General features: G+C 39.4%; 3 protein-coding genes and 1 pseudogene across 5 annotated transcripts; 1 reads left to right on the forward strand and 3 right to left on the reverse strand.

Annotated features, from left to right (window-relative positions):
• Positions 1-769: 769 nt before the first annotated feature.
• On the reverse strand, positions 770-12,159 carry LOC146385687 (hydroperoxide isomerase ALOXE3-like; annotated as a pseudogene). Its single transcript, XR_014800524.1, has 13 exons — positions 11,272-12,159; positions 10,853-11,057; positions 10,636-10,717; positions 10,205-10,376; positions 9,904-10,070; positions 9,394-9,535; positions 8,565-8,768; positions 8,090-8,176; positions 7,817-7,984; positions 4,352-4,475; positions 4,017-4,117; positions 3,355-3,525; positions 770-3,196 (listed from the first exon to the last, which is right to left on the reverse strand). The product of XR_014800524.1 is annotated as a hydroperoxide isomerase ALOXE3-like (transcript).
• Positions 12,160-12,266: 107 nt separating this feature from the next.
• On the reverse strand, positions 12,267-64,000 carry tbck (TBC1 domain containing kinase). 2 transcript variants are annotated; one of them, XM_084931524.1, is made up of 26 exons: positions 63,854-64,000; positions 63,325-63,524; positions 60,999-61,071; positions 60,695-60,809; positions 60,511-60,584; positions 59,805-59,946; positions 59,664-59,724; positions 59,513-59,574; positions 57,669-57,730; positions 57,401-57,549; positions 56,716-56,854; positions 56,517-56,616; positions 56,173-56,222; positions 55,911-56,040; positions 55,672-55,770; positions 55,535-55,597; positions 55,309-55,435; positions 55,093-55,143; positions 54,909-54,992; positions 52,163-52,248; positions 49,153-49,189; positions 44,832-44,993; positions 34,145-34,317; positions 19,447-19,610; positions 16,322-16,481; positions 12,267-12,866 (listed from the first exon to the last, which is right to left on the reverse strand). In XM_084931524.1, the coding sequence occupies exons 2-26, from the start codon at positions 63,515-63,517 to the stop codon at positions 12,756-12,758; spliced, it is 2,667 nt and encodes an 888-aa protein (XP_084787650.1). In that variant the 5' UTR covers positions 63,518-63,524; positions 63,854-64,000; the 3' UTR covers positions 12,267-12,755. The 2 variants fall into 2 exon arrangements, with proteins under 2 accessions (XP_084787650.1, XP_084787649.1); XM_084931523.1 differs by having other exon boundaries at positions 63,325-63,528.
• Positions 64,001-64,273: 273 nt separating this feature from the next.
• Positions 64,274-84,080, forward strand: aimp1a (aminoacyl tRNA synthetase complex interacting multifunctional protein 1a). The gene is made up of 7 exons (XM_084931526.1): positions 64,274-64,405; positions 72,299-72,426; positions 73,075-73,188; positions 74,906-75,073; positions 78,237-78,442; positions 79,623-79,791; positions 83,794-84,080. Coding segments are annotated over exons 1-7 (954 nt in total). The 5' UTR covers positions 64,274-64,403; the 3' UTR covers positions 83,961-84,080.
• A 45,113-nt stretch (positions 84,081-129,193) lies between these two features.
• Positions 129,194-140,424, reverse strand: dkk2 (dickkopf WNT signaling pathway inhibitor 2). The gene is made up of 4 exons (XM_084931527.1): positions 139,797-140,424; positions 131,636-131,786; positions 130,958-131,095; positions 129,194-129,746 (listed from the first exon to the last, which is right to left on the reverse strand). Exons 1-4 carry the CDS (start codon positions 139,980-139,982, stop codon positions 129,496-129,498), a joined length of 726 nt encoding a protein of 241 aa, XP_084787653.1. The 5' UTR covers positions 139,983-140,424; the 3' UTR covers positions 129,194-129,495.
• Between the last annotated feature and the right edge of the window lie 3,755 nt (positions 140,425-144,179).

The following is a 144,179-nucleotide window of genomic DNA, read 5'->3' on the forward strand; positions in this document are numbered from 1 at the left end:
AACAAACTAAAAACTACTTCCAAAAACATTCAGCTTTGATATTAATGAGTTTTTTGGGTTCATTGAGAACATGGTTGTTGTTCAATAATAAAATTATTCCTCAAAAATACAACTTGCCTAATAATTCTGCACTCCCTGTATGATACACCTATATATGCACTGTCAAAGACACTTGTCTTTGAGTGAAGATTTAAGGTGATAAGACATATAAATAACTGCAACTTGAATCTGTACTGAGGCTCAGTATTTGACACAGAGTTCATGTTCACTGCTGTAATAGCTAATAATGATTAATATAATAACTATAATATTGGCCATATTATATTTACATTACCAAAGTGATATGACTTTAGTCTCATGAACAACATCAGCTAATTGTTATTTACTAACTAATCTTAAATGACTGTTCAGTACAGAAATGAAGCCCAAAAATCATGTTTTACTGTCCTGTGGTCTCAGCCTCAGATGCTTATCAAATCACACAAAGCTCTTGTAGAAACAAACATACAAATGAACAAAATATGTTCTCCTTCATTTCTGTCAAACCAAGTTGTATGACACGTTTCCAGCGGTTAGTATCATGGTTGCTAGGCAACCTGGGAAGCGCAACGGAGACTAGACCCCATACAGACAAACTTGCCGTTTATTTTGCAAATCGAGCTCAACACTGCCCCTAGCGTCCTGGAGCACTTCCGTTGTGTTTTGGAGTTTGCAAGTGTTTTGGAGTTTGCAAGTGTTTTGTCTCTAGGGGCCACCGTAGTGTCATGGCTGCAGCGGCAGTTGTGTGGGGTTGAAGGGAAAAGGACCCAAAAGCAGGCACTGACGTAGATGCGATGAGTGAGCTTTATTTATATGATGTGATAATACAGACAGAAACAGAGGTGGCGAGGATAGAAACTAAGATAAATCTAAACTAGGAAAACTACACAAACTTGAAACCATGACTCGCAGAATGATATGCAGGATGACACACAGGATGACACACGGAGGTAAAACAGAGTGGAACATGGGAAGATGCACAGAGGTAATACAGAGTGACTCAGGGAGTCAAACACAAAACACTGTCACTCCCAGGACCTTGACAGAAACCCGGGTGGGCGGTGGGGGGCCCAGGACTTAAAACAAAATCAGAGCTCACAAAAACAGTTCAAACACAGTTCAGGGGGTCGGCCTGGGGGTCGATGGCTCAATAGCTCATAACAGAGCAGGTCTGGAGGCCAGCCGTGTGGAAGGCAGCGACGGTGAAGGCCATTACCTGTATAAATACTTTTTTTTTTAAAAATTCAGCAATTTAGCCTGGTGGTGTTGTAACATTTTGGGCCCAACTTAGTACCAACTGAGCCTTGTAGCCACAAGTTACTTGAATATTGTTTCTGGCTATGTCGTTTCCTTTACAACTGCAGTGCACCCATCTTTTGATGGCTGCCTTCAGCAGATACAACAAAGAGTTTTAATATGACAATGACTTCACAGTATGAAAATGGTCACAATTATCAGATTCAGCTGTGATGAATAGTGAAAGATTGAGAACCCAAATGTAGGACAGGGTAGATGAAGGTTGAACTTAAAGTTGAGCATTTTTTCCAGGAAAAGAGCCGACGGTCCAGACACTGGTTGCCAAAATAAAACAGGAAGGAGAAAATCACTGGTGGAGACTTGACCCATAAATCTAGGAAAAAATATAATATACAAGACTAAGGACTGAGAACAGAACTAACGCACTAAGTTAGCACTAAGGGAACATGAATATAAAGCCAAGAAAAAACAAGAATTAGAGATTTACTTGATATTTACTAAAAAAAAAAGTCCAAACAACTCAACATCGCTGAATAACATGACAAGAACCATAACTATTGTCACCAGTGAATGTGGGAGTGAATGTGAGTGTGAATGGTTGTCTGTCTCCCTGCGACAGACTGGCAACCCATGCAGGGTGTACCCTGCCTCTCGCCCTTTGACAGCTGGGATAGGCTCCAGCACCCCCCGCAACCCTAAAAAAAAGGATAAGCGGAAGCGAATGGGTGGATGGTGTTAAATGATGCTCTGTATAATGCAAAGTCATATTATAGTAATGAGAGCTGACAAGATACCATACAACCCCCCCCCCAAAAAAAACAAAAAACTAGAAAATAATTTCTACAACGGAAACCAGAAGTGTAGGATGGCCAACATTAAACAACAGCCACTGTAGAGCGGGAAAAGATTAACATAGGATTTACAGGATGTGAGAAATGAGTAAGAAAAAACGTGTCTGTAATGCTATGAATTCCATCTGTGGTCATACACACACACTGTCACATATACCCGAAGGAAATCCAAATACAGTGAGAGGTCTTCACAGAAACAGAGCTTAGCTCCAAAAAATAAACTAAGGGCCAGAGGGCAGAGCACAATCTAATGATGGCTGAGTATTTACTTTAGCCTTAAGAAGCCAGCTTGATAACCAGATGAAGAACAGGTGAGTTAATTAGTGGAGCTTTGGCAGGTGAGCATTTTACAGGGAGACAGACAAACACAGATTGATCAACTCTGAGGTAAACAGAAGATGCCCTCAAACATACACATGCATTTAAGACAGAAGAGAGACATATTTCTTAAATTAAATAAATGTCTGTATGGGGGAAATGCAGTGGTTCTCTCAATTTTTTTAAGCTAAAAAAAATGAAAATAAAAACAATAAAATTTGGTAAATGTTTTCAATGTTTTCAGACTTCTTTAAGACAGACTTTAACAAAAATCAATCACTAAAAAAAGTCATGATTTGTTCACAATAATATCAGTTTTCTTTGACATGTTTTTGAAAGGATGGGACAGTTTATTGAAAATCAGAAGATGTTTTAAGTTTCTAATCTACAACACATCACAGCAGATGGATAAAATCCACAAATCAGCATACAATAATTAGAAGCGTTAAGTTCTATTTCTGCTATTTCATCAGTAAAAGTCAGAACTTTCTTTGGCTGCTTTTATTTGAAGAGGGAACTGAATTTTATCTCACAGCTGAGTCTTCTAATATTCAAATGGCCACACTGTTTTCTACCTCTGCTGGATCCATGTAGGTGTATGGCACTTCTAAATGCTTGTTCCTGGCTTTAATGACTAAACTCAAATCTTCAAGCTCCATCTGAAAATCCTTTAATATCTTGCGGGGAATCTCCTCAGTGAAATGGTCCTCTGGGTACTGGCCAAGGGGAACCTGATGAGAACAATGATACATTCAGTTTTTCTTCAACAGCATTCAAATTATTTATGAAATTAGCCCCTAAAAATTATTGCATACATATGTATTTTTTTTCACAAAACTTGAATTTAAACATAATTTCTGTCATTCTTAATGAAATCTTTGCTCCTTACAAAGTCACTGGACTGCTTGCTGAGGAGCCACATGGTGGCCATGCCCTGAACTGTTACATTGACGTCAGGGAAAGTCGCCAACATCGTGGCCTCGCTTGTCGTCCCCTTTGTGGTCGGTGGTGGGAGTTGCAGGGAGATGGGAGTGTTGGGCATCCAGCCACCATAGTCATACTGCATTTAATCAAGAAGTAAAGGATAACTGATTAATAAGAGCAATAATCATGGTGTTTCACCTATCAGAAGATCATGGCTTCATAATGCAGGCCTTTCAACAGTTGAAAACACATTTGATGCATCATGAAATGAAAAACTAACACAGTAGACCCAGGACTGTTTAGCAGCTAGAATCATATATCAGACAAGAATGGGACACTCCTCTCTCAGATCTCCTCAGTTCCCAGATGTTTTTGGACTGTTGGTAAAAGAAGAGGGGATGCTACAGTGTGTCAGAGTTGTACACAAAGCCCTGTCCTAGCTTTTTAAAATGTATTTTTCTGCCATCAAATACAAAATGAGACATTATTTTTCTTGTAAGGTTACATTTTCTCAGTTTAAACATTTCATATGTTTACTATGTTCTATTGTAAATACATCTACAAATCAATGAATGATTCTGTTTTTATTTACATTTTAAATAATTAGGTTGAATTAGGTTTATATACCTGTCCACTGTTCACAGCTGCATGCTGGGCTGAGCAGGTGAAGATCACCATGGTGACAAACTTGACCAACGCAGTCACACAGGTAAATCTCTGAGGAATTCCTGTTAAACACAGAAAAATAACTGTGTCACTTAAATATATTTAGGCGAACAAACAAAAGTTACTTATTTTTGCAGTATAATCATAAATGGATAAATCACCATTATCATCATCATCGTAAATATTGAAATATTGTTTAAAGTGCCCCTGGACACATCATCAGTGATGTAACATCTCAGTACTAAGGATCAATCAACTTTATCATAATAAGAACTGAACATTTCTTTGAAGCCAACCTGTTTCTGCTTGAGAAAAGAAACCATGTTCAAAAATGTCCAAAATCCACTTCTGAAGTTCAGAGTCCTCCTGGACCTCACGGTCACTCTTGTAGTAGTAGCCGAGCATTCCCTGCACAAACCTTTGAGAAATGGGAATACACTGAGTAAAATATATTTTCATTATAGATTTGTATAAAAACTGACCCTAGCAACCAGATTTTTTTTTAAATTGTGCTTTTTTTCTTTGCCCAACCTCTTTGCTTAACCCCCCCCAATATAACAAAACGGTCAAATTAAAAGATTTATCTCTTATTTTCCTGTAAACGATATTTTTCATAATGGAATATTGGATTGAAGAAACTGAATTGAGGTGCATCAATCATATCACTGATATTTATGGCCTTTTTCTGTTGAGTACAGAAAATAACATTCCAGTGATTTTATTGGAAGTGACACATTTGAAGTGATTTTAATGAGTATGAAACCGATCAACTAGTCATTATAATGATATATGAAATAAATTACTTCACCAAAGAAGAACAAAAAGCTGACAGATGTAGAAATCTGATATATATATATATATATATATATATATATATATCAGATTATATATATATATATATATGTAGAAATCTGATATATATATATATATATATATATATATATATATATATATATATATATATATATAGATATAGATATATATATATATAGATGTACATACACACACACAGCAGACATGAGCGAGACAGATAAATATGAAAGCATGCCGGCTTGGACGTCGCCCGGATCAACAAGGTCCGCGTCAGGTGTTGAGGAACCAGGGCACCCTGACGAGAAGTGGGCTACTGGAACAAGAAGGCATCGGTGGGCAAGAGACGAAAACAGGGCGTTGTTGGAATGCTACTACGCAAGTAACTCAGTAGCTCAGTGTTCCAACATTCGAAAGCTCTGCTGCTCTCACAGCTAGAGATTGACGAGGTACAACATAAATGCTACGGCAAGGGGGAGCCAGGACGCCAGGTCAGGGGGGAGATATCATCACCCCCACCCGAGATTGGGTACAAAGCCCCAAGTGCGATAGGAGAAGGATCGTTGAGTGCGAGAGGAACTGACCTGAAAGATAGGATGATGGCCAAGCTTGAAACCTGGATCCCCCGTAGCCAGTTACCAAGATTACGTGAAGTACCCTCAGAAGGTCTGCTCGATGATGTTAATGCAGCACTACGGATGATACCTACAGCCACGCTTACCGAGACTAACAAGCTGATCTACAATACGGAAGCAGTGATCAGTGAGATGCTTGGCTACAAGTTCAACAGCCACAAGGGGCAGTACCCTCCATGGAGAAGGAGGCTAGAGGGCAAGATCAAAGTAGCACGGAGGGAGGTTAGCCAACTAACGGAATTGCAGAAAGGTGCGACAAAGAAGGTGCATAAAAAATACAGCAAGCTGTCCATACCTGAGGCCTTGGAAACTGCCAAGCAAAGACTCACAGCCTTGGCTAGCCGCTTGAGGAGGTACACCAGAGAGATAGAAGGCAGGAGAATAAACCAGCTGTTCTCCACAGATGTACTCTCAGTGGCAGGGGAACAATAAGAGAACAGCACCACCAAGGCTGGAGACGGAGCAATACTGGAAGAGCATATGGGAGAAGGACGCAACCCATAACGGCAATGCTCAGTGGCTAGTGGATCTGAGGGCAGACCATAGCAACCTCCCTGAACAGGGTCCAGTAACCATCACGGTGGCAGACATCCAAGCAAGGGTCTCTAGTATGTAGAGTTGGACAGCACCAGGCCCTGACATGGTCCACGCCTACTGGCTGAAGAAGCTGACAGCACTAGGAAAGCTGCAACCACCAAGTACCTGCAGAGGGTCAGGCAAGTCCTGAGGAGTCAGCTGAACGGTAAGAACAAGATCCGGGCTATCAACACCTACGCCCTGCCCGTGATCAGGTACCCAGCTGGTATAATAAGTTGGCCAAAGGAGGAGATAGAAGCCACTGACATAAAGACAAGAAAGCTCCTTACCATGCATGGAGGGTTTCACCCCAAGTCCAGCACCCTGAGGCTGTACGCTAAGCGGAAGGAAGGGGGCCGGGGACTGGTGAGTGTCAGCACCACAGTCCAGGATGAGACAACGAACATCCAAGAATACATTGGGAAGATGGCCCCAACTGACCGAGTGCTCAGTGAATACCTCAGGCAGCAGAAACCCAAGAAAGAGGAGGGAGACGAGGAACCATCATGGAAGGACAGGCCCCTGCACGGTATGTACCACCGGCAGATAGAGGAGGTGGCTGATATCCAGAAATCCTACCAGTGGCTGGACAAAGCTGGACTGAAAGACAGCACAGAGGCACTAATCATGGCAGCACAAGAACAAGCTCTGAGTACAAGATCCATAGAGGCTTGGGTCTTGGGTCTATCACACCAGGCAAGACCCCAGGTGCAGGCTGTGTAAAGATGCCCCTGAGACAATCCAGCACATAACAGCAGGGTGCAAGATGATAGCAGGCAGGGCATACATGGAACGCCATAACCAAGTGGCCGGCATAGTGTACAGGAACATCTGTGCCGAGTATAACCTGGAAGTTCCGAGGTCAAAATGGGAGATGCCCCCAAGGGTGGTGGAGAATGACCAAGCTAAGATCCTGTGGGACTTCCAGATACAGACGGACAAAATGGTGGTGGACAAACAGAAGAAGACGGCGATCAGTGATCGATGTAGCGGTTCCGAATGACAGCAACATCAGGAAGAAGGAACACAAGAAGCTGGAGAAATACCAAGGGCTCAGAGAAGAGCTCGAGAAGATGTGGAGGGTGAAGGTAACAGTGGTCCCCGTGGTAATCGGAGCACTAGGTGCGGTGACTCCCAAGCTAGGCGAGTGGCTCCAGCAGATCCCGGGAACAACATCGGAGATCTCTGTCCAGAAGAGTGCAGTCCTGGGAACAGCTAAGATACTGCGCAGGACCTTCAAGCTCCCGGGCCTCTGGTAGAGGACCCGAGCTTGAAGGAGGGGCGTGCTGGGTGTTTTTTTTTTTTTATACACCAATATAAGTCTATTGACATATATATATGACTAAAACTAAACCAAAAAATAGGCATGCAAAACATTTTGGTGAACTCACATAGAATAAACATGAAAGAAAAAAATCTATTTAGGCTTAGTATTTTTCTGTTATTGATCTGATTTGATGAATACAATAGTTTGAGAAGGCACTGGTGCATTTTGGTGCATTGATGCTGGGATGCTTACATTACTGTGATTCAGCTGCTTTCAATACTGAAATAAAAATCTAAAACTAGTTCTTCAACAAAATAAACTGAACAAAAAGAAGTTACACCAAACTGAAAAATAATATGTAAAATTTTGACCCAGTATCATAGGTAAAGTAACAGATGCATTTGCATTATTTACAAACTTTGAATTGCAGCAGCTTGATGGAAAAAAAAAAGAAAAATATATTAATGATAGCTGTGGATGATATCCCAAACCTTTAGTCCATCATCCCTGTAGAAGAAGTTTGGCACATCCTCTAGGCCACGTTCAGCAATGTCATCTGGCATACAGAGGGAGCTGTAGGTTAATGAGGACACTGACCTCCGCAGGATCGTAAACATGCCCTCTCCACCTGACCCTGCAAACTACACAATAAGCAGCTCCTGGTTAGAGACAAATGTTAAACATGAAATAAAAAAACAAAACATTCTCTAAGTAAAGGTCTAGTGAATGTGCTGTTCTTTGCGTACCTGAGTGAAAGCGCCAGTGTCAGAAATGAGAAGGCGTCGAGCTAAGAAGTTGATCTGCAGAGTGTAGCGTGTGTGAGGTTTGAGGAGCTGAGGGAAAGAGGGAACTCTGTTAGTGACATGATTGGGGCAACACTTTAGTATTTATTATGCTGAGGTACGCTGTTGCACAATCAGTAGTCCTCTGTGGACACATTGATAAGAGACTCATATGCTTTCAACATTATTTAAATTCAATCACACACATAATCATACAAATTACGACATGTAGTGAAATACTTATTGCTGTGCAATGCCCAACCATTAAACTACAATAAAGAAATTTACAAAATTTACAGATTTTAAATTTTAAAATTTACAGTTAAAAAAAAAGAATATTTAAATAACAATTTAAGAAAGAAATTATAGGAAGAGTTCAAGTAAACAGTGCGCGCGGTGACATGATTTATGAGAGAAAGTTTCAGCAAACGTCAGTTACCTTGTACAGAGGATGCACCATGGGCACATTGCGCAGCAGTGACACTGCAAAAACCTCGGCCAGCAAATGTGTGCGCAGCAGGTGAGCATTGAGCTGATGGTGATTGAAATCTGCACTTCTCACAAAAGTCTTGGCGATCAACCAGTCGTACTCAGAATCAGTAGGAAGAAAGATTGGATTGTCATCTGATGGAGTCTGCTTCAGCTACAGAAGGACAGGGCAGAGTAGGCCATATTAGCGTATTTTGAGTTGTATTATCTCTGTCTGCTACGTAAATGCGACACCTACTGCTTGGCTGTTGTGACTTTTGGGGTTTATAAATTAAACCTATTTGATATATTCATATGTCAGACTCTGGTCTCAGCAATGTGGGTTAAACTTTTCCACAAGGTTATGGCTCAGGAAGGGGAAAAAATTAGGTTGCACAGTAACCTACACAGTAGTGTAATCATCAATTAATAATCAATTATGTAATTATTTGAATTACAAAAGTTAAGGTTGAAAGAACAAAAACATCAAATGAACGTGTGTTTTTAATTCTCCCTGCACTCATGCTACAATTTCCCTCCCTGTGTGGGAGGAGTAAAATGGTGGAGCGGTACAGCGACACAGCTTTTGAGGAGTGGCGATATGGATCAGGGGCGTAATTTCCAGGGGGGTTATGATCCCGCCAGTAATCAGACCCAACAAATACAACCCCTCCAGTAATATTATGAATTATCTTGCATAAATAGGCTGTTGATTTTCTTTATTCATTTCAGGTATTACCAGCAAAATAGTTGCATGTCTATCCAGGACAGAAACAACCGTGTTAATTATTATGAATTACCTGAATAGCAATCGGCATTAGCTTATCATCAGGAGCTTTGTGGAGCAGGACGAGAGGAGCCATCAAATACTGCTTCTTCCCATTGATGGTGTTTGTTTTCACCCCTTCTAGATGCTTGTAGTCACAGGAATATGTTCCCTTTCTGTTTGAAAGTTCAGGTTATTGCATCAGTGTGGATATAACATTTAGTCAGTGACTGTACAAGTACAATTATTTGACAAAACATCAAGTCAATCTAAGTCGGGTGGTTTTATTGTCATTTCAGCCACGTGCAGTGGTAGAGTACACAGTAACACGAGATAACGTTCTATCAAGACCACGGTGCTACATAAAACATATAACAGACAACCAACACTGGACTACATAAAGTACAAGTTTGCAAAAATTGCCAAAAAAAACCCCAAAACAAAACAAAGAAAGAGCAGGCACAAGACAGTGCAGTAAAAAGTGCAACAATGACAGTGGGTCGTGGAAAAACGTGCATTTATTATAAAGAATTCAGATGATCACCTTCATTTCATCTCTCAGGCTGCACTGGCCACGGGGAAAGACCATGTCATCAGTGACAGGGAAGTTACTGGGCAGGGTTGTACAACACTGGATCAAAATGGGGTTGACACCATTTAGAAACTGGTAGCCAAAGAAAGCATCCTCTTTCCAGTGTTCCTGAACATATTCTGTGAAAAAGAAACATTTACCTTCACGATTTACAGTTCATCATTCAGTAAAATCTACCTGGTATAGTGGTATAGGGAAAATTTTAGGGTAAGAGTTAATTACACATTACTGTGCTATGATGTTAGTACAGTACCTGATATTTCAGTCTTTTTGCAGCAAAACACTCGATTGATGCTGTCAATATTATCCCACTTCTTCTTACAATTATCCAAGGAGAACTGAAGGAGAACTGAACCTCATACGGGAGTGAAAATGGGCTTTCTGCCTTCATGGAGTGAGGTATTTTCTCTGCATATGCATCCCAGCTGATGAAACAAAGAAACAGCAAAGTGATGAGGAAGTTAATTACAGTATGACATGATATACTTTTTATCTGCAACATATGCAATAGTTTAATTTCTTTTCATTAATGCCAGCAGACAAAGAATATGCTGCAATGCTTAATTTAATGCTTAAATATATTTAAGCTTTAGGTTTAGTATTAGGATATTCAGCTATAACTGGACAGCATTTGCGTTCCAGTTTCAGGAGCTGTAAAGCTCTGTATAAGCTCTGAATTCTCACCGATAGTCTTCCTCTCGCTGCTGAATCTCCTGCTGCCGACTGTACCTGCCAAGATGATGGTTGTGTTCAAAGACTCTCAGAGCTAAATAAGAAAAAATGGTTTCAAGTTGTTCTTGTAAATATGGTATATTGGGAAATTGCTTCAGCCTCATTACAAACTTTGTTTTACATCTTCAATGGTTTGAACAAGATTTAAGATGAGCACAGTTTCCCAAACCTTTTCCATCTTTGAAGCGGTGCACCTTGCTATCGGTGATCCAGCGGTAGATGGGAAAGCTGTAGATGTCTCCTTCAGGGGATTTCACTTCCACCTTGGCACAAAACCAAGCGTCCTCTGGGAACAGTGGGACAGACTGTTTGTCTAACTCTATCAGCACAAGATTTCCAAGGCAAGTGGAGCAGGACACCTTAAACTTTGATACCTAAAGAAATGACACAGCAATTTGTGCTGAGCTTCAACACTCCAGCATACAATTCCTCTTATAATTTACTGTGGTCCATGAAGTGAACTGTTTGCTTTGACCATCTTCATGGTAATAGATTCCCCTTATTTCCACAAAAATGATTTCATTTGTGTATCATCTCATATAGAAAACCTGAAAAACATAATCATGAAGATGCATATTTCAGACTTACGGCTCCTCTGACAAAGGATGAAGCCCCTTTCAAGCCCATGAGCCACGTGCGATCACTCTCCCCATCTGTGCCCACCAGCTTAATGAAGACATTGTTAAGAGTAGTGGAATTAAGGCAATTTCCAGTGAATACGGTCACTTTATACCGCACCATTTTCCCTCTTGAATGTGGTCAAATCCTGGTAGGGGGAGAATTCTAATTATTCTTAGCACTGATTTGGAAATGTAAACATTTAAAATTATTGCATTACAGTGAAAAGGACAATGTAAGCAATTATTTTAACTCATTATGCTAAATGACCCATAATTTCTGACTGAAATCCTGTGAAAACATCTCTTACCTTGAGATGAAGAATTTAGGTTAGAGAAACTAGTCTGTCAGAAGTTGCCCCTAATATTTTTCTTTTTATTCACACAAATCAGTGGGAGTGTCCAGTCAGTTGCATCAATCATGTGTTGAGATGAAATTCTAGATAAAGTTGTGCAAATAATGATGTCTATCCTATTCAGGATAAATCAGATACTGATAACTGTTGTGTGTTTTTTGGCCAGTCACTTCGGTTTTTGTCCTCCAGTTTCCTGAAGGGCTTTTGGAAACACCTCACACCATGCTGATATCTGCCAAATGTTTTGCTAATTTGAAGCTATTTGGAAATACCTTTGTTGGTATTAAATACTATTTTCTGTCTGGGATACTTTGAGTTAGGTGCCTTTTTCAGTTTTAAATGGCTTAACAAACAAAAAACATTCTTCTGAAATTTATCAGGTACAAGAATTGCACTGAAAATGAGTGAAAAACCAGCCAATGGCCAAAGAAAAACTTTAAAATAACCTTCAGAAAGCACAGAGAACTATTGCTCATCACTTAAAAACATTAGAAGTCTTGCTGTTTGGTTGCAAAATACAAATAAGGGGTGGCTCAAGGCTTTTGCACAGCACGGGTCAAATGAACGTAGAAAAATGTGAAGAAAATTCATTAATAAGTAACTGCAAAACTGTTGTGTGTGTCTTTTTATTGTTTCTCACACAAACACAGTGATCACAGGCAGCTGAATTATTAGTGTAAACTACTACACTAAATACAGTAGCAGCTGCTCTAAAAAAGCACGTTTTGATAAAGGCTGGTTTAGGGCGCCAGCAGATTTATAAGCACATTTTTAAGCACATTTTTTCAATCTGTGTAATGCACTACTACATGGGATCATTACCTTGTTAGTCAGTTATTCTTGTTTAATAAGCCAGAACAATAACCACATAATGGCTCTGTGAGCATGATCATGAAACCAAAATGAATTTAAAAAAAAGCAGATCATTTCAATGCAGTTAGTCATTTTGCAACAATTAACAATTAGATTATATAAAAAAGTCCAAATGCAATGGTGATGCTTGTTCACAGATTTCCTTTTTTACTTCAGTGTCAGCTCAAAGTACTATTTACAATCTTTTCATTTTCCCTTTATTTTAAAGTCAAGCTAAGGGAGAGGCTCAGATCTGCGGGGAAGGGACCGTCAGGAGCCCGGTGGGCTTCAGCTTGTTGATCCCTCCGTCCAGGATACAAACACGTGGAAAACTCATCTTCACTAGATGTGCAGCAAACTGCAGAAAAAAAAGAGAAAGTTCTCATCAAAAACTGTGAATACTAAACACTTCAGATTTATTGGTTTTGTTAAACTTTTTCTGTCTGCTGTATTACTAATATTTAGGACTTAAGTAGTTCTAGTTTCTCTGTAGTTATAAAAGGCAAATCCACCACTGTAAAATACTCCAATGTAAAATTGGTTTACCAACCTCTCTGAGACAAGCTCAGCATAAATTTACACATCAAACTGCGGGATTACGCCTTAACATAAAAATGCACTAATTCAGTACATTTTTAAGTTTAAGAATTAAACAATTTTTATTTCTCTGTGACTTCTCATTGAACCTTTGTTGTGTCAGTTACATGGTGAAACCAAGGAGGGGAATATGATCGCAAAACCTCTTCCTCTGCTACTCATGCAATTATAAAAAAAAAAACCCTGATACCTGCTGAACTGGGGTTGACCTTATTCTAACCAAATTATTAACCACAGTAAAATGGTAAAGAAATTAAATTTTGATAATTTCATTTCATGACTTAGGTGATTCAAAGGCCTTATGGATTTCTTATGTCTAGGATTGACTGGAGTAGCGTGTCTCTGACATTAAATCCACAAATTCTTCAAAAACAGCTTCTTAAAACCTAATTAAAACTTTCAGGTGATCCTGTCACATGAATAATTGTCAAATTATATATATGATGATAATGACAAAAAAATCATTATGTTTGATACTTGGCTTGAAATGAAAGAACATGATTATCACCATGCAAAACACGACAGGGATAAAGCCACAGCCACATGACTGTATACTGATTATGTGGACCATTAAAAGGTTAAACGCAGCAAAGTTCTGATGCTTCCCTTTAATAAAGAAAATGCAGGATTGTCTTCTCAGTTAATAAGAACTATTTCTTTTTCACTTTCTAACATATGGAAGGGGGACATCTTTTCTAAATTGGGATTTTGCCTGAAGCACTATCCCTGCTGAGTTTATAAATGCCAGCTTGGCTAATTTATTCCAAGAAGAGCACGAAAGGAGAATGTACGATGATCAGTGTAGTTCTCTCTTGTGTTATGCTGGAGTGAGCAAATTTATTTTTGTTCACTGAAATATCAGATGGTGATTTATGTAAAATATAATCTGCTAATGTTCAAAATGTTCCAATGAACTATTTATTACACTGTACGCCAGACCAATAATCTCAGTGTGGCTTTATATAACAGATGGCTGAATTTTACAAGACAGAGGCCTGAATTTAAAGATTATTGCCTTCACAAAATATTTAACATCGACAAGACTAAGTATAAATTTTTAGTAGTCATGAAACAGAAGATTGATTGTTTTATCTTATTAAATATATGCTCACATAAATGCTCCTATGAATAAAAACAAGTTGTCAAAATGCTTGCATCAGTTCCAGAAAGCAGTTTTTAAAAAACTAAAAACTGGACCATAATGTTAGCGATGTAGTAGCTCATCTCACTCACAATCCATCACAATTCACAGGTTATTGTAATGTGTGAAGGACAGAAAGAAATTGATAAATGTTGTAATTGGTTACCTTTATTACACAAACTAATGAGAAATTAGATCCACTTAGAAGTCAAGGAGGGTCGCAAACAGTTAAGGACAAATTAATTTCATCCACCACTAAATTAAAGTTTAAGTTCAGGACTTTTTCTGACTCCTGGTGATAGACATTTTCATGGCCATGAAAACCATGAATATAGTTAGTTACTTTTTTTGTTTGTTTGTTTATTTGTTTGTTTTTGTTGCAAGGACAAGACCGTTACTAGTCTATCCCCATTATAACCTAACAGTTATACATAAGGATCTATACACTTTTACCTCAAAATTTCTTAAAAGAGTAGTTAGAAAACTGCTAACTGATCATCTGCAGAGGAACGATTTATTTGAAGGGTTTCAGTCGGGATCCAGAGCTCATCACAATATAGAAACAGCTTTAGTGAAAGTTACAAATGATCATCTTATAGTCTCTGACAGTGGACTCATCTCTGTGGTTTTTCTACTAGACCTCAGTGCAGCATTCGATACTGTTGACTATAACATTTTATTACAGCAATTAGAGCACGCTGTAGATATCAAAGGTACTGTGCTGCAGTGGTTTGCAGTGGTTTTGTTTATCCTTATCTGGGTCACGGAGGGCTGGAGCCTATCCCAGCTGGGTTAGGGTGAGACGTGGGGTGCACCTTGGACAGGTTCTGAGTCTGTCACAGGGCTAATACACAGGGACAGACCAACCATTTGCAGTCACATTTACACCTGCAGTGGTTTGCATATTTGTCACACTTACATGTTTCAGATCATCAAACAAATTGAAATATTATTGAAAATACTCTCTGGACTGACGAGACAAAAGTTAAACTTTTTGGATGTTTTTTTGGATGGACCAGTTCTGTTTACATTTTACCTGCTTCCCCTAGGCGGTACCATTAGAAGGCATAGCATACATTTTCACTGCTATGCAGATCATACCCAGTGTTATCTTTCTATAAAGCCAGAGACACACACACAGACATAAAGACCTGGATGACCTCTAATTTTCTGCTTTTAAATTGAGATAAAACAGACATGATTGTACTCAGCCCCCAAAATCTTAGATATATGGTGTTTAACCAAATACTTACTCAGGATGATATTACCTTGGCCTCCAATAACACTGTGAGGAATCCTAGAGGTGTTTTTGACCAAGATCAGACCCCATCTTATCTTAAAGAACTCATAATAACATATCATACCAATAGAGCTCTTCGTAGTATGAGAGGCAGAGCCTACAGCTTTCAGGCCCATCATCTGTGGAACCAGCTCCCAACTTGGATTCAGGAGTCAGATGTCCTCTCTGCTTTTAACATTAGGCGTAAGACTTTTCTTTTTGACAAAGCATATAGTTAGGGCTGGATCAGATGACCCTCCTTAGTTACACTGCAATAGACTTAGGCTGCTGGGGCTTCCCATGATGCACTCTTTCTCTCATCCCTTTTCACTTGCCATGTGTTATTCACCACTCTACATTTAATTATGAGTTATTATTTATCTCTGGCTCTCTTCCACAGCATGTCTTCTGTCTTGTCTCCCTCCCCTCACCTCAAACCAGTCACGGTAGATGGCCGCCCCTCCCTGAGCCTGGTTTTGCTGGAGGTTTCTTTCTGTTAAAAGGGAGTTTTTCCTTCCCACTGTCACCAAGGTGGTTGCTCACAGGGGTCATCTGATTATTGGGGTTTCTCTGTATTATTGTAGGCTCTTTACCTTATAATATTAAGTGCCTTGAGGTGACTGTTTGTTGTGATTTGGCACTGTACAAATAAAACTGAATTGAATAACCAGAAAAGTCAATAGTGATTTCAGCCCTTGAAACATTATGCTTCTGTGTTAATTCACATTTTCCTCATGTAAAAATACTGCACATACTGAGGTGCTGCACACATATACGTGGATGACTGCTTTCTCACCATAGCTGCACTCTTCATGTTGTGGCTGATGACCACAATGACACGCCCTCTATAGCTCTGGAGGCCTCCTGCAGCGGGACACTGCACCACCTCATTTTCCGGACCAAAAGTCGTGTTGAAGGGAATGTTGATGCTTCCAGAAATGTGGCCTCTGTTGAAGCTGGAGGCAGAGGAGTTAAGGAATAATGGTGAAGAAGCAAGGCCAAAAATGTGTTTGTGTGTAGTGTGTGTGCTTGTGTGTCATTTCATGGGAGTCGCTGTATTACTGAAAAACAGCAGATACACCAGTACATAACAATATTGCGTAAGTTCAGTGAGTGCTTGTTATAATTCTGATCAGGCTGACTTTTAGTACAAATCATATGTAAGACAAACTTTAATGCAGAGGTGTGGAAAAGCGAAGAGGATGTGAAGAATAGAAAGGGCGAAAAATGAGAGAAATAAAAAAAGAAACGTAATAATAAGGATATAAAAAGAAGAAGAAAAAACAGAGGAAAGGTCCCTCAGTGAGAGTCTTTGGCAAAGTGATATTGAACAACCCCAGATTGATATACTGAATAAAAACCAGAGAACGACCTTTTTCTGAGTGCATTAGCTTTGTTGCAATACTTTACTACGTTTACCAAATCAAACCATACCAGGACTGTCTAATGCTTAACACACTTCTCTTTGCAACTACAAAAACACACAAAAAGGGTTTGCCAAAGACCATAACAGAGGTGAAAAAGGTTTGCCAAATCCTGTAAAGTGGCCTAATCCCTTTTGACCATGTGAGCTGGGCTGTGGAGCCTATCAGTATGCTCCAGAGAAGAAATTTCGTCACAGAAACTGCCATTTCAAAATCTCTAATCTTGCCACTAATCCTTATTGATTAATGTCTCTTTAACCCCTTAGCCAATCAGCCATTCCACTGATGAGCTGAACCTTTGAGCCTCACTCTTTCTGGTGCTTTGAATTTTCTGTGTTTGAGGATTTCTGTGTCTATTGTACTGCATCCTGTAACAACAAAATGAATGCCTTTATGCAATTCTGTAATTATATTCAGAGCAAAAAAAAAAACAAAAAACAAAAAAAAATAGAAAAGAGGGTATTGATTGTGACAAGCTTCATTTTTAATCTACCGGGGATGTTTTATATAGACGACTGCGTGCATTTATGCACATCAAGGCCATGGATACGGCTGCTGTTCTGGGAAAAGGCTGCATCTCTAAAACATCAACTTTTCATGAAAGAAACAACCCAGGTTTCAGCTTTCTCTTTCATTTAGCCCAGTGAGTCTGTAAAATGATTATAGCTTAAGAAGGAAGAGAATTTTCACATGAAATGTGACATACAACATTAACCAGGGTAAACAATCTATTGTGCAAAATACCTAAAATATCTTCTGCTGCCCCCCTTAGGGCACAGCAGATCATCTGCCTCCATCTTACCCTATTCCTTCTAAAATTTTTTGTCAGACTTCTCTGTGGTTTTCCTCTTTCCGTGTTGCCTGACAGCTCAATATTCAACATCCTTTGTCCACAGTATTCACTACCCTCCTCCGTGTAAACCATTCTTCACCCTCTTCATACCTAGCCTCACTCCCTCCTTACTAATCCCTCTGCACTTCCTGTGCTTCATCTGTCCTCCTCTCTCTGTAATGTTCTTTATTCATGAGCTCCTTAAAGTACTCCTTCAATCTTATCAATACACCTACTTCACTTGATAACAAATTTCCATCTCTATCCTTAATCAATCTAGCTGCTGCACATCCTTTCAAGAAATCAAATCAAATCTACTACTTAAGTAAGAATTTCAGGGAACATCTGAATGTCAGTAGGTCATCCAGCTCACAATCCATCATAGTTCCGAGGTTATTGCTCCTCAAGGCTGCTAACAAGGCTTTGACTACAATTCAGGTGAAGACTTAATGGATGATCACTGCATGTGAGTTTAACTTAATTATGATCAACAGTATAGGAGGAGTAGTGATTGTCGTGAAATGTGGACTGATGGAGAGAGGCCTTGCCATGGCATAAACCCATCAGTCCTTAGGCCAGATGAGCTAATAAAGTGGAAATGATCATGTAGCCAAAAGGCCAGATGAATGCATTTTACTTAAACTAAACGCTGCTGCTTTAATAGCTCGTCACTTCTGGATATGGTGGGGCAGTTTGGAGGAATTTCAGGGGGCCAGCTGAATGTTGCAGAGCCTGGATGAACTGCAACTGATGGGGACCAAGCTGTTTTAATCTCTTTGCCTGTGGTTTCATTAAAAACAAGGAAAAGCAAAGCACTGCCACCACATAAATAGGTAACCAAAATATCCAAGGCACTGAACAGAGAAAGACAAAATGTTTCTTCATGTCACAAATTCAAAGTCTTTTGCATATCATTCACATAGGAAGTGAATCTTACATTTATTAACATGGCACAGAAAGCAGGTCACTGTTCGAGGTATTAAATAATTTGAAATTACACCCTGTGTAAATTCAAAGATGCTGTCACACTGGGCTCTGCCAAACCCTCCGACTCCCCCTCAACATCACATTCTGGGTCAGGCTGAACTATCATGACTCCTGGATTTGCACTTTCTTTCTTTTCTTCCCCTGTGTATTGTGCTGAGTGTCTTCATCATTGTAGAGAAGCACAGACAGGTGTGATGAAAACCGCCCTTACCAGCTGCACCTTATGTCATCATGCCTTTGAAAATACCTGGCATCTCTGGCACTCTACCAGATCGCAGACCCTGCTAACTCTCAGTGTTTTTACATTTCCAAGACCATCTCCTGTCACCCAAGCTTCCTGCACACCCTCTCCCACGGCTCTTTAGCTGCCAGCGGGAAGTATTCTCCAATCACCTTGCCACTCTCAGTTGCCAATAAACCAACTTTTGCTTTTAATTTGCATCAGCTTATTTGTGGTTTCTTTTGAGTTTATTTATTCAGTGTGTGGTGTTAAACAGATGCATGAATCAGAGCTTTTGCAGGAGTCAGCCATGAACTAAAGTACTTGAAATCTGCCTTTACTAGAACCAGTGTGGTATACGTTTGACACTGAATAACAGCAGTGGAATATTTACATGTTAAAACTGTTGAGAGACAGCACCGACTGATTTCCCAGCTGCACAAAAATGGTAAGGATACTCTTCCGCAGTGCGGATATCGACTGCAACAATTTTGGGCTTGCCAGTTTTGTTCCTTTTGGAGGACCCGGACAATGACAGCTCGCAAAGGTCAATTAAGTCCTCCGCTGAGATCCTGGGAGATACTTCTGCTTTCAGGTCAACCAGTGACAGAGGCTCCCGAGACTATAAGAGGAGATGAGATAAAGAGAGAGAAAACAGCAGTATATGCGGTCAGAGAATTTATGGAATAATGATTTTGCAAAAGTTATTGTAATGAAATAACACAAAAGAAAAACAATTGTGTCAAGTTGGATATTTATTTAAATCACACCAACAAGCTTTCATTAAATAAATCCCCTCTCGATTGGTGCTTAATGTCTTCCTATAAAATGAGCCCAAACTACCATTATGAATTTCCATATAAACTATATTACAGCGCCACAGATGAGCAGCAGTAGTGGCCAGAACCTGGTCCTTTGCCAGTTTCTACCTGAACTGCCAAATAGGTTCATTAAAGCACCCAGCCTGAGGCATGGCTGCAGGAGGCTGAACTCTGCTCTGCAACAGTGACCAAATGTTATACCATTCCCAGAATCCCTGAAATACATTTTAAGTGTAAAGTGGGGAAAACTGAGGGTGCCAAGAGTTTTGACCAACTCCTTTAAAAAGACTAACAAACAAAAATATTGTCTTGATGATGAGAGTTCATTTGTAGTCTGCTACTTCTGTTCACTGATATGCAAATTAAACTGAGGAGAAATACTAACCGCATTATCTAGGAATTTCAGCACACTGTGCAGGATAAAAAGAGCCGACTGCAGGACCAGTAGGTTAAATGCCAAAGTGCTGCCAACCATGAAATAAAATGCTTGAAAGCAGCTCACTAAAACTGGTCAGAAGAACAATCTATGGCCCACCCCAGAGTAATAACTCAGGGCTGCAGACCACGGGTGTTCTGTTAGCTCAGAAGCGATTTAAACGATTTTTTTATTCTCCTGGTTTTTTCTTTGTAAAAGGACTATGCAAAAAATTTTGCGGTTTACTTACTGTTGTTAAATTACAGCGTTATTATTTAAACAGTGAATATTAACTAAGTGTTTCTGCTTAACATCCTAAGAACTTTTTTCAAGTATGTGTGCTACAGTTTAATAATTTCTATTTTATGCTCATTTACATAGTAATTATTACACTTTTACTTCACAGAGACAAAGAAATGGTCCACCACAGATTGTAGAATTAAATATGAGGACAAACTTATTACCCCCCCCAATGAAAGTTTCTGTCAAACATTTCCCCAAGTGCTTTTTTAACAAGGAAGGAATTTTTAACATAGCAATTATAAACATACAAGTTTTCTTTAGAAAGCATAAATGATTTCTATATGCACATAATAACAGATTTATTTCAGAAAAAAAATCCCTTGGTCAATTTTAGCCCCCTGAAAACTGACCACTGACCAAAGCATAAACCACTGTTGTTCAATAATGTGCTAACTTTGAAATGGTCAAAAACTTATAAAATTAAGTGAAAACTGAGGGTTACCTTTGAATTTGCACACAGTATAAAAACCTCAACAGAAGAAATCAGTTTAGATTTGAGAAAAATAATTGTTGATGCTCACAAAGCAGGAGATGGATATGCATAGTTATCACAGCGCTTTCAAGTGTCAAGAACTGGAGTCAGAGCTGTCATCAAGAAATTCAAAGAAAGCCACACAGTACAGAACACGCCTGGCAGAGGTAGGAAGTGAAAGATTTCAAATACTTTGGAAAAAAGAAACTAGTGAGAGATGTGTCTAAAGACCCTAGAACAACTGCCAAGACAGCAGTGAGTGACTCAGCCAAGTTGTATTGTAGTCTCAAAGACGACAATCACTAGAATACAGCATAGGATTGGACTGCGAGGTTGCAGACCAAAAAAACCCATCCATATCTGAAAAAGAGAAAGCTTCAGGTCAGAATGGTCAAGTAAGCTAAAGACAGCCTGAAGAAAGATACTGGAAGTGCGCCCTTTGGTCAGATGAGAGGAAACTAGATCTCTTAGGCCGCAGAGATGTTGCTTATATTTGGAGAAAGAAGGGAGAGGCATACAACCCAAACAACACCGTCCCCACAGTGAAACATGGTGGTGGGAGTATTATGCCGTGGGAATGTGTCAATACGTTTGGAACTGGGATTCTCATCAAGGTGGAAGGGATCATGGATAAAGAAGGTTATGTGAAGATTTGGAAAGAAAATGTTGAGGAGTCAGCAGCAAAACCGGGTCTGGGTTTCCCCTTTGCCTTCTAAAATGATGGCGACCCAAAACAAATGTCCCTCCTGGTAAAGAACTACCTCCAGATGACAAAAGTAACTAACATGTCTGTACAAAGCCTGACTTGAATCCCCCTGAAAATATGTGGGGTCAAAGCCAGAAAACCATCATATTTTGTTTATTTCTCTACTTTCCTAGGCTATTTTGGATTTTAGCTAATTTTGCTTTGATTTTAGCTTCTAACTTTTGATGGAACGACATCAGTTTATTAATTTAGTATTTCTGCTTCTATCTCAGCAAATGATTTGGATTCAGGAATATGCAAAACAAACAAAAAAATGTATCTGTTCTAGCATCTGTCAGTTGATATGTATGTATATCAATCAGTCAGACAGGAATATGGACGACTGCCTGACAACTACTGGTTACTAGGGAAAAACAAGTATTCCTCCTGTTGAATCAACCTGCTGTGAGTGGTCGTTCGAGGGTACTGGGAGTCACTGTGAAATCAATCGTTAGGCCACAGCAACCAACTGGTTTCTAGACCTATGTGAATGAGGCTTTGAGACAAAACAGTGAGCTGCCACAAAGTAAATAATTTATCATACAAAGCAAATTAGTAATCAGTAAAACATCCTCAGAAATTCTGCCCAGTGAATTATAACAAGGTGTAAACATTTTGGCTCTACAGTCTCATTGTGGGGTGTAACAGGAGACATTCAAAGCTTTTCTACTTCAACTTTTTAATATTTCTGATACAAGTGGACTGTTTTTGTTCTTAATAAATATCCATAGTTTGATTATTTCAATAAGGTACCTGATTTCAAATATAATAAAGGCTAGTGTAACAATACCTATTTGTTTGGAGTTTTCAAAAGGTGCATACTCACTGTGTTGCATCAACACATGATGAGGACTGGGAAAGTGGGAGAGATTTGGGGAGATGTGCATTGTTTTCAATAAATAACTTTGTTCTGCTCTTTTAAATTATCTAACAAGAGCCTCACAGCTGCAATTCGAAGAAACATACAATAAGAGAGTTTCAGCAGGTAGGAATCTACATACTAATGAAATCTCGCACCATTTTGATTTGCTGCAAAGAAAACACGACTAACACTCTGGATTAAAAAAACAAAAAAACTTTCAATCTTATATCCACCAACAACAAATAATGTACAGACAAAAAAATAGGTAAATACTTTTACCAAATAAATAATGCATTCTGTGTGAATTGCTGTATTGAAATGTATACAAAAGTACTGTGGCAGACAACCTCAAGAATTTTACCTTGAAAGGGTTGTTGTGACCTAACAAGCCATCCAAATTCTGATCCATGTTATTGCAGTTATAGTTATTGCAGTATAGTAACATGTTATAGTAACTCTATTATTAGATGCACAGCTTCAACAATGGCCACACTGATTGAATATATATATATTCATATTTTCCCCTGATAATTTAATTACCAAATACCCCCAAGCCAGGTACATTTTCCAAGCCTACCACAAAACACAGTCAATCTTAGTCAATACGATGCAAGGAAATGATATACAAACAGCCACACAATGGGACTCGATCAAAATCTCTAAGTGATAGTGACAGCATGTCCCAACTAAGCAGAATTCACCCTGTACCTGAATTTGAGGTTTTAGCTCTGCAGAGATGAGAACTGCAATGACTCATGGTGGTAGTGCTACGATCAAGTTTAAAAGTCGTCTTGGCCGGCAGCAAAATGATCGTAAGGATGTGGAAGGTTGGAGTCAAGTATGCTACTCTTGAGAGTAAACAATGACTGAACACACCTGCTCAGTATAACAACCTGTGCAGACTGAGCTTACAGAAATAATAATTTCAGCACAAATCTCATACATCTTTGACTTTACTGGTTTATATCGTTGTAAAGAAAATAGAGCAGTGCGGCGACCAAAGAAAATACTGAATTATTCTAATTAAACTAAAAAAAAGAATGAAGAAAGCAAAAGTAAGATTAGTCTAATCTGTGTAAACCACTGTAAACAATAACTGAAGTAACTATCGATTACTACATTTACCCCCCCAAAAAAAGTGTAAAGTGAACATTGTATGTACAGGGTGGGCCATTTATATGGATACACCGTAATAAAATGGGAATGGTTGGTGATATTAAAGTCCTGTTTGTGGCACATTAGTATATGTGAGGGGGCAAACTCCTCAAGATGGGTGGTGACCATGGTGGCCATTTAGAAGTCGGCCATCTTGGATACAACTTTTGTTTTTTCAATAGGAAGAGGGCCATGTGACACATCAAACTTATTGGTAATGTCACAAGAAAAACAATGGTGTGCTCGGTTTCAACATAACTTTATTCTTTCATGAGTTATTTACAAGTTTCTCTTTGTTCACAACCATTGACATGTCGAAGAGGTTAACACGTGAGGAGCGGATCGAAATTGTATCTGGTGAACGCAGTAACCGGGTCATTGTAGCAGATTTCAATGCAAGACACCCTACGAGACCACCCATATCCCATGCTACAGTTAGCAAACTGCTTGCTAAGTTTCGTGAAACTGGTTCAGTGTTGGATTTGCCAAAATGTGGACGCAAGAAAACTGTCACTAATGAAGAAACATCAGTGGCTGTCCTAGCTTCATTCAGCAAGAGCCCACAGCGTAGCACTCGCCGCATGTCACTGGAGAGTGGCATTAAACGAACATCCCTTCAGTGGATATTAGCTACTCACAAATGGCACCCTTACAAACTCCAGCTACTGCAGCATCTCAACGAGGATGACCCAGATCGGCGCACAGAATTTGCAGAATGGGCAAAACAAAAATTGGAACAGGACCCTCAGTTCACGCAGAAGATTTTGTTCAGTGATGAGGCAAACTTTTATGTGAATGGTAAAGTTAACAAACAAAACCACCGCTATTGGTCTGACACTAACCCACATTGGATGGATCCCTACAAGACTGTTGGAACAACAAAAGTGATGGTTTGGTGTGGTGCATGGGGTACAACGATAGTGGGTCCATTCTTCATCAATGGAAACCTCAAGGCCACTGGATATTTGAAATTGCTACATGATGATGTGTTTCCCTCCATCCAGTATCCGTAGTTTCAGGTGCTGCACAACTCGTATCTTCACACCATAGACAATTGCCTTCAGATGACCCCAAAGATAAAAGTCTAAGGTGGTCAGATCGGGAGACCATGGGGGCCATTCAACTAGCCCACGACGACCAATCCACTTTCCAGGAAACTGTTCATCTAGGAATGCTCGGACCTGGCACCCATAATGTGGTGGTGCACCATCTTGCTGGAAAAACTCAGGGAACGTGCCAGCTTCAGTGCATAAAGAGGGAAACACATCATCATGTAGCAATTTCAAATATCCAGTGGCCTTGAGGTTTCCATTGTAATTCCAATGTAATTGAGCATTGCGTGGCACATCCGACATACTGTTTTACTTTTGTCCATGACGCGCCTACCTTCAGGGTCATGAAAACCATGATAGTTCCAAACACCAGATCTGAATGAGGGTGGGGGAGGTTCAATTTCGGGTATAGTTGAGCCAGTTGCAATGTTGCAACGAGCTTAGCTTCTGTCTTGCTAGCTTGCGCTGCGCTCAGTGGATCTGCACTCGACAGTGCAGCCTAGGCGGAGTAGTCGAACGCAGATCCACTGAGCTCTCAACACAGACAGCATCCTCAGAAGAAAACTTGATAAAACAAATAAAAAATTTTGTATTGTTCGATACATATGCGTACCGAACCGAAAGCACTGTATCGAACGGTTCAATATCGATATGAGTATCGTTGCACCCCTAATATATATATATATATATATATATATATATATATATATACATATACATATACACACACACACACACACACACACATATATACATATATACATACATACATACATACATATATACATACATACATATATATATACATACATACATACATACATACACACACGCAATGCATATGAACTAACGACTCACAAAATATAGTGTTGTTCTTTATCATAGTGTATCAATCAGTGCAATATTCATAGTGTAGGCTGCAAAAAGTATGTGCATTTTGCTATTCACAAGAAGCGTCTGCTCATGTAAATCAGATCTCAGGACAAAAAACTGTTGATTTGCATAAAGCTGGAAATTTTTTAGACGGTCACATCAAAGAGGTCAGGTATTTGTCAGTGTAGAGTGTAACAAATTCTCCTAATGGAAATGATTGGCTGCCTGGCACAGCACTCAATGCCCAGCTAAGGTGACCCAAAGGCACTGGCAGAATGCTAAATCAGAGGGGGAAAGGAAGAAAAATGAAAATGCAAGAAACAAAAAAAAAAAAAAACAACAACAAAAAAACAAAAATCAGAACAAAACAAAACCAGAGAGTAACAGCTAAAGGCTAAAATGAATCTTTGGAGTTGGTTAAAATCTCTGTTCATGAAGTTATTGAACTGGCATGTTGCCCATGACTTTAGAAAGACTGGCACACTCTAAAAACAAACAACACTGCATGCCTAAGGTTACCAAAGAGCACCTTGGCAGCTCACACACAGCAGGACTGAGAAAATATTTTGTAGATAAGGTTGAAAGTTGAAAACACAGCACCACATAAATGGTGTAAACGTGCCAATGTATACCAAAATGATAACATCATCCCAGAGGTAAGGGAGAAAGGACTTTGGGTTGTTTTTGCTACCTCTGGTTATGGAGGGGTTGCCAATAGACGGCAGGAGGGAATTAACTGTGCCTTTTGGAGATGTTGTGGAATGACCTTAAGTCAGCTATTCACACCAGAGAGTGTGGCTGAGCTGAGGCAGTTTGGCAAGGAAAAGTGGTCCAAAATTCCCCCTGAATGTTGGACATGTCTGATCTGCTTTTGCCTGTTTGAGGTTACTGCTGCCTGGCCAGTTTCAGTTGCAAGTCGTCACCTGTACTCCCCACAAGCACTGTGAATGTTTGATAGGTATGCTTAATAAGGAGCTTAAGCAGACTGTGTTTGTCTATACTTCTAAGGTCAAAATCTGATGACACTGTATGAGCAGGTCCTGCAGGAAATCAGGTGCAATGGTCATGCATATATCATTTACAAAGTGCAGTAGATGCACATATGTTGATGTACACACACACACACACACACACACACACACACACACACACACACACACACACACACACACACACACACAAAGACAGTTTGCTTCTTTTCCAATGCATACAGTAACTACACTGCCTACGTTTTTGGATAATGAAACACTTTTGTAGTATTCCCTCTGTACACCACCACAGAGGATTTTAAATCAAACAATCAAGATGTGATTCAAGTGGATACTTTTGAGGATTTTAACGGTTTATGAATTACAGTCAGAACTATAATTGGACAAAGTAATATTATTTTAAGTATTACATTATTTAGACAGAAATCCTTTTCAGGCTACAATCTCCATGTTTCTGTGTTTCCTCCCTTGAGATTCTCTGCTAGGTCTGCTAGGTCTTTACTGTGGCTGCCTTCAGTTTTTCAGTAACTGAAAAGGATGCTCTGCTAGGCTGAGATCAGATGACTGACTTGGGCATTTCTTCAGAATTTATCCTGATTTATACATTTATAAACTATCCCTTAATACTGCCTACTCCATGTCTGACAGATAATGTGATACACCACATTTCTTCATTTGTTTTTCTCCTTCATACTTTTCCTATCATTCTGCTGATGCTGATCTTGGCTTCATCTGTTAAAATATTTTTTTCTTTTCAGGCTATTTTGTTCAGCAAAGTTTAATCTGACCTTCTTATTCTTGAGTGTAACCAGTGGTTTGCAACTTGATGTCAACCCTCTGTATATTCAATCAAATTTTATACAGCGCCAAATCACATATTGTAAGGTGGACCCTACAATAGTACATATAGAGAAAAACCCAACAATCATATGACCCCCTATGAGCAAGCACCTTGGCGACAGTAGGAAGGATAAACTCCCTTTTAACAGGAAGAAACCTCCAGCAGAACCAGGCTCAGGGAGGGGCGGCCATCTGATGTAACTGGTTTGGGGGAGAGAAGGAAGACAGGACAATATAGAGTGCAGATGTTAATGTTATGTTTAACTCCTCAACAGTTTTCTTAACTCAGATGTTGCGAAGTTGTTATTCTTAATCATGGAAATAATTCTGCCATCATGCACTTTAGTGATGTTTTGTGGTCTTTCAGTGGTTTTGATGTCTCTCTCTAGTGTATTCATTCTTTTTAATAATGGCCCACATTTTTCATTTGATCACTCTTAAAGTTTTTGCCATCTCTCTGATAGATCTATTTGAGGTTTTCAGCCTAATAATGGTTTTCTTTACTTTTATCAACATCTCTTTGGATCTCAGATTATGAGTTCCAGTGAAAAGGAATCAAATGCAAGGTCAGCATGTGGAATCAACAATCTTTAATCTTTTAATCTGCTTAATTTGTAAAAATTTGTAAAAATCAATCAATCAATCAATCAATCAATCAATCAATCAATCAAGGCTTTATTCGCCACATGCAGGTTGCCCCTAAATGGGGTCTATGCACAAAAATGGCTGTAATCCCTAAACAGTTAATCCAGAACGTTTGTTAAACCCCTTAAATTCAAGCTGAAAGTCTTGCTGACAGCTGAAAATTCACTGCCCTGGTGTACAGAGGCAAGATTACAAAAGAGCAAAACTGTCTAAAAACATAATAAACAAAAAGTACAGAAAAAATGTAGTGAAAGGACAGAGTCTGCTTTTAAGGAATGATTTTTAAAGATTAGTCACCGGATTAAAATGCCCTTTAAGCATAGGCTTTATAATTCAGAGAAGATTGCAGACCTGTAGCTATGACAACCCAACAATGCCAAACTCTCCTGTGCACGTCACAATGAGCGCCCAAATTGCTGTGTATCGTAACAAGACATTTTCTGTTCTTCAAAGAGGGTTGGAGTTTACTTTAGAAAATGTGGTTTGGTCTTCGATAATCATCCCCCCCCCCAAAAAAAAAATGCAAGCGACTGAATGAAACCTCAGCCTGACAATACTGCTGTATATCCAGACATACAGACATACAATACAGTGGCAGAAATAGAAATTAATATGGAGCCCGTCTTTGGTTTGGGCTGATGAACAACCACACTGTGAGTTAAATGTCACAGTGAGCAATGTGAGGCATCCAAGAATGGCTTAATGACACTTTGGCATTTCACTGGCCTGGCAGTGATGAGCCTAAACCTGAGCCACAGGAAAGCAGACACAAATCTTCAGCACTGGATTTTCATGCTCATCTATCCTCTAACAGTTATGGTACAAGGCTGGAGAAAACAAACAAACAAGGAAACGCCAACGCCCACCCCACCCTTGCACCGCCGCTTAATATACTCACTTCAGAACAGCAGCGTTGTACATCTTGGAGAAAGCTTGATGACAAGGTCAGTGAGTGCCTTGACTGAACATGATTATTACTGTGCTGGGATGCTCACATATCAACCGACAGTCTGTGGTGTTTGAGCATAATTTCTAAAAGAGAATCTCATTTCATCTGCACTCAGACAAAGAAAAGACAGGCATAATTGAGGTCATGATCTGAGAAAAACGCTGACAACAAATACCCAACAGAGCAGACACACACATACACACACACTCTCTTCCACAGAAGATTTCAAAACGGAAACTTTCCAGCTCCTCACGTAATTCCTGTTTGAATTTTGGCGACACAGCAGTTGCCATCATTACTATTGCGCTATTTGTGCTGACACATCTAGACGTGCACTTTAACAACTGACCCAACCAGGCATGATGCATTATGACCACCTGCCTAACAACTACCAACTTAGTTTATGTGCTAATGCTGCAGCACTGAAGGTCAAAATTTAGACATAACATAATTTGTCAACAACTGATTGCAACATCCACATTTCTAATTGTTTCATAATCTAAACTTAAAAAAAAATCCTTAAAGTTGTTAAGTGCACAGCAAATTTTTCCCATGACAGAGGTTGGACTTTTGTGAAGTTCTGAGTCTGCAGTGACATTCACTGTATTAATGAAACTTATGCATAAGTCCAATAATAATAATAATAAGAAATTTAAATAAGAAATTTAATTTTCCTCAGCTTGAGAAGTTGAAAAGTATGTGTCAACAGTGGCCCAGTTAGAAAGTAACCTCAGGAAACTGTGTGAGAAGAGAAGTAGAGCTTGTTTTCCCCTATTCAGTCACTCAGACCAAGCTGACTGGACAGCAGCTGTCGAGTGAGATGGATGTCTGTTCACTATGAGGGCTGAGAAACTGCTGACAGAGCCTCCTACTCTCTTACTAAAAAAAAAAAAAGGAGGGCAACAGAGAAAATCATATTTGGAACTGCAGGTTACAACCAGGAAACAGCCGAACTGACTGCATGCATCATTTTTATTACATTTTAAGAGTTTTACTTTGGATTTGGAACATTAAAAGAGATTTGGGCTTGAATTTCCCTCCATTCAGACTGTAAACTTGGTTTGGCATGTACTCAAAGTGTTAGCAGTCCCTTCATTTATGAGAGTGACATTTCAACACAATACACTCACGCCTGACTGTTTTCAGAGCAAGAGGTGGGGTACGAGTAGATGCGGTCAGAGATCAATGCCACCACCCATACAAATGAGCCTGGGCTGAATGAGAAAGATTAGAGCAATCACTTGGGCACACAGCAGATAGGGCTGACAAGAGTGTTTGTGAGCTTTCTGGACATGATGCATTCAGGTGTGAAAGGCAAACAGGATTGCTCCACAAATACTAAACAAAGACAAAAGACCCACGTGAAACACAGGATCACATCAATAAACACTCGTCAGAAAAGCATCAACACTTTTTATGGTGAATTGTTTGAATACATGACTGGTATACGCTCACTGGCCACTTTCTTAGGAACACTGTACTAGTACCAAGTTGGATTCTCTTTTGCCTTCAGAACATGATGGAGCCATCCTTGGATGTTGTTTACACCATATTCTGACCCTACCACCCTAATGTGGCAGCAGAAATTGGCAAAATGTTGCCTAATCCGCTGAGTCAATTTTTTAATTTATTATTTATTTATTTTGGTGAACATGTGTGAATTTTAGCCTTAGCTTCCTGTTCTGACAGGAATTGCACTTGATGTGGTCTTCTGCTACTGTAACCCATCTGTTTCAAGGTTTGATGTGATTTGTTGTCTTTTCAGAGATGCTCTTCTGGTTGTAACGAGTGCATTTGCATTATTAGCTGGAAGTAGTCTGCCTATTTTCCTCTGGCCTCTAGCTGATAGTAGGCAAGGCATTTTTGCCCAGAGAACTGCTGCTAGCTGGATATTTTCTCTTTCTCAGAACAGCCTGTCTGGCTTCAACAACTATGCCATGCTTAAAATCACTTAAGCCACTTTTCCTCCCCATTCTGATCTTCATTTTGAACTCCAGCAGGTTGACCTTGTCTGCATGTCTAAATGCACTATTGCTATCATGTGATTGACTAATTAGAAACTTCTATTAACAAGCAATCAGACAACTGTAATAAAATATTAAAGTGTATATGTTTCATGTTAATTATCCATACCTGTGTTTTCCTATATCCAAGAAGAAAAATAACATATAGCACATTCTCCTGGGTAAAGTGAAAGAGTTTGGTTTGAGCCTAATATTGTGTTGGTCTCCCTTTTGCTTCCCAAACAACCCTGGTTCATCGAGGAATGGACTACATTAGACCCCTGAAGGTGTGTAGTGGTATCTGGCACTAAGATGTTAGCAACAGAACTTTTAAGTCGTGTTGCGAGTTGGGACCTCCATGGATCAGAGTTGTTTGTCCAGCACATTTCTCAGATTCTAGATTGCGGTTTCACCACTGTTCCTTCCTTGGAACACTTTTGATAGATTCTGACCACTGCAAACTGGTAAGACCCCAAAACAGCCACAGTTTTGAAGATGCACCAGTAGTCTAACCATCCCAGTTTGGCCCTTTTCCAGTTTGGTCAAATCCTTTCATTTGCCTTTTTTCCTGCTTCTAACACATCAATTTTTGACAAAATCTTTACCTACCACCTAATATATTCTACTCACAAACAGGTACCATAATGCAGAGATAATCAGTGTTGTTCACTTCACCCATCAATGGTCATGTTTTGCCCAATAAGTGAATACCGCAAGACAGTTTGTAACAACATTTTAAAAGGAATCCTATAAATAAGCTGTTGTGAATCATGCATCAAAATGTATTCATAACTTTGGGAGAATCTGGATATCAAAGATTGGGTTGTCGTGAACTCTTTCTGATCTTAACATAATTCCAGAGGGCCTTCCAGTTGATATGAATAATCACACCAAAGGCAAGAGCTCCAACTTCATGTCCAAGGTGTAGAGGCAAAAAAGCATGGACATGACTGAGAGGTTCAGGCTCAGTGTCAAACTGCTCTACTGCCGTTTGAGTCACTGTAGCCAAAATGTTACTATTTGTCAGTGCTGGTAAGATAAGTTCATGTCGGGAACCAAGTTGCTTAAAATGATGTGCAAAATACAAAGAAAACCTGCATCCTATGATTGTCTCACAATAAAACAAAACGAAAGAACAACAAAATAAAGAAAAAAACAACAGCTGAAAAGAATAAAGAAATATACCAATTATTTAATCTTAGTCTGGGAAATAGAAAGATTTAAACATTATTATAATGTCTTTTATATTTCACAGGATAACCTTTACATTAATGTCACAGAGTGGACAGTAATGATTAAAAAAGGATGGTTCTCTGGTCTGCAACTTAAATACAACATGGGCTACAAAGTATGCCAGTGTGTGGGTGAGTGTGGGGTGAATAATTTCCCCAACTCTTGTTAAAAGGTCAGCTGGAGTCATTTTGCTTCTTTATTATCACATCCTGATTAGTTAAGACAACTGATGTTGAGTAAGTGAGTCAGTTTAGTTTCTCATGCAGTGTGGAAGTAGCAAGAATCATAGAAACATAGAAAAGTTTTTCACAAGTAAAATCTAACTCACAGCCTAATTACACTGCAGATAAAAGTACAAGTCATACACTGATTTTGACCTATTACTACAAAAATAATATTACTCAATATATCACTGAAGCGGATTGTTAGTCTGTATTTTCTTATATAATTACATTTACATAATTTTTACCATGAGACATTTTCTGTATTATTAGTATTTTATTACAAAATTAACTTAACAAGGCAGCAAAAGAGCAGACACAGGGGATGTGATTAATTTAATTAATTAGTACATGCCCTTTGTTTTGCCTGTTCATGCTGTTGGCAGACTGATGTACTTTATCACACTGAGAACAGTATAAAAATAGGAGCATGAGATGTTTTTTGTATGCTAAAAATGTAGCATTTTAGCCCATTGCTGGGTATGCATAATACAACTTTTGTGGATATAAATGAAATGTTACTATATCATGGCTGGATGATTCCTTAAGGCAGCGGTTCCCAAACCTTTTTTGCGAGGTCCCCCTTTGTTTTACAAGAAAAATGTTTGCGCCCCCCCCCCCCCCCCCCCGGGCGCACGCGCACGCCCGCGTGCACGCACGAACACATCCTCCAATCACACACCCATATTTTGCTCCATTTATTTCACACGTCAAACATTTAGTAAACAATTAAGCAAATACAAGTAATCAGCAATAAATTAGAGGTAGTAATAAAATAAACTAGGCCTACTAATTTGCGCTACTTCCATAACTACAGGGGTATTTTTGAAAACGCAGCTGTTTCATCCACATGTAAACGGCGTTTCGAATCACCAAAAATGGAGATTTTTTGCGTTTACGTGTGGACGAGGAATACAGAGTTCATCATGCAACGTCAAAGGTATGTGCCTTTTTTCACGTCACGCTGTGCGCCACGTTATTGTTTACATGAGATGAATTGCAATCCTGTTTGTCCGTGATTTGAACCGGGGGAACAAATCGTGGCAGAAACGGCCTGATATTATTTGTATCTCCAAAATGTCAGGAGTAGTTAGTCGTTACAAAAAGTGTTTCTGAACTAAAAATCACGAATGTGGGATCCTGTTTGTCCGTGATTTGAAGAGCCCAGCGCTGCTCCCGACGAAGGGAAAATCAATTCTGCAGGGGAGACCTACCTCGGCACTTGTGCAGGTGAAACCAAAGGGAAAATATGCTTCACCATATTTTCTAGTCTTTGGCTTAGAATGAACTTGGTTTTGAAACATATTCAGCGATGCTTCATCTCCTACTTTGCGTTTGTGTGGGCGCCCCGTAGCAGTGTCCAAGCGTTTTTGTTTTTGTTTTCCTTTTCATACCGCCCCCCCTGCAATGGCTCTGCGCCCCCCCCTAGGGGCCGGGCCCCACACTTTGGGAAGCTCTGCCTTAAGGTATTGTAGGTACATCAAGGCTAAAAACATTTAAGTTAGTCAATTGCTAGGCAACTTTAAATTTAGACCTTTTTTTCCCATTGCAATTTATGTGTATGAGAGTAAAACTCACCAGGTCTGTTTTGGGCATGTCCTGGTAGTCAGACGAGTAGTATGTTGACGTTTTCACAAAGCCATTGTCGCCCGCAACCTTTGGAGGCTGAGCATGTTGTCGGTATGTTGCGCTCTTTGGGGTCCAGCAGAACAGGCTGATGGACTCACGGACACAGCGCTCAATGTCAATTTCTGCACACCACAAATAACAGGAGACAAACAATATTAAAAAAATGTTACTTGTCAGTGCATGAGGCCCTCCCAGTCAAAGAGTAAAATACTTTTGAACAACAGAGTACTCTTCATATATTTTCTGATGGATTTTGTATAAGAAAAACCATATATTCTTTATGCTCACCCAGCTAGCCAAAAAATTGCTGATGTATACATGCAACCTAATCACGATCAATGCATTTTTTTACAGTACTTAGCTACTAAGCTGCTCTGTCAGGCTCTAGGACACACTCAACATGGTGTCACGATGCTAACATAAATAACACGTATCATAGTAAATTATTCATTATTTTACTCTAATGTTGTCCTGCCCTTCGGAAAAAGGTTCAGATCCATCAGGTGCAAAACCAATAAACTAAAGAACAGCTTCTACCTAATGCCTGTCAGAACCATTAATGCAAATTAAGAGTGTGAACAGACTTTATTCTGTCGCTGCTATTGACTCTGTTGCTGCCATTCCCTGTGAAATATTTTGGTCCTTCCTTTTTCTGTGCAATATTTTGGTTTCTGTGCAATATTCTATCAGATGTGCAATTACCATCCCCATCCTTAATGGCCACAGCCCTTCCACCCTATTTATTATATTCTATTATTGCCCTTGTACACACCCCCAGAATGTTTCTGTAACTCATACACTGTGTATATAGTGTACTTCTATTGTTGTACTTAAATTGTTTTTCTTCTTTGTATATTGTTTTCTGTACTTTCACACTTTTGTGGTCTTGGTACCTAATTTCCCTGTGCAAGCAACTGCACAATGACAATAAAAAAGCTCTACGTTCTATTTAGCTTATTATTATAGAATCAGTATATTTGACACTATTGGAAATTCTGTGTAGTTCTGCAGGTCTTCAACTGGGTAATTGGCAAAAAAAACATTTAGAATATAAAATAGCACTGCTAAATAAAATGCCAAAGCTTTACTATACTCAGCCTGAGAAAACATGAATGTTTGTAGTACTTGCCTTATTAATAGTAGTAATTTAAGCATTACATGTAAAACAAATCAAAGAATTGCTAATTTCTGCATTCTAAGTTAACACCAACATCTTATTTAAGCAAACTGTTTAACTCCTTTGAATATGAATGAATTATTTAAAAAAAAAAAAAGTGGTTCTTTCTCTCAACTCACATATAAAGCCGGAGAGATTATGTAAATGTAGTGTGGGAGGTTTGGTCAAAGAAGTGAGCAGTCTGACCTTGGCATTTTGCTGCCATTAATAGTCTTAAGTAGTCATCCAGCAACGCCAGTGGCTCCTTCAGATAATAACTGCCCATCGTTTAGCAGCCGCCTCTCATCTGAGCTCTTGTCTAGCAAAATTTCTACTCTTCCTCCCGATGCCTCTGTACTATTATAAACCCTTTCTGCTTCTTGTGGTGAGAATAGAGAGGATTAGGGAACAGGGAGCCACTGGATTAGCCAAGGATTTGGATAAATTAGGAATTCTTTCCCTTGCAATCTCTTACACTGACAGCCTCTCTTTTTCACCCCGCTTTTCCGTGGCTAATAAGCAAGACTGGCTAATGAGCACTCCTTGGTATGACCTGCACCTGGCCAAGGCTCAAGTGATACTATATACAAGATATATCTTTTCCCCTCATCTGTCCCGCCGCAGTGTCAAGGTTAGGGGGTTGTTAGCTCTCCTGGGCTAGCACCTCAGAAACTCAGTTACAAGGTCCATTCTGGTGAAAAAAAAAAATGCTCGAGGTCTGAGATTCCTCACCGACAGCCGTGCAGGCAGTTCTGGGAAACGCATTTTCCCTCCCTAGAGCTATGAATGCTGCATGCAATCACTCCTGCTACTAAAAGAGGCAGAAATGAAGAAGAGGAGATTGATAGCTGCTTTAACAAGCCCTGGGCTCAGCTGGGGCATTTTCACACAGCCAATTTTGTTAAGAAGTCAATTTTTCTTTTTTGTCAGATGAAATTACATTTACGTAATTATGTATAGGTGTTGATTGTGGGCTGTGACTTGTTGCCACAAATGGAAGAGTAGCATGATTAGTTAAGAGCAACTCAAAGGCCTTTTGGAATTGGACGATAGCTAACGTAAGATGGAACTTACAAGCATGAAGATGAGAGACCAGTCATTTCAAATAAGTATAGAACATTTGTTTCAACCCATTATGTTGTAACGAACACACTATGAAATTTTTAAAAAATTATCCTTCAGTGAACTGTACATAATAAAATCAAATAGTGAGGCTTGTGACAAACCCTTTGTCACTTTTTGAGTAGCGCACTTCTTTAACTGTAATCCATGATGACATTGCAGTTATTCTAGCTACTGTGGGTCATATGTGGGAAGCTGCAACTTACTGAGGATAACTTCTAGCAAAATACTAGTGCATGATGCTGCTTTAATATACACACTTACAATCGAAGAATATCAAAACTATTGGCAGATGAAGTGAATAAAATTCAATGCAAAGTTCTGCTGTGAAGTCTCAGGATTCATGTGGATGTTTCTTCAACACGTTAACATTTTAGTTCAAGCACACTCCTTTAATCACAACACACTCCCCCATGGCAGTGGTCTCCTAAAAAAAGAACAGCATTCTCCAACACTCCTCATGAATGAAGGTAAAAAAAAAAAAAAAAACAGCCCAAGGTGTTGACCTGGTCTTTACAATCTCCAGATCCAGATATACCATGAAGGATCAAGGTGACATTCACATGGATGACAGGACCCAAGGTTTCCCAGCAAAACATTCCCCAAAACATCACACTGCTTCTTATGCGTTGCCTTCTTGCCATGATGAAACCCTGTGCATCCCAGGTAGTCCCCAAGTAAGCAATGCACACACACCCAGCCGTCCAACTTGATGCCTTCGCTCTCCACGTTCACCAATGATTCATAGCCACCTATGACCCTGTCGCTAGTTCACCACGGGGATGATCTGATATCGTCGTGTTGGTGTTGTTCCCACATCATCATGAAAATGTTGTTCCAGGTTCAACATTGCAAGTGACCAATCACATTCTTGTGACGTTATTCTTTTGCGCGCCAAGCCATTCGTGCATTTATGAAATTCCAATGTTGCAAGGACAATATCAGTTCTGCTTACCGTTTATTAAAGGGTTAGGGTTAGGGTTAGGGTCAGGGTTAGGGTCAGGGTCCGTTGATCGGCGGACAGAGGCGGTTTCTCGCAGCTTAAGTACAGTTTTTTGTTTTACGGCGTTTTTTCCCGAAGTCGCAAAAGTATGACGTCACAACATTCTGATTGGTCACTTGCAATGTTGAACCTGGAACAACATTTTCATGATGATGTGGGAACAACACCAACACGACGATATCAGATCGTGCTTCACCACTGTTCTTTTCTTGGATCACTTTTGATAGATGCTGACCCAGTCAACTAGCCATCACAATTAGGCCCTTGCAAAACTCGCTCAAATCCTTGTACTTGCCCATTTCTCCTGTTTCTAACACATCAAAATGTTCACTTGCTCGTTAATATCAGTAACCAATATCTCAGTATACAATTTATGACCACTGGTGGTGGCCCTCTGACCACCACCAGTGGTCAGAAGGCCCGGTGGTGCCAGTGTCCGGCAGCCTCGCCTCTGTCAGTGCGCCCCAGGGCAGCTGTGGCTACAATGTAGCTTGCCATCACCAGTGTGTGAATGGGTGGATGACTGAATGTAGTGTAAAGCGCTTTGGGGTCCATAGGGACTAAGTAAAAGCGTAATACAAATACAGGCCATTTACCATTTACAGAAATCAAAGATTGGGTTGTCATGAACTATTTTTGTTCTTAAAATGTAACATGATTCCAGAGGGCCTCGCGCTCATATAAATAATCACACCAAAGGCAAGCCTCCAGAGGCTTTCTGTTTATGCCTGATGGGTCAGAGCTCTTCTGGTAATGCAATGACATCTACACAATAGTGAAGTAGTGTAGTTTATTATTGTGATTACTTAATGTACACTTATAGTAGTTGCTTAGGTCCATGATTTACACTGTGAGTATATAGCTTTAAGTTGTTCAGGTATCATTATTGGAAAGTTTGCATAATTATTTCTTTACCCAGTCAATATATGTCACTACTTACCCACCATCTCGCACTAAGAAATCAATCTTAGCTGATCTGAAGTGTTCAGTATTACTGGTATTATTCAGTATTAGATTTAGAAGAGTTATAGAAGTGAATCTTGTAAAGACAGCTCAGTATTGACAATAATATCCTGCAAACAAGTGAGCTCACTCCAAGTTGTGTCACAAGAATGAGAAGGATTCTTCAAATGGTTTGATTGCACTGTTGCTTCTTGTGAATCAATCTGTCTGAGATATTTGGCTGAAAACAGAAGAAATACTTTTGAGAAGTAAAGCCTTGATTTCTTTTCTTAGACTTTTAGAAGTCTAGAAAATTAGAAAATCAAATCTAAACAAGGTATAAAAATGTTTAGTTTTGAATGAATCAATCGCAATTGAGGCTACAAAGTCAGGCTACACTTGACACACAGAAATATTGAGACAAAAGAAAAGCAGTGAAAGACAGTGGCTCAGATATTGCTGATTGGTCACTTCATTAGGTACATTCAACTGTTTATTAATGCAACTATCAAATTAGCCAATTAGAGTGCACCAACTCAATTTCATCATGTAGACATGGTCGAGCTGACCTGCAGAAGTTCATAGTGAGCATCAGAATAGGGAACAAGGGTGGTTTAAGTCACTTCAAATATAGCATTGTTGTTGTTCCTAGACGTGCTGGTCTGAGTATTTCAGAAACTGCCGGTCTGCTGCATTTTCCCACACAATCATCTCTAGTGTTTACAGAGCATAGTCCAAAAAATAAAAAAAAACATCCAGTGAGCAGCAGTTCTCTGGCTTTATGGTACCAGAGGCCAGATGAGAATGGGCAGACAACTTCCAGCTGGGAAGGCAAAAATAACTCAAATAACCACTTGTTACCTGCCACCTGAGTGGTGTTGATGATCATGTTCATCCCTTAATGACCACAGTCTAACCAACTTCTGATGGCTGCTCCCAGGAGGATACTATGCCATGTCACAAAGCCCAAATCATCTCAAACTGGTTGCTTGATCATGACAATGAGTTCACTGTACTCAAATGACCTCCACTGTCACCAGATCTCAGTCCAATAGAGCACCTTTGGGATGTGGTGGAACGGGAGGTTCACATTATGGATGTGCAGCTGATAAATCTGCAGCAACTGTGTGATCCTTTCACGTCAATATGCACCAAAATCTACAAGGAATGTTTACAACCCCTTGTTGAATCTATGTCATGAAGATTTAGGGCAGTTTTGAATTTTAAAAATGGAGTCCAACTACCAAAGTGTACCGGTAAATATAGCCAACGCATGTTCACATGAGCTACAATGCAGCATATTCTTTAAAGTTTTTTTGTTCATGTTTTAAATATACTATAATCTATGTTTTCTGAGAAGTCACAGCCTTCAAAATTATCCAGCTAGTTAATCACAAAGTGGGGCAATTTTTTTATTTAATTTTAAATCTGACTTATTTTTACAGCCTGAAGTTTTTATACAAACCGACTAGCTGCCCACAGCCTGTCAGTCTGTGGGCTGCTAATTGCATACTGGTACCAGTTGGAACAAAATTATATAACAGCATTATTTATTTTATTTTTGGTTCTAAAATTAAATAAGTAGCGTTGGTAACTCACATAGAAACTTATCCATGCTGAAAGTACGTCTAGGAAACTTAAGTTTCAGCAGGATTCCTCATCCATAAATACAGATGTACATCCATTAAGATACTTTACTTACTATCCAGTACCACCTTTTCATTTTTTTATACTATTTTAAATAGCTCCACATCAGGCGATTGGACTCATCCTAAAATGTAAATGAAAATGTAATTTGTAACATGGCAAATTTGTCCTATAGACACTGTTTTTTTTCATCCTCTACATCTCCTTCTACTAACGTTCAAGGTGTCTGTCTGTGCTGTGTTTCCATAAGCAGTTTCAGTAAGTCATGGTTGTTTTTCTCAGAGCTAAACATCTATAAGTAGAGCTCATCAGTTCTGTGCCCATCTCGGCTCATTGAAGCAAATGCTAATGTCCCGTGAAGGCAAATGCCTCTGCATCATCAGTAGACACACGGTTCCCCCTTCAGCTGGGGAGCCTCTCTGGTCCATTGTGAATCAATGATGTCTCCAAACAGGACAGAGTTTTATAGATTACCCGAGGATACAAGACTAATCAAATGGGAATCACAGAATCCGATTAATTGCAAACAAATGGGAAGCTGAGATGAATGTCTCGCTCCGAGTCTAAATGTTGCACAGCAGGACACCTACTTCACATGTTATGTTATACTCTGATATATACCGACTCAGTTAAATCATTCACAACACTTAAAAGAAAACTATTGAGGGTCCTTTATCCCTTTGTGTTTTTTTAATCTGGACACTCAAACAGGCGTTTTGTGGAGATAAGTCTATATTTGCATGTATGAAGATGACTTACAATACACACCACATGATTTAACTGACATCATGAATACTTGAAAACATGACAGATTTTTCTTTGAATCTAGACCTCCCTTCTTTGTTGGAAAATTTGCAACTACAGACTTCCTGTGTCATGCATAATAGGCTTGTCACTGAGAATTAATGTCTCTACTCCTATTTACTACCAAGAAAGAGGAAAAGAGAGGAGTCACTAAAGGACTAAATGTCAAGTCTGCTTATAGATCTCTCCAATGTTCATCCAACTCACTGAAACTCAGAATAAGTCATATGTGTAATGTAAGCTCTGGATTCACAGTCATAGTCACGACCACTAAGTATAGGCTTCCATCATGCACAAGCTAAAATTAACAAAATGAACAGAAATCAGTGAAGTGGAGATTACACGAATGCTGCAAAGTAGCTTTCAGTAAACTGCATGATGGTTCAGCCTGAAGTTATTTAAATTAATCTAATATCTAAGAAATTTTAAACATATGCAGTAAAATATGTAATATTCGATATTGCATCCAAACGATTCTGTAATTTATCCTTCCGTGTGTGCTGCAGAAGCTGGACAGACTATTTGTCTTCTCTTATAATGTCCAGCCAGCAGCATGGTATATATTTTCTGCCTCCATACATGCAGCTCCTGTAGTTACAAAAATGTGACGCATGTGGACTCTGCTCTGAAACAAATGAATGTGAGCTTCAGTTGTATGAGGACATCAATTCTGCACGCCTGATGGCAGAATGGAGCAGGTGCGGTACACAAATCACAGGATGTCTACCATAACTCACTATGTGTGCGTGTGTGTGCGTGCACGTGTGCGTGCGTGTGCGCTTTCATGAACATGAATGTGGTGAGGGAAAGCACACACTGACCTTCAAAACCATAATTTTTCATCAATTGCTGAGAAGCACTATTAAAAAGAACTTCAAACATAACACTAAGCCTTTGTTTCTGTTCATGTTCTCTGCATTTCCCTCTATGTTATTTACTATATTTTACACGTTCATAAAATGTATGATTTAAATGCTCACATCTATAAATCACTTGTTATTGTATTTCTGAAGTAAAAACTAAAACCTCCTTTGATGTTGTGATGATTTATCATAACAATTATTTAGCTGCAGTTTTCATTCTTACAAAATAGGAAGCTCAATGTGTCCTGCACTGTGTCATCACTTGCTGTCAGAGCTGATAGCAGTCAACTTTTCAACCTGCTAACACACTCAAAACCAGGGAATAGACCTTCACATATTCTGCACTATGATTCATAAATGTTAAGAATTCAGTTTTTGTTGCTCAAGAGACAAAATTTTGAATTTATTGTAGATTCCTCTGAAATAATACTGCAGTCTTTGTACAAATACTTTGTTTGCAGCAGCCTAAAATGCTGGACTTGCTTTGAATTAAATGCTAACATGCTAAGGTATTTTGGTACACTGCTTTTAAAGACACACTGTACACAGGTCAGCAGACCAGATGCTTTTACTTGTTCCAAAGATGCACAGCAAATTAAGAGGTGAAAGAGTTTTTGCAGCTGTGAAACGACATCAGGCAAGCTCCTTCACTTCTGTCTTTAAATCTCGCTTACAAACACCCTTCTATTTCTTGCCTTTCGACCCACTGTGAGATGTTGACTGTGACTTTATTTCACTTTTTATGTACGCCTTTATTGTTAATGTCTACAGTTCTTATATGTCCCTGTATCTTTTTACTGTCTGGTCTGTATTTGTCTTTTATGTTGTGTTTTGGGTTTTGTTTTTTTTTAAGTCAGTCCTGCTGTTGTTTACTTTGAGTGCTTTTTAAATAAGGTGGTGTGGTATGGTAAAATATAAAGATGTGATTGCTGGCTTTTGCACTGGACTGCACTAACATTTGATAACCTCCCCCTAAAAGCACAGACAAGTTTAATGGGGATTTTTCACAAACGAGAGGTTCGAAGCTTTAAAGCAGTGAAATTTTAACCTGATAGTGGGGTCAGTAGAGACGAAGCACCAAAGTTAGAAGGATTCATCATGTTGAAATATCACAGTCTTGACCATTACGGTGGACTGACAGACCCACAATGGCATCTCAAAAGCCACACTACTGTGGGGCTAAAGAAAGAACAATAAATCCATTGAAGATAGACCCATGCTGTCTTAGAGGTGATAAATATTGTGCTGAAGTGTGCAGAACTTAGGAGTCTGTCTTTGTAAGGTATATAAAACTATTGTGAGTAGGGACCAGATTGTGGCTCGAAGCTTAAGTAAACAAGTCCTGTTTGAGGTCATGCAGAAGCCTAGATTTCAGTCCTAATATAGTTTAGAGTGAGTGCCAGATACTACACTGTAACTACCTAGGTATACACAGGCTGCGCTAATGGGGCTGGCAGTGATATACAGAAACAAGCTGGCAGGAGAAACAACTCCAAGGAAATCTTGCCAGAGAAGCTGACTGCAGCTCTAGGCCAACATATTTTACCTTTATAAGGAGAACTGGATCTCCTTTTGCCTTCTGCCTCAATCACATGAATCTCCTGGACTCGGGCAGTAAAACAATGACGTATTGCAACCACTAAAGTTTGTAGAAGATGGGGCTCAGTTTACAGTCAGCTCCAGTGTCCCTTTTGGACAAATTGCTCCTGTCTCTATTGTTTTTTTTTTCTTAATCCCAAAGTCATTTTGCCTTTCAGCAAGAAAAAAGGGGCTAAGCACCATTTGGAAATATAGTTTTAAAGGAAATTGTTTGAGCTATCCCCCAGGTGAAACTTATATTCTGAAGACATGCATTAAGAATGCCGCTTGCTGACTTTATGTCACCGATACTTTGCTAAGTAATCGCTTTGTGAAAGTGAAAAGGAGCAGTAAAGTGGATGCATAATCAGAGACACTGTTAGGACTCGTCACTGTACGGCAACATGCAGTCAACGGAAACAGCAAAATCCCAAATGCACTCTGTCACTGTCTGCCCATAACACATTTATAACTCTGACCTGGAGTGAGTCTGTGAAAAGAATTTAATGAATACATTTAACCAACACGGTTAATAAGTATGCATATCCATTACGCCTGTATGAACAGAACAAACCCGCTGAATTCCTCCCTGATTTGTTGGCCCTCCTCCTGCTTCGTACAAGAAAGGAGTCGGAATTGCTTCTTTTGTCTGTAAAACACTGAAATCTGCAGGGATTAACAACGATACTGCAAAGTTAAAAGACTAAGTATTTGCCATCCCAACTTTTCAATATTTCCTCCTCCTACGTCTCATTCTTGCTGCTGCACTGACAATGGTGCTTAGGTGGTGTAATGAGGTATTAACGAATTTGAAATGTCTATCCACGTGCAGGTGTATGCATTCATTTCATAATTCTTTTGCCTTTTGTTCTTTTTTTTGCATTTCAGTAAATATGTCTGTCTCTTTGCTTTCTCAAAGAAGGAAGGGGCCTCAGGCAATATGCTACTCTCACATCGTTATCGCTGACTTTATTTGTTTGTATCTACCTGGAATTTTGCAATTGCTCATCTAATGATATCATACAAGAGATGCTAAGACAAAAAGAGTTTAAACTCTGAATGAAGACGATGTGAATGATAAAGAAGTAAACAGGCTGCGAGCAGACTAATTCCAGGGCGCAGCGATTGACTGTTCAGTAGATGCAGAGCAGAGCGCGGCAGCGCCGGGAGCACATCAAGCAGCGTGCATGTCTGTATAAGAGTGCAGAGCTGTCTGCTTCGAGGATATCATTAACTCAGACACATGAGCGCACATAAGTACTCTGAGAAACGGAACGCTGCCTCCTAGAAATGCTTTAAGATGGAAACACTTCGAGTGAGATTTTAAAAAAGGCAGAAAAAAAGTATTTTTGTTTGACTTTTCTTTGCTTACATGAGAGATTTTAAAGCTTTTAGGAAACTCTCATATATACTGTTTGGCTGTAGGTAATTAAGTAACACTTGTATGGAACAGAATTGTAAAGAGGGAATAGGGAAAGTCTGTGTAAATACACTGATGTACATACCAGATGATGTTCTTACCTGGCAGGTCAGAGAAGAGCAGGATGCATTCATTGAAGCCATTAGCCAATAGGCGGTCCCTGAGTTGCTGCAATATAGCTACGCCAATACAGAATGGGAATGAGGAGTTACCCAGGAGCAACGTGTCCCACAGGTGGAATATCTTGTGCAGGGGAAAAACATCTGTATTGTGGGTACATAAAAAAAAAACACAACAAAGACAAGATTTTACAAAGTAAGTGAATATGAGAGTGCCTGAAAAGAAACATGCCTCCAGAGATGCTCGATGGGATCCTGCAAATGGGCAATACCATGCAGCATGCACACAGTGAGAAATAGATATTCAGTTTGTGTATAATGAGGATAATTTGCATGTGCACAGTACGTTTACTTAACATGGCTTTATGGGTTTAAAATGGGGAGCTCACTAAACAAAACTGTGCACTGTCAATGCTGCCTGGAGGGATATTTGATGTGGGGGAGGCAGCTGGGAAAATGTTTCGAGGTGGGTGTTGTTGTGGAAAAATGACAGGAAGAACATCAGGGGGCTGAGGAGCTTTAGAGCAAGAAACCTGCACAGGTTATTCCAAGCCAAATAAAACCACATCCTGATAATACGTCTCAGAGCAGTTATTATTTCAGTCACATTACTCTCAGTGTTTTAAAATTTAAGGTTTCCCTTCTGTATAGATTTATGCATGCGAACCAGCATTGTCCACCTGTTTATATTATCTCGGGGGTTTGTTAAGGTGGATACTAGGCAAGCTGACATGCATGTGTGTGTGTGTGGGCAAAATGTGACTGTGGTGAGAGCTGTGAAAATGCCTCGGAGGATCTGCACCGCATTAGCAGTCAGCCGAGTTGGCCGGTGCATGTGAGTGACAGTCAGTGTGTCTGTGTGTGAATGGAAGATGACCCTCCAACCTTGTCTCATATTGGATCGGGGACATTAGCAGTCAGAAGGGCACACATCGTGAATACTGGACTCACACACAGCCTCAGGGGGAGGATAAGGGTTAAAAGGGTCACAACTCACACTCCCCACACCAGAACTGGTCTCTGTGTGTGTGGGTTTAACTGAAGATGTATCACCGAACAAGGTGAAGGGTTCAAAAACATCAGTGGATAGTGCACATGCAGACTAATCTGGCTTCAATTAGTGTAAATTACAAGTTGTGTAATGTCTGTAACAGTCTGCACACTACCACAGCTCTAGTGTAACGATCAAAATTTATATCGACAAGGTAGCAAGTTATTAAAACAGTTGCTGTAAATGACGGTTTGCCTAGAGGGAAACAGGTTAATTGCATATCATTTAATTTTGAGCCCCTGTTAATATGATCTTTTTTTCTGCACTATACCTGCACTCAGTGAAAGGATCAAAGTGTAATGCTGCCATCCGCTGACAAACCTCATGCTGGGAGCATGCCAAATCCCCACCCCCCACAAAAATGTTTGAAAAAATGTCCCTTTAATAATAATGATGATAATAATATATATGTTTGATGCTACACCGGTAAAAGAAGCATACATATCACAACTTTTTAAATTCACTAAAACACAAAGATATCTGCCAACCTGCATCACTGTGAAGACTGCAACCTGCTAATTTTACACTAAAAATGATTTTTATGAACATTTTCTTTTCCTTTTAATCTAATGCTTAATATTGCTGATCTAAATATCTACATCTAGATCATCCCAAAAGGCTAATAAGATCATTTGGCAGTAGTTCACTGATTGATAAGTTATGCATTTCTTTTGAAGAACATCAAAAAGTGAGTTTTCACCTTCTCTGTACTTGTTGAAGTTTTACAAAGCCCCCTTTATCATGAGGCCAACTTCAAAAACATCCAGATCAGCACTATCAAAAATTTTAAAGACTATAATAACTTTCCAACCCTCTCAAAGTACAAGTTTATAAGGCCACATTTGCAGTAATATGACTTTCATATTAATTTTAAACGATCTCGGTCCAAATTAGCACTTGAGGACCCTTTTCTGAAATAATGCCCATACATACTAATGCATACAGTATCACAGATCTTCGGGCATGTGTGAGCTGGTCTGAACAGGAAGTGGACGATTAGTTGCTTTGTTTTTCAGGGAAGCGTGTGTAGTGACTAACAAGGGTTTGACCTTAAAGAAAGTGACTTAATCTTGTGTTTGTGTGTACAGAAGGGCCAGATGTATTAAAAGCATTAGCAAACTATTAGCAAATAACTTTTCTTAGGTGGTGTCCTTTGCATATTTATCCATGCTTGCAGTGTATGCACAGTAAGTACACACCCTTGTCATAGAGACCGGAGGAGACAGTAGATGCCCCCAAGCTCCTCAGACGTTGTTTCTGATGTTTTTGATTCTTTAGGGAGTAGGGCTGTGCGATATGACCAAAATCTCATATCCCGATATAAGAATTCTATCGTCTGATAACGATATAAATCACAAAAATGTAACATTTTCTGTAAATTCTGTGAATCTCAGGCAGCTCGACTTGCGGGAAGTGTTTCCAGCTGCGCGTCATGTAGCTGGAGTCGAGTGTTTTAACAGATGCATGAAACTATACATTTTTAGACATAAGTTGTAACAGCCGCCGTTTTCTTTGTGAGTATTTATTGCACGGTGTGCTGCGGGGAAAAGCCTGTTCTAACGTTTGAGTCTAAGGTTTATTTTTTAGCACCTGGCGGCTCTTTTTTACTTATCATCCGTAAATAATCTGTTCTTTCACGTGATTCAGTTTATTTTGAAAAGTCTAAACAGGATCTTGAGCTTTATTGTGAAAGGTTTATGTGGAACATAAACAAGTGGACACGCGATGGTGTTACCATCATTGTTGCCAACGACAACGCATAAAAACAGGCGCTTGTCCGTCCATAGTGTGGTTATATAAAATATAAGAGAAAGAGAGAAGTTTAAGAAATTAATATAGCCACTACAGTGACCATCAAAACCATGACAAAATATTGCCGTAAACACCACGAAACAAACGATAGCGTAATATGAAACGATAAACGTTTTTATATCCTCATCCGATATATATCATTATATCGAACAGTCCTATTAGGGAGGTTAGATTCTTGTTTTTTTTTTTACTCTACCACCTGCATCCTCAGTGCCCTTAAAACTGGAAGAAACTCAGAGGTAAGATGGATTATACAAAATCCAAATCCAGCCCACCAAAACAACGTAGAGATACCATTAATAAATATAGAGGAGTTTTTTTTTTAAAAAAGCATCACGCTCTCCTCAAGGTTCTCTTGAGGGAGGCAAGCATGCCGATAATTGTTAATGCATTTTTTATCATTTTTCAAATCCATATTCATTAAAGGCTTTTTATTTTTATCATCCTGAAGTCGAGCGCCTGGGATTGATTTTGTTTGCCACATCCTACCCGTGTTCTACCACATACTGTATTCTTTCCTCTATTTCATATCACCTCTAAAATATTTTCAAGGCCTTCATGTACAAATGTATTATTGATCGCTTTAAATTCATGCACTCTAATCAATACTTTTCCAAACAGTCGTCACTCTAACTGGCTATTTTATCTTTATTTCATGAAATACTTCAAGCAAAGCTGGATGTTTATTTAGCAAGTTTGTATTCTTTACACAGACCGGCAGAATTGCAGTTGTAACTTCAGATCGTTAGTATGGATTTTATACATTCTGGACAATTACTTTATTATTTATTCCAACGTTCTATTTCATTATTAAATTACTTTACTCTGTGCAGGCTGAAAAAATGTACTCAAGTAAATCAGGTCCTTTCTCTGGCAGATTTTATAGATTCACTGCAAACCCAGCTCAGCAAAACAACTGCACCTGAACTATGAGCTGTCATATTTCATTATAAATTACTAAGTAATAACTGAGCTCCCCTCATGTGAGATGAAATTGAAAGTTCTGAATAAAGCCAGCAGTGGTTGATAGTTTTCATCAGAATATGTGTTTTTTGTTCTTTTCTCGCATTGAATACAACACACATTTGAGCAGCTGACTTATCTTGTTGGTCACAAGTTGGATTTTTTACTATTTATCTGGATAAATACAAAATTTAAAAAAAAGAAGCTGTGCCGGTCAACATCTCAGCTGATGCCGGACTGAGCGACTCTGTCCTTTCCCTTCAGGACTGGAATTAATTAGCAGCGATAGTAAAGGTCACCATGACCAAAATAAATAAAAAAACCCTACAGAACTCGAAATTTGAGCCAATGACCTTTTCAGTCCTTTTTATTTGCACTCAGACGAAAAGCTGACTTCAAATATCCTGTGAAAGTTTTTGATTACACTCAGTGCCACATCAAGCCAGGGCATTGTGAGTGAAAAAAAAGAGTACTTACGTGTAAACATTGTTAGGAACCAGGGAATAGCATAAAGCTGTGTGGAAAAAGAAAAGAGAAAAAAGATGATGACATAAGACTACATAAGACTATAAGCATAACTTATACATTGGGGAAAATAATGATATGATCCCCTCCTGAATTTTTAAGTTTGCTCACACACACATGGTAATAAACAGTCTTTAAGTTTTATGGTAGTTTCATTTTAATGGAGAGAGACAGAATGTCAACTAAAAATCCAGAAATAACACATAACAACATGAATTTTGGCTGCCACAGGTTGTGTGCCCATATTGCACACAGATTACAATCGATTGATCGATTATTCAATTACAGATAAGTTGTTATATGTAAGTACACCTGTCCAAACAATTAATTTCATCCATTCCAACATCTCCACCACCGTGGGTAAGACCAAAGAACTGTCAAAGGACGTCAGGGACAAGACTGTGAACCTGCACAAAGACCATCAGCAAGAAGCTTGGAGAGAAGCTGACAAATGCTGGTCCAATTATTCAGAAATGGAAGAAATTTAAATGATTTACAGAAGACTTGGGAGAATAGGGCTGGGACCAGATGAAACCAAAATCGAGCTCTTTTGCATCAACTCATCCTGACTTGCTGGGAGGAAGAAAAATGCTGAGTATGACCCAAAAAACACAATCCCCACGGTCAAACACAGAGGTGGAAACATTACTCTTGGACTTTTTTCTGCTAAGGTTACAGGATGACATCACCACACTGAGGGGCCAAAGGACAGGGCCATCTACTGTAAAGCTGAAGCTTTGAGCTGCCAAGCAGCAAGTAAGAAAAAGATTTAGAGAGTCTCTGTAAAGAGGGGTGGGCTAGAATCCCTCCTGAGATGTGTGCAAACCTGGTGACCAGCTAAAAGAAACGTCTGACCACTGAGCTTGCCAACAAGGGATTCTCCACCAGTTGCTATGTTCTGCTTGGGAATAAAATACTTATTTGACTCTCATTCCATTAAAATGAAACTAGCACAAAAATTAAAAACTGTTCATTTCTTTGGAAGAGTGCAAACTTACCAATTCAGCAGGGGATCACATAAATTCCCCCACTGTACAGCATTCATGTGTGCGTAGTATTCAACACATCAACTCAAAATAACATGCTAAGACTCAAATGAAATGAATCAATCTCTGAGAAAAGCAGCACACATGGCTGTGTATCTCCACAGCTAAGAAACCGTAACAGCAATAAAGAGCAAACTGCAGACTTTGGTTATAAGTTGACGGGAAAAACGCTAACAATGAAAATGAATCTCAATACACTGATCTTGTCATTTGTCATTCGTCCTTTCTTTCTCTCTTATTTACTCTCTGCACTTCCCCGGGAGGAAAAGCATAAAATTGAAATGAAATAAGGCACACAGACAGATACAGACCTAGACACACACACACACACACACACACACATTACGCCATTAACCAACTGTTCTAGCAACTGCCAATTGCTGGCCACTGTCACCAAGGCTTTGTAAATTTCAGCGGCAAAAGCTCTGGAGCAGCAACAGCGGAGTTATCTCAGCCAGTTTACTGATTGCTAATTGCGAGGGAGCTGGTGACTGTTCAGTGGACCTCTTGTGTGCCTAAGTGTGACGAGACGGCCACTGCACTCAGAGTCTCATCCTCAGCCGCAACAGCCCAGCAGCAGGACTGCGAGTGCAGCCAGATTGGATTAGCGTAGGTGTAAATGGCAGACTCAGGAGAGGCGATGTAGCCAAAATTGAAAGTGGCCCTGAATTAAACCACTGGCAACATGCAATTTGACTCTGCTGGAGCGGAGTCCAGGAATTCTGCAGCATTTCCAAAGATTACTTGTGGTTTCTGCATGTTTGCACAACATTTTTGGTTTTTTCTTTCTTTCTGAAAGACAAAGTGTGTTGAACTAGCCATGTTCCGGTTCGCATGTATGAGAAATCCATTCATACTGCAGTGACATTCGGCCTTTTAGTGCAGATGGATTTACTGCCTGAGTAAAACAACAGCTCAGAGTGTGCTCTGCAGTTCACAAAGGGAAAAGGGATTTATTATATATAAAGTCTGATTACTGGGACTGAAATCAAGCATGAAAGCTGTATCAACAAAGAGTGTTCCAGTATTGCCCTGGCCTAACAACAAAAGCAAGCATACAAAGTCCCCTTTGAAATGGTAGTACTGTACATGCTCTAAATGACAACCCAGAATGATAAGCAGTTTTTGGAAGGCCCAAGTCTGAACAATGAAGGCGCAAAAGCCTAAAAGAATTACAACAGGGCATCTGTTCAGCATAAAACCATGTTTAAAAAGCCGAAAAAAAAGCAAAATCACCTGCAGGCTACATTTTTCTCTCCATACACTTTCATATTCTGACAATCAACAAGCACAGCTTGTGGAGCAAGCTTCACTTGCTCCATTTTACAGCTGCAATATCAGACACTGAGGAAATGGAGACTTAAATCCCTGACTCCTCTGTGATAAAGACCCCACTTTTCATCGGGTAATGTCTCAGAGGCCGGGCTGTGGATGACACACATTCATCAGCACACAAACTGAAACCCTGGAGAGACGGTGGAGACTTTAACCTTGTCACTGTCTGAGCAGAGCCGTAAGAAGGAAAGCAAAGGGCGAGGAGAGGTGGCGCAAAGTAAGAGAAATAAGGTAAGCCTGACAGAGGATAATCATTAAGTGTGCCTTGCAGACATTAGCCGCTGTATAAATCATTACCAGCAGACTATGGGGAAAACTTGACCCTGGCCACAAATTCTGGAAATGGGGATGTGGAACAAAAAATGTCATTGACTATGAAAAGATATACGTAACAATCTATGGATGGTCATTTTCTTTGTCCCCTGGCAATGAGACACTAAGAATATTTTTGTACTATTTTTGACTTGCCATTAAATATACATTTGCAATAACAAAAAAAATGTTAATAACCAGGCATGTCCTACACTGCTGACTTTTATTTTCATCACTCTGCCAGAACACTTGCACTCTTGGTAACTTACATCTGGGATGAAGCCAATCTCATTTAGATGGTTGCTTAGCTCTGGGTCATGGAAGGCAATCATTTGAGAGAAGACAGTCAAGTACTCTGAAAAAGAGGCAAAAGGTCCATAAAGAGTGTACTGAGTAGTTTGAGTGTTCAGGCGTGAAGAACAGTAGGTCTGACCAAACAAAGCTCTATAGTAACCAGTAGAAAATACAACCAACAGTGTTGAGCCACCTCTCGTTTCTTTATATTTTGCAAGAAAAATTAAACATAGGTGCAGCAATTTATTGAAACATATGCAAACATAAATGAAATAAAGTATATAAGGCGATTTTTTACAATTTTAATGAGCTTGAAAGTCAATATTCCCCTCAATAGGCAAGGCAAGTTTATTTATATAGCACAATTCAACAACAAGGTGATTCAAAGTGCTTTACAGAGACATTAAAAAAACAAAAACAATAAAAAGCATGATTTAAAATTAATTAAAAAAACAGTAGATAAAATCAGTAGTTAAAATATAAGTTTTGAAATTTAAGCTTAAAAGTGTGGATTTGGTGCTTTATTCAAATGCAGCTGAGAATAGGTGAGTCTTCAACCTGGATTTAAATAAACTGAGTGTTTCAGCTGATCTGAGGCTTTCTGGGAGTTTGTTCCAGATATATGGAGCATAAAAGCTGAATGCAGCTTCTCTGTGTCTGGTTCTGACTCTGGGAACTGATAAAAAACCAGATCCAGATGACCTGAGGGATCTGGAAGGTTCATACTGGGTCAGGAGGTCACTGATGTATTTTGGTCCTAAACCATTCACCAGTGGGAGCATGTAAATGTTAAACAGAAGGGGTCCCAAGATGGAACCTTGTGGTTCTGTCTAAAACCTGACTGGAAGGCGTCATAGCAGTTATTAGGTAATAGCCTCCCCACAGTCAAAACCTCAACATTACTGAAGCAGTGTGGGCTCATCTTGACAAAGAAGAGAAGAAAAGGCAGCCAACATCCAAAGAAGAGCTTTGAATGTCTTTCAAAAAGACTGGAGAACTATTCCCAACGACTACTTACATCATGGAGAAGCTCACGGCTCTCCAACGGGAGATTGAGAGACCAGTGTTGGAATGTTAGAACAGCTTTGAAATTCATATGAGCTGTTCGCACTAAAGTAAAAAGCACCATCACTTCATGCGGATACCCTTTCGGCGCCAGCTGCGGTCGCAAGGCTGCAGCCGAACAAAAACACCCTGATAACGACTGTGTTTAGTCTGTTCCTTCCCATTACATGCAAGGCCACCTGGGTTGGCTGGAAGACTGTTTACTTATCCTAGCAGGGCGAAGGACACTGTCTCAGCTGAACTCCGGACACGCACACACATACATATGCACTAATATGCACACACTCATCCCCCCTCCCTTTCCAAACGCCTTTGATGCTTGTTCCCTCCTGGGAACACGGCGGGTCTGAGCCCGCGCTGGAATGGTAGCGCTGGGCAGGATGGCTGCTGTGTTTGCTTTGGATTACTCCTAACCCCCCACCCGACCCTGTGGCTTGTCACGTGTTCCATAATGTTGTGCTGTGGACATTTATTTACTTTTTTTCCTCTTGTACTTTCCCATTGTAGTGTATATTTCAGTGTTTTTTTCCTGTAATGCTACCGATCTCCGACCTGTATCCCCATGTGATGTCTGTGTTGTGTGTGTAAGGGGGGGGGGTCCTATTTCACTGCAGGGCAACCTGCACGTGGCGAATAAAGCCTTGATTGACTGATTGATTGATTGATTGATTGATTGATTGATTGAAATGTAAAGCAATCAGACTAAGAGAGTTCAGGCTGTGCTGAAGAATAAAAGGTGGTCATACCAAATGTTGACTATTGACTCAGTTTTTTCCTTATATACTGCATTGCTATGTATATTGGTACACGTTTCAATAAACTGCTGTACCTATTTCTCTTTTTTCAAGCAAAATATAAAGAAATGAGGGGTGGTGCAGTATTGCTCATCAAAGAAAAACATACACAAACGTGACTGAGAAAAGCTTGAGTGTAGTAATTCCAACAAGTGAATCAGTTTTATTGAAATTTAGTCAACTCTTATGTGTTTAAAAAAAAGGGAAAACCCACATGTTGCTCGTACTCTCCTGATCCACTTTTCAGCCCTTCTCAACCTCAGTACATAGTGAATGTAAACTCATGCTGCACAAAGCTGTGCAAGCCCCATTTCTTCACACAGTTCATCTACAAAGGAGCTCTGACCAGAAAGGATAAACATTAGACAGCTCTCTCCAGGGCATCTAGCAGGGGAAGAAATGATAATAGTCACATTCCCCATGGAGTTCAAGAGGTGTATGGTGCAGCTGTTTATCAGTCATGTACGAATTGCCTGTGACATTTCTCTGCAGGCACTTGCAGTTTCATTTGTTTCCCTATCTCTAAATGATGTGACTCAGCTGCAAACTCCATTAAGAAAGACTGAAATTAGTTTTCAGAGCTTAGAAGCAACATGGAGCCAAAATTTAATCAACATTGAGCTGACGGGCTGATGCTCAGTGCCAGCCGATGATAATTTGCTTTTGAACTTAACTGAATGCTCAGACCACGTTTAATGCTTATTACTTAACTTGCAGTTGACTACATATGATAACCGGTAGAAATGACAACAAGTAATAAAATAATATGGAACAGCGTCTGCTCAAAGAATGAAAACTGAATATTTCATTAGTGCGTAAGTAACTCTCTGAGTTGTGCGAAGATTACTCAAGTATAGCTTACCTTGGATCACATGAGAGTTGTCCTTCAGAAAAAAGTTGTACAAGTACTTGGGGATGAAGGCAGACATGCAGGCATATGCCAAAGCTGGGAAGAGAATCAGATAAAAATGAAAGTATGAAAAGTATGAAAATAAAATGGAGATAAAATACTAGTTAGCTACTTGAGTTCACATTAAAAGTCTTGCCTTCATTGTTGAAATTCAGATATAGGAAGGGGGCACAAAGTGAATCCAAACCTGAAGTGAAAATCAAATCAGAACAGCTCATGATCTTCACATAAATTCAACTGTAGGGTCAAGAAATTTAACAAGGAATTTGAAAAGTGTGGCATGACCACCACCTAGTGTCTATTTATGTACAGTACAATAATAAATAGTGCAAGTTACAAGAGAATGACTGACCCTGCCAGTAGACCAGGTCAGGGTGAGACACCACCCACGCTTTCAACACACGTCTGAACTTGATGTGGCCCTGGGGAGATGACAGCAGCTCATCATATTGGTGGCACCGTGGGATGTCCACTTCAATCTGTAAGCATGTGCACGAAAAGACAAAAGAGATTGAATGAAGCAAGATTAAATCCACTTGTATACACGGCGTAACATGCATTTTTAAACAGCTGTGTACCTGTCTGTCAGTTGGTATGGGAGTATCCTTGTCTATACCTTCATATTTAGCTTGAATGTCACCCTGTGCAAAAGAAGGAGAGTAAGCGGTACCACAAACAAATATAAAAATGCAACTTTTCATGATTTATTTTGTACCTCAATGCCCAGCAGGCCAGCCCACGCCAGCCCTCGTACAAGCGGGGGAATGTCCACTCTGGCTTCTTTCCACACTAGGGTCTTCTTGTACGGGTAGGCCTAAAGTCAAAGCAATACATTATTGAGTCCCAGTCTAACAATAACACGTTTAAACAACAAATAATACAAATACAGGACAGAAACTGAGGAAATGCTTTTGCATGCTGAGCGCTGCATATGAATTTGTATGGAGCCCAGACCTTGAGCAATCTGTCAAAGAGGATGATGCGGATGAGCTGGTACTCGGTGTCTCTTTCACGGATGATGAGTGGCAGCGTGACGGCGGCCGACAGTTCATTGCTGCTGTTGGACTGGGGCAAACTCGACTGTCTGGAGGAGGGAGAAATAAGCAGAGGGGGGGGTGTGACATTTCTCAAGCTAAAATAAATGATGAAGTAAGGTGTAAAATACTAAAGGGGAGGAGAGGATGACAAGAGCAACTTCAAGATTGAGAGCACTTACTCGTCTTCGAGGAGAGGGTAATAGGCTTCTCTGGCTACATCTTTCAACCTCTGGGGGAAAAAAAGACCACTTATGGTAAAAACAGTAACGGAGATTTATAGTTTCTATAAATATCTAGTCTCTATAGTAATTTATAGTTTCTATTGCAAGTGCAATTTGACTGCAGTTGCAATACAGCAAGGCAACATTAAAAGATTTTGTCAACTAATAAAAACACACTTATTAATACAAAAGTACGAGTGGCATAATGACTGCAGTTGTTTTCAGTATATCAAAGGAAGCCCAGAAGGCTGCAGATAGTGCAGGAGTGTTCATAAAGAAATGTACACATTTTACGGTCTTACATTTCTGAGTTGGCACAGAGACAGCGTCACTGTCGTGTCATCGAGCAAGAAACTCCGATCCCTGCCCTGGCCAAACGTCTCCCCATCCTCCAAGACGAAACTGAAAAGGAGATGCAATCAAGATGCAGACAGGCTCAAAATTTAAATAAAAACTGCCAACCGCTCAGTCTTTTGTGTTTGTGCATATGTTGTTTTATACTTGGGCAGTGTGGAGATCGGTGGTTTGGACTGAATGATTTCCTGGTTGGTGAGCTCCTTTTCTAGGTCTCCACCTGCCAGACACCACAGATGATAAACCTCATCTATGGCCCGCTCCGACAGGTAATCCTCATCGTCGTCTAATAGCACACACACAAACATACACACACACACAAAAAGAGTAAAAACCCAACCGGCACAGGTGGCTCTACAACATATGAAAATAAATGGGGAAAGTAGTGACTGTTTGAAAAGGAAATGACACTAATAAAGTCTTTTTTTTAATTATTTCATCTGGCCTGCAACAAATAAAATAAACAGCGTAAATCTAAGGAAATCGCTTCCAGAACTAGAAAGCAGGAAAAAACAAAACTTTCTCATTTCTACTGTCAAGATGTTCTCGACAGTGGAAAGCTGTTGGCGTGGTGAAGAGAAAAGAGATTTTGGAATTAAATACAGGACTGTATGGTATGTGAAAAGGAGGATAAAACAATGCTACGACTTTATTAGTAAAGGAACACTTAATTAAAGCAATTTCTGGATAATCTGTTCTGCTTTAAGAGTGTGTTTAAGGTTTTTAATCAAAGGAAAGTAGTTCGACATATGGTTTGTGTCTGTCCGACGTTGTTGTGTGTTTCAGTGTCTGTGTAAGTCTGCATATTTGTTTGTGTGTAAGTGGGTAAGACCTTTGCAAAGGTCACTGATGTCGTCTGGGAGCACCAGATGTGCACAGCGCAGGGATGAGGAGAATAGGCTGACAGGCTTCTGGAAGGGTGTGTAGTGGCAGGAGATGCCATTAAAAACAGGGTCTTGCAGTAGTTCTGCAGGGGTTGGCCTATATTATGTATAAAAGTCAAAAGACATGATTATCATGACACCAAAAAAGATTTTCTTTTTAACTTAATGTCTAATGACCTGCAATAGGATATGAAATCCAACAGAAACTGGATTTACCTTTTAGATGGAAGAAAGGTCAAGCACTTCCTTAATAACTCAAGAACACTGTCAGGCAGCTCCTGTAAATATTATACAAATATGATCAACTCTGTCATAAATGGAACAGACACACCGCATTGATGCTTCCAAATAAGACTCAAGAAATATTAGTGAGCATTTGCACAGTTGTTTAATTATACACATCAAAAATTAAAATTGTTTCTTTTTTTTTTGCTTTTCAAGAGTGTCCACAGCCAAGACAACCTGGTTAACCTAGCAGTGTTTTCCATGGTGGAAGAAACCAGAACTCCAGGATAATGACGTGTACAAGCACTGAGAGAACATGCAAACTTCACACAAAAGGGCCCTGGCCATATTGAAACTGCTGCCCAACTTACATTATGTCACATTTTCAAATATAATAATGCATGAAATCTCTTTCTGTTTCTTTGTCCATAAACTCCTCTATCATCAGGAACTATGTAACCACAATTTCCACAAAGCCTTATCTGTGGACCATGAAGGTCTTTAGCTACACTAGATTTTATGATGTTATCAAGTTGCCTAGCAAGCACTTAGCAACAGCTTAAAATTACATATTTTAGCATATTTGTAACACCTTACAATAGAATCAGACTGTTGTAATTTTATGAAAATAACATCCCATTTACAGTCACTCAAGCTGAGTTATGTATATATCTTGACACCACCACATTGCTTAGCTTTGAATGCTAAAAATGACCCATTTTTGAGTTAAAAAAAATCTACTACCCTTTCAAAAAACATTTTTGACATTAAGTACAAGCCAAACAAAACCGTAGCATGAGCATGTACTAGTTACAAAACTTCTAGGGATTTGCATGTGACAGACAGTGCTTAAATAACCCACAGAGTGTGCAGAAGACGTCAATAATGACATCTGCAGAAAAGACCATTGCTGCTAACTTGCCCTCAATTCAGGATTTGTACAAATCCAGAATCAGGAAACGAACAGGCAATATCACTGCAGACTCATCACACCCCACACAAAACCTGTTCTAACTCCCCTCCTCTGGTAGGCGCTACAGAGCCTGTACGACTAAACAAGCAGACATTTGTACAGTATCTTTCCACAGTCCATCACTCTGATGAACACTTAGAATGGTCACATAGTGTCCGTACATAAACATCCACCATACCTGCTGCTGGATGAAAACATACTGTATATACTGTTTTTGTTTGTCTTTTATATCCATTCATCATCATACATACCTATATAAGATACTTTTGTTTGAATCACAAACTCCACCATTTATGTAAAAAATATTCAATAATTATTTGAGTGAAATCAACCACCCAAATAACTAAAATAATTTAGGTGAGTAAACAACAATATTTTTAGACTGAATATATGTACAATCTGGTTCATGCTGTTTTGATTTCAGAACCTACATTTAGGTATCCAATTAGCATGAAGATCAAAGACATCAAAACACAGCCAACCTAGAGATAAATGTAGGTTTTACATGTGACTATAATACTGTGATGATAAATCCAACTTTAATGACTCTGTATTTTTATCAGAAAACAAAAACCTAACTGCCTATCGTCACAACATTTGTCAGCATGACTCATAAGTAGGCTTATTCACATCGTACTCAGATCACACCTATATTTAAACTTCTCTTTGATTTCATCTGCAAACGCTGAAAGAATATCTTGAATAGTTGTGACTTTAATGTGTTGACAAAATCTGGCCATAGACAGACAGAAAGCATTCAAAATGTCTTTTATGGAGTTTATGTTATAGTAGGTTTCACACACACACATACAGACAACACCAGCTATGACATTGCTGCCGGTCAAACAGACATTAGGTTTACCTTAATGGTATCCAAGCAACCATGTTCCTCAGCAAGGACAGTGACAATGTCATCCATGCAACCTGAAACAACATCGCCACTTAAGCCTAAACGAGACTAGAGGCACAATTTTTTCTGTACTCTGAATAACCCGGACGACCTTTGTACTCACCCAGGGTTAAAATGAATTTCAGCCTCTCGCTTATATCAATATTCTGCAGGAGTCTTCTGCCCTGCAATTGATTCGATTTTAAGTTAGAATTTCTAAACAAAAATCCAAAATCTTGCATGAATGTTTATTAAGAATTCTTACCGCACACAATTCAAAGAGCAAAATGCCAAGCGACCAGACATCAGACTTTGGTCCCGAGGGCAGAGGAGCTTCATCACGGGAGGGGTCACTGGGGTGGAAGGAGCCCTGAGCGATCACCTCTGGAGCAAGGTATGATGGGTACCTGAGGCAAAAATGACAGAGCAGATAAGTATTGCACTTTTATAAGCCTCAGAATAAGACAAATTATAAACAGCAAGTTAATTAAGGCTTTAAACCCCACAGGGCGTTTGCTGAATTTCTGTTTTATATCTAATATGACATCTTCATTATTACTCTATGTAAAGTGTTGTTATTGTTCTTGTTAATAAATGATGTCCAAACAGCTGTTCCTCAAAGCGAAAGCTGTTTGTCAGTTACATTTATTGAACTTTCAACGCCAACTGTTTCATGAAAGTCACAGGAATGTGCCATCATTTCTCTTCTCAGTCAGCAAAAGGATATTACACAGATACTTGGTAGAACATGAAGACCTTTGGATTGGGATCAAAGCCCAAAGATCTGTTACAGTTCCTTAATCAGGATGCCCTAAAAGCTGGTTTCTGTGAAAAAGGATATGAGCCAATTATGCATCATTTTTACGGTCAATTGCCTGTTTTTTGTTGACTAACAGAAACCAGATACGCGTGAAGACTTGACCCTTTACACTGAGCTAACTGAAGGAAAAAAAGAGAAGAAAAGGACATACCCAATGGGAAAATCCACATCTGCCCCGTGATCAGTCATGTGATAAAGGCCGAACTTTGCCAGCTTGACGTTCCCCTGCAAAGACAAGCTCGACATTAGAGTGCAAGACCTTTTTTTTCAATTTCTTTAAAACTAGACAGTAACTCAGGCTAGCATAAACCTGATGACTTTGATAGAAACGGTACCTTGCAGTCCATGAGCACATTGTTTGGGCCGAGGGCTCGGTGCACCAAACCATTTTTGTTCATAAACTCCAGGCCTTCAAGAACCTCATAGGCTATTTGCAGCACCTTTTCTGCACTAGCACAAACAGAAACCTTTTTTATTGTTAATGCGCTGAAAAGTCTACATCACATAAAAAACCTTATGAACAATAAGGTTTAAAGGGAACTGTTCAAAAGTGAAAGTAAAGAAAGGTAAAATAACAATGAATCATTCACATGTCACATTTTTTATGTATTGCTGTCTGGTCAATTTTGGTTGTTTTACCTGGGTGCGTTTTCTGGTTTTTGGAAAATGCTTAAACAGTTCTCATAGTGTTCAGCAACAACGATCAGCCGTTCTGAAGAGCAAGAAAAAAAAAGATAATGATTATTAAAACCAGCAATAGGGCCACTATTGATAATACACCTGGACTAATTGGAAATCTAGCAAGAAGGATAAAAGGTTGAGATACAAATACATTCAAGACTTTTGCTGTCGGAAAAGCAAATTTCAGAAAGAAAAACAAAAAACTTCTGGATTAGTATTTTCCAAATGTTCACAACCATTATGTAAGGATGGTGTTTGAAGGACTCCTTAATGACATACTATGTAGTACATGTCATGTTTCCCACTTGTAAATACATAGATATACATTCAGTGGCCACTTTGTTAGGTACACCTAATTAGAAAAATCACATAGCAGCAAATCAACACATTTAAGCATGTAGACGTGGTCAAGCCAATCTACTGAAGTTCAAACTGAGCGTCAGAATGGGGTAGAAAGTAGGGCTGGGTATCATCACTGATTTCTAGAATCGATTCTATTCCGATTCACAAGGTCCTGAATCGATTCGATTCGATTCAATTCTATTTGAATCTGGGAAATTTTGCCTCAGACAGTCAGAAATATTATAATTCAGATCAGTACATTTACATATTTTTGTATCTATAAAAAGGAAGCTGACACTTTCCAGACTTTATCAAAGGTGTGAGCATCACAGCAGATGCCTTTGTGTCAAAGTAGCTGAAGATAAAACACAGAAAAACGTGAAGGTGATTTTCCTGGCCTGGGATTTTATAAAAATATTCTGCAGTAGATCACAAACGAAAGAAAACCATTAATCAACATATGAACATTACCTCTGAAGTTACAGCGGTTTTATTAGAGACACGGCTAAGTGTTTTGCATTTTGTATAATTTTAAAAAGTTTAAATTTGTTCAGAAGCCTATTGAACGGCAGAAATTAGGTTTTCTTTTCGGAAGTAAGTAAAAGGAAAAAAAAACATCGTCCGACAGCGCTGTAAATAACGGTAGTCTTGTGCGTAACAAGCAAGCGAATAATGCAGAAAACAGATTTCGGGGATAGACGGGAAACTGTTCCTGAAGTACCATCAGAAAAAGAGAGAGAGCTGTGCATGAAGTGTGATTTTATTGTGGTGGCAGCAAAACAGCAAAAGTAAGAGGGAGTCCTTGACGATGTTTATGTGAAGCGTAGTTTGGATCTTCTTTTGCTGCTGGTTCGGTCAATATTGTTTGGAGAGAGATCAAACTAACAGCTTTAGAATCAGCGCAAAAAGGGCGTAAACACAAAGCGCGGACCCGCCGAAACATCAGAATCAGCGAGCTGTCGGCTTTCAGCCCCGACCGTGTACGTGCCGTCGGGTGAGAAAGGCGACATCTCACTGAGTCTGATCCGCGGGTCCGCGCTTTGTGTTTACGTCTTTGTGCAGAAGCCCTGTACCTGCTGTCATTTACTGTTTTAAATGTTTGGTGGTTGTCAAAATTTTGTGACGTTTCACCTGAAATTCTGGAATTTGGGGCAAAATACATTTATATAAAAAAATCGATTCAGGATTTTAATGAATCGATATCACGTTATCCAAGCCAGAATCTATTTTAATCGATGAATCGATTATTAAAACCCACCCCTAGTAGAAAGGTGACCTCAGTGACTTTGAACATGACAATGGTTGTTGGTGCCAGATGGGCTGGTTTGAGTGAGTGGCAATTCTCTGAAAATTCTTTGTTGATGTCAGAAGTCAGAGAAGAAAACTCTAATAACAACTTGGAGCATCGCTGAATATGCAACATGTGGAACCTTGAAGCAGATGGGCTTACAGCAGCAGAAAACACCAGGTGCTATTCCTGTCAGCAAAGAACAGGAAACAGGCTACAGTTTGCACAGGATAAGCAAAACTGGAAAAACGCTGCCTGATCTGATGAGTCTCAACCTTCAGATGGCAGGCTCAAAATCTGACATAAACAACATGAAAGCATGGATCCATCCTGCCTTGTATCAACAGTTCTGCCTGGCGGGTGTATTGGTGGTGGTGTGGGTGATATTTCCTTGGCACACTTTGAACCCCTTTGCTTACAGCAGAGTCATGTGCTTTATAGGTATTCCCAAAATCCATAAATCATAGCAAACATGTATCCAACAAAAGCGTGCCATTAAACATGTTATGTGTCACCACTTTGGTAAGTTCTGTACTGAAAGCCCAAATTAATAGCTTCAATTTAGATAAGTTGTTTAAGTGCTTAATATGAAATGTGATGACAGGTTACACATTTTTATTTTAGCACTACAAGAGACAAGACAGAAAGCCATACCGTGCTTCCCTCTGGAAATGTCCACATACTGGCAGAGTCTGGGGTGAGTGATGGTTTTGAGAATCTGGAAACGTCCCAGGATTTTGATGGAGTTGGGAGTCAGAGGGAGTCCATTGCTTCCACAGACATCATGTGGAAGAGCTGAGGCAAAGAAGGTAAAGGCTCCTAGCTGGGCGTCTTTAAGGGAGCGCATTGTGACACTGGCTTGAAAAACAGATAAAGGGAAACAGCAAGGGGAAAATATGCGTAAAACATGAATGAAAGAAACATTAATCAATACGGTGGTGTGGTATATTATCCAACTTCACCCTTAATGTAATTCAACACAAAACTGAGGTAAAGCCCATGATTGGAGCAAAAGGGTTAACACTGACTTTGTTATTACAACACACTTACACCAGTTAGTTAACAGAAATATCGTTTCGGAAGCAAAAGACAGAGTGCGAGAGGGCAACGATGCTACTGAATGTATGAAGTTATGAAAATAGCTGTCGTGTCAGATGTGGAGCCGTCGTTTAGTATGCATTACCTCAAAAAAATCCGTCCTCTCTAAAGACGAAGCTGCATAACCATGTAAACAAGTAACCTGAAATTATTATTGAAATGAATTATTTTTCCTGTTTCTGCGACGAGATGAAAACAGCTGAGCGAACGTGATCGACGACGCTTATTTCGTGCGACGAGGGGGGGGGTGCACAGAAAATACAAACACGAGCGAGACAACGGTGTTAAAATGTCATCAATGGAAAAAAAAAGACAGAGAAGTCACTGAAGAGTAGTTTTATATGTACTTTTCCTGTTTGTGGTCTATTTATTTTTTTTAATCTGTTAATTATACACAGGCAATTGCCGAGACAACTTTAAGGCTTCCCTAAGGTCCGAGCCATAGAACATATGGCTAGCGAAAGCAAACGGCTAACTGCACCTGCTTCCTATCCGTATGCTGCTGCGATCTACACAGTGGGGCCTGAACTGGCGAATCTGCGGCTGCCTGTTTGCTATCTCCGTTAGCAAGGAGTGATAGCAGCTGTCAAGCTCCCCAGTTGAAAACGTGCTGGGTTTGCTGCCGCTCAGAGTTCATGTAAGTTTAAAAAGGCTCTGTGCTATATTTTCTGTTTCAACCCACCATTGTTGTATTTTTATTGTCAACGATGTCTAACCCGCGCTTATTCTAAGTAGCTTAACTACACGAGAGCTAGCCTAAAGTGGAGTTTATTCCCAAGTTTGTCGAGAAAACTGGAGCTGAACCGGCTAATATTGTAGCTTACCTCTAACTGATGCAACGTTAGCTCATGTTAAGCGCACAATAGTGAGCTGTCACGAATACACAGTTAATCCAAATATAGGAATAAACACACCAAAGTGTTTTAACATTTTCATTTTGTTGTGATGCTGGTGAACTTTACTGTTCTAACACAGCAGCCATGGTTTTATTTTCATTATTCATTTAACCTTTTTCTTAAATCTGTAGAGTGAATTTAACTTTATATTTTTATATATATATATATATATATATATATATATATACATATATACACACACACACACATACACACATATACATACATACATACGTACATACGTGTGTGTGTGTGTGTGTGTGTGTGTGTGTGTATATATATATATATATGTATATGTATACACACACATACATACAAACAGTGGGATTAAAAAAATCTTCACAATAAGAAAAATAATTTTTGAGTTATCATATTAAACCCTTAAATGTATGGGACATTTGAGATATAAGGGACTTTTGAAATTCAGATCATTGCTTGTATTACATCGTTATTTTCTGTAGCATATTAATAGTAACAAAACCAAAGCAATACAGGATTAGTTTATGATCATGTTACAATGTTATGGTCTTGATTTTGATTAGTTTTGTAATTCTTGAATATTAATGTAAGCTAAATTTACTCTTAGCCTATCACAGTTTGCTGGCCTTTATCATACCCATGCTTAGACAACTGCTGCAGGATAACTGTCATTGTTCTCATACTTTCATGCATACTTTTTTGTATGTGAAAGGCTTAAAATGTGCATCTGTGAATGCTCTTGAGGGCAAATTTAATACATTGTTGTAGTCATGAAACCGGGGTATTACAACAAATACATTTATCACCTGATGTACGCTGACCCAAAGACACATTTTCCCCAGAATTTAAGCCATTTAGTCAATTAAGAATTGGAAAGTCTAGAACCCCCATATGTTTTCTGTTATTATTCATATTCATTTGTCTCTGGGTCTAGCCACTGGGAATTAAGCTGGCAGAAATCTTTGTTACGTGCTCAGCTCAGTGGGACCCCAACGCGCATGCTCTATGAGCCAAAATTGCAGAAATGTGTAGAACATCTGGGTACCTCATGGAGGAAGCTTGGATGCCTTTTTGGATCACTGAGCAACTTTTATTCAAGTTTAAGAACCGTGAACTGTGTTGTCTCTGGTATCCAGTTCTCATTTAGGCCTGTATGATACAGAAAAATATCTTATAACTATCATTTTTTTCATATCAGTTGTATATTAATGTGTAAATATGTAAAATTTAACAAACTTTGGCTGGCTGTGTCCATTGGGTTGTCACTCGAGTTTTCCTTAACGTTATCTCCCTCATGCTTAATTTATGGTGCTGCGATTATGTCCGTTTGTCTACATATTTTCCTATGGAAAGCCAGTAGAGAAGGGCTTTCAACCAATGCAAATGTGCTCCAGTGCCGTCAATTGAATGCTGAGTGGTTGACAAGTCTGCAGGAACAGGCGAGGGAGTGACACTGTCTAAGACAGCACGAAAACTAAAGACAGTGGCTGGAGTGGACACTTTTCATTGTCTTTAACACTCTGTTTGTCTTCAGCTCTGGCTCAAGGACCAACAACACGAACAAGAGTAGGCTATAGACTAGTTGTACCACATATTTTTGACACTGCACCATTTGACAACAGATGCTCTCTGCAGGTAAATGGACAGCCCGTAGCTGCATACGGACTGCCAACGTAGTAACACTGCTGGACCATAATTTCTTTTTCACACTCCTAACATGCTGGTGTGCACGACTCCAGTAGCCTAAACATTAGTACATGTGCTGCTGCGAGGAGCTTCTCCTAATATGACATCGCTCTAACTCTATTCCAGCCACACGATTGCTGTTCTCACTGGCATTGGCTTTTTGTGTTGTCTGTCAAATTATAGAATGAGTTCTGTTGACTATTTATTGACCATGTCCCATATTGCTATTGAGAAAAGTTATTTCACAATTTTCTATTTTTATCCTTTTATCGCTCAGGCCTGTTCAACTTAATACATCCATGGTGGAAATACAGCCTAATCAGATGACACCAGGGAACATGATGCACTCACAGTATATAGACGAGCTCCATTATATCTTTTCTAACAATGTGATTGTCAGTGTCCAGAGAAGCAGTTCTGTGCCAGAATGTTTCTAGTGGTGCAAAAGTTTATCTTTAAACTTTTCTGCGAATGTTGCTCCAACTTGTGATGCACTGATGCATAGAGAAATGTAGTGTTAGGGCATTTGCAATGTCAGAAGAGCAGTTTTGGGTGACTCTGGTTTCTAAGTTAGAGTTTTAAAAAATTCGCTTAAAGTAGCTTAAAGTTGGAGCGCTTTTGTGTTACTTCTGCCAGCCTAGATTGGTATGGCATACTTCTTTTTCAAGATAACTTTAACCGTTTCCACACATAAACAGCAACTCGTAAATTTATTATTATTTTTTTTATTTCCACTGCTTAGAGCAATGGTCTGTGAGAAGACAAATGTCCACATCGGTTTGCTCTGCCCTTCCAGCTGCAGTGCGTGGAGAATTTACATTACTGTGGACATCATATCTTAGCCATGCCAAAATAAAAGCCACGTAGTGTACTCCTAGTGCCAGTCCCAAGCCCAGATAATTGGAAAGGGTTTAGTCAGGAAGGGAAATGAGCGTATATTTTTCTAATCATGTCCTTTATAATAATAATAATAATGTAATGACAACTCAACATCACCCACTGTCTCAGATATTTATTTTAAAGGGACATTTTCATAAAATCATCCAATGTAAAAGAAAATGCTGTTCTGGAATAAATCATCAAATTTGTGCATATTTTAGTAAATGAGATTCATTCTAAACTGACAGGTTTGTGCAATCTGCATATGATCTGCATACTGCCACACCTCAATTACTCTATATAAGGAAAGTTGTTTACCTCCAGGTATAGTGGAGAAACTGGTCATGATATTGCAAGATAGAAACCTGCACCTATAAGGCAGGAGAAAGTCAGATTTAAGAAACTCAGGCTGAAATAATGGAGCTTCTGAATATTGCAGCACTCAGTGTGGCTTAAGTGAGAAAAAGTTTGGGCATCAAATATGATATAAAAAAAGACTAGCACACTACAAGAACACAATATCATATTTGGCATAATACCAAGAAAGTAAACATAGTACACGTATTGTCTGATTGATGTTGTACCCAAATAGATTCATATCACATACGCAGGGGAATGATGAAATTAACATAAACACTCGTACCAATGATTTATGTACAGATTTTTGAGTACCCATTGTTAGTAAATGGGGACCAGTGGATCTGCATTGATTAAAAACCAATAGTGTGAGAGAATACACAGAATTTTAATTTTCTTTATGTAATCAGTTAATCAGTCAGTCTTTTTTGATTATCTCATCAGATGTAAAGCTTTTGACAAAAATTTATATTTGAAAATGCATAATCTGATATAGGGCTGCAGGATTTTGCATAAAATGAGAATCACAATTTTTTTGCTTAGAATTGAGATCACGATTCTCTCACGATTTTCTTTTCCAATATAAATATTTATTGCACTTATTAACTGCACATCAACTTCGTAACAGTTGAGACTGAACATAAAAACAATAAATGTCTCACATTTTGTCGTTGCCGCAAAATGTTGTACTGCTTGTAATTCCGTCTCCACCTTTGCTCGACACTGCGTGTATAGAGCAGGTAGTGCAACATTTTTAAAATAGTTGCGGGACGGCACTGTGTAGTGTTTGTCTAGGGTGTTGATCATTTTCCTAAATCCCTCGTTTTGAACAGTGTTGATGGGAGCCATATCTTTGGTCAGGTAATAAGTGATAGCCTCCGTAATTTCTTTGTGCCTGCGGGAGTTCGACGGGTATAGGGAAGCGCTGTATAAGGTTCCCGTTATTGATGTTTGGGTGGTTGACCGGGACAGATTTTCTCCAGTCACTTTCTTGGCCTTTACAGCTTCCTCATCTCTCAGGTGCTCTCCATTGTTTTTTCCCTGCCAGCTGACTTCTGTATCAGGTGGTATAAGGCTCCGCCTTTGTCATTTGTTGAGCAGGAAGAGTGAGCACTTATTTTCATGCAGCTTATGTCCCAGATCAAAATGCAGTACAATCGTCATCTTTTTCTTTTTTTAAATCGTTGTCACTTGGAAATGAGATCGCACATAAGTATGAATTGAGATCGTGATTTTCTAACAATTAATTGTGCAGCCCTAATCTGATATAATATACAATGATTGAAGCATTGATAATAGTGGAAAGCCTTAGTATTTCTGTATTGCCATGCTTTCAGTTGATCTCTTCTGGGCAAAATTCATTTCAAACTTTCTCACAATACAATTATTGCCGAGATTTTTTGTGTTAAAAAAAATACATAGAAATCACTATTTAGGGCAAATATGAGGAAGATGATTGCATTTGTCTTCATAACCAGTAGCTGCATCTGGTGCTAAAGAGTTTTATATCTTCATGGTGTCTTTTAATCTAAAATCTGTAGGGCCTTCCAGTTCCTTCAGATGGTGCTGCCACACTGCACTCTTCTTTTAATCACAATGTTCAGGTTGGCAGACAGGTAAGGAAATATCCTCCCACAGTCAATTTCAACTGTGGGAATGAACCATGAAAAGAGGAAACGTTTGTATCCAGACTGGTGTGCCCACACACCAACACCATACCACAGAAAAATGGTGGTTAAATGACAGATTTACATATGTGATTCAAACCACCTGTGCTGCCTGTGTCTGTGCAGTAATAGCTTTGATATTTTCATTTAAGAGTGGGTGTACAAGCAATATGTGCATCTTTAATAAGATACAAGTGCACATAGCTGGAAGTGCTTGTAACTTGTTAAATACATGCATTTGCGAAACAGAAGGAGAATTGAAGCTTTTGTAATTAGGTCAGGTGGATAAGTGAGACTGCGTTTCAGGTAATAGCTCACTTCACTCTTTTTCTTTTTTGTTTTTTTTTTCTAAATCAATAACGCATTTCAGTGTAATATCCGTCGCTCCAGCGGCTTGATGCTGCATGCGGTACCTCGGCCTCAGGATACATTTTCAGAGGTTATCCAAATGAGATCTGCCGTTTTGTGGCTCTTGTTATTACTCTACCACTGGTCCTGTTTAAATCAATTCAGTTTCTCAAAAAAACAATGCTTTGATCCTTGATTTTATCAACTCCAGCTTTTTAGTGTTTCTAATTTCCTCATCCCCCAACATTTTGTTTTCATCCTGGGCCAGCTGTTGTTTTCCAGTGCCTCCCTGTAATATGTGTAAGACGTTTTCTTCTTCATGCCTCAGCCTTGTAAAAATCCTTCTTTTCCTCTTTCTTCAGGAAGTAATTTGCCAAGCGCAACATTATAAAGGAACATTAGGATAAACAAGCTTAGTATCATTTTATCCAGTCTGGCTTGGAACGTGTCAAGTATTTATTACTTGTTCCTCTCTCTCGGTCAGCATACCTTGTGGATAGAGCTCAAAGACTGTCACTCTAGACAACAGAGTAGAAAGCCCATCAAAATCACATTAGGACTTGGTTTATACTCACTGACGCTGTACTTTATAGAAAACATGTGAAAGTGATTGTTCTTTTTGACATATTGCTATCAGGCAATCAGCACATTATATAAGATTTATGCATTATTTATAATTATTAATAAACATGTTCTAACTCTGCCACAGCATTATATTATGATACATTACACAGAAAGTACAATGGAGTGCCCTTTTGTCCTACGCAGAAGATCTGCGGCACAAACCACCTTTGAAATTGCAATGTTCTGTTTTTGTTGAGACTGTCTGAGACCTGTTGACTTAACTCTGTGGTCATTTTGGAAGCTGTAGTTTGCGGTAAAGTTGTACTGGAAAGCAAACCAGTAATTCAAGCAGGTCTTTGTTGATGTTTAGCATGGTACTACTACTACTTTAAGGGTGTACTCACACTAGACACTTTTGATTTGCTCCCTGCCTAAGCATCAATGTCCCCTTGTACCACTCCAATACTGGCTTGTGCTATATTTGCCATTAATCTGTGCCTGATTGCACTTCAGTTTATCTTTGTTTGTTTTCATACTCATCCTGTTCAGTACCTTTAAATTGAGCTCTGGTTTGTTTTTCTCCTTTGTGCAGTTCATTTTTTCTAAGGTGCACTCTATATTTGCAATCGGACCAAAGCAATATCCCCAGACTTTTTGGGCGAAGTGGTCTTAGCTCAGTTCCAAACAAACTCCAGAGTGGTTCATTTATGATGAGATTGTGATTCAACCTTAAGGCAAACCAACTACCAGGTGTATGTTACAGACTTGAGCGAAACGGCTTTCCATAGCCATGTATGCTTTGCATTTGGGGTGGCTGTGACTCAGGAGTTGGAGCAGGTCATTTACTTATTGCAAGGTTGATGGTTCAATCTCTGGCTGCTCCAGTTTGCCCAGAGTTTTCTTGCACGGTGCATTCACTGGCGTTTAAATGTGTGTGAATGTGTTCCTGAATGGGTAAATGAGACATGTCGTGTAAAGCACTTGGAGTGTGGGTGCTATGAAAGAATCAGTCCATTAACCATTGGGAGATGCAGCAAAGTACCATAAACCGCTTATTTGTTTTGAAAAGTGCTATACAATTAAAGTTTTTTGCCCTGTCCCAGTGTTGTCAATAAGTAGGCTGAACATTCTTATGTGGTTTGTAGAAATGCAGGAAAATTGGTTTTCTTTGAGTTTACTTGCAGTTTATCCTGTGTGAAAAGAAACCAAGGCACTTAAAACAGTTAAGTTTACAAATATATCAACTGATTGAGAGCAGAGTAAACAAACTATAGGTGTGCAAACTCTTCCCTCTTTCATACATTTATGCTTTTGAGAATTGCACTTGCACAACGCAATGAGATCCATTATTTTATGACATTTTGCAGCCTAATTAAAGCAGTTTTTGGAAGTAGTGGCACGCTGTCCTGTCCTTATGGGTATGGCTAGCAGGACACTACATGCGTCTCAGGGCCAAGTTACACTTGTCAAACAAACTGGAATTTAGGAGTCAAATGTGCTCAGTCACAGTGTTGTGAGTACACCGTGATATACCTGTATTCTTACTTTGTTCACACTATAAAAGTTAGTGGGTCAATGTTGGAGTGGTTAACACATTTGCCTAACATGCAAAAGACCCCTGATTTTAGACCAGAAGGAGGCAGAAACCCAGCCTCGGGGTGTCACAAGCTAGTGTACTCACAGAGTTGGTTCCAAGCCTGGATAAAAGGGAGGGTTGACTCAGGAAGGGCATCCGACATAAAATCTGGCCCACGTCATATTTGCGGATCCAGCTGCTGTAGCAACCCCTTAAAAAATAAAGGAGTAATGTGTAGTAGCCAAAAGGTTGAGGTACTTGACCCTAAGTTACTCAGCAGTGCGTCCATGCAGTCTGAACCCAAGTGAAAACACTTGGGTAGAAAAAGCACAGAAAAAATTGCTTGTATGAATTGGTGTGAATGGGTGAATAAGGCAAGTTTTATAAAGTCCTTTGAGTGCTCAGAGTAGAAAAGAGCAATATAAGAACCGTTTATTGATCACTTCCTGCAGAGCTAACATGTATAATATTTGAATTACAGCAATCTCAGGATGCTGGCTGCCCCCAGTATTCACCAGAAATCTTCATATTGCATTTGTGTTTTTGACTGTATGCTTGTTGTTTTGGTTTTGTTTTAGGTTTTTAGTCCGCTCATTGATCAAAATGAGTCACAACCCTTTGTTGAGGCTGGAGCAGCGGGCAGCTGAGGCCGATCAGCTCATTGAGTACCTCAAACAGCAAGTCCAGCTACTGAAGGAGAAAGCCAGTAAGATACGCTCATACACTTTTGTATAAAGAAATTTGTCAGCTACTTTACGTATGTGGGGATTTATGTTTATGGTTGTTTTACATTCAGTTTTTCCGTTATTTATTACACGTACTTGCAATAAAAAAATAGAAATAAAAAAAGCTTTTAAATAGTTTCAGCTTTTTAGGGAAATATATTTCCACATTTAGCCTCTCCAACAATGATGTTCTGGGCAAACAAAAACATTGGGCACTGCCATGCCTAAATGCTAATACCAGTATTTGGGGTGGTAAATTATTGCATACTGGTTTATAATGAAGTTTGTTTGATTTTCTAATTTGTTTAGATTGGCTACATGCAAAAAGTCCCTGCACATACCACTCCAGTGCCATTAACCTGTAATAAATAATAAAATGTTGCATTTCTTTTTTGTATTTCTCCTTTGTTATTCTCATGAAATAAACAACGTTTTGGGGGGAAAAGCAGATGTTTACAAGAAACGTCGAATGAGCATTTACATTTTTTCTCTTCTGTTAACTCATAGGTGGTGCATTTATTTATAAGGTCGCCATAAATGTACAGTCTCAAAACTGTGAAACTCTATGTTTATTTTGTGGGGATTTTACATTCAATTGTGTGCTGACTAGTAACAAGAATTTACTGCAGTTTTCCAGGCCAGCGTCAGAGAGGAGAAGAAACTGATGGTGGAAAATGCCAAATTAAAGAACGACATAGAGGAACTTAAAAAGCAGCTGCTGGAGAAAGAAAAGAGAAGAGGAGGTATGTTGACTTTTTGTTCCCGGCAAGGCTTCCATCACAGATTAAATGTTTGTCTTCAAAAAGACCTTGATGTTGTTATCCTTTATATCTAGTTTTTGAAGCAATTGTGAGCACCCGCCTGAGAACCATTTGATGTTAGTTGTTGCTCATTAGAGCGTTTGTTTGGTTTGTGCTATCAATGATAACATCTTGTGCATTCTCGCCTTAGCCTATTATAACCAGCTCTTTTTCTTTCTTTTTTTTTTTGGGGGGGGGGGGGGGTATAAAACAGCGATACTGCTTCAAAAATTCCCCGTTATATTGTGGGAATAACATGTGTGTCAGCCATTGCACTTATGACATATATTGACATTGAGAGGTAAACAGCTGAGGCCATTTAATGCTTTCCAGAAAAAAGATGCAGAAATAAAAGAGGGCTGGAAGAAATAAGTAATTTATCCTTGCTCAAAAAGCTGGATATGTTTTGGAGAGTCGAAAGAATGTGTTCCAATAAACTCAAGACAATGTTTTTCCACACAGTATATATGATTGTGATGTTTAGCTTTGAGGTTTCTTGTCGATGGCTTTAAGGTGACTCAAAATGGCTCAATCAAAACGTGGATAAATATAAAGGTTATTGAAAGTCAAAGAAATTCCTCCGCTTTGGATATCTGCCTGCAGCGGCGTTATGTTTTCAGTGCCTTTTGTCTGTTTGTTTTGTTCTGTCAACGAGATTACACAAAATCTACCAAGCTAACTTTAATGAAGCTCGGTGAAGAGGTTAGGAATGACCAAAGGAAGAACGTGTTCAATCCTGATGAAGATCCAGATCGTTTTTTTAGAAAACTGGGCATTGGCATTGATTGAAAATGCTCATGTGAAGAAGGATTTCAATGAGAAACTCAGCATATTGCAGAAAAATAAATGTCAGCCTGAAAACCAGATTAACCACATGATAAAATTTATCATGAAATGTGAATGATATGCAGATAATTACCAAGGCGTCTAGAAAGGTTACATTTCAGGTAATCGCGCACACATTTCTTGGTATTGGTATTTCACTCAGGGATTGTATCTTATGTAATATTTTGATAGAGAAAGGAAAAATTGGTTTAAATGTGGAAAAAACCTCGAGAGGAAACTTAATGGGAATGTTAAGAGTTTTAGAGGTTGTTGCCTGTAATTCCAAGGTAAACCGGAAAGGTCCTGATCTCAGGTCCCAACATAGAATTAAGGTAATTAAAAGCATTATGGTGACGGTGGTGTGCCTGCAGACCGATGTTTGTCAGACATAGACACTGGATTTTGTAGGAATTCAAACATCAGGCGCCTGAAATGAGGGGTTACTTGTTCCTACAGAGTTATTGTCGGACATTGTTCCCTGCTTTATGGTTCCTTTTCCTTGTTTCCATCAACTTGGACACTGTGATTTTCCCATCAAAACAGTTTGCATCAGGAGAGCAATCCTCCCACTGGGTGTGTAAATAAAGCACCCCCCTATATCATTTCATCATATTATGTTGATGCAACCAGCTCTGTGCATGAAAAGGGTCAACCAAGAAGTTGTGTATGTGAAATTTGAATATTCTCTGTTTTGTTCCAGTGCAGCTTTGTGTTCGTTCATTCATTCACATCGGATTTGGGAAACATGGAGTGCGTTCAGATCAGCCACAGAAAAAATGAGTCAATTATTAATCATGTACATTCTACTAATATTTTGCATCTGTTCTTTCTGTAGTGCTTGATGTTCCCATGCCATCAAGTGCCACCACTGTCGAGTGCAATTCAAAGCCCACTCCTCCTAAACCCTCTGGTCCATTGCCTTCTGGTTCAGCACCATCTGTTGCTGCCGTCAAGGACATCTCTGCTAAAGATGAGGCTAAAAAGAAGAAGCCTGAGAAAAAAGGTAAAAGGAAAAAGAACACGTTACATGATGAGGTGTTCCTATGAATCCACTGATGTTTTCATATGTTCTAAAATCATAAAAGAAGCTGTTCAACTTTTTCAGATCTTCCACATGGTGGTATTTATTTCTTGTATCCAGTTTAATTTTGGTCATTTGTTGACATACAGTTCAGGCAGACCATGAAGCCAAGCTCAACCGCAATCCTGGCAGATCAGCAGATGTCAAGCTGGCTCAACTATTTAAGTTGCTTTAGCTCATCTGCAGTTGCTGGACATGTGCAAGCTGCTTTGCAGCCCACCTCCACCCATCCATCCATTTTCTTTCACATGTCTAATTCAGGGGCTGGAACCTATACCAGCTGTCATAGGGCGAAAAGCCAGGTACACCTGCACAGATCACTAGTCTATCCCAGGGCTAACATAGAAAGACTGATCATATTAAAGACCCTCATATTGTTCACCCTCATATTCAAATCTATGGCCAATTTGTAATCACCAATTAACCTTACGCCATGCATAAGTTTTTGGACCGTGGGAGGAAGCTGGAGTACCTGGCGAGAACCCACGCAAGCACAGGTAGAACATAAAAACACCACATAGAAAGGCCTCAGGTGGGATTTGAACCTAGGACCTTGTGGCCGCGAGGCAAACCTGGTAACCAACAAACATCTTTCTCTATGTAAATGTCTAATATCAAGTGAAAATGAGAATTATCTGCACATGTGGTCTGTTTTTATTCCTTAATGGTTCCACAAAGCACTTTACAGTATGTTCCTTACTGGCCCGTTCATGCACACACTGACACGTGAGGTACAACTGGATGCAAACCAACTTGTCAAAGGACTTTTATTACGTAGTTGGGTCTGGGATCACTCCCATTAGTGGACAACCCACTCTACCACCTGTTCCATGGCTGCCTCATAGCCACAGCCTGTTAATGGATCCAAGATTTCAGGCTCCGCAGGACAATATCCAATGACGTTTGATTTGTTTGGAATTTGTAAACCACATATATGACAAGACGTCTTTGTGCAATGTCACAGCTAATTGGATCTAATTTGAGCGTAATTTAATGTTAATGTTTCATGGATGTGCGTCATTTGTGTACTTTATTATGAAGTTAAACTCTTTTACGTTTATGACAAGTTTACAGTACAAAACAAGAAAATCCGTGCCATAAACCTGGATTAATTAGCAGTAAAACAAATATTTATTCTTGTTTCAGGAAATCTTGTTTGACCTAATTGCGAGCTGCAGCATACACACAGGCAAGAGTCACTTGGTTACTATTTAAAAAGACACTGACAAATTCATTGGAGCTTCTGGCTTTTCTCACATCCAGAACTGTTCATAAAAATGGTGACTTGGTCTTTACTTCATTCAGACACTTATCACTAGCTAAACTATATAAGCTCATGTGCAGCTTCGGAGGAGTTTAAGTAATGTTATATGACTGTCCTGTCATCACAGTAGAGAAACAATAACATGGTGTAAAAGCGATGAATTAAAATTAAATGCAGGTTGCAATTTCTATGCTTTAGAGCTAGTTTGGCCTTTGAGGAATGATAGAAGACTGAGATGATTTCATCACAGCACGGTGAAGGAAAGCTGCTTGACCTCTCGAGAGTAGCATTCAGTGGCACTTTTCGTAAACCAAACTTGGGTATTGATATTGTCAGTAGGTCAAAATATGTCCTCTGTAATCCTGCGAGTATGTGAAAAATATCCCCTCGCCAAAATTATTTCCGAAGTAAAGGAATTTGCAACACAGCTTTTCCAAACATCTTAGTTTTATTTTGGATGCTTACATTATTTTACTTTGCACACAGAAACAAAATGATTTCAGCCTACAGTTGTCTGTTGTAGTTTTAAACTAGTGTCACACACGTCTCCTGAGCAATGCCAGCCCATTCTTCTTTGGCGAATCTCTTAAACTCCTCCAGATTTGATGTTCCTTTGGCACGGACCTTGATGTTAAGTTCACCCCACAGCTTTTCAATGAGATTCAAGCCAGGGCTTTGTGCAGGCCTGTTAATACCATTCACTTTGGTCTTCTGGAGGTAGTTCTTCACCAGGAACCACATTTGTTTTGGGTTGTTGTCGTGTTGGAAGACCAATTACAACCCAGACATAGTTGTGCTGCTGACTGCTCAAGGTTTTCTTTGAAAATCTTCACATATCCTTCTTTCTTAGTGATTCCTTCCAGTTTGACAAGATTCCCAGATCCAGACATGTGAAGTGTCACCACGGCATAATATTCCCACCGTTGCGTCACAGTGTGGAGGCGGTGTTTTTTCTATGCCTTTTTCTCTATATAAACCTAAACTGATTCCTTTTGTTTTTGGCTTGATGTTTCATCAGATGACAGCTTGAACCCTTGAAGTCTTTTATACTGTATGTTATTGGAGGATAACCCTCAGTTTTAACTTGATTTTTAAGTATCACAAAGTTAAAGTTCATCGCTGCACAGCAGTTTGTTATTTTATGGCTAAATATATTGTCTGTTTTACCTTTTTGTGACTTGTCATCTTATGTGCAGCACTTTGTGTTTCTGTCTAGAAAGGTGCTATATAAATACAATTTTATTATTTTATTATTTATTTATTAATTTATTAATTTATTTAATAAAAGGGTCTTTTTTTCAGCGGGGTAAATAATATCGGCACCGGTCATTTTTGTTTTTTTTAATAATATTATTCTGTTTTTGTGTGCAAATAGAAACTATTTATGCTTTGTAAAGAAAACTGCTATGTTTAGAAATGTTATTTCATTGGGGGGGCTAATAATTTTGTCCTCATCTATATGGTTCACACTTTGTGGAGTCTGACTTCATTTCCTTCTATGGAAATGGAAACATACACTGGTGATATTGTTTCAGCTATGGTTTGTTTTCTGCAAGATTCCATGGGAAGTCACCAGTTGGCTGAAAATATTCTCAATGCTTTTAAATAAATATTTCCTGTCATATTATTCACATTTATTATAATACCATGAAAACTGTGACAGATGTGTTTCTTCAGCAGATGTTTCTTTTAATACATGATGAGTAGCTACTGACTGACTTTCCTTTTAAAAGCATTTTTGGCACTGAAATGTGCAGTTTTAAATTAAACCATGTTCCTGTACACTCTTACCGTGAATTTATTTATTTTTTATTTCTGCAGGAGAGAAAGCTGAGAAGAAACAGGCTGCCCCCAGCCAAGAGGATGCCAAGGTGGATGTGTCTCGTCTGGACCTGCGTATCGGCCGTATAATCACTGCAGAGAAGCACCCGGACGCTGACAGTCTGTATGTGGAGCAGGTTGATGTGGGAGAGGCTGCCCCCAGAACAGTGGTCAGCGGACTGGTCAAGCACATACCTCTGGACCAGGTACAGTATTACTCCTTCAGACAAGATAAAAGTTTTCCTGTTATAAATAAGATTAGAGAAAATACGCATTTACGTTAAAGTTTAAGGGGTTTTATTTGCTTACAAATTATTTAGATTTGTTTCATTACAGATCCTAAAGCAAAATGTTTATTAGAATTTTATTAGATAAACAAAGGTACGACAAACAACAAAACCCAACATGTCGAAATACCTTATTACTCTAGAAGTAGAACATGATGGAAAATTTTCAAAATAATTTTGCATAATGTGTGGTGTTAGTTACACTAAAATAAAAACAAGTATTGAAAAACGGAGCGCTCACTGAAACAGACTGACGGGCTCATCGGCTGCATTTTAAATTGAACTCACAGCTGGCTACAGCAAAATAATGTATTAAAATCTCTTTTTTATTATTGCAAAAGTACAACAGTGAAAGTTTCTGTGTGCACTTCACTGGACCTGCAGCCTCTCGTCCACACTGCTCCACCTCAGTTTGCAGCCATTCACGTACTAAACTTTGTTTGATTCAGCCTCTGTGCTTCAGATTTGACTCCTTATTTGCTCGGATTAGCTCTCCACACTCTGGATTCTCTTCTCAGCTCAGCTACAATTGACCAGTCTTTTATGGAAATGCTGTTTTATAACATTTCTGTACTTTCTCCAGCTTTTTAAAACTCCAGAGACATGAATCAAAAAACTAAATGCAACAGCACAATGAGTTATTTTTACATTGATATAGCAGACCTTATTATTGTAGGATCTTTACCTTATAATGTAAAGCGGATTGAGGCAACTGCTGCTATGATAAATTAAGTTGAACTGAATTTACTAAAAGGTGTCCTACATTTTTTAGAAAAAGGCCTTATTTTCTTAGATCTGGGATGCATCATCTCATCAAAATCCTTATTTTTTTTTTCTTCTTAGCTTTTAGGGAAACTGTCTTCTTTTAAATCGTGGTAAACCTCAGAGGTCTCCTGGGTTTTTGCTTCCTTTGGTTATTGAAATGAGGCGAAGAGACCATAAAGCCTTGGATGCAGTCATTTCGAATTAGAGCATTGGAATTAGCATTATTGTTTCTGATGTATTATGAAATTCTCAGTCCTGTCCTCAAACAAATCAAATTCTTTTTAACCAAAGGAATTGGATATAATTTGTTTTTCCTCTTTCTCTTTGTATGCAGATGCAGAACCGCATGGCAGTCCTGCTGTGCAACCTGAAGCCAGCCAAGATGAGAGGAGTAGTGTCCCAGGCTATGGTCATGTGCGCCAGCTCGCCGGATAAGGTTGAAATTCTTGATCCTCCTAGCGGAGCAGTGCCGGGTGACAGAGTTACTTTCCAGGGCTTTCCAGGTACGGTTACTCTCGTCACTTTAATTTACCTGCACAAAAGAATATGCCGACCCATCAGAATTGAGGATTTTATCCTAAAACTATTTCCAGACAAGCAAGCACTAGGGATCACTCGCTGACTACCGCTGATAGTCACTGACTTTTAGTTTGAAAAAATTTCCCAGACTCGTATCCACAAAATGACTCTGTGTTTGGGAATTGAAGGGTGTCGCTGAACCCTTTCACTGCCAGAAACAACATGGTTGTTTGAGCATTCATTCCTATGAAGACACCAATCACAATTTGTTTTCAGACCCCACTGAAAGCTCTCATTAGCTGACCCCTCGTTTCTGTTTGGTGGTGGCTAAATGGCCTGTGACTGCTGCTTCGACAGGCTAATCAACACTCCCTGCTAGCAGCGTAACGTGATCTTTTTTATTGTCAGTTGAAAATGTAATTACCTTGTTAAGCCCAAAGGATATAAATGAGTTTAGAGAAAAGAACACACGACCCCCAGTTCCTATCTATTAACTAATCAGCAAGACCATGTAGGAGTCAGGTTCCTTTCCTCTGAAGTTTCCCAAACACTTTCCAGGATATATGACCTGAAATGGCAAAAAAAAAAAAAGCCATCACAAAATACATTTGCAAAGCTGAATATGATGAAGGGGTTCACAATAACAATATTGGGAGTTCACTTTTTTTGAAATGAGATATAATCAGCCTCAGTCTATGGTCCAAGAAAGGGTATTAGGTTACGTTCACACTGCAGGTCTTGATGCTCAATTCCGATTTTTTGATCAAATCCGATTTTTTTTGTCTGCTCGTTCACACTACAAATAAAATGTGACAGCAAACGCGCTCCAGTGTGAACGCTCAAAGCGGCCACATGCGCAAAAGCAGACGTCACACACAACGCGCTCTGTTTAGACCCAGAGCAAACAGTATTGTTTGACTGATGGCAATTAATATGAAAACTTGTTTCGGACTTTACGTTTCCCAATTTTGCTTTATTGTGTTATTTACAAATGGCCTAATAATTATCCTTATTGCTGTTTTAGAGAGGAGCGGTGCTTCAAAGGATAGTTGCAGATTTCTGTCAGAATCTGCAGATTATACAGTACCAATAAAATGTTCGCGTTTCTCCAACGTTGTCTTCCAAACAGTTTCACTAACATCTACACGGGATGGCCAGGAAGCTTTCGCGATGTCTTCTCGGGCGCTTCTCCGGCGCTGATAATTGGCGTCTGTCTTGTGTCAGTGACGTAAAAGCCGGATTTAATGCGACATGACCGTTCAAGCAGCTAAAACATCAGATATGTATCGGATTCAGTACCACATACGAAAGTGATCCAGATCGGTCAAAAAAGTCGGATTTGATGTGCTTTCGCCTGCAGTGTGAACATAGCCTTAGAGGTAACAGACACTAAATACTGCAACATGCATGGGATGTGAACATGAATGGGTGTCTTTCTCTAGCGCTGTAACTGGCGTCCTGAAGGGAGGGGCAGAACCTCAAATGAGTACTGACAAAAAAATTTAAAAAGGAAATGTATATACAGGAAACATCTTTAGTTTTTCATCTTTGGTGAGTTTAAAATCGCAAAGTCATTGGTGCATATTGGTGCATATTCACAACTCACTTGTCTGCTTGACAAGTGCAAACGGGTTTGTGTTGTTTTGAACTTCTTTAACTGACACTAAACTGAAACATGCAGACACTCTCTGGAAATAAAATTACACAAAATTGAAAAGAAGAAATATTTTTAAAAAATCTGAGACTTTAAAAAAATAAATAAATAAAATTAAGAAAAAAGAAAATATAAAGAACTATAATAACTCTTGCCTCAAGTGCTGCACTTGAGGCAAGGCCACATGCATCCGCACAGGCTTTCAGCTGTGCCACTTGAAAAGCGTTCTTATTCATCGTGTCCTCTTTTTAACCAGAACATTTTTATGGATGCTACATTAAAAGAGTCCTGTTCTAACCATCCTCTAAAATGTGGTTAATGAGAAAACAAAAGGAGTGGAGAACGGGAAAAGATGGGATTGGGATTTTTTTATTTGATTTTTTTTTTTTTTTTTTTGTAATAACGTTTTGTTAAAAAAGTCAGGGAAGTTTTTAAAATACAGTGAAACAAAGGTGAAAAATAAAGCTGTCCTTTATTTTCCTCCTATCAAAACTCTTATAGCAGAGTTTCAGTTGAAGACAAACGACTGCTGATGTTGGTAGACGGTTGGCAATTGTTCACATTTCCCCCAACTAATGGGGCCCAGTACTTCTGCTTGAACTTAAGAATGTACACAAGTGGCTCATCAAAACCTCTTTCACGCTTCTGATCAAAAACTGATTGTTGCCACTCTTGGGTTGTAAACCAACAGAAATTGCTGCCCTGAGATATGAAACACATTTGTGTCCTCATAGCCCAAAATGGTTGTGTAGAGTGGAAAAAGTCAACACCAGACAGAAGTCAGCCAGTACCGGCTATAAATCTTCCTCAAATGCCAAGCAACATCAAAAACAAGGGCATCATAAAATGAGAACCTCACCTAATTGTTTCCCTTGGATTCATATTTTGATTCTGAGAAATTCGGTTTAGATGTTTTGAATTACAAGACCAAATGGCCTTTTTCAAAAAGCGGATGCTCTAATAGCACATGACATAAAGTCAAACCATTCACAATTCATGTGGTAGACATAAAATAAGGATTAGCTGGATAAATCATGAAATTACGTATTGTTGGTCAGTTGCTCACACTTTCATGGTTTCAAGGTCTCCAACATTCATAAACGAACCCTCATAATCTCAGAGAAATGTGCTTGCTTATTATTTGTATATGCAACCACAGAAACCCTGTATTTTGTGTTAGCAAAAGTAGACTTACTTTAATAACAGAACCCTCTGTATGTTTCAGTAAAAGTGTCAGCTGAATGATAATAGCTTTTGAAAAAAACAATTATGAAGTTCTTTGTTTTGTTTTGTTTTCGTGTCATCGTTGCCGTCTTCAGGGCCAATCTGGCATCTTTTGAATAACAGCTGGTGTGTAATGCCACATAGGAGACAGTATAAAAGATGGATTATACCACAGCAACTTGGTGAAGTCCCATTTAAAGGCCTAAAGCTGAGCGTTTTTGCTGTAGCTTTCTTGATGTTTTGAGACGTGATGAAAGAGGGGTGGCTCCGACTGTTAAACCACAGATTTATTTGGTAACTTTCTAACTTCTGACTTCTAATGGCTTGTGATTGACAAGCCACTCAGCATAACCGCTTCTTTTTCTCTGGCTTTAATAATGACCAAACTTAAGACTCAGTCACTTTTATTCATTATTTATTATTCATATTTATTCTCACTCTCACTCTGCACAAGATTCTCGATGTACTCAGACACAGTGTATGCATACGAATGGAAAAATAAAAGATTTGATCTTTATCCATCTTTATTTAGCATTTCTGGAGATCACAAGGATTTCAGAGTGTTACATGCTCTCTTGCCAGACTATATGACTGGGGCTTGAAAAAATGGAAATACCATTTCAGCCCATAATGTTTTCTGAGTTCTCAGAACGTGGGAATCAAGTGCCCTTTTTCCATGGACTCCTGTAGACAGTGCAATCAGAGAGGGTTGCAGATTTAAGCCAATTCTGATTTGTCTTCATCATTCCTCAAGCTAAATTCATGTTTTATACTTTATATGTGCTCATTAAGCAGTGCAGAGGCCAACATGTTCTTACTTGGATACAAGCTCCTGGATAATGGGTTCTGACAGAAAGTGTGGGTCTTCACACATTTTTCTCCCGTTTTGGATCAACCTTTAAAGCTGACATGAGCAATCACGTTTAGAAATGATTAGATAGGTCACAGTTTGCAACAGCTTTAACCCATCTGGTTATAAGGGATACCTAAAATTCAAATGCAAAGACATGGAACATCACAATAAAAACATAAACTCGTAGTCTTTGAGAATGTCCTTCACATGAGCAGAGAATAAAAGGTGAAGTCTAATATTTTCTTTTGATTGCAGGTGAACCTGATAAAGAGCTAAACCCCAAGAAGAAGGTGTGGGAGCAGGTTCAGCCAGACCTGCGCACTGACGACCAGTGCGTCGCAACCTACAAGGGAGCTGCGTTTGAAGTCGCTGGTAAAGGAGTGTGCAAAGCTCAAACAATGAGCAACAGTGGAATCAAGTAAACTAACAGAGCGGCTAGAGAAAAAACCCTCAGTGTTTACTTTGCAATCATCTTCAGTGGTGGATGGTGGAAATGGAAGTAAATGCTTTGAAGATGTTCAATAAAGGGGATTTGAAAAGTCCTACGAGTCTGTCCTTTGACTTTCAGGTCTTTTCTTTTTTAATGCCTGAACTAGACACAGTCATGGTCTATAAAGTGTAATCAATATTGTTGTGTTTATGGTTTAATTCTCCAGGTTTTGTCTTCCCCCAGGCACATTAGCTTGATTGTGCTTTGATTTTGCGGATGTAACTCTACCAAACTGGACTCCAACTAGTTTTGAGCATTTTAATGAGCTGGAAAGGAAATGGGGATGTTATACTGCAAAACCTCAACATATATCAGCTGCTTAAGCGTCTTTCAGAGGCTACCTAAATGGATCTCAGCCCTGGCATTTTAATCTAATGGTCCACTATTATTAGCTCCACTGTTGCCGGTGCCCTGTGCTTTGTTTATTGCCGTCTTGAAAGTCTACCTTCCACCAGAAATTTCCGTCTTCCCAAAAGAAACAGAGCTCTGCACCGGAGCCTTTAATGTTACATCAACAGTAATTAAGGCCATCCACACTACAGAAACATCTGTCATGTTTTTAATGCAGGCCATCACAGTCTGAGTCCTATTCTCAAGCACTCCAGAAAGTATGTGCTCAATTTCAAGCACAATTTTCCGAGGTTTGTTTTGCTGTATGGTTAGTGAGTTGTGATGGAGTCAAGAATTAAAAATCAACAACAACTGGATACCAGTGGTTATTTTCTTTTTTTCATAACAATGAATCAGACGGAGACGGCATCATTCACACTGAAACTACTGCAAGATATTACATAAATCTGGAGCTTAGCTCTAGCTAACAAATTTATTCTGTGGAGGGATGTTTGTAGTTCAGTTAGTTTATCTGCTGATTGTTAAGGGATAATTTTCATCTGTTGCCAGTGGCCAAAAAAGTCACCTAAACTTAAAATAAAATGACATTTAATTATAACAAGGAAAGCGACTGGGATCAACAGCAACTCAGCCATGAAGTGCACAGAGGCTGAGGACTTATCCAGAGTCAGTTGCTACAGACCTTCAAAATTCACGTGGCCGTCAGATTACCTCAAGAACAGTGGCCGAGCAGCTGCACCCAAGCCTTAAATCACCAAGCGCAATGGTGATGTAGTGCTATAAAGCATGCTGCCACTGGACTCTCGACCAGTGGTCCTGGTGATCTTATCAGAAATGATGAATGCAGAAAAGTACCATCAGATTTTGACCCACCATGCAATGTCACCCCGAAAATATCTGAGTAGCAGCGGCTTAATTTTTCAACATAACAATGATCCCACTGCCAATGCAGTAAAAGCATCCTGCATAGAAAAACACAGTGGAACACCGCCAGACATGGATTGTCCTCCGCAGAGCACGCACCTCAACGTTAATGAAGCAGTGTGGGATCGTAATGACAGAGAGCAGAACAAAAGGCAGCCAAGATCCAAAGAAAAGCTTTGAAAGTCCTTTAAGAAGACTGGAGAATATACCCTATTTTCCTGGGAAATGAAAGAAGCAGGATTCTTGCACAGGATTTTAGAGAGTGTAATCTGCCCAGCAGGTAAATCTGCAAATTTTACCACAGTATGAGTGGTACCTCACAGCATATGGACTTTAATGGCTGGACCTCGATGCTTCACATTTTCTTTTTTGAGATCCAGAACATATATTTTTGTTGAAGCAAACATCTCAGCTATTAGACAGTGTGGCATGGCGGTCATATGCTTAGAAATGGCTTTGCTTGTCATATTCAGAACCCTTGTATGCCTCAAGTAAAATAACTGTTTGGAAATCCTCAAGGAGAAAAACCTGTCATTTGGGTTTAGGTGACATAGACAGCTCTACAAAGTGACCCCTGCTAAAATGTACACTCACTTAAACCACAGTGTTCTATTTGGGTTTTGTGCAGCCGCAAGGAGTGTTGCAATCTGAAGGAAAACTCTCTCCGTGTTTGTTTGCACATTTCCTGACAAAATCTTCACCTTCTTCATGAAACAGTTTATTTATTCCAACAAATTATCATGTGTCTCTCATACCTCATTATTAGAGTTTACCAGATTGTTCTGTGTTGAGTGCATATGGTTAACCAAAGCCTGGATAAGCAGGAATAAGAGGGGAGTGCTGTGTAGTTATAACTGTTGATATCAGAAATAGTTGGCTCACCAACTGAAAATACTTTGTGATACCTTAGCAGTAGATGTTGATGTTTTATTCTTTATCTTCCAATGTCCTCAACCTGACCTGAGCAAAGAAAAATAATTCTTCTGGCACCTTCAGAAATCACTGAATATGGATAACACACACAAATAACTTATTGATGTGGTTATGTTAAACTCATTTATGTGAACAGACAGATAACAATAACTATTCGTGCCAATCTGATGTAATTTTTCAACAGGGCCATGAGGAAGATATTTCTGATTTCTGTGGCCAAGTATTTATTATTTCACCAAAGTGTCAAATTGTTACAGGTCTTTACAGAGGAATGCAAACCTTTTGGGATAAAAATCATGATTTGCTTTTGACGTGTGATTTGTATTTATATATGATTCAATCGAAAAGGCGCTGTGTGTTTCTTGATTACTTCAAGACCCTTTGGGTGTGTATGGTGTTCTGTCAAGTTGATAAATGTGAGTGTGAGAGTGTGTGTGTATTTTAACAGCACTTTTTACGAGCCTTACTTGCAAAAATGATGTGTTCGCTGATGATCCAATTTATTGTTTGTGTGGCAAAAAACTTTTTCCCATGCATTCGTGAACTGCTTGATCAACAGTTGCCTCGTGTCTACAGCATAGAGCAAGTCTATAACAGGAATCAACTTAGTAAGAAAAAAAAATCACTATCGTACAGTAGCTGCTTACTGTAGCCTTGCTCGATCTTACCCACATAATATATTTAGAACAAACTGCTTATGCTTATGTAACTGTCTAGACTCTAGATGATGGCACTGGGGCAATAGGCACAGTTTGCCATGAAGAAGGTGGCCAGACTTTTAGAGAGGGAGGGAGGCTGTAGTTCCATCCCTGGCTACTCCAGTCTGCATGCTGCATGCTAGCTGCTTTCCAATGTGTAAGTAAATTGGAAAGCAATTTGTAAGCATGTAAGCATAGAACAAAAAACAACCTGCTGGCTGAATGAGGCATGCTGTATAAAGTGCAGCATGCGTCATTCAGGCAGTAGAAAAGGGCTATTTAAGAATTAGTCCAGATTTCTGGCCCTGCTCACTTCTACACCTACAGAGAAAAAGAAAGTACAAGTACACCCTGACCTCTTCCACAGGAAATAACAGGCTAACTAGTGACCTGTTGTTGATAATTATATGCACTCAATCAACTGATCATCAGCAAGTCTGAGCACCTCTATAAAAGCAGAGCTTTTGGCATTTTGCAGGTCTTGGACAATAATCCCACAATAATGAAACAATGTCCCCAAGGTCAGACAATGCAGTGCTCAGAAAAATAACCCAAGAGTTACTGCTCAGACTCTACATCCCTCCATTAGCATGCTGAATATTAAATTTCATGACAGTACAATTATAAAAAGAGTGCGTTTCCAGGTGTTTCCTTCTTCCGACTGAAAAAGAACATGGCAGCACAGCTTAGGTTTGCAAAGATGCATCTGAAAGAAAACCACAAGACTTCTGGAACAATGTCCTTTGGAAAGACGAGATGAAACTAGACGTGTTTAGCCATTATTGTGCAGCATCACATTTGACAAAAATCAGCATATAATCACAAAACACCTCATAGCAGGTGCTAAACATGGTGTTGGAGGGGTTGTTCTGAAACCAAAGGAGCTGAGTATAAAAAGTATTCTAGAGTCAAATGTCAGGCCTTATGTCTGCCAGCTAAAGCTTGGCTCAAATTGGGTCATCCAGCCGGACAGTGGTCGTAAGCACAGCTGCATATCTTTAAAAGAAAAGACTCAAGGTGTTGCAATGATCCTATAATTGAAATGTGGAGGGACTTTAAAAGAGCTGTGTATAAACGAATGCCCACAACACTGACATTGTGTCTCACTAACCATTGTTGATGACATTAACAATGGCCATCAATATTTCCAAACAGCTGATTTATGTATTACCTCCAGAGGTTGTAAAAGTAAAAATTTTAAGTGAACTAAAGTTAAAATTTGTAGATTTGGGTAAAAAGGAAAGTACAAGGGCAGTTATATTTTCTTGCTGATTTAACCTGTGCTTCTTTTATGCCTTTCTTTTTTTTTTTTGTTGTTAATGTTTTGTGGAAATTGTTTGAAACCAGGTTTATATGTGAAAGAAGTTCATGTATATCTATATCTTATATAGAAGTAGCAAGTGTGATCGAGGAGACACATGTGAAGCCAACGTTCAGTTCACATTCATTCATTCTCCTGCATGATAATCACTGAATACAAGACATATATGTGGCAGGTCGTCCAAGGGAGAAAGGGTATGTACAACCACACAGCGTCTTTTTCCTTAACTAAGAAAAGAGGAGATCCTGAGTCATTACATTCTTCGCTCTAGGAGACCCATCATCAGAGTGACCCCTGACAACCCTGACTAAAGAAATGTTTCTCCAAACTGCTTAAGGAAGTTTTGAGCGATCGTATTTTGTCTATATTTGGAAGAATTTTGCCGATGGAGCCTTTGCTGTATGACTGTCACACTTAAGCTTCTGAATATTCATATCTTCTTTTCTTCTTCATCCTTCCGCACTACATCACAGTTTAAGTAGTATTTACATAATGGCAAGAAAAATGGGACCAGTCAGAATGTGGTTCAGATCAGGGATAAACAAAACAACCTACAAATTAAAATAATCAACAGCTTTTTCTTCTTCTTCTTCTTTTTTCTCAATAATGACAATAGATGGGCAGAACTGTGTTTTGAGTGGAAAATACTTGTGAGTGTGCTGAGGGAAAGACAAACCTCCATGGACATATTTTGGCTGCAGTTGAAAGAGCAGCTTTTGCATGCTCCTCAGTGTGTGGTTTCATGCTTCACTAAGGTTCACAACGAACAAAATTATCCAAGCTTCTCTTTCAACTGGAGGAAATCTATTATCCATATGATGGGCCCCGCTGGACATTTTAAAGTACTGATTACGTATATGAAAACATGTCTGCATCTGACATGAGTGAAGGGATTTTTTGGTAGAGAGCCGGCGTTCCCAGACCATTTCGGTTGTCGTTTTTGCCCAAGCTCCTGCGCTCCTGTCTCTTCACTTGTGTGACACAAGTGCTGCGACTCTACTGTCATGAGACTTAAACTCATCAGTCAACACTAAAATCAATGCAGAAATCACAAAAGTAGCGCACAGTAATTCAAAACATGGATCCAAAGATAACAGCTGGAGGCTGTAGCATCAGCTTGGCTAACGCTGTCTAACAAGTCCGACTAAAAGGAAGAAAGTGATACCAGTTATTCTGTGGACACATGCAACTGATGAACACAACAGAAAATTCAAATGGTTAAAAAAAATATATCGGTTATTTAAAAAAACATGAATGCAAATGAGACATAAGAAACATTGCTGTGATATAAGACTTCATTCTCTACCTTGGAAAAACCAGTTGACAAAATACAATCTATACTGAATGGTCCATTTAGTAGCTGTTTTGGACCACTGAGTCATATCAGATGATCTGCAAGCTAATCTGCCTGTTTTCATAAAGTGTAGATGTTGTGATAAAGATAGCATGTAACAAAATAGTCAAATCTCTGAGGTCCGCGGAGTTTTGAACTGGAGCTTGCAGTCTTCATCTCATGTGTGGAGCTGTTATTACCAAACGGAAGTCCCACGTTTAGAGTAGATCAAGCTTTTAGTCAAAAGCCAGTAAATTAATCTTCAGGACTGCTGCTAATGGTCAAATAATAAAGGCCTATTCCTAAATAAACATGACGACTGGAGAAAGATGAATCAAATGCAAGCAAACTGAGTATTTTATTTCTCATCAGTGTCATTTTACTTGATTAAAAGTACAAAAAGCACGAGCGTCAAAATGCATCAATTGGCAAAGGAACTAGTGTACAGTTATAAACCGTAGTCTCACCCTAACCTGCAAAGTAAAAGAAACTGAAGTTATGAGATAAAAGAAAAGGAGAGTTTTTAATATATTGGATAAATATCCATCTGTCCGTCTATTCTCTTGTGCTTTAGGGTTTAGGGTTGTGGTTGGGCTGAGGCCTATCCCGCTGTCACAGGACAAGACTTGTAATTATAAGACTTATAAACAATAAATTGTAATACTTCTAATACTTGGTTGTGATATTTGGTTGTGATAAAAAGACGACAATAAAAGAGTGTATTCAGACGTCCATGTTAAATTGTTGCTCACATGTCTTCTCAGGATGTTTATTGTGACTTCTTCTATCGCCTACATATAAGACTACATAATTACACCTCTGCAAAATGCACTGTTACACCTGTTCTTTACCTGCTGCTACAATCCAATGATTCCTACATACAAGGTACATACTTGTGCTTAGACATCCGAAAACAAAGAGAAGACTTAAGGACATTATGTCATCGGACATATTAGTCACAGTATACAACAGTAACAACAAAAATCACTGAACAAGTAAATGTATTGTACTTCCGAGACACCTTGAGAGTTGCTTTGCTGACCACAGGAGGGCAGAGCCCCACCACAAAAAATTGTCACCCTCACCGCACAAAGAATAGGCTTTGTGCGCTTCACTGAACAAATAAATGTGCCTGATTAAGCTGACCTTTTAGTATGGTAAAATGCCTTTTTTTTTGCTCTGTTGACATTTAAGCCGATTTGAAGTGGTATAAGGAAAGTCCTGCTCATGTGGAATCATTCATTCCTGCTGCAAAGTGTAAGAGGATGCAGCGGAGGAGGAAGTATTATATGACTGTATAATTACCTTTCTGAACAAAATGCTTTGTTTGTGCTTATCTGATCCATTTGTGATACTGATCCATACAGGGCTGGTACATCTAGCCATCCATTTCTTATCAGTGAGCGAAGTGATGAAAGAATATTAGGAACAGAAATTTGAGTTTAAAAAAAAAATCGAAGTAAATAAGGATGTGGTTAGCTTTGCTAATTACTGGACCTGATGCCAAAGAATGAAAAAGGAAAAGGCTGCTGAGACATGTGTTTTGAGTTGCAACCTTCATGGCTATTCCCTCACTTGTCTTAGGAGATGGCTGAGAAACAACCCAACTGAAAACATTTTGTTAGGGCTATATGTGTTAGCGCTGACCTGTAACATCACACACAGAAGAGCACTCGCAGCAGCAACATCAAAACCGAGCTCGAGGTTTTGATGCCGTCTCGATGACCTCATTCGTCTTTTAGCAGTCAGCTGGCCCGCAGAGACACTACGACATGCCAGAGGAGATAAGACAATTGACAGAAAGCGTCTCCAGTGAGACTCCAGCGGAGCTTCACCTCCTTTTCAAACAGCTTGGGCTTGTCTTCATTTTCCTTTACACTTACTGAGTCAGTCTGAGTGTGTCTTTAGACCTCTTGGAGGAGAGAGAGGAGGGGAGTTCCCAGGGGGGAACTTTTGAGGTGAGGACCATAATTAGAATCAAACAAGGACACCACTGTCCCCCTGCATCCACAAGTGAAACCCAAGATAACAAGGAGGGGAAATGTGAATGGGAGCTTTTTTGGACAAATTAAGACTTGAAGTTGAGACCCTTACCTGTTTTGGTTTATGGCTTCTTGCCTGTTAAAGGCTGATTTGTATGCCAGTGTTCCTGAGCTTGACGGCAGATGACAGTCAGAAGTGTAGGGTAAGCGTAATTTGATACCTGGCAAATCAGTGAACACAGTTGTTTGATTTACAGAGTGAGAGTTGGACAAGGGGCTCTTGTTTCGCTGTGGTTGTTGTGTTATAAAGTATTATTATTCAGAGGATGAGATTGGTTTACCTTTCTAAGCGCTGTCAAGTCCAACTCACATGAAAGCAGATGGCACGTAGCTGCAGTCAATTACCATATGCGGACAAGTGATATTGCGATATTAATGAAAGGCACCATGTAATCCCACGTTGTCTTGAATAACATGCGGTACGCTGAGCAGAGCAGCTGTTTTAGGTATAAACAATGAAGACAGGCATTGGCGGTGCCCACAGTCCTTACTGCATTCGCCACATTGGATATAATGTTCTTGTTTCAATGCTTGTTGAGTTCGCTTATTTACCCGTAGCATTTTGGGGAAAACCCCTCATTTACTGACAAGAGAGGAAGTGCTGATGCGGGCTTTTGGCATCCTGGTGCTGAATCACTAAATAGCCACATATGCGCACAATCAAACTGCAAACTAAACTAAGAACAGGCTAAGCAGTTCCGCTGTAAATTTTTGACACTGGGAATATGACATTGATTCATAGTGCCAGGCAGAATTATCAGTTGAATAACCCATCTGGCTATTCAGCATCAACGTTATTGATGCTATCATGCCGTTGACCTATTCAGATGTGGAGCAGGTGATTGCATTTTGCACAGTAGTGTAGGAGCCAAATATAAATAAACTTGGAATGCCAGAGAATTTGTGTCACTCCAGTAACACAACATCAGATGGTGGAAAAAGTAAGAGGTATGACTTCAGCGTCTCCTATTAGTCAAACCAAAGTCTGAACTCCAGAGCCCTCCAAACACACCTGAAGCATGGAGTTGACTCATCCCTTTATGTGTGTGTGTCTGTCTGAGCAGCCTCAGCAGCCAAGAGGTGCATAGTGGGCTTTGATGACATCCCTGAGTGGAAAGTCAGCTATGACTGTGCCTGAATTGTGCTCAATTGAGAAGCAACACTCATTTTAAAAGAATTGCTGGCTGTTAAACAGTCATTTAATCCCTAATATGGATTTTAATGCACTGTAGCAGGATTACAGATGTTTTTCTTAATGCTACTCCAATGGATGGTCCAGACATATCTTAACAAGCATTTAGTTAAAATTATGTGCCTGTATTTGGGATAAAGAATACAAACTTTGGTTTTTCCTGTAATATCACTACAAGTCTTACTTTTTGGGGGGTATTTAGTGCGATGTTTTGACTGGTGTTCTTGCCAGGGTATCTCCTGCCTTGAACCGTGTCAACTGTAATAGGCTTCAAACCTTTTATTTAAGAATAAATGCTTAAGAAAACTGATAAATATATGAAATGTTTTGTGTAAATACTCATGGTTTTTTGATATAGTGCCACAATCATGGCAGCATGATCAAGGCACTAAAGTAAAGTAGAGACACTACATTAATACAGAAAAAACCTCAGCAATCACATGACTGCCTTTACGACTGGCTGGACATGAGGGGAGAAAGACAGGACAAAAGACACACATACCGTATATCTTGCATAATATATGGACAAATGTTGCACTGCACTGCATAATCTCTGAATTCAGATGTTTTTACTCCCATTCCCACAGGTAAATAAAATGGGTAATTCTCAAGGTCTGACTTAATTTGAGCGTAGTGCTGTAATAGGACACCACTGCAACAGGTCAGTTCATGAAATTTCTTCCCTCTTAGATATTCCACAATTAGCTCTAAGTGGTATTATTGGAAAGTAGTACAGCAAACTACAGGAACTCAGACAAAAAGTAAAAGCCCACATAAATTATAGAGGAGGTCTCAGAGTGTTGAGGTGCACAGAATAAAAGTTGCAAACGGTCTGCTGATTCAGTAACTGCAGTTCCAAACCTCCTCTGCCATTAACATCAGCACAAAAAGGAGCCAGGAGTTTCAAGTCATAGTTTTCCACAGCCAAGGAACGTGTAGGTGTAACATGTAGCTGGCTAGTTATTTCTGTCCATTTAGGGTCTTCATAAGTTATCATATGTTCTGGGCATTAAGCTCAGAGCACCATTGAGCCCAAGTTCATCTTTACAAAGCTGATAGCACTGCTATAGACTTACTCTTTTTCTCCTCACAGAGAGGCCTGCCAAAGTGGCATACGTAACTAGCACAGCACCTCAGCCACCTTCACAGCCCAAGTGCAATGATGTAATGTGAGTGTGTGATGTAATGATAAATCTTGAGGCCAGAATACAACAGTGACCTTCAGTTTAAGACCTGTCGATCAATGATGCCTTATCACGCAGTAGTTGATTGAGAGATATGCTCGGTGTCACGTAGGAGTATAAAGCCTGTCTTTCCACTGATCTTATCAAACGGAAGGCCTCAGATTATGTTACAGGAGTACACAACAAAAAAGTCACAGAGATAAATGGAGCTCTATGCTGGCTGATTCCTCCATATAGTGATAAAGACATGAAAATCATTTCCCCCAGTAAACATGCTAGCAAGACCTTCTTCTTTCAGATGTAGATTAGTCATGCTTACAGAATAATTTCAGCATCAAATACACCACAAAGTTGTGGCTAATATGCCTGGAAGCTTTTTCTTTTGAACTTTTTAAAAAATAAATAAATAAGAATATCTACAGGAAGACTTTGAGTTCACTTTAAGGGAAATTACTCACATGTAATCTGACTTTTTCTTGTGTGAACAAATGTTTGGGATTATGTCACTTAAAAACTGAGCTGTCCAACGTGCTGAATTTCATGACAAAAGTATTACCAAACACAAAACCTAAAAAAAATTAATCACTCTTTTTGGGTTTTCAGAATTTTCATCTTTTTAAAAAATTTTATATTTAGTATATTCAAACGTTAGTACTAGCTCTATATTATTCACCTGTGAGGGGATGTGTTTGTGTGCATAGACCAGCTGTTGGTTGTCTAAGAAGAAAAGATTGCATGGGAATTCAACCTTTTTTTTTTCATAGTGGAACGCTGAAGGAAGAGTCATATCAAGCCCGTCCCATGGAGACGCTTAGATAAACACACAGCTAAAAGAGAGGGGGAGTCAGGTTTCACCATGAGGTACTCGCAAGAGAAAGAAGAAGCAAAAAGCATTGTGAAAGTATTGTAGTTGCTCTATTTTCTATCCCCCGTAATCCCCCCACCCCGTTGCAGACCGGACATCTACAATTTTCAGAAACAAACACAAAGCAGCTCAAGCCTCGAAACAATGGCCTGGAGACCCGATATAATAATGTGAGTTGGTCGTAGGACTCACTTCTGACTTGAAGAGACAGTTAACTGAAGAGACTTATGGAAGGGACATATGGCCAAGTGTATCATTAGATGGTCAGTGAGCCACCTCCAACCACTGTCATTACTTACCATCACCCATTTCACCTCAGACTTAGACAGATGGCTGAAACAGTGTTTGAATCACCAAGGAGCCTTGCTTTGCAACACTTTAACATCTGGGCTCTGATTTATTATTATTATTATTATTTATGATGACAGCCAAGTAACTGCCTCAAAAATAAAACAAAAAAACTTGTATTTTTTTGAGAATCATCTCTAGTGTTGATAAATCATAAGTGGGAATCAAAAAGTTTAATGGTTTTGATTTGGCTCCACCTCACAGTTAATATGAAAGGCTTGTGAAAACACCAGGATCCAAAATAAAATTCCCCCCTCTGAATCACCAACTAATATTTGGAAACTACCAATAGCTGCAGTCAAATAATTTTGGTGGTCCTGACATGTACGCTTTATCCTTTTGAACCTCAAAACCATCCAAGTTGTCATTAAAGATTTATTTCTTTCATATCATACACCAGAGATGTTTGGATAGCGACTGTAATATTTCTGGAAAGCTAATAAGAGCCCAAAAAAAATCTAAGCACTTACTTCAAATGCAAATTTAAAGGGTGTAGTACCACAGTTTTAATGCAGATTTGGTTTAGTTTTCAGTGCCACTGCTGAGGGTCAGTACTTTAACGTGCTAGTCTGATCTTCACTGATTTGATGAGCCTGATTTGCGACTATAGATGGGAATTGTTTCAGTTAAGATGTGTTAATTTGATCTTAAATGGAGATTTGGACATGGAAAGTGGAAAAATAAAGAATAAAAAGAGCAGCCAATGAAAAGAAAACAAACAAAAAGCTTTGATGACTGATGACTGCCAACGGTGACAAATAAGTGTGATTTACCAGAGCAAGATTTTAAGACTACAACAGCCAAGACAGTTGTTGTACACTGGAGTATTTTAACTTAAAACGAACAGAAATTCATTAAAAATGAAGGCTAATTATTAAACCTCATATAGCTTTTTTTCAAGGTGCTCTGAAAAGGATATCTGAAAACATCTACAGTATAATCTTTCAATGCTCGAGTCAAGACTAATCGAGTCTGTCATTTATTCTGTTCCAAAGGAAAAGAAAGCAATCATCTGGCGTGGTTATGTGCAGGTACAGTTACTAGAGAAAAAAGAAAAGACCGAAGCTCATTAATAATATGCAGGGAACCATGTATTTGAAAAGCACTGAAAAACATCTTTCTCTCTTTCTTTTTTTCCCCTTTTTTTGCCCAAAGAAAATACAGAAGTACTCCATCATAAAAAGGTTCAGATCTCATTACTCATTGTCAGTGGGTACTAATGTTAAATCTGTCGATCTCTTTAATGTAACATGTAAGGCAGATTCCTTTTTTTTTTTTTTTTGCCTGTCCCGTTTGGTTCTTTTGCCATCAGAATTATTGTCTAAAGGCGAAGAAAGATGCCCAACGGATTTACTTTACCAAATTGACCATCCCAGCCTTGCCGTAATGGTCTATTTGAATCACCTTTTATTGTTTATTTTATTTTTTATTTTGAGAACAGAACGGGACAGACTTGAATGAGGAAAAGAAAAGGGAGAAAGGAAGAGGGGGAAAAAACAGTGGAGAAGAGGGACGGGGATAAAGGGCAAAAAACAAAAAACAACTAAATAAGCAGACAAAAAAATACATATATCAATCACCTGGATCACCTGTTGAGAATGAAAAAAGAAAACAAGCAGAACAAAACGAGAGCAATACAATAAACAACATCACGATGATATATGGGAATATAACAGTAAATACTAAATATTAAACATTATTGTGCAGCACGTAAGATCGACAGCGCACAGTGTGCTTTGAGGTAGGAGCCAAAAAGGGTGTCGTTTGTGTGTGAGAGCACCCGTGTGTACACCTGTGAGCATGAGCGCGCTTGTATTTAAAAGGTTCCTTCATGTAATGATCTGCTAGAGGGTGTGGGGAGCCACAGCCCCGTCCTCCAGGGCATGAAGCAGGTATGGAGGAGATCAAAACTCCAGACATTCAGAGGCCCTCAGAACACAAGAGACCAAGGAAGACCAACAGAGGGGCAGCCGCGCCACTGTCCCAGAAAGAGCTGAGGAGAGTCCCAGATGAGGGGTCACTCAGCAGCCGTGGAGCAGAAGCCAGGGGGGGTTGCAGTGACGTGCCCGTGAGCTCCGCCGGCAGCCAGCTGTGCCAGAGTGACCGAGCCCCAGGCCGAGAGGCTGAGGGCACCCCACCCCCGAAGTGGCCCGAGCGAGCCCCAGGCTCCAGGCCCCGATAAGCAGCCACCGAGGAGTGAGCTGGTGTGTACCTGGACGCCCATCCCCGGACACAAAGATCCACCAACGCACCGATGTCTGAGGGCGTCTGCCACCGGCAGGGGAAGTGGTGGGGGGAGATAGGCCTCCATACCTCGGAGGACCTGAGATGTCCCCAGAGAGGTGGCGTCTGATACCCGACCTGACATATAGACACAGACATACAGGCACACACAGATACAAACATCCATTCCCACCCTCATGCTCTCATATGCAATTACTCAACACTCACTCAACGTGGAGACAGACATAGAGAAACACTGTACACACAATCACACTCCCCAAGCGTACTCTAAGCCCCGGGTCTAGGCAGATGTAAGGCAGATTCCAAATGACTTGCAACTTGCTCTGGTCACCATGAATAATAAAAAGAAAATGAAGGAATTTTATTTTATTTTCGGGATGGGAGGGTGGATTATTAAAAGATGGTCCAATATTGAGTGAGAATGCTATAACTGACTGGAAAACAGATGCAATGTAATCCCGATTCCCCACAAACTTGGGACACTGTGCAAAATATAAATATAAAACACAATGCAATGATCTGCAAATCTCATAAACCCATATTTTATTCACAAAAGAAAATGGAAAGCATATCAGATGTTTGAACTGATACATTTTATTAATTTCCAGACTTTGTCATCTCATTATCTACAGTACATATTAAAATCAAAAGACTCAGAGAATCTGGAGAAATCTCTGTATCCAAGAGACAAAGCCAAAAACGAATGCTGGAAATCTTTGGGACCTCAGGGCATTATAAACAGGGATGATTCTGTCATGTCAACACAGTTTTGCCAACACCAGTGTCTTCTTTGGGCCAACACTCAACTAAAATGGCAAAAGTGGAAAACTGTTCTGTGTTCATCGCAACTTGAAATTATTTTGGGAAAACACGGATGCCACATTCTCAGGAGTAAAGAGGAGGGAGGCCATCCAGCATGTTATCAGGTCTCAGTTTAAAAGCCTGAATCTCTGATGGTACTGGGATGACCATCAGGTTGGTGTTTTTTACATTTGGAAAGACTCTATCAATGCTAAAAAAAAAGACTATAGAGGTTTTAGACTGGTTCCATCCAGTCAAAGTCTTTTTAAGGTAAGGCCTTAAATATCTCAAAATGACAATGCTAAACCACATACTGCATCTATTGTGACAGCATGGCTTTGTAGTAGAGGATAAACTACAGAGGGCCCAACTCTAATCTGGCCCATTGGATGGCTTTGGAAAGTATGAAGAAAGGTATAAATGTTCGACTTTTAAATGCATTCTCATAAATGTTACACCTTCTCCTACTGATAAAGAGGTCCCCCACATCTATTCACACTATGCTAATAACCTAACTGATAACCAGTTTAGCGTCTACAATACAAAAGTGTCAGTTTTGTTTTACAACGTGTTCACTGTAATATAAATAATAAAAATAGAACATTTTCTTAGAATTAAAAACTATCTCTAATATAATAATTACAGGACAGTCTGGGCTATGAGGTACCAGAATTGTACATATAATTTATTTCTTATTCTTTGGGCTTAGTCCTTAATCCCAAAGAGACGTGTTGACAGATCCTACTATAGAATAACTTCGATGTACAGCTGAAATTGCACTTTGCATCTTCACACTGACAGAAACTATATTTTTACTTGTCCGGCCCACTTAAGACCAAAGTGGGTTGTATGTGTTTCCAAGTGTACATGGAGCTCGACATCGCTGTTGTCTGTGTGCTCAACTGGCCTGCTTGTAGTCCACACCATTTGCCAAACGAAATAATTTAGTGCATCATTAAACAAAAAATACAACAAAGAAAATCCAGGACTGTTGAGCAGCTAGAATCCTATATCGGACAAAAATGGGACAACATTGATCTCCAGAAAGTCCAGTAGCTGGTCTCTTCAGTTCCCAGATGTTTACATTTACATTTTATAAAACATCTCAAAGTTTTTGGCCATCCCAAGGTTAACCCTATATCTTTGTCACACTCAATTTCCATCTTCAATCTGACACTGCAGACCCTCCATTTTCATCGACTGATTTCCATGAATCAAACATCGTTGCATGTTTTAACAGAAAGAAGATACCAATTTGAGTCAAAGCTACTTAGAGCTAAATTAACATCATTTTAAGTTAACACCAATGCATAGCCATACCAGCATACTGATTTTGTCGAGTTTGTAGGTGGATAGTCAAAAACACATCTGTTTTCCATTTGTCAGTCAATAATTATGCTGATGTATATCATCTGATGTGATGAAAACAAGCGAACACTGGCTATTAGATATATCTCTGTTGAGCTTGAGAATGCATGCAGTATTATTATTCCTACCCACATTGCTGATTGGCTAATTGGTCCTTCCACATGATTCACTAGACAGATGTTTAACATGTTTAACAATGTTAGCCCAATCAGACAACTTGGTGGAGTAGAAAGTTACAGAGGCCTGCACCCAGACAAAGGGTTATCCCTACTTTGACATGGAGTTATCGTTCCATGGGGTTACACTGCAGCTGTTGTGTGTTGCCTAAAAACTTTTTTTTTTGGTTACTGTTAATACTTTGATCCAAAAATAGGAAAAATAGAGCCAAGTATAAATACCCCAGTATAAATACTGGGATTTTCATCAATCATAGTGTACCACTGACTTTATTAGATATGTTACTTCATCCTGTAAAATATCTCGAGAGAAAGAAAGTTGTTAATTTGTTATGACAGGGTAGGATATAGTTTCTGATAAAAGATTAGTAAGCCTGCCAAAGAGTACATTTCTGCAGCAGGAGAAATCCTTCTTAGTCGACTGTGCCGGGTAAACAGAACAGTGTTATTCCTGGTTCTGTACCACATGGTACCCCATAATACTTCTGAACAGGCCAGTTGTTATAGTGAAATACAAAAAGATGGGTTTCAGAAAAAGTGCATGAAAGCAGAACATCACATCATAAATGAAACCTAAACACTCTCAACATCCTTTGTCTGTGCAACTGCTCAACTATATCAGGCAACCAAGTGTGCTGAGGCCAGACAATGGATTTCTTCAGGAAGACGCACTTCAGAAAAATATAAGTCACTGCAGACTGACACATGCCATTACCCTAGTGTTTGATATATGATGACATTTGGTTTCAACCCATGCTAGTAGAAAGCCAAAGAAGAAATACACAGCACAGTATAGAGTATTGGAGCAGATAACAAATATTTCATGGTGCCTCTGGTACAGTTGTGTGTGGAATACCTGTTATGCCATTAATCTTGGTGCCACGTCACCTTTGATGGTTAATTTTTTTTTTCAAATTTACTGAAAAAAAGACATTGTGGAGCTGATAAATAAAAACTTAATGTTATGTAATGTTACCTAAAAATAGAACATTTTAGGTAAAGTTTTCCACAAGTGAGCTCGCCCACACAGGACCTCACTCCATATTAGTTATGGTAAATGAATCTGGGTGGTGGCAGTTAATCAAGGAGTGAGAGGGACTTCACCTCCAGTGTCTGTGAGAAAACCTCCCAGCGAGCTGTTGATAAATCACGGGTTGGCAGCCAGTTTTGCGGTTTTTGTGTGTTTTTGTGCACGTGTTTGTGTGAATGAGAGAGAAGGGGAACAGGGCAGGCTGCTTCACGGTGCGCACATGGGCACTGCTGTAAAAGGAAATTAGAGGCCAATGTAAAGCTGTGGGCTCAGCCAGGGGTCCTGTGTCTCCGTGTGTGTGTGTGTGTTGTCTATTCAAGTGGAGGAATGGGTGGGAAGCGGGAGCTGTCTTTTTAAATGGCTGGAGAGAGGAAGGATGTCTCCAGCCTGGACTCTGGCGTCCCTTTGTTGTTCGTGAAAACAAAACAAAAAGAGAGGAGGACAAGGGGAGAAAGGGAGGGAAGAAAAAAGAGCATGAGGGAACGGAAGAGAGAGGGAGGGATAGAGGGAGGGAGAGGGAAAGCAGAAAGTTAGAGCCAGTCACTGACAACAATGAAGTCTGCTCTGTGACAGAGACATGATGTCACGTTAGTGGAGTCCCTGGTGTGGGGGTGGGTGATGAACGGGCTGGGTGGGGCCATACCTCTATCCTCCCTCTCCCCTGGTGTGTCTGTCCTTTTTTTTTTTTTTTAGTGAATGAACCTTGGGAAGCATAATGGGCCAGGCTCACAGCTCCACTTCCGACACTCGTCATTTGAAACAGTGAGATTTCCAGGTCGTTCATTCATGCCCTGGTCCCTACTGAGCACTGCTTAGAGAGAGTGATGGAAGCCCGGTAAGGGATCGCCCTCATGGGAATGCCTGTGTGTGTTTGTGTGTGTGTGTGTGTGTGTGTGTGTGTGTGTGTATGTATGTTGGGGGTAGCAGAAAAATTGCAGGTGGAAAGAAGTAGAGGAGCCATATGTTTTTTTTAAAACACACTCCGATATAAATGGCTGTGCATCACATTCACTTCACCCACGTCGGGTTCATGGCCTTGTCTGGCATTTGCACTTTTTCATGTGAACATGCAGCTTGCGTTTGGATCACACATGTGGTCCTTGTGACTGCATTCCCTGACACCGTGGTGGGTATGAACCTCAAATGATTGCCATATGCAACACTGGAATATTTTCTATGTTTAGTGAGTTTTCATTTATGATCACAGGCTTTAATTGCTTCTCTCATTAGTTATTTCACACAGCAGAAGAAATTATTTGTAAACTTACAAAACTCTGTGTTTTAGTCAGTATATGGACAAGTAATCCCTATGAGCCAAAAGCAAGACTGCTGCAGTTTTCTTTTTCCTGGCTTAAGAAGCTCCATCAACCTGCTGTTCAAACCTTCTGTTTGGGAGGAGCAGCCAGTCAGAAGAAAGTTGATTTAAAGTGAGCTTGACACTTTGTGTCAGAGTGGATGAACAGAGGAGCTGCATCAAGATCCAGGAAGGATAAATAAAGGTTATTTCACACTGTGACCTAAGCAGGGCATTGGAATAACATATGGTGCAGTGAAAAAAACATCTGACCCTTAGCTTTGTCTAATATTAATCCGAGTAAATACAAAATATAGTTTTTAACTTCTAGTTTAATTTATTTAGAGAAAAAGCTGAACCTACCTGGCCCTCTGTAAAGGTAATTGCTTCTCATGTTAAATCATGAATTCACTGTCATTAGCCACATTGTTGAATTCAGTTTCTTTAGCCACACAAAAATATTATCTACTAATATACTACTACTATAAAAAGTACTGTCTGACCTGCTCAATCAACAAATGACCAATAAAGTGAAAGAAGTTAAACCGTCTCAAAAAGCACATCATGACAGGATGCAAAGAAACAGCTGAGAGTCAGTGACATCTACCAGTCTGGAAAGGATTAAAAGACCATTTCTAAGGCTTTGGGACTCCAGTGAACCATGTTATCAATTATCCACAAAACTTGGAACATTGGCGAACCTTCCCAGGAATGGCCAGCTTACCAAAATTACTCCAATAGTGCATCAATGACTCATCCAGGAGGTCACAAAAGAACCCAGAACTACATCTACAGGCCTCACTTGTCTCAGTTAAGGTCAGAGTTCATGATTCAACAGTAATAAAGAGAGTGGGCAAGGCTGGCATCCATGGCGGAGCTGAATAACTCAAAAAAACAAAATCAAGGTTTTGGGGGGTGCATTCAAAGTCTGGACTTAAATCTGATTGAGATGCTTTGGAATGACCATAAACAGGTCTTTCCTGCTCAAAAATGGGTCAAATACTTTTTCACATCATTGTAAGTCCACTTTAAACACGATACAGCTTCAAGTCACTCACAAATCACATGATTTCATGTTTTAAAAACCAGTTAAATAACCCTACTCATCCCCACTGGTCACATTAGGTGATTTTTTTTCCTGCAACATTTACTTTCACATTAAATTTGAAACGTATAATTCACACATTAAGTATTTATTATTTCATTAAAGTTCCCCGTATTCATGTGAGTGTTCTTACCCTTTTCTCTCCAAACAACCACAGCTTGATGCTATTTTACAACAAACTTCTCAGCTCAGCCTGATTAGTGACACTGAAGAAAATTTTAATTAAATCCAAACACATCCACTGCTTGTGTAGAAACACCTGGGTGGCCCACCATGTAAAGGAAAAAAAATAGCTGGCAAGAGTATTGTTCTATTAATATATGATCAGGAACAAGTGAGGATTTGAATCTCCCTGTAGTACATGAAGAATTTGGGAAAGCCAGGAAGAAAGTGTGCAAAAGAATCCACTGGGAGCCAAACCACCCATTAAGCAACCTTCAGTAAATGCAGCGCAGTCTTGGCTGCTGTGGACAACCTTTTGTGAGGTAATCAGCATTCACATCTGCCCCATCCAATATGTGAAACAGAAATGACCCCAGGGAAGCTTACATTTCTGCTTTACAGCATAACCAAAAAAGTAATGTCAACAGTGTGCTCAATTAGATGTACACGACGTGAAGATGTTTACCAAAGGCCAGGGCATCTCATGGAGTAAATAAATAGCTTGTAAGTAGGGAGTCTGCATGTATCTCATTGTCTTGATTGGTTGCAGAGTCTGTTGGCTCCTGCCTGCTGCAGAGCTGTAGAATATAATCGGAACTGGTAGGGGTGGTAGTATGTTCAAAACTGAGTGTGGAGGGTGTGGGGATCAAAGATTGATAGTTATAGGCTTAGAATAACAGAAAGACAGATGGACAGAGAACCAGGAGTTTAAGGACAGAAGGACAGTTAAATAAAGAAAGGACCTGTGAATCCACCATGGGAAGGTCGCAGTAATTGTTGGAGTTTATTATCTAGCTAAAGGAAATTGTACCCTTTGCCACCCAGGAGCACTCAATAGTAACTATCAAGTTAAACTGCCAAAGTGAAACACTGTGACAAAGCATCTTTTTAGAGATGAGGGATGACAGTGAGATGGGGATGGGGTGGGGGTTAAAGCTTGTCCCCTGGGAGTAGGAGGGGCAGTATCACCATTTGGAGCTGTTGAAAGGAGCACAATGATGCCTAGTATCAGATTTGCCTGTTTGACAAATGGATCTCCTGCTGTGATCGTGGCAAGTCCAAGAGCTCTTATCTGTTGACAACATCATAGGATGGAGATAAATATTAAGCATCTTATTAAATGCATTGCAAACATGTAAGCAAATATATTTTTTAAACAACATAAGAAATGACACAAAAAATACTTTGTATCAGGTTTTATAATATTGCTGCCCAAGTCACTGGACTGAAAACACTAAAAAAAACTGACTAATGAATCACTGAAACATAACAGAAGACACCTAACTCAAAGGATGAACCAGTGTTGTGTTTACATATAACAGAAAACTCAGCAAAGAACCAATTTTATATTCTATCTTTATCTTACAAGATGGTATATTTGTAATTTTTTAAATCATTAAAATATAGGAGAAATTATTTGATGGACAAAAAATAATAATTTGGAAACCAACAATCATATAAGATAATAATAAATGGAGGAGATCAGGAGAGGTAAAACAGCGAGTGCCAACAGCCATCTGTAAAACATGGTGGAGGCTCTGTCATGATTTGGGGCTGAGTTGGAGATCTAGTCAAAACTGACAGAAAGTACTGTCAGATTTTGATTCACCATGCAACACATCTGGAAAACAACTGATTGGCAATAACTTCATTTTCCAGCATGACAATGATTCCAAACTCAGTGCCAGTGCAGTAAAAAAATCATACCTGGACAGAAAAACACACAATGAAACACTGGCAGTCATGGACTGATACCCCAGCGCCGGGACCTCAACATCACTGAATCACTCTGGGATCATCTTGAAAGAAAATGAAAAAAAAGGCAGCCAACATCCAAAGAAGTGCTTTGAATATCCTTCAAGAAGCCTGGACAACTATTCCTGAAGACTGCTTCAGTAATTGGGTGCAGTTATCTCCCATTTTTCAACCAAAATATAAAGACTCAAGGGATGACTTAGGATTTTGCACAGCGCCATATACTAAACCCAGAGTTCCACCTTAGTGGTTTGTGAAGTACTATTTTGGGTCGAGATCGAGATGTGTCTGCGTCCACCTGTGTATCAAATTTGCCACATCCCAAATAATACAAAATTTTAATCCTTAATAAAAAACTTTTATTTTCACAGGCTGTGCACAGCTGAAAGCAGAAATCTGAGATGGAAGCTGTTTGTTTTTTTAAAACCATGGTTTGAGAAACTGCTGTTCTTTGGCACTTCTGTGTTGATTTTATCTTTTTACGCTCTAAAGGTCACAGCTTTGCTGTATAGCGGAGCTACCATATATACTGTCCACTCATCTGTGGCAGTGTTGATTGAGCAACAAAGTAATGGCAGCCACATCTTAATGAATCCCCACTGCTGTTGATTCCAAAAGGACCTTGGTAAAATAAACTCCGGTAGTTTTTGTTTGCAGTCAGACACACTCAGTGTCCAAAAGAGTGGAAACACAAAAACAGAGCGCTGTCACCACCTGCAAATTAATGACTCACAGTATTGACTGAAGCTGTCTTTTTGTGCATTTGGCAGATTTAGAAACGCTGCAAACATAAAGCTGGTTATTTGTGGGCTAAAAAGATGCATATAGTTTCTTTAAACAGCCTTGAAAATATAAGCGCATGAAGGGTTTTGTGAAAATTATAATTATGTAAAATAAAAGCAGCACAATGAAGTACACATTGTGTTTTTTTTATGTTTAAGTTTAAAGAAGTGAAAAGAAACACACCCAGACACTAAGTGAGTGATTTAAGGAGGTGAGCATTGACAAATGACAAGTGTTTCTGCGCGTGACTACAAGATAACCCCTCACCACACACAGGCACGTATTTTCTTACCTAATAATTAACCAGTTTTGACACATCTGCCCATGAAGTCCATATGGGCCTCACCTTTTTACAAAAATACAGCCTTTGAACTGAGAAACTGCTATCCTCGACTTACTCTCACCAATAAAACCACACACAAATCTTCAATCCAGGCCTTGTAAATCAGAGTGAGTGCTGATCAAAGCAGGCCTGTGAATCTTACATGACATATCCTGCATTCCTTGCTAAACACATTCACATGCTGCCCTCAAAAGCATAGCACTTGTTTGTTGAGCCTTTATTCATTTTGAGCGTTGTTTTTTTGTTTTGTTTTTTTGGAGCTGGATTCATCTGACTACTCTCATGAGTTGCATCGCAAAACAGCACGAAGCTCGTTAGAGACATAAACAGGAAGACTGGTGACTCATCTGTGAGTTTAAGACCCAGTGTGTATGTGTGTGTGTTTTTATTTTTAACTACTGCTTACTGATTCAATTCAATTCAATTCAATTCAATTCAATTCAATTCAATTTTATTTATATAGTGCCAAATCACAACAAAAGTCGCCTCAAGGCGCTTCATAGATACAGAGAAAAACCCAACAATCATATGACCCCCTATGAGCAAGCACTTTGGCGACAGTGGGAAGGAAAAACTCCCTTTTAACAGGAAGAAACCTCCGGCAGAACCAGGCTCAGGGAGGGGCGGCCATCTGCTGCGACCGGTTGGGGTGAGAGAAGGAAGACAGGATAAAAGACATGCGGAAGAGAGACAGAGGTTAATAACAGATATGATTCAATGCAGAGAGGTCTATTAATACATAGTGAGTGAGAAAGGTGACTGGAAAGGAAAAACTCAATGCATCATGGGAATCCCCCGGCAGCCTACGTCTATTGCAGCATAACTAAGGGAGGATTCAGGGTCACCTGGTCCAGCCCTAACTATATGCTTTAGCAAAAAGGAAAGTTTTAAGCCTAATCTTAAAAGTAGAGATAGTTTCTGTCTCCCGAATCCAAACTGGAAGCTGGTTCCACAGAAGAGGGGCCTGAAAACTGAAGGCTCTGCCTCCCATTCTACTTTTAAATACTCTAGGAACAACAAGTAGGCCTGCAGAGCGAGAGCGAAGTGCTCCAATAGGGTGATATGGTACTACAAGGTCATTAAGATAAGATGGGGCCTGATTATTTAAGACCTTGTATGTGAGGAGCAGGATTTTGAATTCAATTCTGGACTTAACAGGAAGCCAATGAAGGGAAGCCAAAACAGGAGAAATATGCTCTCTCCTTCTAGTCCCTGTCAGTACTCTTGCTGCAGCATTTTGGATTAGCTGAAGGCTTTTCAGTGAGTTTTTTGGACATCCTGATAATAATGAATTACAGTAGTCCAGCCTGGAAGTAATAAATGCATGAACTAGTTTTTCAGCGTCACTCTGAGACAGGATATTTCTAACTTTAGAGATGTTGCGCAAATGGAAGAAAGCAGTCTTACATATTTGTTTAATATGTGCGTTGAAGGACATGTCCTGGTCAAAAATGACTCCAAGGTTCCTCACAGCGTTACTGGAGGCCAAGGTAATGCCATCCAGAGTATGAATCTGGTTAGATACCATATTTCTAAGATTTTCAGGGCCGAGTACAATAACCTCAGTTTTATCTGAATTAAGAAGCAGAAAGTTAGCGGCCATCCAGGTCTTTATGTCTTTAAGACATTCCTGCAGTTTAACTAATTGGTGTGTGTTATCTGGCTTCATGGACAGATAGAGCTGGGTGTCATCTGCATAGCAGTGAAAATGTATGCTATGTCTTCTAATGATGCTGCCTAAGGGAAGCATGTATAATGTAAACAGAATTGGTCCTAGCACTGAACCCTGTGGAACTCCATAATTAACCTCAGTGTATGAAGAGGACTCTCCATTTACATGCACAAATTGGAGTCTATTAGATAGATATGATACAAACCACTGCAGTGCAGTACCTGTAATACCTACAGCATGTTCTAATCGCTCTAATAGGATATTATGGTCAACAGTATCGAACGCTGCACTGAGGTCTAGCAGGACAAGCACAGAGATGAGTCCACTGTCAGAGGCCATAAGAAGATCATTTGTAACCTTCACTAAAGCTGTTTCTGTGCTGTGATGAGCTCTGAAACCTGACTGAAACTCTTCAAATAAACCATTCCTCTGCAGATGATCTGTTAGCTGTTTGACAACTACTCTTTCAAGGATTTTTGATATGAAAGGGAGGTTGGAGATTGGCCTATAATTAGCTAAGACTGCTGGGTCTAGAGATGGCTTTTTGAGTAAAGGTTTAACTACAGCCAGCTTGAAGGCCTGTGGTACATAGCCGATTATTAGAGATAGGTTGATCATATTTAAGATCGAAGAATTAATTAATGGCAGGACTTCTTTGAGCAGTTTTGTAGGAATGGGGTCTAAAAGACACGTTGATGGTTTGGAGGAAGTAATTATTGAAGTTAACTCAGAAAGATCAATTGGAGAAAAAGAGTCTAACTTAACATCAATGGTACTAAGAGTAGCTGTAGATAATATTACATCTGTGGGATGATTACTGGTAATTTTTTTTCTCTAATGATAAAAATTTTATTTGTGAAGAAGTTCATGAAGTCATTACTAGTTAACGTTAAAGGGATGGTTGGCTCAACAGAGCTCTGACTGTTTGTCAGCCTGGCTACAGTGCTGAAGAGAAACCTGGGGTTGTTCTTATTTTCTTCAATCAGTGATGAATAGTAAGATGTTCTGGCTTTGCGGAGGGCTTTCTTATAAAGCAGCAAACTATTTCTCCAGGCTAAATGATGATCCTCTAAATTTGTGACACGCCATTTCCTCTCCAGATTACGAGTCATCTGCTTTAGGGTACGTGTTTGAGAATTATACCACGGAGTCAGGTACTTCTGATTAGAGACCTTAGTTTTCACTGGAGCTACAGTATCCAGAGTCGTACGTAGTGAGGAGGTGAAATTATTAACAAGATAATCAACCTCTGTTGGGGTAGCGTTCAGATAGCTGCTCTGCTCTGTGTTGGTACAGGGCATTGAAGATGATAACAGTGGGTGGATTATATTCTTAAACTTAGTTACAGCGCTTTCAGAAAGACATCTACTTTGATAAAATCTACTCTCCACTGCTGTTTAATCAATTATTGTAAATGTTATCAGGAAATGATCAGACAGGAGAGGGTTTTCAGGAAACACTGTTAAATGTTCAGTTTCTATGCCATATGTTAAAACAAGATCTAGAGTGTGATTAAAGTGGTGGGTGGGTTCTTTTACATTTTGAGAGAAGCCAATTGAGTCTAATAACAGACTAAATGCCATGTTGAGGCTGTCATTTTTAGCATCTACATGGATGTTAAAATCACCCACAATAATTATTTTATTTGAGCTCAGAACTAAATTAGATATAAAGTCTGAGAAATCAGACAGAAACTCTGTGTAAGGCCCAGGTGGACGATAGAGGATAACAAGTAAGACTGGTTTCTGAGTTTCACAGCTGGGGTGGACAATGTTAAGCATCAGGCTTTCAAATGAATTAAAAGTCTGTCTTGGTCTTTCATTAATTAATAGGCTGGTGTGAAAAATTGCTGCCACACCGCCCCCTCGGCCTGTGCTTCGAGGTTTCTGGTAGATAGAATGACTCGGGGGTGTTGATTCATTTAAACTAACATAATCATCCTGCTGCAACCAGGTTTCTGTAAGGCAGAGTAAATCAATTTGTTGATCAATTATTAAGTCATGTACTAACAGAGACTTGGAGGAGAGAGACCTAATATTTAATAATCCACATTTCACTGTTTTACTCTTTGGTTCAGATGTGGATACTGTACTGTTCTTTCTTTGTAATTGTTTATGTTTAAGTTGTTTGTTGCTGGTTTTTAGTTTGTTTTTTGTCTTTTTGGAAGCTGACACAGTCTCTATGGAGATGGGTTTTTTGGGGGGTAGCAGGAGGAGAGAAGCTGCAGAGAGGCGTGTAAGACTGCAACTCTGCTTCCTGGTCCCAACTCTGGATAGTCATATTTTGGGGGGTTTAATAAATTTGTCCATATTTCTAGAAATGAGAGCTGCTCCATCCAAAGTGGGATGGATGCCGTCTCTCCTAACAAGACCAGGTTTCCTCCAGAAGGTTTGCCAATTATCTATGAAGCCCACATCGTTTCTGGGACACCACTCAGACAGCCAGCAATTTAAGGAGAACATGCGGCTAAACATGTCACTCCTGGTCTGATTGGGGAGGGGACCAGAGAAAACTACAGAGTCCGACATTGTTTTAGCAAAGTTGCACATCGATTCAATATTGATTTTAGTGACCTCCGATTGGCGTAACCGGGTGTCATTACTGCCGACGTGAATTATGATTTTACTGAATTTACGTTTACCCTTAGCCAGCAGTTTTAAATTTCCTTCAATGTCGCCTGCTCTGGCCCCTGGAAGACAATTGACTATGGTTGCCGGTGTCTCTAGCTTCACATGTCTGAGAACAGAATCACCAATTACCAGAGTTTGACCCCCGGCGGGTGTGTCACCGAGTGGGGAAAAACGGTTAGACACATGAACGGGTTGGTGGTGTACCTGGGGCTTCTGTTTAGGACTATGCTTCCTCCTCACCGTGACCCAGCCGCCCTCTTTCCCCAGCTGCTTGGGGTCTGCCGGGGAACAGCTAGCGGGGCCTACGCTATCTTCGGCTGCACCAGCTACAGGGGCCTGGCTAGCTACGGGTGAATGAAGGGTGCGAAGCCGAGTCTCCAATTCAGTAATCCTGGCCTCCAGAGCTGCAAATATGCTACATTTGTTACAGATATCATTACTGCTAAAGGAGGCCGAGGAGTAACTAAACATCTGACACAATGAGCAAGAAAGTGCAGGAGGGACAGGTGAAGTAGCCATGGTGCTAACGAGTCGGCTACGAGCTAAGCTAAGCTAGCGAAACAGTACAGAGACAGTGAGTGAATACTTTGGCTATAAATTAGGTAGTGAGTACACAGAAAGTGTGCTTCGGATGAAGCACGTGAAGATTATACTATGAAAGAAGAATGTATTTAAAAGTTGTTAATTAAATTGCTAAGCAAATAAGCTACTCAGAAACACCACTGTGTTTGAGCAGGAACAGGAAGTGATACTCTACCGCAGAGCGAGCGAACACCAAGTGACAGCGCCACCAAGATCTGTAAATTTTTACTGAGGCATCAAGTGTAACAGACAAAGTTAACACACAAGTAAACAAAGCTTTTTTCAATTCGTTTCAAGCGGTTGAGGCATTTCCTCATTGATAGCGTACAATAAATCACAGACCTGAGTTCCAGAGGAATTACCTGATGGAGGTGTATGTGAGATTGTAAATGTCGGCTGAAGTAGGATGGGTAGGACTACTAACACTCTAATATATAATAAGTGTGAAAATGAATCCACCTACATAACCCTGCACTGTAAAAACTGTGATTTGGGTTAATTAGTATCTAATAGGAAAGTAATAGTAACTATTAATCAGTAAAAACATGTATGTGTTGCTTTAATTAAATCTAAGCAAAATTAAACATTTTTGAGATGTTCAGTTATTTAAATTTACACAATTTTGTTTGGGGTAAATTAAGCAATAGTTTGTTGAGCAGATTTAACAAAAATGTATGAGTACCGTGAAAAATGAAGAAATCTAATAGATTTAACTAATGAAAGCATTTTCATTTCAATCATTCTACACTTCCGCCTGTAGTCTGTTGTGCCACGTGCAGGACACACACGCTTCAGCAGTGGATGATCTCCATTTTGTCCGAGGTAAGATTATCTTAATTTGTACGAATATACGACACGTTTTAAACAATAACGTATAGCAGTTTTGAGTAAAAGTTCTATACAGTATGATACGTCAAAATTAGATTAATAATCACCACTGTAATGACAGTATTGTATTTTTACGCAAAATGGCACGAAGTGGACTGCTAGCATAAGGTCACTTTCCAAGCCTTCGCAGCTGTGTTACTTAAGAGCTTTGACTAACCACGTTTTACCATATTAAAAAAATATATCAATTATGTATTTCGATGGGCTGTAACCTCCCTCATTTACTTTTAAAATTTTATGAAAAGGTTTTGCACTCAGCAGTGAGTGATGTAGTTAAAATCATTTGTGCGGGATTTTGTCAGTCACGGTTTTTCAAAGCTTTTGTCTCCACGCAGTGTTTTTCAGTTGTGGTAATTAAGCTAAAGTGGCTCAGTCCAGCAAAATAACTGGTTTTCATTTTCATGCTGTCGGAGCCCTGTGAATTTAGTGCAGGCACAGCTCACATAGAGGGATAATGCAAGTTTCCAGTTAAACTTGGTCGGTGTATCAGTGAGACCCATGCTCAGTCACCATGTAACGATCTTCAAGACAAAGGTACATTCAGGAAATAATATAGTAATACGTGTTTAATGTGACATAAGTCTTTCATAATTTCTATGTTTAACACCCAATGGTGTTTGGATACAGAAATGACCTTGTGTAGATTAAAAGGACATCTTTTCAAATATGGGAAGATGTATACAGTATATAAATACACAAATAGTGTTATTTCATGTCATGATCTGTCACCAAATCGGTACAGAAAATAGAGTCTATTCCCTTTTTAATCTAATAAAGAGTTTCATTGTTTTATATGTGAACCTCACCTTTAAAAATTTTAGTATTAATTCAAATTTGTCTTTAACAATTTGTGTGTGTAAAATTTTTACTTTGGAGAGTGCGATTGTTATTAATGTTGTGTTCTTTTCAGTTGTTGGAAGATCCCTCAACTTAAATTCAGCTGATCAGTATGTAGACTATGCATTTTGAATAGGTTTTGATGGATAATTGTATTGAATTAAACTACTAGTTTTGAAATTGAAGCAGCAGAAAATGACAAAGTTGACCCTACTTAATCTAACTTAACTCTGCCCATTTACATTTTATTCTAGGTTGAACGAGATAGAGCTCCATGTAATCACTGATGACCAAATAGAGAAGTTGGTTCTTCTATCAGGGATCCCACCAACAGTAGAGGAGCTGCAAAGTGTTGTGAAGGATACCTTTGGGATTTCAAACGACATAAGTCTTCAGTATTTTAAACCAAAATTTCAGGACTACTTCACTATTCGCAGAAGTGACCAGATAAAAGACAAAGACACTGTGAAGGTTGTTGGCATCAACCTGGTCATCCTGCCAGTTTTCGGCAGCCCCTCTGATCAACTGTCAACTGACTATGACTCATCATCCAATCCAGTTGTATCCAATGCAGACTCTGCTGCAACCACATCTTCTCAGGACACCATTATTCTCAAAAGGCAGAAGTTCACAGAACGTTGTGAGCCCTGGCCAAAGCTGTTCACCATTCCACAGTCTGCACATGAAACTGAAATGTAACTGGAAAGAGCCACCGAGGAGTATAAAAAGAATGGAAATCTTCTGCCCACCTCCAAAGTAAAGACTGACATTCTCGAGAAGTTGGCTGAAACTGTATTTTCAATTATGGCCTATTCTTCCTATTATTTTGGGGCAAGCACTAGTGAAGAATTTCAGTGCATACAATCTAAATTAATCAGAAAAATGTTATATTATAAATTTTGTATATGTTTTATATTCCACAATAAAAACAATTACTGTTTGAATGTTGTCTTTGTGAAATTGATTCATTTTACTCAGAAAAGAAGTTAAAAGAAATTAATTTGATTTTCTCTTACTATTCAGTCATTAATTATAAAGTTTAATTGGAAAATTAGTGAATCCAATTTGAGTTTTAATTAAAAACAAAAAGTTTTAATTTTTTTGTAATGGATATTTTAGTCATTTTTACTAAACCTTTGCCAGATCGTTAGTAAATTCAAAGTAATTTTTCTCAGCGATTCATTTCAAATGAACTACTTTTTTGTTACAATTAGGCAATTTTAACCTTCAATTTGAGATTTTGTCCCTAAATTCAACACATATTTACAAGACAATGTCAATAATATCTATTATTGTTTTTTGTTGAAATTTAATTAACATTTTATCTAAATTTTACATAAATCACTTGAAATTAAAATCTACTTAAGTAAATTAAGTGTCACTTTGTTGCCATAGGTTTTTTAAGTAACCTCTAGTCACAGTTTTTACAGTGTGGCACAAGTTGTAGTCAAGTGCATTCAAAGTGACCGAGTATCTCTTGGTTAAGATGCAGACTATCTGCGATTTTACGCTACATGCTCAAAGGAGCAACAACGTGCAGACATGATTCTCCTCAAACTACCTGGAGTTGACACGGGAAAGCAGCTTAATTCTGTTTGAAAATCCGAGATACACTACACAGGTGTATAAAATCAAGCACTTATCCACGTGACATTTGTGACTGACTTAGTTTGAGCATGGTACTGTAATGGGATGAAACTTCTTCAGTCTTGGATATTTCACGAGCAGATGTAAGTGGTATTATTGCAATGTGGGAGTATTTAGTAACTACAGCCACTTACACACAATGTGATAGACCATGCTAAACTACATAGCAAGGTCACTGAGTGCTGAGGCACATAGTATGTAAAATTGGCCAACACGATGCTAATTAAATAAGTGCAGTGTGGACTTTTTTGTTATTTAGGAAGGATTCATCATTATTTAGTACTCTAGTTTCATTCTGCAAGTGTTTATAGATGTTTGTCATAGATATTAGATTTATTTTATTCTAGCTCCCCTAGTATCTTTGTGCATCTTACTGTTAAGTGACTCAATTGCTAGTTAGTTCCTGTTTTATTTTGGTAGTCATTCATCTCCTGTGTCTTGTTTCCAGTTTTACTTCCTTTGTTATTGTCTAAATTTGTTTCAGCTGTGCCTTGTTATCTGCCTTGTTGTCCCTGATTTCCTCCTGTGTCTATTTTAAGCCTCATTTTGGCTTAATTGCTTATGGAGTCATACTGTGTCCCCATCTGCCCTTCCATGTGCTTTCCCTGTGTTTCAGTTTGGATTTATGGGCTTAGTTATTTGTTGCTTGGGTTTCTTGCTGCTTTTTATTAATGAATGTTAATTCTTTGTTCATTGAGTCTAACTCAGTAGTCTGCGTTTCGATCCCTTTACAACCCGACATTAAGGTCAGCTAGAAATCTGTGTGCCAGAGCACTTGACATGGATTTCCATTGCAGCAGGTGTATTGTGTAAGTGATCCAGTACTTTTGTTCACACAGGGTAATTCAGAACTAGAGATTTACTCTTGTTTCCGCTTCCTCTTATGGCTTCATTTATCTTGCATACAATTAGTAACCCTCCAGTCTGTCTGAACAGCATACACTATGCTGTCCACACTAAATAAAGTGTATATCCTGAGGGGCTGCCTACACAGGTGTATAAAATCAAGCACTGATATTTTTTTGTGAAACCCGATTAATCTTTCACTGTTACAATTTCAAACATTTATCTAATTTAAATGTGCAAATTTGTAGGCCACTAACATGTTTCAAGTGGTTTTCCATGTTCGTTATTTCCTGTTCCCAGAGTCTACACTACAATTTATTCAGTGCTCTTGTACAGGGTGGGAAACACCGTAATAACATGGGAATGGTTGTTGATATTAAAGTCCTGTTTGTGGCACATTAGTATATGTGAGGGGGCAAACTCCTCAAGATGGGTGGTGACCATGGTGGCCATTTAGAAGTCGGCCATCTTGGATACAACTTTTGTGTTTTCAATAGGAAGAGGGCCATGTGACACATCAAACTTATTGGTAATGTCACAAGAAAAACAATGGTGTGCTTGGTTTCAACGTAACTTTATTCTTTCATGAGTTATTTACAAGTTTCTGATCACTTATAAAATGTGTTCAATGTGCTGCCCATTGTGTTGGATTGTCAATGCAACCCTCTTCTCCCACTCTTCACACACTGATAGCAACACCGCAGGAGAAATACCAGCACAGGAATCCAGTATCCGTAGTTTCAGGTGCTGCACATCTCGTATCTTCACACCATAGACAATTGCCAATTGCCAATCTTCTGCGTGAACTGAGGGTCCTGTTCCAATTTTTGTTTTGCCCATTCTGCAAATTCTGTGCGCCGATCTGGGTCATCCTCGTTGAGATGCTGCAGTAGCAGGAGTTTGTAAGGGTGCCATTTGTGAGTAGCTAATATCCACCGAAGGGATGTTCATTTAATGCCACTCTCCAGTGACATGCGGCGAGTGCTACGCTGTGGGCTCTTGCTGAATGAAGCTAGGACAGCCACTGATGTTTCTTCATTAGTGACAGTTTTCTTGCGTCCACATTTTGGCAAATCCAACACTGAACCAGTTTCACGAAACTTAGCAAGCAGTTTGCTAACTGTAGCATGGGAGATGGGTGGTCTCGTAGGGTGTCTTGCATTGAAATCTGCTGCAATGACCCGGTTACTGCGTTCACCAGATACAATTTCGATCCGCTCCTCACGTGTTAACCTCTTCGACATGTCAATGGCTGTGAACAAAGAGAAACTTGTAAATAACTAATGAAAGAATAAAGTTACGTTGAAACCGAGCACACCATTGTTTTTCTTGTGACATTACCAATAAGTTTGATGTGTCACATGGCCCTCTTCCTATTGAAAACACAAAAGTTGTATCCAAGATGGCCGACTTCTAAATGGCCACCATGGTCACCACCCATCTTGAGGAGTTTGCCCCCTCACATATACTAATGTGCCACAAACAGGACTTTAATATCAACAACCATTCCCATGTTATTACGGTGTCTCCATATAAATGGCCCACCCTGTAGACTTAAAATGCTGATGTGTCTTTACTACCATTTCACTGTTTGAAGAGTTCTGCAGTGATGGACAGGCAGAGAGAGAAACCTGTAATATTGCATAAAGCATACCAATATTTCTATTAAGATAACTACTTAGCTTTTAAAATGAAACTAGTATGTCACTGGTTATAGACACTGGTTGACAATAGACTTAATCAACTTAGAGTTTCTACTGATAATGCTTCTTCACTCACGCATACACAGACACAGGTCTCACACTGGCCTACATCACACATGACTTTCTGCAAGTGTGAAGTCTCAGCTGGTTGCAATACTTAGGCCAACATATGAGGTAAAGGCAGTGTAATAGCATGGGCATGTTACACTGAGGAATGCAAAAGAGTTGGATTGTGCTGTGCAGTACAGATGGAGGGTGACCTGAAACACAGTGCAACAGCAACTGTACTGAGAATGCCTTTCACTTACAGAAAGAACAAGACAAACAAGTAACAGTTGAAAACAGCTGCAGTGAAGGCCTGCAAAGATCAAACGGGATGAAACCCATTCTTTAATGCCCATGAGTTGGACACATCAAGCACTCATTGCATGCAAAGAATGCTTGTACATTTTTTAACACTATATTATGAGATTCTATGTTTCAAACACTTAAAACCTCATTGTGTTTTACTTACAGTGGGAGCTTTTTGTTGTTCTATGTTTCATGCAAAATTTAGTCACGTAACTATTTATACATATAACTATTTGTGAAAGCATTTCAATCAGCATATTAGAAAAATGAGCACCTTATCATTTTTTTACAGACCCACAGCCATTACAAAAATTATATGCACACACACACACACACACACACACACGCACACACACACACATAATATGGGCTGGGGTCGTTGCTAGATTTGTGTTAGCATGCAGTCTGCAAGATGCTTGCAAAGGACCAATGTTGCATTAGCAGTTGTCTCTGTCCTTGATGCACTTTGCCATCGCGCTCTTTTCATTTTGCACAATATAAGTATCACCACTAGACAAATCCACCATTTTCCTCCTCCCATCACACAAATGGAAATCAGCTAGTTGTATCTTTCAAATGATTATCTGATCCATTAGTTATTTTTACTATAGTTTGGTATCAGAGTATCAAAGGGTTTTTTTTCTGACACTAGAAAAAAATGTTTTAAGAGTTTTATTATTGAAAGGTACTGTAAGGATCTGTTCTGGTTCTGGTGACATCACTAGATAAGAGGCTAAAAGAAATTATATATAAATTATATATATAATTATATTATATATAAATATCATAGGTGTTTTAGACTTATGATATTTATATATGTCAGCACTTGTTTTGAATGGTTAAGGATTACTTAAAACAGTAGATAGCATGTTAAATCATCTGTTGTAGTCTTTTGGAAAGAAATGCCAATTTAACACCATGTCTGACATGCAGTAAATCACCTCTCTACCTCTCTAGTGAACGTGACCTTGGTGTGATATGAACGATGGCAGGTTTTTTTGCTTGTTAGGTTAAAAAAAAATAAATCTTTGTTGTGACATGAAATTCCAACCCAAAGGAGTCATGCACATGTTTGGCTTGAAAACGTGATGTGATTACAAACAACAGCTGGCGAGCTAGTGCAGGTGGTCTAACGTGTTATCTAAATCAAGCTTTTTTTGTATTTGCTGAATCTATCCATATATTTTTCAAGGTTCCAAATGAAAGAACTAATGAATACTTATTTAATTTGACTATATTATACATGCTGTTTCCTAAAAGTAAAATCAATGTGTATACCAGCAACTAATTTCCTTGAGGATTCTCATAAATTTTAACACCATGAAGTCTGGCTGAGGCAAAGCTTGAGGAAACCAAAACAGATGTTTTAAGATTCAAAAAGTGAGAAAAGAGCCATGACCCCAAAGTGTGTTGGAAATCAGCCTCAAACAGGTGTAAATGGGTTTATTATGATGATGAAAATGCTGTTAAGAGATGCATGGTATGTATTAGAGACAAATTCCTTTCATCTGTGCTAAGGTGCTGCCGAATATACAGCGCAGAGCATCTACAGTTACACAACTAATGACCTGTAATGCAACTATTAGTGGATAAACAACATGAAAATACAGGTGAATACACATGAACGACAAGATACACATATACTGTACCATGGTAAATGCACATAAGGTTAAACACATTTATAATGCATATAGATATCACCCACTGCTCATAATATCTGTAGGCTGTTATGCAGATGTGAAGCCTTGGAAAGCAGAAATACTTCAAGCACATGGTGTCTGATTCATAACTCGAGCATGAAGTAATTGGATCTAATATTTGAATGCTGTGCTTAATGTCCTGATGAAGAGTCCATCAGAAGACATTATTTTCCCTTGATTTGAACTGTGATTTTGCTCCACTGTATGAAAATCTGAACCAGAAAGTATAAAAACAGGAATCAGTAAATACAGATGCTGAAGGTTTGGGACGTTAGCCAGCAATCCAACCTGTCAATGACTGGAGATGCCTCTTTTTTATCTTCTATAGCTGACTGTAATTAATTTTTATAGCATGAACTCACAGCATAACTCATCTTTAGTACTTTAATCCGACAATATTATACTTGGGATTCTCTTCGCTTAAGTGTTTGGTGATCATAGAAAGGAAAAAAACAGAAACGTTTAATCGTAAGAAACCTCCAGAGGTAGGCTGGCAGAGAGCGGTCATCTGCAAAACAAAAGCAGAGAGAAGTAAAATGAGCAGCGATAAACCACAAACAGACAACAAGTAGACAACAAGCATACACACAGGTGGCACATAAAAATGTAAAGACATATTAAAAGCTTTCAGCTTTGAAGTTGGGTAATAAAAATGTCAATGATGACAACAAAATTAAGTCAGATCAGGTTGATATTTAGTCATAAAAGAGGTCTGGCAATTAGCGCTTTAATGTGAAAGTTTTCAAAACAACATGAGACAAATAACACAGCTTCAAAGATGTTAAATTGTCTGTGACCAAATTCCAAAATTATTTGGTAAGTGTGGAGATTTATGAGAAGATATGTCAAACACATGGACTCACATACACAAACTATCAAAAGGGCCGTGGCGGCCAGCGGCCAAGAGTATATACGCACACATTGGTCTCGGATTAACTGACATTTAACCTGAAATGTCACATTTGTAAGGAATTATTGGCAATGCTTATGTATTGTAGAACTGAGAGTGTTTCTCCCATTGTTTTCCTTATTATTATCTATCTGTCTATTTGTCATGATTTTGTAATGTCCGAATTATTTTGGAAACCTGATGCATAACTGACACATGAGATGTGGGAATATTCACACACTGAGAACGGAGGAGATTACAGTTCAGGAGGAAACATCTTGTATCATTTTGTTTTATTTGGTAAATGGCCTGCATTTGTATAGCGCTTTACTCAGTCCCTAAGGACCCCAAAGCGCTTTACATATCCAGTCATCCACCCATCCACACACACATTCACACACTGGTGATGGCAGCTACATTGTAGCCACAGCCACCCTGGGGCGCACTGACAGAGGCGAGGCTGCCGGACACTGGCGCCGTCAGCCCCTCTGACCACCACCAGTAGGCAATGGGTGAAGTGTCTTGCCCAAGGGCACAATGACCGAGACTGTCCAAGCCGGGGCTCGAACCGGCAACCTTTCGATTACAAGGCAAACTCCCAACTCTTGAGCCACGATCACGATAGATTTATGTGTTTTTTTATTTTATTTTATTTCATTTAATTCTCTGTTCGTTTATCAGACTGTTTTTTAAGAGAACATTTTTTTCTCTTTAAAACATTTTAATGAAACATGTAAATCTAACAACCTTTTTTAAATATGAAAGGAAAAAGCAGTGAGACGAAAGTGGTGGCTGTATATCAAATCTGCCAGTAAATAACTTAAAAGGATGTATTCTTTTTAATTCATAAAAGACAGAAAAGCTCCGAGAGAGAGGAGGGAAAGGTGTGCAGTAAAACATTTCAGTTCCTTTTAACATTGTTGGAAAGTTCTTGTCAGCGATTTTAAAATGCTGAGAATCTGAAGCACATACACAGGTTAATGTGAATATACTGTTGTGGATGAAAAGCAGCCATAATTTGACTTGTCTTGACACAGATTCTATTTACAACACGTTGTATAGTGCCTCCCTGGCTCATTGGGCTGCTGTTACATGCACTGTGGTATTTCCATTAAGGACCAATGCAACTGTTTAATAACAGCACAGATATAGAGAGCTGACAAAAAGCAGCGGTTGAACAGGCAGGGGGCCCAGAGTTGGCAGGGACATTTCATCTGTTTGAATAACCTATGATGTAAAAATTATTCTTTTCTTGGACCATACACTGTTGCACAAGAAACTCATGGAAAATAATAAATGTGAACCTTGCTATTATGTCAAAATAGAAATTTTGCCAGTTCAAACGATTGCTTCAGTGGCCACAGACTGCAGATTTAAGAAGATAAGAACACAATAATCAGCCTCCAGGCTTAGATATTACAATACATCTGATTTAGTGATGGCTGTGTGCACACATGGCTGTATGTGTGCATTCGTAGCAGTCCTTAGTATCCACTCTCTTTAAAAAAAAATAGCAGGTCATGACCCAAAACACAGTGTGAGCTTTAAGGGAATCCAGTTATCCATGCTAGAAATAACTACAAAGTAACTATCCTAATTTGCTCAAGTACTGTGAGTGTTGTATCACCAAAAAGTAAATGCATTTCATCGTAACTCAACATTTCATGACCTGTCATATTTATCTTGTGGCCTTTCTGGAGCAGTAGCAAATGTTAAGTTGGCAACCAGTGGAATAAACTAACCAACTGCATAAAGTAGTGAAAACTTACCCCACCACCACCTCCACCTACAACAGTAAATTATCTTCACACCACTACTGACATGAATAAAGTGAATGTGAGTGATCGATCCCAGAAGGACAACATTATTTCAGAAAAAGTAACGACTTTCCTACTTTTAGTGCACTAATGTAACACTTTCTGCTCAGATTATTGTTCTTTTACTCAACTAAAGCATCACAGTTTTTCTTCCACCACTGGAATACAGATGTGGCTATCTCATTAACGCAACCTGTACCACCACCGCTTTTGCATTCAGATGGAGTGTGTCTAAAATGTATTTCACTGCATATGCTGCCTACTATTCCCTGCATACTATTAATCAACTTCTAATTGCAGGATTTAAGTTAATTCCTTAACTTCTGGTCTCATGCAGACTGGAATAAAAGAGAACTCACAATAAGACCCAGTGACACAAAGGGTTTTTTAGTGGTTCAACCTGGTTTTCTGGGAATTTTTCACCAAGATTTTCTGGCTTTCCCTTAGCTGACAACATATTTGTTTTCATGGTGAGGATATGCAAATGGTAAAAGACCAAGACAGAGACAAAAGAGACAAATAAAAATCACTGGAGCATCGTCATTTTTTTCAGCTCCATGTAAGTGTGATGCAGAAGACTGTGTGATCAAGTCATGAGGTCTGCTTGCTTGAGAAGACTTTATTTCTCTGCCACAGAGAATGATATGAGCCATACCAACCCAAATTACATTTGTGATTTACATGGTGCAAACACGGGCACAAAATCAAAGCCTTCCACTGAATCATTTAGCATATTTTTTCTAGCTGCCAACCTTATGGGTAGTCAAACCTGTCTGCGTAAACGCCTTCATTTGTAATTTTTGCTGACACACACTGGAAAGTGCAGACCCAGTGACAGTCACTCTCTCATTAGCAGGTTTTTGGAGACTCCAGAGCCTGTGGGTGGCCTGGAACTGGAGAAAAGAGCTTTCGTTTTGCATCTGCCTCTTCTTTCCATGGAGATTTGACGTCTCAAATCACCCTGAATTTACCCTTTCCAGCGTCTGTAGAGATTTTCTTTGCTGTTTATATTTTCAAAAAATGTATCCAGTATTTCAGCAAACAGAAACCTTATCCAAACAAAGGCAAAGGTAGGGCTGAGTTATTACGTTCCATCAAAAGCACATGTGGAAAAAAAGGGACTGGACACTTGCTATATTGAAAGCACAACCTTTGGAAAGGGCGATGCACAGGGTTGGTGCTGAATACGCTGATGCTTTTTACTTTCAAGGAATGTGAGAAAATGAGTTGCGGTGTCTGTTACCACCTTAAATTGAAAAATGTAGTCAAATATCCATAAAAATGGGCACATATTATGGAAAGGTTTTTAGTTTTTTTAAGCTAAAGTTTTCATAATTTTTATTGTTATTATAAGAATAATACTAAAAGTTATAACAGCAGAAGAAGACAGCAAGCATACCTTTGAGATTCTACACTTTTTTTTTACTTCAAAAAAATATGCATAGTGAACATCTGGTTAACACATTTACATAATGGTCACTCCCAAATGTTTCCACAGCTAATGACTGAGGGAAAAACTGTACATGACTGAATATTATTTATTAATTTTCAAAGAAGACTAATCAATTTTAGCAGCTAATTCACAATTACGCACACAGACCAGATGTTTATGAATTCTTACTGAATAAATATGAGAAGAAGCATTTATCTTGGATTGAGGAGTGCATTTTAGTGTAAATGGATACTGACAGTAGTACTGGGAAATTTACTGCACAACACTTGTAAATCACAAATAATATTGTAGTTGATATATTGCAGCACTACATTCATAGGGCCACGTGAACCTAACATCTGGTTCAAACTGTCTGTAACAACTTGAACAAAACCCTCCAACTAGTTTGCATGGGATTATTGTTAAGACAGTTTTCAACACCTCTGACATCAGGCTTTTTAACATTTTTGTAAGTCATTTTGAAAAATGAAAAAAGTCCCTTGGCTAGTAAGTAGAAGTGCATTTTAGACTAAATGAGGCATATGGAAAAGAACAATAGCTCCAAAATGATGCTGCTGCATTTGAAGTTTTGCAAAGTCTACATCTCCTGTTAGAGATGATGGAAAAAACATGTTGCTTGGGAACGGTCAAAAAGGATTGTACAATTATGTTCTTGAAATTGTGAGTATTGTTTCAAAGTAGCCTCTTAAAGAGCTTTCATCACATGTTGGCACTTTGAAGTGGTAAAAACAGTGATCGCATCTAGAAATGTCAGTATTATTTTCTATATCTCTTTTTAACCCTTGTGTACACAGAACATGCTATAAAGATGTTGGCTTGATGTAATCAAACATATGCTGCACATTTTTACTGTATTTCTTTGAGCATATCAAAGACTTTTGTCTAAAGTTAACATCTGCAAAGCATCAGCCTATAATGGCTTTTATGAAGTCTTATTTGTACTTCTGAAAAAAAAGCACAGTGGTGCTTGTACAGGACAGGTTTTACTCATAAAAGGCAACTGTAGTCACTTTCATAGCACGTTCACAGAAAGTTTTCCTAACACGCTATCCCATCATGTCAGAAAGTAAGTACACCCCGTGATACAATAGTTTTTAGAACCACCTTTAAATTCAATAACTAGTTTATCAGTCTTTCAGTTTGTTATGGAGGAAGTTTGACCAATTCTTCATTTTATAACATTGCTTCACTTCACTGAGGTCTGTGGGCATTTATTTATTCATTCATTTCACTCAGACTGTGGTTTTGACTTTGACCAGGTCATTGCAACACCTTGATTCTTTGTTTTTCAGCCATTCTGTTGTAGATTTGCTGCTGTGATTTGGATCACTGTCCTGTTGCACAGCCTTAATTCAACCAGGCTTTAGATATCAAATGGCCTCACATTTGACTCTAGAAACCTTTTGAATACAGAAGAGCTCATGATCAAGACAATGACTGCAAGGTGCCCAGATCTTGTGGCTACAAAACAAGCCCAAATTATGACCTCTCCACCACAATGGTTGACAGTTGGTATAAGGTGTTTGTGCTGATATGCTTTGTTTTGCTTTCACCAAACATGGCGCTGTGCATTATGGTCAAACATCTCAACTTTGGTTTTGTTCGCCCACAGGATGTTGTTCCAGAAGTCTTGTGGTTTGGTCAGAAGCAACTATTGCAAACTAAAGTTGTTCTGCTACATTACTTTTAGGGAGAAGAGAATTTTTGCCGGCAACCCATTCCAGATCTTTTTATTGTTTTTAACAGATGGATGTATAGATGGTATTGAATAGGTCTGACCTTTCAATTCAATTTATTTACATACAATTCAAGTGTATTTATGTAGCACCAGATCACAAAGGCAGTCATCTTAAAGCCCTTTGTAAGGTTAAAGAAAACAAAACAAAAAAAACCCTAAAATAATACAGAGAAAACCCCAACAATCAAAAGACCCGCTTTGAGCAAACAGTGGGGGACAGTGGGAAGGAAAAACGTCCTTTTAACAGGATGAAACCTCTGGCAGAACCAAGGCTCAAGGAGAGGCAGCCATCTGCTGTGACCTGTTGGGGGTGAGGGGAGGAAGACAGGACAAAGACATGCCTAGGAAGACAGACAGAAATTAATAATAACTATTGATTAAATCAAGTGGTGTATAAAACATACAGAGTGAAAACAGGTAAAGGAAGAAGAAATACTTTGTGCATCCTGGCAAACCCCCAGCAGCCTAGACCTAATGCAGTATAATTAGGGGAATGTTTAGTTAGGGGCCAATCCAGCACAAATCCAAACTGTCAGTACTCAGCATTTAGGACAAAGCGATAACAATATTCCAATAGTCCAATAGTCCAGCTTATAAGTAATAAATGTGTGAACCAGTTTTTCAGAGTTACTTTGAGACAGGATATTTCTAATTTTAGAGATGTTGTGCAAATGCAAGAAAGCAGTCCTACATATTCTTTTTAACTTGTACATTGAAGGGCATATCCTGGTCAAGAAAGACTCCAAGATTCCCTACAGTGTTACTGTGGGGAATCTGGTAATGCCATTTAAAGTAAGTATCTGGTTGGACATCACATTTCTAAGATTTTAGGGTCAAATACATCTTCAGTTTCATCTAAATTTTTAAGCCGGAAATTAGAGGTCATCCAGGTTTTTATGTCTTTAAGACAATCCTGCTGTTTAACTAATTGATGAGTGTCGTCTGGCTTCATTGATAGATGCGACTAGGTATGGTCTGCATAGCAGTAAAATGCTATGCTATGTTTTTGAAAGTTAATGCCTAAGGGAAGCATGTATAATGTAAACAGAATTGGTCCTAGTATGGAACCCTGTGGAACTCCATAAGTACCTTAGTGTATGAAGAAGACTCTCCATTTACATGAACAAACTGGAGTCTGTTAGATATCATTTAAACTACTGGAGCGCAGTACCTTTAATTCCTGGAGTATGCTCTAAGAATTAAAGCTACTTCTCATCAGCTGGGATTTCCTGTCACGGTTCTGGGTCCGTTGGACCCAGTATTTTGAGTTTATTATGTTTTGGTTTAATTTTGCATCATGGATTGTTTTCTTGTTCTCTTGTTGTGGTTGTGATGATTATTATTAGAGTTTCATGTTTCTGTTATCCATGTTTTAGGAATTGTGGTTTCATGTATAGTTCAGTTCCATGTGTTATTTTCTGTCTCTCTGTGTTGAGTCCGTGTCTCTGAGTTGTGATTCATGTTTCCTGTTTTATTGTGAAAGTCTTTGTCTTATGTTAGTGTGTGCAGCTTTGTTCCCCATGTCTCGTTAGCCCTGATCTCTCCCAGCTGTGTCTCCCTCCTGTTGCCGATTCCCCCGTTACTACCCTGTGTATATAAGCCCTGTGTTTTCCCATGCTCGGTGTTGTGTCGTACCCTCAGATCCTGCCTGTGTGTTCCAGTTAGTGTTTTCATGTTTGGTTTCTGTTTTGTTGGTGCCAGCAATAAAGCTGTGGTTTTCAGTTATATTTCCGTCTCAGAGTCCTGCACTTGGATCCACATCTCCACCTGCCCGCACACAGAGCCCTGACATTTCCTCTCCTAAGAAAGCCATGACATTGTATTTGCTGTTCTGAATGCTACAAGCTAGCAAACTGCCAAAACATATGCATTCATAGAGGTGCCCAAACTTGCTGATGATCAATTAATAAAGATCAATTAATAAAGTACATTTGATTATCAGCTATCGTTATTTTTTTGTTTCTTTGTTTTTAAGTCCTGTGAAAACTTTCTTTTTCAGATAACTGTAAATAAACTTTTTTCATATTGAAAATATTTTATAGCCTTAAATATAGTCTTCTTATTCAATTAAAACGTTGTAAAGAAATATATCATCTTACTGTAAAGCTGTAACAGTTTAGCAAGAAATTTCTGCAACTGTGTTTTGGTTATGTTCTAGTTTTGCACCAATAAACTTTCCTTTTTTAATTTCCTAGATTAGTTTTTATTTTCGGTATATATGTTGGTAGTCACTATTAAATTGATAAGACTTAACTTTTTTGTTTATATTTGTAATAGTTTGGTTTCAAATTATATAAGAGGTAACGACATGTTAAAACTCACCCCATCCAAAGATTGCTATCAGTGTAACAAAGCAAACATTTCAAAGGTTTATGCATGAAGACATTTGAAAGACCATTTATTTAACACAGAATGTAAATATAACTTTTCTTTTATTTATAACAAATAAAATAATGTCCACACCTTTAATATCTAAAGTAAGATTTTCAGGGGCAAAGCCTGAATAAATTTGAGGGTCATGTCAGGAAGTGCATTGAGCATCTTTGCCAGATCAAATATCCGTTGGCTGTCCTAGTCCCTCGGGGAGAGGGATTTTTTTTAGCTATCAAAATGCATTATACGGTGTTTAATTTCCTGTTGTCATTGTAAGAATTCAGCATAAGAAGCAACACGATAAGCAAAAACAAGGCCCATGTACTAGGAATACAAAATACATTCTTTTATTAATTCATCTTTGTAAATACATGAAACAGATCAATGCAGTGAATTCACAGAAACATCATTTCGTTGGATGCAAATCTTGAAACCATTTACACACAATTTACACAACACATTTTGGATTTTGATGCTCCCTAGTTTAGGAACCATCCTTTTGATGCATTCAGTTTGTGATATCAGTCCATGCTATCTAAGCCTTTACCCCTTATCTACACCCACAACTTTTATCGATTTCAGTCTATCCAACTGTGCTTGTTTCTTCTGACATTACTCTTCTCACCTAGATCATTTTGCTATAACTTTTAGGATTCCTTTGTTATTATATGTACATGATATACATTGGTTCTTAAATACATTTGCTTTTCTTCCAGTCTATTTACAATATTAGAGCTTATTGGTATTTTAATGGTTACAAAATATATGTACTTGATGCTCTAAAAAATGTCTTAAAGCGAAAGGAGGCAAATGTTATATTGATTTGTAGGTAATGAGTGGTTATTTAAAGCACTGACACCAGGGGAGAAAAAGCATTGCTTCACATCCATTACACCATAAAACTCAATATTTCATCAAAAGAAAGTATGCAGTCATATTTTAAAAGCAGAAAACTAAAGAGGGCTGTGTGCCATCAACAAGCCATTCGTTTTAACTGCAGTTCTCTTTTAAAAACATCAGATTTGTGGAGCATTTTTGTAAATCTAATCAATCCTCTCACATCTCCATTTCTACTGGCTTTCTAAAGGGAAAAATTGCAATTCCAACATATCCCTGAATCCCGTTTGTATGATTTGAAAAGCAGAACCATTCCGGTATTGAAACCACCAAGTCTGCAGCAAAGGACTACCTCAGTGCAAACAGTTTTAACCCGCACAGTTGTATCACAATAGATTACAGCTGTATCCTACATCAAACAAGATTCCCACAATGAATACAATACTTTACCTCTCTTCTTGTGGCTAAAAATAGGGCGACAAGCGAATTCCCCAGACGAAACTCATCATTCCAAAGCAAATGTTCTTTGTGTCTTTGGTGTAAGAGGCACACACACACATCAGGGAATGTATATTTGCTCTTTGGACATTGTTGCTGGTTGTAAATGCTTTGCGTAGCAAAAGCTGGGTTCGATCTTAAAATAAGTACTAAAGTTGGCAAACAGACAGTATAACATGCCAAAATTCTGATCCTATGAGTGTCACATGCGACATTATTTAAAGCTAACTGACTTCAGAGCTTGGTAGAGCATGTACTATTCAGTAAAAATATGGCTTTTGTGTTAATAGTCCTTCGGCTTCGAATATCATAAGCTGGAGGTTTAAGGAAAGACTGCTATGACTGTTGCTTCTATCTACAAAAAGTCCACACCTATCACAGCATCAGCTGACAAACTCTGCGGTTCCCTGATATTCATAAGAATGTGTAAAAGGTTGGTTTTTCTTTGGGGGGGGGGGGGGGGATAGCATCCTATAAGCTCACTAATCTCTCAAAACCATGTGTGTGCGCGTGTGTGAGGGTGCGTGGTTGTTATGTGGGGTGCAGGGATGGACCACTCACAGAGAACACATTAAAGCATTCCCATTTGCCCTCCGTTTGCAGAATAGCGAGCCTGAAGCCGCATCTGTTCTGTCTCTTGTCAGTCTCTGTCTTTTCCTTCTTTTCAGTACGGCCACAACCCATCCTAAAAAAATAAAATTCCCCTCGCACATGGAGACGGAGGCCTTTAAGCCGACAACAGCTGCCTCCTGCTTCAGATCTTCTGGCACATGTGGAGTCTGGACTTGGACGAAGAGGTGGCGTCTTTCCACACCTTGCAGGAGAGGCCCTTGGCACAGTCACAGCGCTGGAAGAGTTCCAAGCCGTGAGTGCCTTTCTTCCTCTGCTTGGTGCACACTTCTCCCTGCCTCAGCACCGGTTTGCAGATTTTTGTCCAGAAATGGCGGGCGCAGCAGTAGCCGTCCGAGCAATCGGAAGAACGCAAGCACGGGTCACCCTCGTGACCTAGAGGAAGAAAGCAATAAAATATATGAGCAGTGATAAACCAACAAACAATAAAATGCAAACTATGCATTAAACTGGCATATTTGCACTTGGAAACACATAAACCAAAAACAAGCATGTTCACATATCAATGTTTAATACTGTTTTTAAATTGCAGGTCAACAGCAAAAAACAGCCATGTTTTGCTAATTAAACAAAAGATATCAACAGCTGACTGATTCTATATAATATTAATTTCCATATGTCTAAATATGTTTTTTTTTAAACCCTCTTGCATAGGCTGTCCTAATTTTTTCACATGACTCTGTATATATCTAACACACTTGCCTGACTGAATCCTTATAAATGAACAATCACTAGAATTGTGTGAAACACTTTTACTTGCAGGCCTGTGACACAGCTTACCAGAAGCCGCATTATCATCCATTCCAGTCATCCTGTTTCCCTGACAAACCCCACTTTGCTGACTAGTTATTCCATTATTCCATCAGTGTGATGGACTGCTAAGTCAGACTGTTTTCCACTGGTTTAACATCACTGAGTTTCTGGGTTGAGTTTATTCAAGTGGCAACCTGCACCAGCCTATTATAATGTAATAATGTGTAAGGAGAGCGGGTGAGTCAAGTACAAGTAAAACCAAATGGCCTCATTTATGGCAGATTTAAGTAGTGCTCCTATTTCCACGAACATTTTAGCATTGAAGCCTTGAGGGTGTATTTATAGTATAGTAATTTAAGTGTCTTATTAAACAGATTACTATATTGATAATCCATTACTTGGCTTAAATCAGGTGACTTGAATGCTAAGAACAGGTCTCTGTGAGTTATTTGCCTTAATTATGCTAAAGTTGCATTTTGTGGATAAAACTGGTGTATCATGGAAGGTGTCCTATCAATGAGACTGTTTGTATGGATTTAAGTAAGTGCAGAAACAGCAAAGGCATTGTGTTTTTTCTTTCCTTCTGGGATCTCCACGCTTAGCTTGAGACACAGACACATGGGCAGAGGGGAAATGAGGGGCATATTTTGGTGCACTGCAATACCCATGAGTACTTTAGGGATTTCTTAAAGTTGACAAGAAAACAATTCAGCCAGACCAGGATAGGAGAGGGACAGAGCAAATCTAATATTAGAGGAAAAACAATGATGATAAAGGATAATGTCTTGATATCACTCGGTTCATACTGGACATGCTTTGCTGTCAGATCTCACCTTTTAGAGAATGCTTGGCCTGTCCCTTTCCATTCTTCCCACCCTTCCAGCCGTGGTCTTTGGAGGAGAGCTTGATATGTTCATCTAATGGTGAGATGTGAGGCGAGATCACGCTCTCAGAGATGGGGACACAAATGACTGTAAAAACAGGAGAAACATATATAGTTAACGAAAACGCCAATGCTGCTTAGTTTTTCAGGAAAACATGGCACAGACTGTTAAAGCTGAGCACATTAGCCTCTGTGAAAGGTCTCTTAAATGGATGCTTTCAGTGCATAATGCAAAGAACTCCTATATGTGTTAGTGAGCTATGTTGATTTTAAACAAAGAGCAGTTTCAGCGCAGCCTCTGCACACATTCACGCTATTCACACTACAACATGTGACCACTGATTCCTAACCTCTGGGCCTCAATTGAATACATTTCAGCTATAGTTCAGGGTTCTGTCTGAAAGCATGTGTTCAACATTATTTAAATATATTGGCTCTATAACTAAGACCCGCTTTTTCAAGAACATTTGAATAAAACCAGAAATCGAATTTTCACGATAGTGCCCCGCAGTCATAACTTAATTGAAACTGAAATGCGCTACAATCATGCACGTGTCTGTTTGTGTGTCTGTTTGTGTGTGTGTGTGTGTGTGTGTGTGTGTGTGTGTGTGTGTGTGTGTATTCGTACAGTTACTGCAGCGGTTGCCGGGGCAGCACATAGCATCTCGATGACAGCGCTTCTTCCTCCTGCGACAGGTGAGGCAACGAGAAGGAGCCTGTTGAGGGCTGTGGCAGTAGCTGCCCACGCTGCACTCCTTGTCATTGCTGCAAGGGTACACCTGGATAGAGAGAGAAGATGTTATGTCCAAATATCTGTCTACCCAGTTTATGAAAGAACCTGTTATGTTGCGTGACTTCCTGGCAGCAGAATTTTGAATGATTGCCGTGGACAGCCCGATCTAAAAACCATGCCTCACATAACTTCCATTGGTGAGGCGATGTGTTTAATTGAAATTCTCCCTGATGCAGTTTGAGCTATGCTCATGCCCGTTCAGTTGCAGGTTAATTACCCACTTACTTCAGTTATGTTAAAAGCACATTAAAAGTGCTCTCAAGTCCTTAAAACACATTTTATGAAAAAATAAACAGAAAATGCTGCCTTTTGATATTTGACTTTGATGTATTTGCCTAAGTGACATCAAGCAATATAAAGCACATGCACATATGGCTGCAGTGTAAACACAATTCCCTTAATTGCATCTGCAGGGTCGTTATTTTCTTCTTTAGAAAGGCGCACATCAGGCCAGAGTCAGAGAGTACCCATTGGGCATGCGGTTCCCTTGGCAACACTGATCCTGTCAGCATCCGAACTCATGAAAAAGCCTCTTTTTACTGGGCCAGTGGAACATCTTGAGATGGTAAACTAATCTGTTATCTCCACCCTGTATTTTTAATTTAACATGGCATATATTTTCTTGTAAAGATTTTGTGTCTCCCACATGTCATCACCTTCTGAATGTCTACAGAGTGCTGTGGTGCACATGGCATCACTGTTTAAAAGCGTTAAAGCTGATAGTTTTTGCTCAAAGTATTGCGATACCTTTCCTATACCTTTCCAAAAGTCACGGCTTCGGCAAGCTAAAACAGTCAAGCCAAATGAATTTCACGTTACATCCAGGGGTCTTTGCAGAGACCCCTGATAACAAGAACACCTGATCCACCCCTGCAAAGGTGGTAGGTCTGTTCTTTCTAATCTGCAGCTGGGTCTTCAATTACTTTGCAAAATTATTGATTTAAGCTGTTCAACAAAGTTTCGTTTGGACCAAATACAGGACCTAGGAAAGAGCGAACCGAAGCCCAGGAGTTGTGTTTATTCGCTGTGTTACAGCTGGTTGCTAATGTACATGCCAGTGTCTGGTTGGTAGGTAAGCCTCTTGCATATTTTCCACCCTCTCATGACCTAATCAGCAGCATTTCCCATTGCTAGTCACCTCAGAGTTGAGATTAGTTTAACATGTCACCCACCCACTTTGTGTCGCTTATTTCTCTGGTTCCCCCAGTTGTTAATTCTACTTTCTGAATAAAGAATTCTAGCTGGATTTTGATTGAAATACAGCAAATTCACATTTCTGAAAAGTAACTTTAAAAACATGTGTTATTGCTTTGCAAGCCAAAGCTAAATTCCGCTCACTTTCTTTGTAATTACTGGGTGGCCCAAAAGACCCAAAACCTTAGCAAATTAACTCAAGAGTATTCAAGTAAATGGCTAGATACCAGTGGGGGTATGTGGTGAAACATATTGTTCAGCTTGTTGTTTGTAGATTGTTTGTTTTGGGTGAAATTACTACAGGCTGCGGTCCTTCTATACCAAGTTTAAGGGAAAAATATGCTGTAGGGATTAACTCGTCTATTACTGAATGTTTCTTTTTTTTTTATTTTTCCATGGCCAAACAATACAGCTATTAAAATGACCAAACCACTTCAGTTTCTCCCTAACTGCTCACAGGCTTAATGGGGCTACATTTCGGTAGCCAATCACGCTCCTTTACAGTTCATTTGCCTTTGTTTTTGCTTTAGCATTTCTTGTTTTTACACCAAAAGCCTGAGAAATATTATGTAGCCAAGTACACAAGAGCTTTTACATCTTTTCCCTAATGAAGGGACCACACAAAGAAGGCATAAAACTAACTATCCGTAGCAGTGAGAAGTGCAATTAAACCCAAGCTCAGTCTTCTGATAACAAGCGTGTACACCGACATGAGACTCTCTTTATTGGAACCACTGTCTTGATATAATTCCATACACATGCAAGTCCCATTGTCATTAGACTTGGAGCAGGAGCAAAGGAGTTTGGTGCAAATTGTAACACAAATCAAAGAACTTTGCTGACAAATGGAATAATGTCACGAATTTGAGCCGAACTCGTCAACGCAGGGGGACATTTTAAACAGCTGCAGGAAAGGCTCACATCCACATCTGAGGGGGCGCACGCACACACACACACACACACACACACACACACACGAAAAAGAAAGTTCAGGTCACTGTGTTTCTGCACATCATTCTTTTATTTCCAACCATTCGGTTTAATTTGGAGGATAAGCTAAGATATGAAGTGGACCACATATTTGCACAACAGAACACCTATTCACGCATAACACCAAAGCTAAGATCAAATGGAATCTACTATTAATCACGTTCGCTGAAGACTGACATAAGCACACGATGTTTTGGTGGCGCTCCGCTGCCAACACAACATCCACATTTTCCTGGCACTGCATTGACAGATTTGATTTATTTGGTTTACCACTGACAAACATGGAAGAGTCAACATGTGAGTGAACATAAAAGAGGTTTAAATCAGAGTAAAATCATTACAGCCGCAGTAAATATAACAAACTCCTTTTGGGGGTATGAAGGTCAGTACAGAGAGGTCTACCATCCCCAAAAGAGCGGGCGCCGTTCCAGACGTCGATGTACACCACATGTTTAAATCAGCTATCGACAATATCAATATTTCAGCACATTAAAAGTTGTTACTCATGTGCTTTAGCTTCAGAAAGTGAACAAGATTAGACTTGCTGGAGGTTTGCCATGCTGACTTTCTCAGAATGGAAACACATGGATGCAATGATATAGCCGTAGAAAAATGAGCAGAAATATTCAGCTGAACGCTCATCTATCATTATGACAGATTCCCATAATGCAAATGATTAACATTGCTGATGAAAGCAACAAATCCTTGGTGCTTTATGGATTCCCAAAATTTCTTAATTACTACAAGGTTAAGAACTGCTGTCAGGATGTGGAGAGGTCATATTTGTGCGTAAGCAGGAGGAAACGCTGAAAATTTCACCTCATCAATTGTTAAGATACAAACCCGCCCTGCCAGCACTTTTGAAGCTCATTAATAAACACAGTATGGACTTTTCCCAGCTCGCAGTCTTTGTACTAAGCCGAACTAATAATCTCCTGGCTTCACCTCTCTATTTAACGCACATTAAGTCGGCATTGATTCCTCAAAACAAACAAGCCCAAACTGTTCCTCTCAGGTTTTTACAAACTACTGCTGTTATAATGCATAATAAACTTTCCCGCTCAACTGTGGAGTTCAGTTTCTCTGCAAGCTCCTCTTTTAAAGAAATACGGACATTGCCGTGGACTCTCAAGAAAAGAATTTGCCGGAAATGTGGACTGAACAGAAGTTCAAGTTTTCTTTTTCTCTCCTGACAAGAAAAAAATTCTGGTTATCTAAAGAAGACAAATGGATCCAGATGTGCAGCAGTACTTCATACTACCTGTATTCAAACCCATCTGTCTTTCTGAGCTGGCAGGTTTGCATCGATCACAGTACACGGGGCACTGTGGGAATGGGGCTCACCGCTTCCATCATGTCTCAAACTGCAAGACAGTCCTTTGAAACCCAATGATACGAGGCCGGCCCCCTAAATCACAGCTGATAAACTTGCCTTATCTTGTCATGTTTTAAAACGCCTCTTTTGCAACATCTGAGGGACAGGGTTTCATTTTGGGATGCATCTTATTAATCTCATATCTCTTTTTTTCCCCTGTTGCTCCCTTATTTTTCCTTAGACAGCCTAGCAACATAAAAGAAGAGCCTTGGATCCTGCATAGGAAGTGGGTTGAGCGCTCTGTACTGTGCAGCCTCTCATGGTATGCTGGTGAGACGATAAAGGAAGAGACAGACGGAGGGCAATAAGGGAAGCCCCCGGCCCTGTCTCGTGTTGCTCTCGTGCTGGTAAAGCTCCACGGCTTTGAAGAGGAACCTTAAATGTGCGGGAGCAACAATCTCCAAGGGATTTACTGCAGGATATACAGGGCTTTGAACCCTCTCTGCCAGTCTTTGGATCCCCTATTTACCTCTCTACAGTCATTCCAAAGTGCTGATATAATTCAACGGAAGAGCCCGGTAATGCATTAAAAAAAATAACACCAAGAATGTCTCCTCTCCTCTATGTCTAGAACCTAGGCAGAACCAAGAACCAGTATGAACGCTGGAAAGCAGCAGTGGAACAACATAACAGAAGGGTAATTTAAGCCCTTAGACTCCAGCTCTTTATGATCAACTGACAAAAAAGCAAAAAAAAAAACCCCTCAAAGGTAATGTGATAGAATAACAGACAAGAGGCTGGGTTGGTGGATGGGCCAACATCAGCTGACAGGTTTGTTTTTTGTTTGTTTGTTGTTTTGTTTTTTTAATAAAATGGCTACAATTGTTCCCCCAGACTTGTGTTTTTATTCTTGTGATCTGGACGATGAAGCACAAACTTGCCAAAAACTGTATATAAAAAAAAAAGAAGTGAATTGAATTCTTAGAGATAGATATATTGATGCATCAGATCAGATAGCACATGAGGGCATGGAGAAATGATGTATTTTATTGCTTCATTTGGAGCACTTGTAAACCTCACTGCTGAATGGAACGGTGATATTGACCTCCAATGCAAACACTAATAAAACGTAAGGCAGAACTGCAGTCTGCTGCAAATGGCAAAGATCACCTTTATGAACCATGACATTAGTGAAGGCTCTCTTTTTCATGTAACTATTGACTATAACATCCCTCTGCTACCCAAATCATTTTTAGCATCTTTTACAGTTTGTAAACACACTAAGTTAAAGAAATTAGCGTTATTTCCTTCCACTTATTTTGCCTGGAACAAAAAAGAAAGTTGCAACAAAGCTAAAGTACTGTCTTAAGCATCCGCCCTCTTTGCTTTTTGTGCTCCTTCAGAGCTCCAGCTCATAACCTGGGGCAGTGAATGGTGTTAATGAGTGGCAGCGGCCTTAAAGAGTCAAACAAACGATGTCACTGAATAAACAAACTTCATATGCCCTGAAAGCACAGACGGCCGCTATCAGATAACATAGGGAAGACTGCACACAAGTCACTCATACAAACCATGTCCTCAGACACAACTCGGCCTCTTTCATCACTCAAAACACATGTGTTTATAACCATATCCCTTTGAGCAGTAGGATCCAGAGTCTCTAAAAACTAGGCCTTCCTTAAGTTAAGTATACATTCTGAGTTGATCTTAGTCATTGCACCCATAGCAAGGCTCACAGTCACTGTACGTGAGCGGTGTCTTCAAAGGCTATCGGGGGAAAGGGAAAAAGTGCTCGATGGTAATCTGGGAGGTATGCTGCTTTAAAAGGTGTAATCTTGTGAAATAAGAGGTGCACAGGGTCTCTTCTCTCATTAACAAGTCTAGTTACAGTTAAGGTGGTCTCCACACAAGAACCCTAATGGTTCCGGCTCAAGGGCCTCATGGCACCCGAGGGACCCACATGCTGAAAACCTGCAGAACTGAAGACTAAAACACACATAAGCAGTCACACCTTTTCTTTCTCTCTTTCTCAGCTCATTAGGATTCTTGAACAATCATTTTTGGCTCGGGGAGAAAGGCTACATTTTAATAGAGAGAGTCTCAGGAGATTGCTTGTTAAAAGTAAACCCTCTGGTGAATTCAATAAAGCAACTAGTTAAGGCCGACTGACCGGCTGCTGTTTTACAGGCAGGTTATGCACGAATGCCGCCAGAGTGTTGGTTCCCTTGTGGGTTCAGAGGTTACAGTGGTGAGCGCTGCCTGCCCGTGCTATCCATTTCTGTTGGTTCCCTTCCAAGAAGCCCAGAGTGCCACCCACGAACACTGGCTGTCAAGGTCTTGGAGGTTTTGGCTTTGTCGGTTTTACTCCAGTCAGGCTGACGTGTAAGGGACGAGACAAAAGGAAAACACTCAGCTGTTTGCCCCGTCTGTACACGCAGGAATTCCTAACGCCTTTCCTGGTTTGTGCGTGATTAATGTCACCCTTATCACCAACCTTTGTCAGCAGCTACAGGAAATCAAAGCACATTACATTGTCAAATGCTTCCTTTAACCCAAAAGCTTTGACCAACATTTCTTATATCCATCATCTGATGGGTACAAAACTAAATTACACCCTGGTTTCCTGCTACAGTCACTCGTCGTATTCCAGTAATCTTCTACGAAGTGATGTAAAACCAACGTTTGGGGAGATTCCTGGTAATTTTCAGAATAATCGTTAACCTTCAGTGAGTTTCAGGTCCCCAAACAGCTGTATTAAACCATGTAAAAGTGAACTGAAGTACTGAAGAAAAACTGCATTTTTAAATAAAAATGGATACAGTGGTAAATTGTTCAGATTGTCTTTCACATAACTGGGGATTTCATGTATCCCCGAACACTAATTTGCTAACTATCCTCACCAGTTGTGGCAAACTCAGCAGTATTACAATGCATTCATAATACAATAGCGCCAAAGTCTCCTCCTAAAACTGACGCCAAAAGAAAACTTGAGCCGACACATGCCCTTTTCCCCAATCTTCACCCGAGCGCTAAACTGACATATGAAAGTAGAGAGGCACCTCAAAGATGGAAATATAGGATGCCAAAAGCCTCAATAATGGAGATTTTGTGTGTGTGTGTGTGTGTGTGTGTGTGTGTGTGTGTGTGTGTGTGTGTGTGTGTGTGTGTGTGTGTGTGTGTATAATTGTGCAATCTAAGGTACAGATATTGCAGATTTACCCCAAAAAACTTGCAAAAACTGCATCCTGTTGTTCTCTTCTAAATTAATTGTGCTGGACACTTTTACTGAAACACAAACAAGACTTTGATTAATTACACTATATAATAGAGCTATTTACAGATAGCCACTGCATGATGAGAGGCAGAAGGACAGTGCAGCTCGCTCACCATCGTCGAGCCACAAGTCTTCGCCAAGGCCGAGCTGCGGCTGTTTCTTTACCACTCTGGAAAACCTCATAAATGATATTAGCCATCCTGGTTTGGACCCACCACACCATGACATTATACTTTTGTAACAGTGTGGTGGTTTCTGCACACACATATTGTTTTCCCTCAGTCCACTCTTCTAAACCATTGCAAAGGCATGGAAGTAAGCAGGCGCTCAAAATTGTGGTCTGGCACAGCAGCTTTTCCATAATTCTTCTGTATCAGCTTGATGCCTCCTTTTTCAAAACTAAGCATTTCACTGATATGCAAGACGATCAAAAAAGGCAAGGTGTACAGGCCAAATGCAAACGAAGCAGGTGAGACCACTGGGGGGAGGGGTGTCCTGGAGATGTGGCAGTGCCATCTACTGCTCGCACACTGTCTGCTATGCTTATTTTATACATACACGCCTGCCTTCCAAGCTGATTTAAACATCCACCTCTCAGGAATTATTTGTTGGATTGTGAATTTTCCTGGCCAATCCACAGGTCTAGATGTTCACAGTTTTTTTAATCTCATATTTGCTCTCACAAGCACTCTCTACAGAAATGCGGCACTTTGTTGAAACAGTGGGGATCGATACCCCTTTGAGTGGGTATAAAGTGGTTGGTAAGAGTGGCCCCACAGAATCTCATAATCCCAGCAAGCGCCTGGACCGCTTTAATGACACGCGGATCCAGACAGAAAATTACCCCAAGTGTTAACTTTTTCTCACTTTTCTGACGGCGTTAATGATTTACTGTGGAAGTGTGCTGCACCCGACTGTGGCGTCAGGTTTGAAAGGCAATTAGGATTTATGAGGGGTCCAATCCTCCCAATTTCCAATAACGATCCACACATGACGCAGCTTTCTGAAGGTGTATATTACTATTTTACCCTTTAATTGTGCAAAGGAAAATGTTTCCCACTCAGCAATCATAAATTGGAAAAGGGGAACTCGTGGAAGAAAAGTTATTGCTATTACGATTGTTTTTGTTGCATTTCATAAACTGTCTTCTTAGTAATAAAGGGCAAAAAGTGCTCTGACATCTCCGCTGATATTTTCTCAGACAGTGAAATAACTGAAGTTACCTGGATGTTGTGTTTCTTGGTGACTGTTGCAGATCGGTTGGTTGCCGGTGTCGGTATTTCTTCCAACTGACCGGGTTTGATGGAATTCGCCTTCGGGCGCGCTTCTGATACCTGGGATGTCCCAGTCCTGAGCGCAGTGACGAGAAACACTACAACACAATATCTATTCCAAGCAGAGACGACCATCCTCAAAAAATACTGAAATATATGAAAAAAGAAAAAAATAATTTAGTAAAAAAGAAAAGAAAAGAAAAATAAGTTTCTCAATGAGACGTGTGCGCCCTGGCAGTGTCCATGCGTCACGCTTGTCAGACTGCAGTACACAAAGTGGTGATGATGATGATGATGATGATGATGCCAAGTTTCTGGTCCTGAAAAGGTTAAATAATTAAAAGAAGGACTGCCATTGAAGATTCTTTTAAAAGCAACGACACAAACAAACACGGGGAGCCAGGTACACGAGTAAAAAAAATTTTTTTTTTTTTTTTGTATGAACCTAAACTGTTAAAATGCCGATGCTCTGAGGGTCAGACAGAAACTTGACAAGAGGTCTCCACTGTGCCTCAGTCTGGCTGCGAGTGAGCGCTTAGTCCTGTAGCCGGCTGTTTTATGATCTCGGATACTTTCTTTTTATAGGATTCTAATGAGTTTGCTTCCTCCGCCCCTATTCACAACTGACAAAGAATGAAACTGATCTGTGCGCTGCGCTGCTGCTCTCGCATTGTCGTCTGGACACCGGCACCAGGAGCTCCGTTGGGAAAAAGCTATAAAATTATACACTGTGTATTTTAACTGAGCACTTAACCCTTTTTTTTTTTTACTGCGATCACGCAAAGGAAACGGGAAGGGAAAAAGTCTCTTTAGCGAGTCCAAAAAAGAAGGAGAAAAAAGGCTTTCTTTTGGAAGTGAGGTGGAACGCTTTACTTTAAAAAGAGAATTAATTTATCTGTCTGGGGAAAAATTTGTACCTGTGCTTAAAATTTAAAAACTACCCCGCCAAATGTTAAAGAGAGAGAAAAAAAGCAGTTTAGGGTTAACCAGCATTCCGGAATAACGTAGAATTTAAAAATAAAATCTGATAACTATTGTTTTCTCCCTGGGAAAGACATCCCTCATGATGCAAGGGATGACGACGGTGATAAGGTTACTGATGCAAGAATTATAGAGGCTCCTTTGTTGTTACGAGTCTTGCATGGGGATAAATTATATTCATGTTGGTTAGATAATGTATTTCTTGGTACAATGGCTTCTTTCAGTTTTAGGCAGGTAGAGCAGACGTGAATAATTCACTCAGGGAGTGATTCATTGTAGTGATTTCGGTGATGTATTGCTCTTATTGTGCGCACTTTACATGCATAAAATAATGTGAGCTGCTTGGTCATGATCATTGATTATAGCGTTAAACATGATAACTTTCCAATGTGAACCACGTGCATGTAAATCAAACACAGAATTTAAAATAAAAAAAAATAGCTGCCAGCAATCAAAATCATTTGCACACAATAGCTCACCTAATACTACTTTAGTCTTCACACAAGCTGGAAGCTTCTATTGAAGGCTGGAAGCCTGGCTGGGCAGGGATGAAACCAGAATACTGGTAAAGGCTTCTGACCTCAAAAGTGATCCATCACAGCCTCCAATTCAAAGTGTCAAGTTCTTTTGTTAGAGACAATGGGCGACCAACTGAACTGGGGAGTGGGAGGAAGTATTGGACTTGTCTGATGTAACTGTAGATGCGGAGGTGATACTATTTTAGCCTCTGTTGTCACCTGAGCGTGCACTGATTTACCAGACAGATGCTTTTACCAGAAACACATCTGAAAAGACCTCAATCCATTTTCAGACAAGTTTAATGTGGGAAACAAGGTTTGGATAATTAATTAGAGTAAGTCTGCATAACATAAACTTGCACTGAGTTAAATAGTTCTGTCACTGGGAAGTTTTTTTGTCCTTTGTGGGATAAATGGAAGATTATGTTCTTATGTTCAAATAACCATTGCAAAAAAAAAAAAAAGAAAAGAAAGAAAGAACGGAAGGAAGGAAAAAACTACACAGAGCAAAAACTTTGATTTATTCCACAAACACTGGGTGGTGCCCAGCTGGACTTTGTCTGGCTTCGTTATTCCTGACGAAACAGCTGAAAAAGTCCCGAAAGAGACGGCAAAATGGGCTGACAGTGAATCAGAGGACCAGAGCAAAGAGAGATGGGTTTGGTTGGTCTGCGGCATTTCAGACACAGTCATCAGTTTAATACATGCAAACAGGAAAGAGAGGACACTTCAAATGATAGTCTGCAGAAGCGTCAGAGGGGAGGAACACGGCGTGTTGATGCACTAGTGCTGATAAGTGTGGAAACATCTGCAGAAACCACAGCAGATTAAACGTGACGGTATCCTGCTGGAGGGAAGGTGATGTGAAGACTGCGGGCAGCAAAGCTTCTGGTCCATGACGGTGTGAGCATATTGCATGTTAGTGGATGTCACTGATAAGTGTAAGAAAAAAAAGATATTAAAAAAATAATAATATTTGAGTTGGGATTCACAGAGGGGGGAAAAAGAGCAGGCTAAAGAACCTGGGCCAAAATCTGTGATTGCTGTCTTGGCTCTTTTAGTAGGAAATAGTTTCCCGTGGGATTATCTTATGTTCTGACACGCTATCATCACCCGAGCCTCCACACGGTAACCACATTTGGACTGTTATGTTGCTGTGTTAATACTTTAACAGAGGCAGATTCTCAAATGTTTAAGAATTTAAGCCGTCTGTAAAATCACAGCATAGAAAATATCACCTGTGAGTGACAATGGTGAAAGCAAAGCACAGCCGATTTGCACTTTGCACTTGAGGGAAGATTAAAAAGTGTATAGTGGAAATTAGAACCCATTCACACTAGACTGGATAAGGTCTTCCATCACTTTCAAACAACTTGGAGCTGGAGAAAAACTGATAAAAACTGTAAAATTAAAGCCATGTTTACACTGGCTGAGGCAATCTGATTTTGCAGATGCCCCAGTTTCAATAGAATTCATGGCAACTAGACAGTGTAATAGCTGTGGCCAGTTAGGTAAACACACATTTTAGGTCTTAGATACTCCAGACTAGACTGATTAAGACTTAAGATTACCATTTGTTGTTGCTGGACGCACTGTTCTCCGGCTTTTGTGGTCAAAAAATTAATTTTCTTGAAAGTCAAGCATTTGCCAGTTGTGCCAGATGTGTGTCAGCAAACAGAAGGAAGCTGACTGCAGGGAAGCAAACGTGGATGCTAGCGTGTTTTGGCATCCATGAACTGACGTGACAAACTATTGTCATCTGTAAAATGAAATCTTATTTTTTTCATTATTATTTTACTTCATACAAGATTTCAGCTACTCAACATCCCTGGTCTCACTTGCGATATTTTGGGTTTGGTAATATACCAAAACTACTGTGGGAAGGCCAGTTGAGCAGCCACGCGCATTTACAACTAAGTAATTCTGCAAAAATCTGTGCAGTATATGGTTTAGGATTGTCTTGGTGAAATCAGCAAGGACACAACATAGGTTTTCTTACTTCCTGAAGTATGTGTTGTAGCAATTACTGGCAATTGCAAGCATAATCAGAGCTAAACTGTTTTTAATTAACCCAAACTCCCAAACCTAACGTCTCTTGCGTGGCCATTTTCTGGTTTTATGCTTATTAGTTTTGTTGCTACGTCACTTTACCCGTGACACAAATGTTTAGATGGAGAAAACTGATATTTCACATCTTTTAAATCAACTCAGTTTTTCCCTTGTCTTAGTTTTTCTTCACCATCATTAAAGTCAATGTAACCACCAAGTTAAAACCTAAAATGAGGAAATCAGTGTTTTTTTGTTGTTGTTGTTTTTTTTAACTATTTGCCATGTTTCTCTTGATATGCACTGGAGTTGTGCCAGATGCGATGAAGAGTGCATTATACTGAAATGACACAGGTTCAAAATCAAATAAATTGGCACAACTACATCCGAGCAATACGGTAATCTGTAGTTACAACATTTTACGTCTTGTGTGAAGAACAATTTGGATTAACATTTTTGGATTACCATCAAAGCCGTTGTGGGTTTAAACTTTTGTGTAATTGAAGACAGTGTAAACCAGTTTCACTGTGCCTCACTGTGTCTGCTTCTTGTTAATAGATCACACAATCCATGAATGGTTTCACCTTCCCAGTCTTACCACCCACAACTATGCTTCATTACAACACGTCAGTCAGTGTAGTGTAAGTCTGCCTTTGATTCGGGGTCACTCAGAAATTTGGGTGTTTATGTTCTGTCCGTAGTGCAGGGTTTCCCGTGGTGGAGACCCAGCAACATATCTGTCATGCTTTGTCAGTGAGATGGAGCTGAGTGAAAGACTGCCGCTGAC

The sequence above is a fragment of the Perissodus microlepis genome, chromosome 6 (genome assembly GCF_051167445.1).
Source record: "Perissodus microlepis isolate ML-2025 ecotype Zambia chromosome 6, ASM5116744v1, whole genome shotgun sequence".
NCBI classification, from domain to species: domain Eukaryota; kingdom Metazoa; phylum Chordata; class Actinopteri; order Cichliformes; family Cichlidae; genus Perissodus; species Perissodus microlepis.

What these genes read in the sequence shown, in the direction of transcription:
- tbck (XM_084931524.1), bottom strand. Translation starts at nt 63,517, where the DNA reads ATGCGCTCCCTTAAAGACGCCCAGCTAGGAGCCTTTACCTTCTTTGCC. An exon ending in GAAATTCATTTTAACCCTGG is followed by an intron (nt 59,575 to 59,663) that starts GTGAGTACAAAG and finishes ATGTTGTTTCAG; the next exon opens with GTTGCATGGATGACATTGTC. An exon ending in CCATACCAACTGACAGACAG is followed by an intron (nt 55,436 to 55,534) that starts GTACACAGCTGT and finishes ACATGCTTACAG; the next exon opens with ATTGAAGTGGACATCCCACG.
- aimp1a (XM_084931526.1), top strand. An exon ending in GAAAGAAAAGAGAAGAGGAG is followed by an intron (nt 73,189 to 74,905) that starts GTATGTTGACTT and finishes TTCTTTCTGTAG; the next exon opens with TGCTTGATGTTCCCATGCCA. An exon ending in AGCACATACCTCTGGACCAG is followed by an intron (nt 78,443 to 79,622) that starts GTACAGTATTAC and finishes CTTTGTATGCAG; the next exon opens with ATGCAGAACCGCATGGCAGT.
- dkk2 (XM_084931527.1), bottom strand. Translation starts at nt 139,982, where the DNA reads ATGGTCGTCTCTGCTTGGAATAGATATTGTGTTGTAGTGTTTCTCGTC. An exon ending in CGGCAACCGCTGCAGTAACT is followed by an intron (nt 131,096 to 131,635) that starts GTACGAATACAC and finishes CTGTTTTTACAG; the next exon opens with TCATTTGTGTCCCCATCTCT. An exon ending in GGCCAAGCATTCTCTAAAAG is followed by an intron (nt 129,747 to 130,957) that starts GTGAGATCTGAC and finishes TTCTTCCTCTAG; the next exon opens with GTCACGAGGGTGACCCGTGC.